Genomic DNA, 125078 nt, shown 5'->3' with positions numbered 1-125078 from the left:
AATCAAGTAAAGACGTTCAGACTGTACTCACCCAGAGACTCAATGAAGTCTTTGTAGCTCTGGTAAAACTTGAGATAAACTGCAAGCTTTGCACTGACAAAGATAGTTTAGACCAGCTTCTCACACAAAGCTCCAAAAGGGCATAGCACAGTGGTTTTCAACACTTTAGATGCCACGGGCCCTTAAATATGATCATCCTCATGACCCCATGTTAAAAGTTAGGAAGCTAGATATTTTTATGTATAAACAAACAATTTATACTGTCGAATAAATTTATATGATTGTTTTAATCCAATTTCCATTCATTTTAATCATCGTTTTAATTTTTTTTACTGTTCGTCTCAAAACATTTCCATGGATCCTCAAACATTTGTAGCTCTATGTTTGAAAACTCCTGCCATGATATATAATATATGTAACATTAGTCAGCATTGTGCCCTATATTCTTCAGAAACCATAGTGAAAGCTTTGTGTTTAAACCAACGTTAATTCACTGAGTGACTTCACTGAGTAAGTGAGTTGAACTTGAGAACAAAATTAGTGAATTACACTGAACAAAATTGTAAAACGCAACACTTGTTTTTGCCCCCAATTTTCATGAGCTGGACTCAAAGGTCTAAGATTTTTTCCATGTTCACAAAAAGCCTATTTCTCTCAAATATTGTTCACAAATCTGTCTGAAGCTGTGTGAAGTTGCTGGCTATTGGCAGGAACTGGAACACACTGTCGTATACGCCGATCCAGAGCATCTCAACCATGCTCAGTGGGTGACATGTCCGGTGAGTATGCTGGCCATGCAAGAACTGGGATGTTTTCAACTTCCAGGAATTGTGTTCAGATCCTTGTAACATGGGACCGTGCATTATCATGCTGCAACATGAGGTGATGGTCGTGGATGAATGACACAACATTGGGTCTCAGGATCTCATCACAAAATCTCTGTGCATTCAAAATGCCATCTATAAAATGCTCCTGTGTTTGTAGTCCATAACATTCACATGCCCATACCATAACCCCCCCGCCACCATGGGCCACTCGATCCACACACGATGCCAAACACCCTGTCTGCCATCGGCCCTGTACAGTGAAAACCGTGATTCATCTGTGAAGAGAACACCTATCCAAAGTGCCAGATGCTATTGAATGTAAGCATATTAGTTACGATGATGAACTGCAGTCAGGTCGAGATCCCAATGAAGATGACGAGCAGCAGATAAGCTTCCCTGAGATGGTTTCTGACAGTTTGTGCAGAAATTATTTGGTTATGCAAACCGATTATTGCAGCAGCTCTCTGGGTGGCTAGTCTCAGATGATCTTGGAGGTGAAGATGCTGGATGTAGAGGTCCTGGCCTGGTGTGGTTACACTTGGTCTGCGGTTGTGAGGATGGTTGGACGTACTGCCAAATTCCATGAAACGCCTTTTGAGAAGTTTATGGTAGAGAAATGAACATTAAATTCATGGGAAGCAGCAATAGTGGACATTCCTGCAGTCAGCATGCCAAGTGCATGCTCCCTCAAAACCTGCAACATCTGTGGCATTGTTCTGTGTGATAAAACTGCTAATTTTGGAGTGGCCTTTTATTGTGACCAGCCTAAGTCACACCTGTGCAATAATCATGCTGTCTAATCAGCATCTTGATATGCCACACCTGTGAGGTGGACGGATTATCTCGGCAAAGTAGAAGTGCTCACTAACACAGATTTAGACAGATTCGTGAACAATATTTGAGAGGAATAGGCCTTTTGTGTTCATAGAAAAAGTCTAAGATCTTTGAGTTCAGCTCATGATTAATGGCGGCAAAAACAAAAATGTTGCATTTATAATTTTGTTCAGTGTATTTAATAAACATATTCGTTTTTTGAGCTGGTTCTATTTAATTACTTGGTTGATATATGTGATAAATTAAATAGTTTTTTGGTTTGATTAAATAAAGATACCAGTAATTTTAAACATATCAAATGTATTTTATTTATTATTGCATATTTTACATATTCATTTGTCTTGTTTAAAACATTTTTAATTAGGAAAACACATACTGAATGAGAAAAAGCTTCCTGAATGAACTTAATTTGATTAGGAAAGAGCTGTTTGAAATATATATAAATACATGATTGCATCATCAGACTGCAAACTTAATTCAAACTGCTAACAGTAATTCAGTGTCATTTTCTGTGTTTAATGCATTGCTTACATTTTATAACCTTATGGTAGACATCATGTGTGCATTTTTTTACAGATCCATAAGTACAGACAGCACTAAATTCATCGAAACGTATGTAAAAGCTTAAGTACTCAGCATTCAACAGTTCATTCTGGGTTTAAAGTTTATGAGTCACATCAGTCATCTGGCCCTAAATAAGGTCTATCTCAGTGTCTGAGTAATTCTTCCAGCATCCGGTTATCAAACTTGCAATTAAAAGATTAAAGCCAACCTGACCTTGGACACATAAAACAAATAAGGTGATGGTCTTTTAAAGTTAGATGATATTATTATATTTTGTGCGTATGGGACCACCTTGACAGTACCTTGTATTCCTATCCAAGGATTTATGCGTGTTCCTCAGGTCAAGGCAAATCTATTGTCCAATCCTTGGATATTTCTTCCATGCTGTGAAGGTTTTCCTTACTGTTTTTCTGTAGAGAGGAGGTAAATTTAATAAACAATAAAGCTGTCTAAACGAACGATTATACTGTACAAGTGAGATACTGCTGATATCTAACATCATGCATGAAATAGTTTCCTTTGTCTGAAACCTGAAAACAGACTATTCTCAAAGAGTTTGAGTCATTGACAAGTTATGTTTACCCGAAGAGTGTTAGGGGCTTTTCAGAATTATTCACTGATGTTTCTGAAAAATTCAGTTTGATGATGTCGGATCTGTGTGGTGGACTTTTGCGTTGAGTCACAGGGAGCGGTCTGAGTTATTGACAAACCTATATGAGTGACCTCCATGCAATACCAGAGAGAATGTGGGAGCATTCACAGACAGCAGTGATGGACCAATGGTCACTAGTTTTAAAACTACTAAACACTTTTCTTTCATTTTCAATTTGATGCCACTTAGTCAATTTGTTGTGCATCGCTCCAGCACTTATGGAACATTTGTTTCAATATGACACAAAGATATTTTTTATTACATTTGCTGAAATGTAATTTATTTGTATTATTATTGGTCTTGACTTCTGAAAATTTTAATATTTGAATAAATGTTTTTATAATGCAGTTAGATAGATGGATGGATAGATAAGTTTGTCAGAAGGTTTGAGTGTGAGATGAATCAATCTGATCTTTTGAGAAAATGTACGTTTTAAAAAGGTTGAGATTTTGTATACATTTGTACAATGAAATTTTTTCATAAGAAATGGCCACCAATTTGCCAAAACATAAAATAGTTTTTTACTGTTTATTAACTTTGGTTTCAGAATGCATTAGTCACTGAATCATGTTGGAGTCTACGACCGAAGTTTACCAGTGCGGTGGGAAACACATTCGAGGCTGACTGTTCTATGGAAAGACATACACCATGTTCCTGGATCTAATTAATGCTGACTTTATATTTATAAAAACAAAATGATGAAAACATCTGAAATTCCTGACTGGCTTATAATATTACTGTAAAACCTCAGAGGTGACGGGAATGGATTCTGAATGTGTCTATGTGGGATGAACCCTTCCAAATGTAACTATTTTATGAAGTGCTGATATTGAATTATTACCATGGGATTTGTACAAAAACATAACATTTTGAGAAAATTTCCACCCCCAAAACCTATATCCATCAATGGGGAAGATTGTATGAAAATATACGAATGAGATTGTATGAATTCATACAAATTTTGTATATTAACAGACTGATTTAAACCATGTTCTGGGCTCTTTTTGCTCTTTTTGATGATTTCTTTCTGGGTTATGATGAAAAAAGTTTTCTATTAAGTGTGAAAGATACAAAATAGAGCGTCCAGACTCTGGTTCCCACAGTCTGTGTTACCGCCTTCCTCACCTCCCCACCTCAGGACCGTTCTCCTCTGTTAGCAAGGTCACTGACCTCATCAGAAAGTGCCACGCCTGAGTGAAACACACACAACGTGGATGAACTGATTCTAGCTGCACATGAACAGACGGGGGCTGGACAGGAATGTGGCACAAATGCCCACTGCCAAAGGGGGGAAGATGTAAGAGTGCAATGAATATTAGATAGAATATGCATTTGGAAAGTATTGGCCTAATAGTTAGAGATTTGGACTCACAACCCACAAGTTGTGGGTTTGAGTCTTGGACCGGCAGGAATTGTAGGTAGAAGGAGTGAATGTACAGTGGTCTCTCCCACCTTCAATACCACGACTGAGGTGCACACTGCTCCTGATGTGTGTGTGCACTTTGGACGGGATAAATGCATTGCACTGATTCCGAGTATGGGTCACCATACTTGGCCACATGTCACATCACTTTTTTCAATATGCCTGGAATTATTGGAGTTTCCATACTGCATCACACATTAGCACCACATGTTTTTTTGTTTTTTGTTTTCTGGAAAGTGTGTGTACTGTGGGTATAAGATTGCTGTCTATATGCCGGCCAGATGACTAAAGTGACAACCCTGTTACTTAAGGGAATTGGATTGAGTGTGTGTTCTCTTGCTGGAAGTGTTTTATAAGTCACTGGGCATCCTCATTAAGAAGTAACATCTGCAACCTTTCTGTCATTAAGAAATCAAACTAAAAAGTCAAAGCAGGGCTCCAGACAAAAAACAAACAAACAAACAAAAACATTAGATTCATCGGCTCCTAAAATGACATTTATTATTGTTTTAGTTGTACTGCATAATCTTCGATCATTGATCGCATAGAGAAAAAAGAAAGTGACATACAGCCAAGTATGGTGACTCGTACTCATTATTCATGCTCTGCATTTAACCAGTCCAAAGTGTGCACACACACACACACACTGTAAACACACACTCAGAGCAGTGGGCAGTCATTTACACGGCACCCAGGGAGCAGTTTGGGGTTCAGTGGCTTTCTCAAGGGCACCTCAGTCATGGTATTGCCAGCCCAAGACTCGAACCCACAACCCTGGGATTAGGAGTCAAACTCTCTAACCACTAGGCCACAACTTCCTCTTAGCATCTTGCTTTAGTGATCACTGTTTTTTTTCTCCACTGCTGTGATAAGGGATATTTTAGTCTATCAACTGTAATAATTTAAATGTTTTCTAGTTGTATCTACTGTATTTAGGATATATTACTTTCAGTTTGATGCTCTTACTCTAGTGATCCTGCTAAAATGTTTTAATTTGTTAAAATAATAATTTAAATAATAAAAAAAAATAGTGTATGTATTTTCAGTAACATGTTTGTAAAGGTCCGTTCACACCAAGAACTATAAATACAACTATATTGACATCCACACTAAAATATGATAACATCGTGTTTATTAAAAATGCACACTTGCATTTATGCTCAAGCAGGATGGATTCTGATTGGCTGCCAGTGTTTTTATCATTCATCAGTTCTGAAAGTTCTCCAATGATATTGTTTCTCTGTGTTATCATAATAGCTGTGTGAACTTCCCTATTCTCAATATTAAAACATTATCATTCTTGGTGTGAAAAGGCCTTAAATCATTTGACTCCTATGTTCTACAAGTTTTAGGATTATTAAAAAAGGGTTCTTCAAGGTTACAGTCATGGTTGTAAAATGTAGCTGACAAAAAAAATAAATAAAAAAATAAGGTATACTGAGTAGCAATGTAGCACAGCTCACACAGAAGTCACTTTCAAACCAAACTGTTTTCTGTTGGTCACCATCTTGGACCTTGAAATCTGCTTGAGGAAATCTTTCTCCCTCATTCAAAATTCCTGATTGCATGAAATCATTGATTTTGGCATAAATATTTTAACAGTAAAGGTGACCACAGTTATTTTTGAGTGAATCAGTTCAATCCTGGACACAAGTCCAGAGCTGTTATAACTCGATAACATGCTCAAAAAACATTTATGAAGAATTTAAGATTTATGTATTTGAATTACAAATCAAATTTCCATTAATTTGAATTACAAAGTTTTAACATAAACTAATAAACTTCTTGTTATACCAATATCGAAGTCATACTTATAATGATACTGCTAAGATTTCACCACTCAAAATCCTGGCATAGTTTGACGATTAATAATTCGAATTGCTTAGAATCAGCATGAATCTGTTTTACATGTGAAAACAATTAAACCTATTCAGTTAAAATGAATATGGTTAAACATTGCTAGCTGTAAAACAATCAATATTCCATTGAAATATGTGATTTTGAAACAAATTGGTTTTATTAACAATAAATATAAATCCGGGTTATTGTGTATTTAAAACACACTGTAACAAATTTCCACCTACCTACTCCTTTTTGAATATAATCAAATTGGTTGTGCAGGTTATTTCAATTTAAATTATATTAAACGGACTTGTTTAAGCTGAAGGTTGAAATTAGTTAAATTATTTTGATGAGTTAAATGGTAATGAACTTGACATTTATTTGATAATTTTTACGTAGTTTTACCTGTTTCATTTATAAATCACTGACAAATATAATCCCTGTAATCCAAATGAATGGACATTTCATTTGCAAATATATATCAAATACATAAATAAATAAGTGATATTCAGTGTTCAATCTGGCAACATCCACTATACAGTATTTCCCAACTTTCTGTTTAGGATCTGTGGTAATTCAAATCACTCAGAATGGGGTTTTGGTTGAGTTCTCATGCTCTGTGCTGGGTGTGCAAGGGTGAAGATGCTGACGTCTTTACTGTGACTCAGCTGATCTGTGATCTTTTGGCCTCTGTGGACTGACTCACTTGCACCTGCTCTTACAGTAACATAGATAGCAGTCTTTACCACAGAGCTGAGACGGTCTGATGATGACCACAACAAGATCCAGGCTCTTCACACTCCGCTAACCCCAGGGACTTCAAGTTGTCTATAAACGATATAAGCATTCCTTTCCTTATGAAGTTTAGTTCTGATGTCTTCTCTGCAAATACAATATAAGTACATATATGTACAATTCTCATATGAAGTAAATATATATGAAACCTTTTAGAAACTGGAACAACTTACATATATTACTATATACTGTATATATAGCTTTTTGGGAGATGTTATGTACATGTATATTTAACCTGTTAATGCATGTTTATATCATATAAGTAAATATAAATGATAGACTTTTAGAAAAAAGTATAACAAAAACAAAGGCATATATATATATATATATATATATATATATATATATATATATATATATATATATATATATATATATATATATATATATATATATAAACATATAAACATACAGATATTTTTTTCATTTATGTTGTTGTAATAAAGTTTAAAGCTGCGGTAGGTAACTTTTGATGCTCTAGCGGTTAATAAACAGAACTGCTTGCGTCTTGCGGAAGAACATCGTAGCCGGAACTACTTCTCTCTGTTTATGTCTATGAAGAATCACAAAGGTACTGGGTTACTCCGCCGCGGTATCCCTGAAGCAATCTAAAATAGTCTGAATATAAACACTTATTATAGGTGCACCCTAGTGATTCAGGACAAGCTAAAAACACGGTTTGGAAAATGGATTCATGGTGTACTCACTTATTATATACATTTTTCTACATTTTGAACACAAACAAAGTTACGGACCGCAGCTCTGATTGGTTGTTTCTTAACGGGAGCGGTGTATTTCTGCAAATGGCAATAGGACACTGGGAGGAGACAGAGGAGCTTGATTTTTTCACAGATTATCTGTCTCATATTCTACTGTCAGGACATAATGACAGGTTTAATAAATATGTAAAAAATATATATATTTTTTTTACAAAAGTTCCCTACAGCACCTTTAATATTAAAAAAAAAAAATATTGTTTACAGTATATGGTTGCTATATATAATACCATAAATTAGCAATATCACAAAAGTAGCACTGAGATTTGGCTTTATATCGGCACGGCCGTGATACATTTTTCAGTGCTTGAAGTAAAATAAATATTAACTAAAATAAATGAAAATATAAAGAAAATGAACTTATTTGATTTCAAAGCAACTTTCTCATTTTCATTGAATTAAACTTGAACTTAAATAACTAAAACAAAGCAGATAGAATTAACAAAAACTATATAGACAATTCAAAAAATATGAATAAAAATAACACAAAAAAGAATAAACTTAAATTAAGAAATGAACTAACATTGAAACAGAAATATAATTTTGTTTTTATACAATTATATTTTTTATAATGGTGTTGTATTTCTGATACTGCTTCCAGATCAATTTAGCGTTCAGCATGATACAGACAGACATGATGAAAAGAGATGTTTAGATGAGTGTGAGAGGATAATAACGTCAGTGATTTGTGTGTATGTTTTTAGGAGCCTCCTCTCTGTTGCTTCGGTGACTATACTGTCATTTGATCTCTCTGCAGATGTAATCTCTCTTCGGTCTGATAGGCCCTGGATCATCTTGCGTATCTCAGATCTTCAGGTCAGCTCAAAAGACACTTTAAGAAGCAAACTCTTGTGCATGTTTAAAATCACTCACGAGAACTACTTGCTTTTTTTTTATTTTTATTTTTTGTATAAGACTGTAAAAATACTATTGTAAAAACCTGTGAAAAACTGTAATAGATAGAGCAAAGAACAAGTCAACTTATAATTTACAGTGTAAAATGTGACGCTTCACATTTGATGCCTTTTAACTGAAATTAGATTTCTTCATGTGGTATGCATCTGGTGGGTTTGCTGCCAAAAAGCTATTATTATTATTATTATTATTATTATTTTAGTTTCATCTGATAGAAGCCAGTCCAGTTTGAAGTTCCAGTCGCGTTTGATAACTGAATATTCTGGAGTTTGTTTCTGGATGAGTGAATAGGATTTTTCCTGAAAACCTCCCGTACAACATGTGGTGATTTAGGGGCTGTTTGATCTTTTTTTTTTTGGCTTTCTGACCTCAAGACTCCAATTATCTCTGCGATTCTCCAGCTGTGATCCTTGGAGAGCCTTTGGCCACTCAAACTCTCCTCCTCACAGTGCATTAGGACGATATAGACACACATCTTCATCCAGGAACTTCTTAATTATTATCCTGATGGTAGAAATGGGGATTTTCAATGCTTTAGATATCTTCTAACAACCACTTCCTATTTTGTGAAGCTCAACAATCTTGTGCATATCAGAACTATATTCTTTGGCTTTACTCCTTATGGATGAGTAAGGGGATTTGGCCTCATATTTGTGTTACTCATATTCATAATCCTGTGGTAAAGGAAGTCATGTCTGGACAGTTTCATACTCCTAGTCATCCTGGTGTGCTAAAAAAATTAAATATGAAAATACTTCAGAGATATTTTACTCTAGGGAAAATTTCTAGGGGTGCCAATAACTGTGACCAACATGCATTGGAGTTTCCCACTGTTTTCAATTGTGTTAATTCAATGAAAGGATTGAATTTTGCGCATTTTTCCAAAGAAAGATCAAAAAGATAAACAAATGCAGATTTATTTTCAAATGTCATTATACATATAAAGTACAGACCAAAAGTTTGGACACACCTTCTCATTCAAAGAGTTTTCTTTATTTTCATGATTATGAAGGCATCAAGGGCTATTTGAGCAAGAAGGAGAGTGATGGGGTGCTGCGCCAGATGACCTGACCTCCACAGTCACCGGACCTGAACCCAATCCAGATGGTTTAGGGGTGAGCTGGACCAACAAGTGCTAAGCATCTCTCGGGGAACTCCTTCAAGACTGTTGGAAGACCATTTCAGGTGACTACCTCTTGAAGCTCATCAAGAGAAAGCCAAGAGTGTGCAAAGCAGTAATCAAAGCAAAAGGTGGCTACTTTGAAGAACCTACAATATGACATATTTTCAGTTGTTTCACACTTTTTTGTTATGTATATAATTCCATATATAATTCCACATGTGTTAATTCATAGTTTTGATGCCTTCAGTGTGAATCTACAATTTTCATAGTCATGAAAATAAAGAAAAATCTGTGAATGAGAACGTGTGTCCAAACTTTTGGTCTATATATATATATATATATATATATATATATATATATATATATATATATATATATAAACTGTAAATTGAAATTGAGTCTGTAAAAGTGTAAGATGGCGCTACTGTATTTTGTGGTAAGGTTCTGACAGCCACAAATTAAATTTTTACCATACATTTTTTTTTTCATTATGAATAAATGACTTATGTGTCTTCTGGGTGGTGACTTGTGAGCTCAGTCAAAAGAGTCCACCCTATTCGGGTCTCTATTTATAATTTGTGTTCCTTCTTCAGTCTATTGGGCTTTCCCCCTTGATATTGTCCAAAAATCACAAATTTGATTATTTAGAAAAGTAATATAAAATCTTTCCCCAACAAGATGAGTTATGCATTGGAGGTTGATACTTTCTCTTTAGGGATAGCTCACCAGGAAATGAATATTCTGTCATTATTTACTAACTCCTGCCATTCCAAATCCATTAATTTTTAATTCATCTTTGAAACACAAAGATATTTGAATGAAATCTGAGTGATTTATATCTCTCCACTGAAAGTCTGTTCCACCCAAATGCTTCAAAAAGTTCATTCGAGACATCGTAAAAGAAACCTTTAATTTTTTTTTAAAGAACACCATCATGTCACATTGACCTTTGTGGACGTTTTGGCATGTATAGTCACTGGATTAGGAAATCCTAGCCTATTCTATGGAGCCCAGAAGGCACTTCCTTAATTTTCTTATTCTCTCTGTTTTCCCTTCTTCTTTGCAGCATTTTTGAAAAGGGTAATTCCTCTGTAACAGGACATTGCAGAGCTTATATCGGTAAGTGTGACATGTGATTTTGATTTCAGAGATGTTGTAATATTTGTGCTCATGAACACTACAGAAGAAAAACGATCAGTGACGTGACAGACAAGCAAAACAAGTCTCATAACACACGTTCAGTGAAAACAGAGTCCTGGCAGTGTTTCTCAGTGCGTTGTGAAGGAATGGGAAACATTGTGTTAGAAGGTTTCACACATGAGTGCAGAAGTGGAGGGAGGAAGTGAGTTATGTCTCCTTTAATGTTTCTGTTTAATGTTTCTAATCTTCGCTCATGTTTCATGCACAGAAATCTGTCCAAGGGTTTGTGTGAAACTGAATTTCTTTGACACATCTTTACAGTAAAAAATATATATATTTCACTCTCTTTGAATTTCTCTTAGATGTAAAAATGTCACATTTTATTAATGTTTAGCCACATTTATTTCAGTTGAGCTTAATACCAATTGTTTTTAGAGCAGCTTCACATCAATAAAGCAGAAAATAACAGTGTTAACATTGTGAAATGAATGAATAAATTATGAAACAATTTTTTTTTTTTAGCTCAATTAGTTCATTGTTTCAGTTCGGTTCAATAACAGTGTCAATGTTGCAAAGTTTATCAGTTTTGAAACTGGTTCAATTCAACTAGGCAGCTCTACAGAAGTGAGTTCAATGTTGATTCAGTTCAGTTCAATAACAGTGTCAGTTCTTTCTTTTCAAATAGGCTTTTGCCACTTGATTAACACTAAGAACGTATACATTTATTTATTTAGCAGACACTTTTTTCCAAAGCAACTTACAAATGAGGAATGCCACAAGGAATTCATTAAGCGAAAAGAAATAGCCATTTTCCTGGACATCTTAAATGAATCGATTGTCATCTATACTGTTAGTGAACAGGGAGTTGTGATATTGGTTTTCCTTCAATTGGCCTCTTTAAGACCTTTTACCTTTCACTGGCCTCTATTACATCACTATTATTCCCAAGAGCTCCTCCAAGTGTAATGAAGCAATAAGATAGGGGAGGCCATATTACATGGTAAATATTGTCACAGTTTCACTTCTGCTGGCACGTTTTTTTCACATTATAGCACATCCTTGATTACAATTATAAAACAAATAATAAAGTAAACGACTAATTGTATTAATAATGTTATATTATTAAGCTGATTTATAAGAGCCGTGTTTATTCCCTGATAAACTAACGTTAGTCGTAAGCCTCAAAGTGTGATTAAATTAAGTCACATTTATTTATATAGCTCTTCATACAGTGCAGATTGTTTCAAAGCAGCTTCACAGAAATAAATGAGATAATACGAGTGCTGCTAAATCCATAAAAGATTATGAAATGACTTCAGTTTGATTCAGTTTAGTTCAATGACTGTCATTGTTTCAAAGTTCATCATTTATTAAACTCAATTAAAATTCAATTTATCTATAAAACAGCTCTAAAGAAAACGTATCATTAATCAACTCCATTTAGTTTAATTTAGTACAGTTCAGTGACTCAATGTTGCAAAGTTAATCAGTTATGAAAAAAATAATAATCATTTCAGCTTCAAATCATAAACACCCTGGATGGGTGGCCAGTCATCACAGTGTAACTTTGATAAGGTTGCTGAATTGCTAAATTATTTGTATACAAATGTGAAGTGAATCTGGTTTTAATGAAGGAATTTCCCCAATATATTTGGCTGTTATAAAGCAGATGATGCATGGATTGAGGAATCAGCTCTACTGGACTCTGTCTCACTCATACACCTCCAGTTCTCACCAAGCAGAGGTCAAACCGTTATTTACATGGTCAGAACAGCACTCCAGATGTCCATGGGTGAAGAGGTAAAGAAAGGATGATTGCTCAGACGGCTACTGGACTGAACCTTCTTCAAAAGACAATCATCATCATCATCATCATCATCACTGTGTGTGACTCTTCACTGGGACTGAACCTAAGCCAAATGGAGACATGTCCTGAGTAATTGGTTCCAGGAGTTGGTGGTGGTGATGTTAAAGTCAGTGTGAAACGGAAGTTGAGATTCTGTTCTTCCCTATTGTGATGTAGTCTATAAGCTATCCCTGTGAAATGCCTTATTGAAGAAGAAAAATATAGGCCCTCATCGGTGAACAGGACATCATGATTACAAGGGCACATGGATAAAAAAAAAAGTGCAAGCATAAATAAATTAGTTTTGGTTCAATGGTGCTTGAAAGCAATTGCATGTGTATTTTTGCGACTTTGGAGCCCCTCCCCCTGCTAAAAAACCCAGCATAAACCAGCAAAGGAGCACTGGTGTGAAAAGTATTCACATTCATTACTCGGGTATAGATACTAGGGTTTAAAAAGACTTTTGTAGAAGTTGAAGTATCAATAGTACTCAGTACTCATGCTTTTTTCTCAAGTAAAAGTGTAAAAGTACTGGTTTCAAAACTACTTAAAGTATAAAAGTAAAAGTAATGTAAGGGGAAAAAAATGCCATTAAGAACAAAAGCTTAGGCTGCTCCACAGGGGCCTATTGTGCACTACCCCACCTCCTCAAAATACATTTTTCTGAAGGCCATAGGCCAGAATGACTATAACGTTGAAAAATTTGGGATGCACTAGGCTACCTATTTCAGCCACATATATGACCATTGAAAATGAACGCACTTTAGTACAATGCAAATACATTAAAGAACTAGAGATATTATGACTAGTTGCCTATAAGTATTGTAATGGTGCAAAAAGTCAAATTTCAGAGGCATATCATCAATAACCTTTAATGGAATGTAAATGTACATCCAAGCTTAGCTGCAGGAATCTGCGAGGGCAATGGACAAGAAAATAGGTGTACCCAGGGAAGGCTTAGTAACAATTACCCTCGTATGGTTGTCTATTTACAATAAACATTAGTGCTGTCAAAATGAATGATTAATCCAAGAGATTAATCAAAAAATAGAAATGAAAAATAACTCATAATCCTGATACCTTCTTGATTGATACCTTCCTGTATACGTCTGCTATGTCCAGTGTTGGGGAGGGGAGGGGGGGTTTGTAACGAGTTACAAAGTTGGTATAGCCCAGTTATCACAACATTGTCAATCGCAAACGCTAATTTATTCAAACGTCTTGCTACCAAACTACCTACAGTAGCTTAATTTGCAGAGGGAGAAGAGAAAGCACTCATTTGATAAATTAGCCAGTTAAAACCTCTTAGCCTGCACCCCGACGCGGGCATTCTCAACACCCCTCAACTCACACGTGTCAATGTTTATGAATAGATTAAATGAAACAGGACAAATTTAATCTTGACAAACTATATATCATTATAAAGATCTAAACCTCAAGCATCGACGACAGACTGTTTTTCAATGGAAAGCTTATAAAGTCTGTATTTGCTAAATTTGTGTAAGCAGTACACATAAAAACAGGAAAAAAAAAAAACACAGTACATGCAAGATCCGTTTTAATAATGAGTCATAAACACATCCACAGCTGTGAATCCCGGTTAAGTTAGAAAGGTAAGGGTCCACTGAATGACATCTCATGAAGCACGTTTAGCCCAACGAAGCAATAAGGTTGTATTATGGATCATAATTCCTTTGTTTACATTTCAGTTCTTCAGGGACAGAACAGTTCATGATGGAATAACTCTCACTCAGAAACTGCATATTGGTAGTAAAAAAACGCAATGGTTTCGTAGTGTACAGTTTCATAAACAGAATGAGACTATCCACCAAAAAAAAAAAAAAAAAAGTGAGAGAAAAACTGAACCTTTTTATTTGAATTCTGGCACTCTCATGACGGATCTTGATGCATACTCTGACGCATCTGTCATCTGATGGAGGTGGAACTAAGCGATCGCCTTTTCCTTGATTTGTTTTATTTTTCAACATTTTTCATATATGTGTGAGTGTGTTTTATGCTGAATGTCCCCCTTAATGGGGGGTGCTGGCTAACAGGTTAAGTTGAGAAAAAATAACTTTTAAGAAATATATTTTTTGATAACTGAACCCAACACTGGCTTTGTCCTTGCTGGAGTGTGATGTGATTTGTGTCACGTGCAGGTGTGATGGATCATGTACAAACCTATAGGGTGTCGGAATGGTATATGTTTATACTTCTCATCCAATCACAATCAAATTCACTTCATCCGGATGGCGCGATTTATCTGGATAGTTTTTTAATGATGAAAAGCCGGAACGAAACAAGCCGAAATGAAATAGCAGTAACGAACCTATTTTTTAAATGTAAGGAGTAGAAAGTACAGATAATTGCGTGAAAATTTTAGGAGTAGAAGTAAAAAGTTGGCTGAAAAATAATTACTCCAGTAAAGTATAGACACCCAAAAAGTAAGGTAACTAAGTATTTGTACTTCATTACTTGACACCTCTGCAAAGGACCAGCATAAACCAGCAAAGGACCATCATAAACCAGCAAAGGACCAGCAAAGGACTAGCATAAACCAGCAAAGGACCAGCATAAACCAGCAAAGTACCAGCATAAACCAGCAAAGCACCAGCATAAACCAGCAAAAGACCAGCTTAAACCAGCAAGAGACCAGCATAAACCAGCACAGCACCAGCATAAACCAGCAAAGCACCAGCATAAACCAGCAAAAGACCAGCATAAACCAGCAAAGGACCATCATAAACCAGCAAAAGACCAGCATAAACCAGCAAAGGACCATCATAAACCAGCAAAAGACCAGCATAAACCAGCAATGGACCATCATAAACCAGCAAAGCACCAGCATAAACCAGCAAAAGACCAGCATAAACTAGCAAAGCACCAGCATAAACCAGCAAAAGACTAGCATAAACCAGCAAAGGACCATCATAAACCAGCAAAAGACCAGCATAAACCAGCAAAGGACCATCATAAACCATCAAAAGTCCAGCATAAACCAGCAAAAGACCAGCATAAACCAGCAAAGGACCAGCATAAACCTGCAAAAGACCAGCATAAACCAGCAAACAGGCTCAGATAACTATATATACATATAACTATATATACACATATATATATATATATGCTATACTCTGCAGATTAAAAGTTTGAGAGTCAAAAAGATACATATGTTTTACCAAATGAATACTTTCATTCAATAAATGCACTTTAAATTGATTAAAAGGGATACATTTATAGGACATATAATTTGACAAAGGATTTCTGTTTCAAATAAATGATGTTCTTTTAAACTTCATTCATCAATCCTGAAAAAATATATTGCGGTTTAGTATAACACAGCAAAACTGTTTTCAACATTGATAGTAATCAGAGATGTTTCTGAAGCAACAAATCATCATATTAATGATTTCTGAAGAATTATAAAGACACTGAAGACTGGAGTAATGATGAAAATTCAGCTCTGCATCACAGAAAAAAAATACATTTTAAAATATATTTAAATAGAAAAAAGATATTTTAAACTTTTATAATATTTAACAATTTTACAGTTTTCTGCTGTATTTTTTATCAAATAAATGCAGCCTTTATGAGCAGAAGTCTCTTTTTGTTTTTTCAAAATTTTTTAATTTTTTAAGACTAGTTTGTATGTGTTAATACATAAATGAGTTAAATGTTCAAACGTCATTTTAGAGGAAGCATCAGGTTTTTACTAAAAAATAGATAAAATTCTTATAAAAAATAAAAATAAAATAAAAATCCCCTTTTGCCTTTCGTTGACATTTCTTGTTTTTTCAAACAGGCAACAGACGGTGCTGGTATTTCACAACAGTGTTGCCCAATCCCAGTGCACATCCATCAGCTTAATTGAATCTTCACTCTGACAGCACAAATCCCTAAGATAGCACTCATTTATACTTCCCCACAGAGAACACAGAGTCAACACTTCAGCTGGAGGAGACCCTTATCTGCATTCATTTCAGTACACTCTAAACATACAATGCACTTATATTTGAGATCCAAGGGAAAAGCAAATGGTGAAGAGTGGGCTTATTATATGCTCTTAAAAATTAAGCTTCATAAAGGGAACTTTTGCAGCTATGCTGAAGAAGAACCATTCAGATATGAAACTTATATCTTACTTTGTTCTTTTTCCACTCCAAAGAATATTTTGTGCATTGGAAAGTTTCCATGGATGTTAAAGATTCTTCATGGAACCATCAATTTATAAAAGTGTAACTTCAAAACTTGAATAAACATTTGAGTGAAATTAAGTGTATATTTAGAGTAATTTAACAAAACAAGTTAACTGAGGAACATCATTTACACAATTAGGTTTCATGCTCACTAAACAAACAAATAGCCTCAACCACCCACACACACATATTCATACACACACATCCAGGCTTTAGTCAGAAGTGGAGTAAAAGATGAGTAAGGTACACAAGAAGTGATTTTTTTTTCACAACCCCGAGCTCTGACTCCTCCTCTGGAGATGGTGGGGTGGTTTTCAGAGCTGACAGACCCAGACAAATATACAAGAGAGAAGTTACTTCTGCTCAAACTCTCCAGTGCACTGCTCCAAACACCTCACCAGTGGTTTCCATCGCAGAAGCAGATAAACGCACATTCTGCTGGACCGGACACCTTCTGGAGATATTCAAGGGTGTCGCAAACAAACAAAAAAATCCTCATAAATGCTGACAGAGCCTTGTGGCCCGATGGGATCGGACGTCAGAGACCTGAGCGCCCTGCTTCCAGCCGTCCCGAATGCAAACTGTTCCCTGCCCATCGGAGGAGCTCCGCAGTGGGGACCGATGCTGGACTTTCACCCTGCTTCCCCGTACGGATCTCTTCCCTCCCACTCCTTTATCAAACAGGAGCCAGGCTGGGGTCCCACAGACCCTCACGAGGATCCACACTGTGGTTTGGGGGCCTTCACCGTGCACTTTTCGGGGCAGCTCACAGGGATGCATGGCCCGTTTGCTGATTCTCCGTCCAGCCAGAGCAGGATGTTCTCCAGCGGGCCTTATCTGCCCGGCTGCATGGACAGCCCTCCTGCCCCGCGCACCCAGGGTGAGACCGCCGTCTCTCAGTCATGAGACACACAATCTGTTTGTCTCTGCTGTTGGTGTCAAAACAACCAAAAAAAACATGAAACTTCAGAAATGATTGAGATTTTGCATTAAGCTGGTGTGTGATTGTCAAGTTTACGGAGCTGTTGACACCAAATTACTTATAGAGGATCTCTTATCACCCTCCAAATATTACTTCTGAAAAGTGAATGAATTCTGCATTTGAATTTAATTAAATATTAATGTCATACACGTTAGTGAAAACGCATTTTTAAAATGATTTTTCCATTCTATTATAAATATAATAAAGTATAAAAAGGAAATCAAGGAAAATCAAACACTTTTTTGATTTGAATGTAAAAGATACAAAACCATACTATTCAGCTGACATTAAATTTTTTTCCATTGTTCTCAGTTTTAGCTGCTTTAATGAAACGCATTCTGCATAAAGGCTTTATATATCTGTTGCGTCAGACGTAAACGTCCTGGATCTTCCGTTTGATCTCTCTTTTGCCTGATTGTTTTTATGAAGGGCACTTCGGACTTCCTTAAAACATTTGGGAACACAGCTGATGTTCTAAAGGAAAGTCGATTAAAATGTGTCTTAAAGGGTTAAATTAGTATTTTTCATTAAATCAACCGGATTAAATTGTTTTGGACATAATGTGTTTATAAAAAAAAAAAAAAAAAAAAAAAAAAAAAAATTAAGATGTATGAAATGACATTTTCTGTAGTGTTTTGGCTCAGTGGCTGATTAACACTGGACTTTATAAATTATTTCATGCAACAATTATTGCACGTGCTGAATGATTCTCACAAAAGGTCTGTCTCTGCAATCTAGCATTCATTTTTGCTTTGTGTTGATGACTTACAGCACTATGTGAACATCTTGAAGAGCTTCTCTCCTTTAAATCGGAGCGCTCACAATACAAATGTCTGATGTGTTACAAAGATTCCCGCATCTACTTCAGTAATTTATCATTAGATGAACTTTAGGAGAAGTCACAACGACAAATTGATTCATTGGAAAAGCTTATTGGTCTCAAGTGGGTTTACGCACCAGATGAATTATAAGTCTGTTGGAGAGAGATGTGTATTTAATACATTTTGTCAGGAGTAGAAGTGGAACCTTTTCTGTGTTTATAGAAAAGTCATTTTCAGATGAATACTTGCATCAGTTAGAATTTTATTGTAATTTTTAACACTTGTTAACAATGAACAACTGGCTTCTTCAATAGGAATAATGGGGTCAGCTGAGAAAATGTGGATTTCACTGAGAACAAACACACTTATTAATATTTCTTTGTCTCTTTCTCTCAGGTTATGGTACAGTAGCATTAGATGGAGCTCCCAGTTACGGACACACACCTGCTCACCACACTCCACCGTTCCCCAACGATACCTTCAAACACGAGGATCCCATGTCCTCCCAAAGCAGCATGGGTAAGGGAATTATATTAAAGTGTACTTCAGTTTAAAATAAATGATTGTCAGTACAATCGTCAGTACATTTGAACCATATTCCAAATGACAATAGAAATAATTGCATGTTAAAACGGATTCGCTGAGTCATAACGATCACTCTTACATTCGGCTAATTGCACTAAATTTTTATTCTGTTGCAAATTGCATGCAAGTAGATATCCGAAAAGTGTCTATGTATTCTTTTAAAGTATAAGATCTTTTTTTTAAGTATGCTAAAGTGTACTTCTTTTTCAGAAGGGCTCTGCAGGACAGAGTGCATTTGTGAGTGAATTTAAGTATAGTATGACAAATAAGACAAATAGATATCTGGAGATCACTGGATCCGCAAGGATCATCTCCAGGTTAAGTGTCAGATGGAGTTTTAATGTTAGGGCAGTAAATACTATTTTTTCCCCCTCTCTGTCTCCTTTCTCAAACACTGAAAACACTGCATGCAAGAGTTTTTAAGTTCATTAAGCATAAATTACATTGGCATAAATGATCGCCACTCTTTTTCGGGCAGCTGAGTGGAAGAAGCAGAATTGTGGATGTGGAGAAGAATGTTTAGTGCTGCCGAGGGACTGATTCCCTGAGAAATGAACAGAGTGCTCTCAGAAACTCTGCTGACTTCTTTATGGTCGCAGGGAGGCCTGCGCTGTTTGGATAACCGCAGTAAAGACGAGGCCGAACTCTCTGTTAGCTCTGCTGTAAAACGCTTTGTTTCACTTCTAAACAGGAAAACTGAAGTATGAGGTCTATGAAGAGGACTTTCTTTCAGATATTGCTGATATACATGCTCTCTGAGTGTCGTAATAATATTGTGTGGTTTGTTTTTGTGAATATGCAGGTGAGCAACAGTACTCCGTCCCACCGCCTGTCTATGGGTGCCACAGTCCTCCGGACAGTCTTTTGAGAAATAGCTTCAACAGGTACCTTCTTTACCGTTGATAGTGTAATAAGAGATGTAATTAAGCATTACATTACATCCTAATTATGAGTTTTGACACTTTACTTTCCGTTCCCAAGGTGTGATTCATCATGCATGAAATAATAACAATAAAAGTGCGGTAAACTGCATCATAGAGGCAGCAGCTGCGAATGACAAGAAGTTACAAAAATATGCCGAATTGTTTATGTAACTGTTGAAATAAAGGGATATTCCTGGATATTATCTAATGATAGCTTCTCAGACGTGCCACAGAAAACAATTTCTGCTTGACCCGCAGTCTGCAAAAACATGCAGAAATCTCAAAGGCATTCGGGAGGGTACAAACGCAGAAATTTTGTATAACGTCTAAATCTGTGGTTCTCAACCAGGGGGTCTCAGAAAGCTTCCAAGGGGTTGCTCAGAATTATTTAAAATAAGACAAACAGGCTTTAGATGGGTCATGGAATTTTATGTTTCTAGTGGTAAAGCTTATGAAGTTTTTTGCATCAAAAATATTTGTAAAGATGATCATTTTCTGTCGTAATTTTCACTCTCTGTCATGAACACACATTTCAAGGAATGTTGCCTCTTTCAGAGATGCAAGTGATTTTATTGTAAAGTAATTTCTTAGATGCGTAATTTCTCAAATGCGATTATATGAAAATGTCAAGGACACTTTGGTTTTCCGTGGCATGACTCCTTTAATATAGTCTACTAAAAATCTGTTTTTTTAAATTAATTTTTTATTCCAATTCACCCTCCATCAACTGTTTTGCCTTTGAAGAACCGGAATTCCCATTGATCATGCAAATTGTTTTACATATTATAACTGCATGGCCATGTTAAACATTTTTGTAGTTATGCCAAGCTCTAAAATATTTTATAGTGTAGAAATAGTGGGTAAAAGAAAGAAAGGTCATGCGGCCTTCAAATGTTGTTGTGGACAATGGCAGTCTTGCATGGAGACAAAAAATAAATAATAAATAAATAAAAAATTAAGAACAATGATCTAAATTATTGTTTTAGTGTAGTCACTTTAGATGGTTTAGTCTAATATGTCAAATCAAGTCAAATTTATTTAGTGCTTTGCACAATTCACATTGTTCACATCTTCATGCCTTAGTTGGTCCTTTACATGAAATCTGCTATAAGGACCATCATTTGCTATAATTTAAATAATTGCCTTTTTGGGCTCTAAAAACCTCCACTTCCTCCAGCACCACCTGTCTAGATCTGCTACGGTAATTACGAGTGTCTATTCATGCAGCAGCAGCATATCTTACATGCTCACAGTTGTGTATTTGTTTGCAGAAAGTCCATACTTGCTCAGCAGCAGCCAAAAACTGACACACTAACATGCTAAAACTATTCAGATAGTTTCTGATTTTGTTTGAAATAGTTGTTAAATTGTCACACAGCATGTATGTATTCCCGTGGAATGCTTTGCCCCATAGATCTCCACTATGTGTCATACCAAAATGTATTTTTTTGCAGTTTTTACAGTTTCTTTTCTGTGGTAATTGACAGCACGTCATACAGTGTATGCTGTTGGTAGAGCAGAACTTGTATTGATCTCAGATCATTCTTTCAAAAAAGGCACATTAGTTAGTGTAAGAAGTAAAATATGTATAATGCTGATTTGTGTCAGCCCCCTCCGTTTTCTGAGTGACTGAAATTGAGTGTCAGTGAGGCCCAGTCTGGATGGATCAGTAAAATCCTGAGTAAGTCTGCAGTGCGTCTTGCTGTCTGCACAAAGGTTAAGAACAGCACAGCAGCTCTCAGCAGGCCAAAATACACTCACAATGATGTACTGCCCGTTTCCTCCAAATTCCTCTTCCCTTCTCTGCTTGGCCCTCCCCAGAGACAGGAGAGGACGGAGAGAAAGAGTTATGTATTCAAAAGATTAACTTTATTATAAGGAGAGCAGAGGAAATCAGAATATCAGTACATAACAATTGACACTACCATTTAAAACTACAGTTTTCAAAATCAAATATTTTGAAATATTATTACAATTGAAAATCAATGTTTTTTTTATTTGAATATATGTTCAAATGTAATTTATTTCAGTGATCAAAGCTGAATTTTCAGCAACATAACTCCAGTCTTTAGTGTCACATGATCCTTCAGAAAATATTCAAACACACACACTCACTTGAATCAAGCTGGTACTTTTGTAGTGTGTTCCGGTGATCTCACAAACCTCGATTTCTTGCCAATTAAGTGAGATTATAAGGGAGCGGAAGGGAAATTCCACCTTATTTTTCATCACTGTTTGGCCTAGAAACTCTCTTATGCATTTTGAAACACTGGTATGAGCTGTAATGGAAATCAATTTATTGGGAAGCGATGTGGCAACAAACCATAAAGTAATAATGAAACACCACCATGACTTCTTTATTTTCAGATTATTATATTATATTATATTATATTATATTATATTATATTATATTATATTATATTATATTATATTATATGATTTAACTATAAATTATTTACTAACTAAACAATTTTAATTATTATTAGATCATCATTATTATTGTTAAATAACAATAAACAATAGTGAATAACTTGATACATTTTGTATCTAAAGGAAACTGTCTGACCTTCAAAAACTGCTACTTCAGCCCACAGAAAAGGGACAGACAGCATATGAGTCAAAATCATTTCCCCAAATCCTTCCCACCATACCCAGAAATCTCTGTGACATCACATTATTACGTGACTTGCCAGCCAGGACCACGTGAGATCGTGCTGAGATGCAACACTTCACAACATGTGGTGAAACACAGCGATGTGTGTGTTTCCACTGTGCCAGTTATGAATCAGTGCTGATGATTAGAAAGAGACATGTCTGCACTTCTAATCAGCCTAGGAACCAGAAAAATAAAACTGCATGAAAATAAAAATAGTGTCTTAAAAACAAAATTCTAAATTTCTTTCTGTGTCTTTTGCTTTTTTTCCTTCCTATTTTTGTTGTGTCCCCCCTTTTTGTGCTTGTTGAGAAGCTGAGCAGTGAAAGTGAGGTCACATGACTGTGATTTATCTCTTCTGCCCTGGCAGTGATAATCTCTACCAAATGGCGTCTCAGTTGGAATGTGTTACCTGGAATCCTGTCAGCTCGCTTACACCCAGCATAAAGAGGTACAGACTCGGTCTCATATCAACACCTGTGTTTTTAAAAATAATTCCAAATCATTTGAATTTCTTTCCTTTCCTTTCCCATCCCGTCCCATCCTGTCCTGTCCTGTCCTGTCCTGTCCTATCCCGCCCTGTGCTGTCCCTTCCTGTCCTGTGCTGTTCCGTTCTGTGTTGTCCTGTCTTGTGCTGTCACTTCCTGTCCTGTGCTGTCCTGTCCTGTCTTGTCCCGTCCTGTCCCATCCTATGCTGTTCCATCCTGTCCAGTCCCGTCCTGTCCCGACCTGTCCTGTGATGTACCCTCCTGTCCCATTCTGTCCTGTCCTGTTCTGTCCCAACCTGTCCTGTGCTTTCCCACCCTGTCCTGTCCCGTCCTTTTGTGTCCCGACCTATGCTGTCACATCCTGTCGTGTCCTGTCCTGTGCTGTCCTTTTCTGTCCCGACCTGTCCTGTGCTGTCATGTCCTGTCCCATCCTGTCCTGTCCCATGATGTCCTGTGCTGTCCCGTCCTGTCTTTTCCTGTCCTGTCCTGTGCTGTCCCGTCCTGTCTTTTCCTGTCCTGTCCTGTCCCATGCTGTCCCGTCATGTCCCATTACTCTCCAGCCCTGTGCTGTCCTGTATTAAACTTTCCTTTCAAATTATTTTTTACATCCTCCTCACCTCTCTTCTCATCTTCTTTTCGTCTTCTCTGCCGTCCTGTTCCCTATTCTAATTATCATCTGTTTTGAAGAAAGACCTTGCTGTCCTCTAATGTTGTACTGCACTTTGAAACAAAAGTACAGACTGAAGTAGGAGAATGAATCATGCTGTGGTGACAGCAGAGGAGATAGGAATGGATCCTGCTCAGTCAACCAGTCCAACCCAGATAGAGTGTCTGACCTTGGATGTGTTGAAGGGGCAGCCCAGGGTAGAATGATTTTGTGTGTGAGAGAGAGACAGAATGATGTAGACTAGCTAAAGGGCAGAGGGGAATGCCCCCAATGCACTGTGGGAAGTTTGTGTTGTTTTTGAGTGATTAAGTGAATGTGTGCTTGTTTATAGGCAGATGAGTAGGTGACTGGGACGCTGGACAGAATATTTATGCCGGCTGTCCAGATCAAAGATTTGGTATCCACCTTCCTCACCCTCGATGCCATGACAACAGGGTGTTTATCTACTGAACGGATGAATGGTTGGGCTGTGGGAGGACTGGACCAGCAATGGCTGATTGTGTAGTCTTGAGTCGGACAAAGAAAAAGCTTTATAGGGCTTCAGCTCTTCATCTGTTACTGCCCACACTACAAATCCACCTCCAGACTATAATTTAGGACAGCATTTTTACATTTCTTTTTGGATATAGCACCATCCTTTTGTTAAAGGGATAGTTCACCCAATAATCAAAATGATGTCATTAATATCTCACCCTCATGTCGTTCCAAACCAGTAAGACCTCCGTTTATCTTCGGGACACAGTTTAAGATATTTTAGATTTAGTCCGAGAGCTCTCAGTCCCTCCATTGAAGCTGTGTGTACGGTATACTGTCCATGTCCAGAAAGGTAAGAAAAACATCATCAAAGTAGTCCATGTGACATCAGAGGGTCAGTTAGAATATTTTGAAGCATCGAAAATAAATTTTTGGTACAAAAAAAACAAAAACTACGACTTAATTCAGCATTGTCTTCTCTTCCGGGTCTGTTGTGAGAGAGAACTGAAGATGAACACCGAACCGAGCCAGATAATGACCGAAAGATTGAGTCGACAACACATCCATCAGTGTTTTGAACTCTCTCTCACAAGAGACACGGAAGTGAAGACAATGATGAATAAAGTCGTAGTTTTTGCTATTTTTGGACCATAATGTATTTTCGATGCTTCAAAATATTCTAACTGACCCTCTGATGTCACATGGACTACTTTGATGATGTTTTTCTTACCTTTCTGGACATGGACAGTATACCGTACACACAGCTTCAATGGAGGGACGGAGAGCTCTCGGACTAAATCTAAAATATCGTAAACTGTGTCCCGAAGATAAACGGGTTTGGAACGACATGAGGGTGAGTTATTAATGACATAATTTTGATTACTGGGTGAACTAACCCTTTAATAAAGGAGGAAAAGCATATTTAGCTGAGCTATTGACACAAGTTCAAATCTTTCTTTTCTGAGAATCTTATTGGTTATACGTACATGTCGTACTGTCTCTCTGCTCTCTGCTCTCTGTGACATTTACCTGCTCTGTGTCTTTGGATTTGTGTCCAGTCACAGTGGCGGATATGAGGCCGAAGCGTCTGCAGGAGCTCCGCTGGTCTACAGATGCAGCACTCAGTATCACATACACACACACGGCCTGTTCAGAGGAGTGCAGGTGGGTGATCGCAAAACACAGAGAGACATATCGTTTCTACCTGTACACACACAGATTGGATTCTCACAATAATATAACCATAAAGTGCACTGGTAGTATTTATTACTTATAATAAACACTATGTGTGTGTGTGTGTATAGAGCACGACAAAAGAGCTTTATATGCGTACAAGTCTTGAGCAGGTGAGGTATATAATACTGACATTACTTCAGTCTGAAGTGTGTGTTTGGCCTGAATCAACATCCATCAGAGCTTGAGAAAGCTGATACTGTCCAGAGAATAGTGTTCATGTATGTATGTTTATAACATTAGTTTAAAGCTTTCCTCTAAAGGCTTTTAAAAGCTAAATTGATATTTAACAGACCACAAGATAAGAGGGTTTGTTCAGATGCACAACTCATCCGGGGTTTGGTAATGCAGAAGTTAAAACAAACAAAGGCTCAGAAGTGCAGGAGAATTGGCAAATAGAGTTTGTTGATTGGCAATTATTCCCGTTTTTTCCCTTCCAGGATGTGCGGAGTGTACCAGGCATCACTCCCTCCATTAAATCATCTGAGAGCAGTGAGAAACGGCCGTTCATGTGTTCTTACCCCGGCTGCAGTAAGAGATACTTCAAACTGTCCCACCTGCAGATGCACGGCAGGAAACACACAGGTGAGATGCCAACCAAAAAAAGTTTCACCCTGGGCCCACAAACAATCCAAACCGTTTTCATGGTCTAGATTGAGATCTTTTTTTTCCTCTTTAAAAGAACAACAGGTGAGATTTACAGTGTTATGCAATACTCATAACAAAGTCATAATTCATACGTGATTGTATTTCTTTCAGACCGCCAATAAGAGAAATTGATGGCAAGGAATTAAATTAGAAGAGGTGAAAATTTGTCCATAGCTCAAAAACAGATCAGGTCCACAAACAAAAACACATGAGATGTCCCTGGATATTAGAAATCCAGGATTCTCAGGAATGTCTGACTTTATTCTAGTGACAGATTGAGTCTGATAACAGCCGTTATTCACAACCATGAATCAACACACACACACACACACTCCTCTAAAAGTAAACATGGGGTCATTTAGGAGGCATTACTATAGCAACATGACTGTACTGTCTAAGCCACTCCCTGAAGAAGACACTTTACAGTAAACATAAGTCTTTGCAGGACAATTATTATTATTTGGAAAACATTTGAAAAATGGTTTCAACACCACCATTGTGGTATTACATAGAATAAGAGAAACAGAGGAGATGGGTGGAGGGATTCGGGAAGAATTGATGCTGGGACGGTACAGTGAGTGCTGCTTATATTGGCTCGTAATGATGATTGACAGGAATAAATGATTAGCCTCCTCCCAAACCTACATTAGGATCTTCATGTCAGTAACTAATGGGAATTGATTGTGAAGTGTTTACAGAAACGGATCTATTTCTATTATTGTTAATATTAAAATGAATTATACTTAGGGCTAGACAATAATTCAGTTATCAATATAAAAATAAATTTTTCCAATAATGGTGATATGATTTTTTTAAACACATTTCTGATATTTCAGAATAGATTACCAGTGTTTCCCATGCATTGATTTATTTGTGGCAGTAACGTGTGTTTTTGTTGTTGCTCACTCGTTTTTCTGTTTTCTCCTCTGAACACTTTTCCTGTTCTTTATCCTGGATAAAGGACTTTTGTTTCAATCTGTAAGAATAATCAGCTTATGCTATAGTTTTATTTTACTATATATTATGCTATATCGTTTTATAGGAGGAGGTTTCCGAAGTTTGTAGGTAAAGACATTCGTTGTAGCCTTCTTGGCAGTTTTTCTGAGGCTTTTTAAAATATTGTTAATATTGATATTAGAATGATATCGTATCATCAGAAATTAAGAAATATATCATGATATACATTTTTATCGTCCAAAGCTAATTATATGACAGAACTGCATTATACATTGCTTTGGATAAAAACGTGTGCTAAATGAAAAAAATTGAATGTTTCATATAAAATTAATTTGATCTTTATCACAGAAAAACATGATTATAATACTACAGTAAAACAGTAATAGATCAATATGGGATCTTCAACCTGTGTAAAAATCGGTCAGTCTTTGTCATTTTTGTTTAATTTCTTTTGACGACACTGGTGGAGTATCTGTATTTTGGGTTTAATGTTACTATAGTGAATTATTTGTAAGAGCCTCCTCTGAGTTGCACAAGAATCACAAAAATGACTAAGAAACATCTGGAGTGAGTAATTTGTGACCTCATGACATGTACAGTTTTACAGATAAATGCATGATTTATGACACTATAACTGCTCAATTCAGACGGCGCCCCCTTGTGTTAATGGCAGAGACTCCAGTCCCGTTCACACACTGATGTTTCTCTGTGTGCAGGTGAGAAGCCCTATCAGTGTGACTACACAGGCTGCGGCCGCAGGTTTTCCAGATCTGACCAGCTCAAGAGACACCAGCGCAGACACACAGGTTAGACACGGCTCTGCTCTTCAAAACAGCAATACTGCTCATTAACATGATACACTTGGAACAATAAGGGTTCTTCATGGGCAGTGATGGTCCCATGAAGAACCTTTTACATCTATGGAAACTTTTAATTCCACAAAATGTGGGAATTCTTTTAGTGGAATTTTTATGATCTTCATTCCAAGAAAAAATGGATCGTTTAGGAACTGCTGTTCAATCAAAGGTTCTTTGGGAAAGTAACAATGGTTCTTCAATGATCACTGCAAAGCAAACAAACAAACAAACAAAACTTTTGGAAGCTTAGTTTACTCTCGTAACGGACACTTTTAGCATTTAGCCGTAAAAGCTATTAGACTGCAAAACACTGTCTTTTTTCAAAAATGATGGTGACTCATCTTACACTTAGGGGCGTATCCAAACTTGTGTCCAATTAGATGCTTTAGATTGAGATTGCCCCACCCACTAGTTCCAGCTGTCATCACTTGTATAAAGTATGATAAGCCCACCTCAGCGGTCTCTCTGTCTCCTGCTTTGCTCCTGCAGGCGTCAAACCCTTTCAGTGTGAGACGTGTCAGAGAAAGTTTTCACGCTCGGACCATCTTAAGACTCACACTCGGACTCATACAGGTAAAACAAGTGCGTAAGCCTTTTTTTCCAGATTTCTCCAAAACCATTTGATTCCATTTGATGCATATACTCTGATTTGATTAGAGCACATCAGTAAAATGTGTTGCTGTGTTTCGTCTCTGGTGGTCATCAGGTGAGAAGCCGTTCACGTGCCGCTGGCCCAGCTGTCAGAAGAAGTTCGCCCGCTCAGATGAGCTGGTCAGACACCACAGCATGCATCAGAGAAACGTGAGCAAACTCCAGTCTGCTGTTTGAGACTCTGTATATAACACACACACACACAGATGCTGAGACACTCTCATCAGCCAAGACCTGGCAGTCGCTGAACTGATAACATGAAGTCACAGCACGATGCTAATTTACTACATTATAACAGCGTCCATGTGAGAAGTAAATGGTGCTGAATGCAAAAATAAAGTTAGTTTTATTGTATTTGATGTGGAACACTGCCATTTACTGAAGAATGTGTCTGGATCATCTCATTTTGTAAATAAGATTTGTGCTTCCATTCGTAATAGTCATTTTTCACATATATGGACGGTTGATTGCACTGGGTATACTTTTTTTATTTTTATAAATGGCGTGATGTGCCGGGCCACTCTTTTGGAAAGTAGATTGTGGATGCTTGAGAAATAGCAAACGTAAAAATAAGATGCACTGTGATGCCTTTGTATATATGATTGTCAACTGATAGCAGTATTTCTTAAAATACCTTTTATAATAAATGACATTATAAACTCAAATGTATTCTTTTACACACACACACACACACACACATACATATATATATATATATATACACACACACACACATGAAAGCATATATTATATAAATTGCATATATACACATGCCATAGATGCATCAAAACAGGCAAATTGTAGCCAAGAATTAAAAATACATGTTAAAAATGAACACCTTACTAGAAAAGAGATAGAGACCATAAATCACCCAATAGATGTCCAATGTGACATCTAAACTAAACTAACAAATTTGAAATGAGCAACAAAAGTACATTTGAATAATTTCTCCCAAAGTTTAGTTTGGAGCATTTATTAAAAACAGTGTACAAAAACAAAACTGCATACAAACCTACACCAATGTAAATACAAGCAAGCAAGCAAGCCCCCAGAAACAGTTCCAGATGAGTGTTAGTAGAGTGGGGTCACATGAAATGCACCTCTATATACAGATCTAGTCCTCGTCCGGTTGAGCAAACACTGTATACCGTCATGGTTTGACTGCACTTCACAAAAACTGAGCACTGAATGCATGCATCGATCAGGAAGACGGTCCGGCTTTCAACGGCCTTCAAGCTTCGATTTACAAAAACGCAAAATGCTACTGAGATTTAAACATTTGCAGTATTTCATATTGCATCTGTGAAACACAGAACTGTTCAAAGCTTATGGGGTGTGACATTTTTACTTGTTCTTGCAAAACAAACAAACAAACAAAAAAAAACAAGATCTCTTCAAGATCAAGGAATAAAAATTAAAATCTTGCTCAGACACATGAATATATACACACACGTTCATTCAAGCTTCTAGAAACCAATCGCATTTACATAACATTAACATTACAAATGACAGCCTAGACTAGACTAAAGTGCGTTATTGCCCAGAAATACTTTGCCATAACAGAAGTATCTTCTCGTCCTGAGGCAGCAGGTGTTGTCGAGAGGTCAGCGGGAGACTTGATCAGTTTCAATCACGTATCGTCACTGTAGAATTACATCATTAAATGTCTCCAATCAAAAGGAAAATCACTTTAGCCATCATAGTTCACAACATCAACCCTGATTTGCCGGTTAAGCTCCTCCCCTGCAGCAATCAAGGTCTTCCATTGGTTCATTCAAGAAAGGAGCTGATTGGTCAAGAGGTTTTCCTCACACAGTCAACTTCGTTCGTCCTATAAATGAAAAAATAAGTTTGCGAATTAAAATGCGCATTGATGACTAATTCATCAAGTTTTTCTTGGACTTAGAAAGCATGTTGTTGCTATTGAAACCACACAATAGAGAATCATCATAATCATCATCATCATCATCATCATCCTCCATTTAGATTCCACTTACTATCTTACTACAACTTCCGCACACGATTTTCACCGTGGGTGATATTTTAAGGCATGATAGTTCATTTCAACACAAACACAACCTAATTATGCAAATTTGAAAGGCAGCTTCATGTGTAGCATTTACAGAGAATATAAGATTGCCATTCACACCAAGATGAATATTAAGTGTGTAAAGTCTTTGTTAAACATTGTTTGAATTAATTACTGTTAATGTGTCCTATTAGACATTCCCATAAGTCACTGCAACCAGTTGTTTTTCCAATTTTGTCAGAGAGTGAAACTGCATTGGTCTGAAAACAAATATCACATAAGAAAATCTGACCGAAATCACATACAGACCATTCAGGTTTGTGTGAACAGGAACATTAGCAACATGCTAACCTTAAAATTAGTTATGAGTCAAGTCTGATCATTATCATTCCAAACCAGTCACTTGTGAGCTTCAATGACATCTTCAACATGAACGTTAGAATTATATAATTCATACATTGTATGTTGACATTGAATGTTAATATTTCTATATATTTTTGTAGGAAAATAATTAATTTTGTTTTATCAGAAGGCAGCTTAGAACAGAGCTACTGTACCATAAACAGTACTGAACATTTCTGTGAATCATATATCCTCACATGATAACAGATAAATCGATAGTTCACCCGAAAATGAAAATTATTCACCCTCAAGCCATCCTAGGCATATATGACTTTTCTTCTTTCAGACGAATGCAATTGGAGTTATATAAAAAAAAAATGCCCTGGCTCTTCCAAGCTTAATAATAGCAGTGAAGGAGGTCAAGATTTTGAAACCCAAAAAAGGCATCCATCCATCATACAAGTGCACTCAATCACATTTGTCACAAGAATAAATGGTTTCATTTTTCACCACCACAGTACAGCCCAGCCAATCAAAAGCAGAGCTGTAGGTGAAGATATAAAAACTAAAATATTTTCACCACTATCTCTCATACACACACACACACACAGACAAACAGTGCACAGTTGCAAAAATCATAAGAATGGATGTAAATCATTTGGACAAATACAGTAAAGCTTGTACAAGGCCAAACAAAACTAAAAAGACACAAGAACAAAACAGCAGCTGAACCCAATTTACACGAACACTAACCCCAGGAAGTTTGTTTAAGGCGCTGTGTTAGATGAGTGGGCATCAATGAGGTGATGTGTGGGGCACCATGCCATGCTGAGCAGTTCATGCCAAGCGACCAACCACATAAAACCCCACCTACCTGCCCACGGTCCCCAACCAATGGGCTGCTTCTGTCTACCTGTCTATCTGGAAACAGTGTCACAATGCAAAGAACAGACGTCCCCTTCACACAGTGTGACCTGCACTCAATGCACCATGTCAGATGCTATATATAGCAAGGATTATTATATCAGATTACATAAGAGTCTTATATAAGCAGGTATCTCTGCGTCATGTGACTGTTGGTTTAACAGTGAAACTGGGGAAGTTTTTCTCTATGCTCACCTGTGGACAGCTGACTGTGGGACCTCCGGCGGGTTGTGGGGGTTTTAGAGGTGGAGGAGAGGGTTGAACTTGCACTGCTAGCCCTTGAGATGGGGAGCGGCACAGGGGTCACGGGCGGAGAATCCAGCTACATGAGAAAAATATAGATTATTTTGTAATATGGAATGCATTTGTAGTGCCTAGGAAATCAGGTGGATTTTTTTTAACCAAACTCTTTTTCTTTTTTTATATTAATCATAAGGTTAAATCAAATTGGCTAATTAAAAAGCATGTCTTATTAATTGAAACCATGAAACTTAAACAATTTAACAATTTATTAAAAGTTTATTTATTTATTTTTTTTTATAGCCAAGTGAAATCTATAAAAAAAAAATTCCCCCCAAATTCCATTTTATTTTCCCCTCAATCTGTGCTTTACATTTTAATTTTTCAGTTTTAATGGTTTAGTTTACTTTTAATAAAAAGCATATCTAAATAATTGAAATCATGAAAATTGTGCAATTTATTAAAAATTTACCAAAAATACATTTTCGGGTCTTATGAAACTCATTCAATTTTGTTCTGAAAATTTAATTCTGTTCTGTAATTGAAAAATGAATTAACATTTTTAAAACTTATGAAATGTTCTGGATTTTTTTTTCTGAAATTCTGTGCCCATTTAAATTTTTCTGGATTTATGATACAAATGTATAATCTAAAACGGCATAAAACATTAACAATTCAATTAAGCTTTTAAAACAATCTAAATCAAATGCCAAAAATAAAAGTTGTTACATTTTAAAACCAAATGCAACAAAACATTTGCCAGTTAACATTAGGTTGAAATTTGTGTTACTTATGTAAGAACCACAGTAAAATTTTCACACATAAATGACAGTATAAATATGAACAGGACAGGAGGAAAAGTGGAATAATGAGTGCATTGTGGCCACTGCATTAGTAACAGAAGTAAAGTTATGGGTGAAGGACAGATCTCGAAGACGTGGTTGTTTTCAGACATGAACACTGGAGGATGAGTGTGTTTGTGATGCTGTACCTCCGCGCTGTCATGAGTTGGTGAGGAGGATGTAGAGGAGTTCTCTGCTTGGCGGCGCGAGGAAGACGAGGGCCCGATCTCAACAGTACGAACACGCTGAGCGAACTTCAGAGAGCAAACCGACTCACTGACGTTACTCTCCAGAGGAGACACCTGAGATACAGAGAGAAGAATCCCAGAGTTGTGAGAAACCGCATCAGAAAGAGTGATCAACTACACACTAAACTAACATGATGTTCTGTAGGTAGAACATTTTGTATTCTTGTGATTGGAATCATAAAGAACTGAAGTAATATGGTTCCAATTGAGAAATTACTTAGTTGTGATTCCATCATTGATCCTTAAAAAACAAAAAACTAACTAAACTAAATGTGCACTTTTTCTAACTTATCTAGACTTTGAGGTATTATGTGGAAACTCTGAAAGTGGCAGTGCCTTCTGCTTTAAAATCAAATTATATTTCTGTTTAATAATACCTATATTTACCCTGGGGTGCCTCAGGGCTCAGTTCTTGGACCACTTCTCTTCTCGGTCTACATGACATCATTAGGTTCTGTCATTCAGAAACATTACTTTTCATACCACTGCTATGCTGATGACACTCAACTCTACCTGTCATTCCATGCTGATGATCAGACGGTAGCTATTCGCATCTCAGCTTGTCTTATATTATTTATTATATTATTTAAAAGCCATGCTACGTGTACTGTGTTAACCTAACTGAGACTTGTTATAGCACATACATATATCATTGCTTTTTTTTGCTGTTTTTGATTGCTTCCACTGTCCTCATTTGTAAATCATTTTGGATAAAAGTGTCTGCTAAATGAATAAATGTAATGTCTTAATTTTGTATTATAAGGCATTGACAGTAACCAAATATTACAAGCATTAGACACACTATACGGTTTAACGAGCACAGAGTTGAGATACTAATGTAGATGTTCCCAGCATGTCATCAAGTATGACATGCCATGAATTGTGCATAAAATGACCAGGAGCATTTAATAGACTTTACGATTTCATAAGTCAACAACAGAGTTTGTTTTGCATGTAAGAGTTTTCATTAGTGATTAGCATAAAACAACAGGAGAGCGTGTGCACGAACGGTTTAAAATACCTTGACTGCTCGTGCTGTACCAAGTACAGTCTTTATGCCTAAATCCATTCTAATCCACTCAAAATGTGTGGAGGTTTAAAGTAAGCCTCTGCGCTCACACACCTGCACCATCATGAGGGTCTTGCTGTCTCCGCTGAGCGAGCCCTGCAGCAGGTAGGTGAGACGCGAGTTCCTGAAGGGCACGTGTGAGTGTTTGGAGCGCAGGGCATTGATGACGTCACCCAGCGCAGACAGTGATTTGTTGATGCACTGAGCCTCACGCAGACGGCTGCCCTCGGCGCCGGATTTAGTAATCCGCTCAGAACCAGCCAGATCCACCAGATTGAGTTTACCTGCAGAAACAAAGAAAACAAGATTTACATTTCTGTTATTTGTGTGTGAGGCAGTTTAGATGAACTGTGTGTGTACCTGAGGTGCGGTGGCCCGTGGAAGAGTTGAACCCTGCCACCGTAACGATCAGGAGAGCGTGAGAGCGAGAGCTGTGCTCGTTTAGATTAGTGCACGCTGTCGCCCTGTTCACGTGTCCCAGGTCAAACACCTGCAGGATCAAAGGTCAGTGGTTACAGATACTGAATTAAACCGAAATGGGTTGATGCTCGTCTCTATGACAGACCTAGCTGCAACACCGATAACTGAATTTTTAATACCCTTGAATTACCATCACAAGAAATGAACAATACTAAATTACTGTAAAAATAGCACGTTTTTAAGTTTCCTTGTTAAACTACAGTAATTACAGCAAATTATGCATAATTACAATCAACTGATCTTAAACCAAACTATAATCCTAACCTTATATCAAGTACATGTTGTTAATTAACAACTCAACTTACTCAGTAATTGCATAATTTCACTATAACAAGGACATCCTAACCCTGCAAAATCATAATCAGAAATATTTTTTAAATGTTTAAACGGAAAAGCTTCACAAAAGACTGATGTATCATGTTTGATACTTACATATTAACATGATTTCTATAAAAACAATGATGTGTTGACAATCAAGTAAACCTAAGCTGCTTTAGTCCAGTAAGTGTTCATCTTGAAATATTAAATATATATTAAAAACAATATAAAAGTTATTCTTGCTATACATTTACTTTATAAAAATCATCAAGACACATGAACCACAAGCTGAAGGGGGCTTTTTATTTTTAGATTTATCAAAAAAGAACCATCAATCAGATGATATTGTGTATAATGTTTTTTTTCAGCAAAGTTTTGATAATTTAGAGGCCCTAGAAATGTGCTCATCAAATATGATAAAGAATTTATAGTCTTAAAATAAAAAGTAAACTAATATTTCATAACTATTGTTGAGTGTGTACTTTTAATGAAAAATTTACATTTAATGAGTATTTTTTTTAAGAACAGAGTTTGTCTGGTAAGACAAAACAAGCCAAGACAAATCGGCCCAACAAAACAACTTTGTTGCTTTACCCAGGAAATAATATTCTGTTATCTACGGTGGTGAAATCTGAACATTTGTGAAGTTCATGAAGCTGGCACTGAAGTGTGATGACAGCTAGCATTATTCTGGTTGGCTGCTGTGAGCTTCACCTTGTTAATGTCCTCCACGCTCTCCACGGTGAACTCGGTGAGTCCTGGCACGTACAGCTGTCCACTGCCGTCCGGACACATCTTTATATCCAGCTTCTCACTGGGATTATCGCCCAACAGATTCCTGTTGGAATCAGATAAATGCAAACTAATTCATTTTATCTGTTGACGTCAAGGAATGTGTCAAACTTTAAGTGGGACACAGATTAATATTACGCAGACAATCTTAATCAGCACATACACATCAGTTCAACTTACACAATACAGCAGGAGGCATGATGGGAAAAGTGAGGAACAGACAGTGCAGAGGGCAAAGTGTGACGTGTGATCTGTTTATGTCTTACAGATGGCCTGAGAGATTTTAAATCTAATCTGTTTTTACATAACTGCTGACCGGCAGAATCTGTGGCAGGTCACACACACACTTCACTGTGACAATTATATAAAAGAGTGCTGAACAGTGATGTGCATGTCACTCTGCAAGCCCTCCTGTAGAGCATTTTATCATCATCATCATCATCTCTCCCTCCTACTTGAGTCTGTGTATCTCACCGAAGTGTCTCATTGTAGATTTCCACCATGCTGACGGTGATCTTATAGTCCCAGTCGAGCTTTTTCTCTGACACTTCAGAGAAGAGCAGCCGCAGAGCACGCTGGTTGATGCCAGGGTCTTCAGGGACACCCTGCATGAAACACAGAGACATGTTACGGCTGATAGTTGATAAAGATTCTATGCAGTTTAAAAAAAATTTTAAATTAAGATAATAAAATTGGTTTAAATGTAGGTAACACAACAATGTTTAACAGTATGAATAATTGATATTCATTTTAATTTTTTTTTTTTTTTTACAAAAGATCACATTTAACAGGGTTATTCAACTACACCAAGAATCATAAAAATGCTAAAAACTGACACTTGCATTAAAAACTATTTCTAAAACTACCATATCTATTTCAAATGAACCTGAATTTTTTTTTTTCAATGATCGAAAAATATTTCTTGAGCAGCAAATCAGCATATTAGAATGATTTCTTAAGATTCATGCGAGACTTAATTAATGGTTTTGCATCATAGGAATAAATTGCATTTTAAAATAAACCATTATTTTCATAATTCTATTTTGTAAAAAAAAAAAAAACACTATTATTATTGTTTTTTTTATCAAATAAATGCAGTCTTAACGGAGCATAAGAGACTTCTTTAGAAATACAGGATAAAAATAAATAAATAAATAAATGAATAAAAACACTTCGAATGCAACTGACAAATTTGAAAGGGACAGACATCATGGGCAATAAAAAGTACTGTTACAGTGTTAAAATTAATAAAATATTATAAGACAGTACAACAAAAACCAATAAACAATATCAAATATTATTTAACAACAAATCCCACTAAATAAACAATTTAGTTTAAATATCAATTTTTTACACTTTAAGGTGTTCTTGTTACACAAATAACTGTTATTGCTAAAATAAGTAAATGTATAACAAGTGAAGCTGCAAAAAAAAAAAAAAAAAAAAAAAAAAAAAAGTTTAAAAAGGTCACAAATATCTTGAAGGTCCTGATGAGCTTGGTTTACATTACAGACAATTTATTTCTTTTTTTAGTTTTTTTGAAAGTGAAACTTGGGAACATGTTATGTACCTCCATAGTATAGGTCTTTCCAGAGCCGGTCTGCCCATAGGCAAAGATGCAGACGTTGAAGCCATCAATACAGGAAGTGACCAGAGACTGCACTTCCTGGAACACCTGTCCAATCACAGGAGAGGGGACTGTGATATAATAACTGATAGGATATACAGTATTGTTCAAAATAATAGCAGTACAATGTGACTAACCAGAATAATCAAGGTTTTTAGTATATTTTTATTGCTACGTGGCAAACAAGTTACCAGTAGGTTCAGTAGATTCTCAGAAAACAAACGAGACCCAGCATTCATGATATGCACGCTCTTAAGGCTGTGCAATTGGGCAATTAGTTGAAAGGGGTGTGTTCAAAAAAATAGCAGTGTCTACCTTTGACTGTACAAACTCAAAACTATTTTGTACAAACATTTTTTTTTTTCTGGGATTTAGCAATCCTGTGAATCACTAAACTAATATTTAGTTGTATGACCACAGTTTTTTAAAACTGCTTGACATCTGTGTGGCATGGAGTCAACCAACTTGTGGCACCTCTCAGCTGTTATTCCACTCCATGATTCTTTAACAACATTCCACAATTCATTCACATTTCTTGGTTTTGCTTCAGAAACAGCATTTTTGATATCACCCCACAAGTTCTCAATTGGATTAAGGTCTGGAGATTGGGCTGGCCACTCCATAACATTAATTTTGTTGGTTTGGAACCAAGACTTTGCCTGTTTACTAGTGTGTTTTGGGTCATTGTCTTGTTGAAACAACCATTTCAAGGGCATGTCCTCTTCAGCATAGGGCAACATGACCTCTTCAAGTATTTTAACATATGCAAACTGATCCATGATCCCTGGTATGCGATAAATAGGCCCAACACCATAGTAGGAGAAACATGCCCATATCATGATGCTTGCACCTCCATGCTTCACTGTCTTCACTGTGTACTGTGGCTTGAATTCAGAGTTTGGGGGTCGTCTCACAAACTGCCTGTGGCCCTTGGACCCAAAAAGAACAATTTTACTCTCATCAGTCCACAAAATGTTCCTCCATTTCTCTTTAGGCCAGTTGATGTGTTCTTTGGCAAATTGTACCCTCTTCTGCACATGCCTTTTTTTTAACAGAGGGACTTTGCGGGGGATTCTTGAAAATAGATTAGCTTCACACAGACGTCTTCTAACTGTCACAGTACTTACAGGTAACTCCAGACTGTCTTTGATCATCCTGGAGGTGATCATTGGCTGAGCCTTTGCCATTCTGGTTATTCTTCTATCCATTTTGATGGTTGTCTTCCGTTTTCTTCCACGTCTCTCTGGTTTTGCTCTCCATTTTAAGGCATTGGAGATCATTTTAGCTGAACAGCCTATCATTTTTTGCACCTCTTTATAGGTTTTCCCCTCTCTAATCAACTTTTTAATCAAAGTACGCTGTTCTTCTAAACAATGTCTTGAACGACCCATTTTCCTCAGCTTTCAAATGCATGTTCAACAAGTGTTGGCTTCATCCTTAAATAGGGGCCACCTGATTCACACCTGTTTCTTCACAAAATTGATGACCTCAGTGATTGAATGCCACACTGCTATTTTTTTGAACACACCCCTTTCAACTAATTCAACTAATTGCCCAATTGCACAGCCTTAAGAGCGTGCATATCATGAATGCTGGGTCTCATTTGTTTTCTGAGAATCTACTGAACCTACTGGTAACTTTTTTGCCACGTAGCAATAAAAAAATATACGAAAAACCTTGATTATTCTGGTAAGTCACATTGTACTGCTATTATTTTGAACAATACTGTACAACAGTATGAGAAAACTAGCTCGGGCACTAACCTCCTCCTGACTGGCCTGAGTGGGAAAGACTTTGTCAAGTTCAAAGGTCATGAGCTTGCCCTTATTAGACAAGTACAGAACAGCATCATCATCAGGGTCAAAGGTCACTTTGTTTTTGGTGTCAGCAGCATCTGTTTCTCCAGCACACACGGGACGTACTCGGCACAGCACACGAATGTTTCCTGAAACACAAGATCATGACGTCTTTATAATTAAAATGTCTCATTTCATAGAATCGAACTACATGATATGAATCGAACAACACATTTCCCAGAGATCTCTGCGGTCTCACCTTTGAGGCGCACCAGTTCGTTGTGGCACTTCTTCCTCAGGTTCATCTCCCGCTTGTATTTGCGCAGCAGCTCTTGGTTTGCACTGCTCACCTCTCCAATCACCTGACAGATCTGGAATGACAGACGGACACGACTGGTGAGCTGCGGTCAGTCAGGCTGATGTGTCGTCAGCCCGTGTGCCGTGCACTCACCTCCTGCTTGGCCTCGGTGATGGCTTTCTCCAGCATGTAAGGGAAGTCCTGCACCTGTCTCTTCAGACAGTTGTAGTCACAGGTGAGGGTTCTCAGGGCCGGCTGCAGCGTCAGGAGGTTCATCCGCACACCTGTTGGACAACAATCAAAAACTATTCAAGTAATAAACTACGGCAGCAAAGCTCATTGATTATTACGCCAGAATGAGACTATGGTTCCTAGACATATCAGTCGAGAAAATCGTAACTTTTCTTTTTTTCTGTTGGTCTTAGTTCACGATGTAACTAGAGAGGAGTATAGCTTTAAATAGGAAAAATATAGAAACTCTTTGGTCATTTTTGAACGAGATGCTAACGGTCTAATCAGATTCAATGATTTATGCTAAGCTAAGCTAAAAGTGCTACCAACAGACCATCGAAAATGGTTAAACAACTGTTTAACTCTGGGGGAGCTGGAAAATGAAACAAAAAAGGTGGAGTGTTCCTTTAAGAAACATGAATATTTTTGTATAGTTTGTCAAGATTAGTAAATATATATATATATATATATATATATATATATATATATATATATATATATATATATATATATATATATTATTCAGTAAAAAAACAACAACAACATACTAATATAATTGCTGTACTATATTTAAATGACTAATAAAATATGGCATAATAACATTTACATATTTTTTATATTACTAAATAATTTTTATATAGAAAACAGTACAACAAATAGAACTACAAGATGCCAAATACTGTGGTTTAAATGTTTTCTGGTTGTTTTATTTTTAGGTGTCCTTGTTTCAATTTAATTACACAAATGAGTACAGAGTAATATTAATGAACAACATGTACGATTATAGGGTTTGGTTTATGGTTTATGGTAATATGAATAACAAGGTCATTAAAGTAATATGAATATGAGGGGAAACATTATGAATGGTCATGAAAATCCTAAAGGGGTTTTGTTTCGTTTCTTTTTTGACCTGAGGGTGAAACATGACCTGGACTCAAACACATGGTTTCACCTGCTAGGTTCTCGTGGACGGCCTTCATCTCACTCTCGGCTCTGATGAAAGCTTCCTCGATCACTCGGTTCTTCTCCTCCTCCAGACTCTGCATCTCTGCTTCCAGCTGACCCTGAGCTCTCTCCATCTCACCCTCATACACTAGGATCTAGCACACACACACACACAATTTTTGAAAGATGATTTACATAAGGTATTATAAAAGAGCTTCTACAGGGACAGATTAAATCGGCAACACACTGCGTTATTGGTTGATTGTAGATGTTTGTAACTGTATCAAGAACACGTCAGTGTAAAACCCATCGATCATAAAACAGATCAACACATCACAGATGATTGTAGATGCACAGATATCCTGCGCTCCACCTTATTTAAATAAATGGCTTTACTTCTGGCCAACAAACACCGTATTAAAGACGTCATGAACTACTAACCAGGGTCATTAGTTACTGATCTAATGCAGTTAGGTAAGAGAAAGAAGACCTGTGGGGTGGGTGGAGGGCTGTTGGTCACACATGGGAAGGGCATCTGGGGTCACGCACCATCAAAACATATGAAGGAGGGGAGGGCAATATACCAAGATTAGAAATTTGTTAATCAGTAGAGACTATTTGTAATTCAGACTATTGTGTATGTTGAGCAGTATTGAGTTTTTTTTGCTGCTTTATAGGCTTGAATGGTTAAATACATACTTTTATGTGTCAAAATGACCATCTTTACAAATATCCTCGTGAACCTTAATTTAAGTCTTAAGTGAAAGCAAACAGCTGAGAAAGAAAACATGTGTAACAATATACTGGAGGCGGGCAGCTCTTAAAGTGACAGTGTCTGTCATTCATGTTAATCAAACAACAAAATAGAGAAAACCTTTCACTGCTCTTTAATAATCACTTTTGTAACTTTATTAAGAAGAAATATATATTTAAATTTACACAGTGAAGGATATGCAATGTTTTTTTATTTGATTACTTTATACAATGTAGCATTTCTTATTTATTGGTTCTACGATATATTTCTTTGTCCTATTCCTATGTAATAAGTTTCTTATTTAAATCGCTGACCGTTTACTTGTCTTCAGTGAGCTTGAGTTTTTTTTTTTTTTTTTATATATACACCAATATTAGTTTTTCTGTGATAGTAACACTGGTGACAGGAATCATGAAATTTCTTTGGTATCAAAATGTGTTATCATAAATACCTTATTTAAAGCAAAATAACTATTTTAGTATATGTATATATCATTACCATTAAATTAAATGACTCAATCATGATATAAGATTTTGGTCATATCACCCACCCCTAATATGAAGTACACAACAAGGGTGACATCAACTATTGTACCCTGAAGGGAATGTGAGCTAGTTACTCTGCAAAATTTCAGGGCTTTATAGGTCAAAAATGAGCATGAGCCAACATGAATCCACATTTTTGTTTAGCACTTAAAATGGGACACAGTCTCTGGTAGAAATCACTTCCTATACCCATGACATTTTTGACCTTTAACCCCTGCAGAGTAATCTGGACGACCTTGGATAGCCCGTGGGTGACCTCGGTGTTACCCCCACCCACCGCCTGGGACAGCAGACCATACAGACGGCTGCGGTCCGTCCTCAGCTGCAACGCAAGTGAAGAGAGAGAGCTGTTAACCTGCTCCAGCACGACACCAACATCACAGAGGCCTGAAACTAGAGCCTTATGAGTTCCAGAACGCAGAAGAAAATAGATGGAATCCAGTCATGAAAAACTAATTCACACAATTAATCAAGTAGCCAAATGGACTAGTGTTTGTGAATATTAATGCGCAAAAAGAATGCAATGTAAATATGAGGTCTGATGTTCTGAGCATCTCTGTGTGAATGAGTGCCACAGTCTTGTCTACTACACAAACTTAAACACACGCAATGCTTGTAGTTCACCATCACCATTTCATTTGATCATCAGATACACAAAGAAGCTCAAAAGGTCTTCACTCCAACCAGCCAAAATAAAAGTTTGAATTAACTTGAAATTATGACATAAATATATTACTACTGTACAGTAATATCTTTTATAAAGGAATATCACACTTGTTCACATGTTTTAATTTAAAACTTACAGGAAACCTCTGTTGTGCAGCACTTCCTTTGCCAAAAAAAGGATGTTTTCAAATTAATTTCATTATATTATGCAAGATTAATTAAATTGGTAGCTTTATACATTTATTTGATTACCAGCATTTTTGATAAACGTGTATTAAATGAAAGAAAAAATATAATAATTCTAATTTCCGAAGGTAATGGCCTATTATTGTTAACATTTAAATTAAATAGTTAAAGTCTTTTTTATTCATTTATTTTAATTAAACCATTAAAACGAAACCCAGAAAATAACTGAAAACAAAGAATTTGGAGGGGGATTTTTTTTTGTTTTTAAGGATTTAATAAGGTCCTCTTGAACTTACATCAAATTAACTCCCTTATGAGAAGACATGAGATCAGCATGTGGTCCCATGATAATGGAGGAGACAGGAAGTGAGTGTGGTACCTGCTGGCGGAGCTGACTGCTGCTTCTCTGAGACTCGTGCAGCTGCTGCTCCAGCTCTCGGAGGAGCTGTCTCTGAACACTCAGCTGCTCCTGCAGAGCCTGGTTACGGCCCTGAGCCTCCAGTAAAGCCTGCTTACACTGAGCCGACTCCACTTCAACCGTCTGGAAGAGTGAGAAACAAACATTCAAATTACTTGAACTGGGATAAGAATACAGGTGCATCTCAATAAATTGGAATTTATTTCAGAAACTCAAACTAAAATAGGAGGGTTTTTGTTAAATGTGAGCCAAAATCTCCACAATTAAAAGAACCAAAAGAATTAAACTACTTCAGTCTGTGTGCATTCAATCAACTTCATACATGAGTTTCACAATTTTAGTTGAATTACACAGCATTCTAGTTTATGGAGATGCACATGTAAATGTCTGACTATTGCTTTTTTTACACTACCAGTCAAAAGTTTGGAATAATTATGATTTGTTCAAAAAGGCTGCATTTCTATTATCAAAAATACAGTTAAACAGAAAGAATGTAAATATATATTACAATTTAAAAAAAGGCAGGTTTAACCAATGGACATGATTCCAACATTTGACTGGCTGAGTGAGTTGGTGGACATTATTCGTATAGAGAAAGTGTGATTTATCATTAATGACAATTGATAGATTTATTTGGGAAAATCTGTAATGGACTATTTGCCAATGTGATCATATTATATCTTTTTTTATTGTTTATTTACTCATTTTCTTTAATGCTTTGAGGTTATCACCACTGGAATCTTTCGATTACCTTTCATTAATTTAATTATTAGGAACAATTTTCTTTGAAACACCTAACAATATTTTATGTCTACTTGGGTAATGTATTTTTTTCTTTCTTGGGGGCTCATGCAGTTGTAGGTGTTTACCTTATTTTATTAAACTAAATAAAAATCAGAAAAACTTATTAAAAAATGCATTTCACACATTTACAAGACAAATTTTCTGCAAAAAGTCTCTATGACCGAAGTTCAAGATTATATTTGAATAAAAAGCCTGCATTCTCTGAAGGTCACACCAGTCGGCTGTAGACATCATGGAGGCTGCCTCATTTAAGAAAAGTAACCATTACAATTCACAGCAAGAAATGTTAATAATTCAAGGCTCACCAGGAATACCAGTCTGTTTAAAATGAGAAATCCTCAATGAGATATGCAGCCGACTGATTTGACTTTGAAATGAATCATTAGCGAAGCTCACCTTGACCTGGCGACTCCTCACCTCCTCGCCGTCTCGAAGCCGTGAGGTCAGCTGCTGCTGGAGCTCGTGTCGGTGCTTCTCCGTCTCCTCCAGCCGCTGCTGCAGCTGAACTACTGTCCCCGTCCTCTCCTGCACCTGCTGCTCCAGCACAGCCAGCCGAAGCTCCTGCTCACGGCTCTCCTCGTCCTTACGACACAGCTCTCCACGCAGGGCCTCCACATCCTGAGAGAGATGGAGCATTACAGAACAGAAACACCACTACATTCATCGCACAAGAGTCATCAAAGCATCTAGTAATTAGCTCCCATCATAGACCTGTTTGAGTGGTTTCTGGCTGTGAGTACCTGGCTCTGGTGGCAGCGGCCGGGAGAACAGCTGGTCTGGGTCTGACTGGTCCTCAGCTCCTGTTTGAGCCGCTGGTTCTCACTCTCCAGCACCTCCAGCTGTTTCTCCAGATCTGTCGCCCCCTAGACACACACACACACAAACATTTATTTAGCTGAATGAGGACTTCGAATGGTTTTATTATAAATACGATTGACAAATTCAAACCCAATCATTATCCACACCCCCGAATCTAAACCACTGGAGTGGATCCAAGACCTCCCCCCCCACCTTTTGTTAATTCATAAGTGAATATATTTGGATCAGTTGATATGAGGAAATGTTCATTGCAGTAATTACACTCACAGAAAATATATGTGCATTGTGCATTGCATATACATCTCTGGTCAGTAAGATTTCATCATTCTTTTTCTAAGGCTGCATTCATTTGCTTAAAAATGCTGTAGAAACAGTGATGTATTCAAATAATATTCCAATTTAAAGTAACTGTTTTCTATTTGACTATTTTCTAAAATGACAATTTAATTTTCAGCATCATTACTCCAGTCTTCAGTGCACTTGATCTATCAGAAATCATGATAATATGCTGATTTGGTGCTATAGGAACATTTCTTATTAATATAAATGTTGAAAACCGTTTTGCTGCTTAATATATTTGTTGAAAGGTGATGATTTTATTTTTCAGGATTATTTGATGAATAAAAGGTTCAAACGGAGAGTATTTATTTGAAATGGAAATCTTTTGTAACATTATAAATGTATTTACTGTCACTATTGATCAATTCAACGAGTCCTTGGTAAATAAAAGTATTAATTTCTTCTACTTTTAACTTTTAAACGGTTGAGTAATTTAACGGTTCTTTTTAGGTAATGCATTGACTGTCCTGATTTTGTTAAAGAAAATCTATAAATAAATGAAATGTTAATGATTTTCCAAAAGAGGAAGGTTTTATTATATTTCGCTTTCTTCTGGTAACAAAGTTACCTACTGCAGCTTTAAGTACACCCACACCCATCTCAAATCTGGAAATCTTCCAGGGCTGAAGAGATAAATTCCTCTGCTATCAACTGAACTAGATCACCAGGTTAACCCTCTCTTCCCCAGCCATCATGAAAATAAATCAGGACGGCGTAATAAAGCATGAGCTCTCTATTAAACAATAGAAATGTGGTTCAGACACGAGTGGTGACTTTAGCCCACATAACTCCGTCTCTCACCAGCTCAGAGCGCAGTCTCTCCACCTCCTGCGTCTGATCCACTAGTTTCTCCTCCAGCTCCCTGACCTACAAAACCACAAACCAACAGCATTCAGCTGAATCCCTTTACAAAAATGAGTTTCATGCATCCACCCTCATGATGCATCGATCTATTTTAATCTAACCAGACAGAAACAATGAATATCAATGCATAAAAGGTCACAATACAGTATATTGTGGCTGAGGAATGTAAATGATCTGGTGGTGCTCTTGTGAGTCTGGCAGGAAAGCTGATCTCTATTCTCTGTGTGTGTGTGTGTGTGTGTGTGTGTGTGTGTCGTACCTGTGTGCGCAGCCCTGTAATGAGAGCGGGTTGTTCTCCCTCGTCTTTTTGCAGTTGCTCCTGGGAGTGAACTTTACTGAAATCCACAGGCCTCTGTGTCAAAACACTAGAGCAACTCACACCTACACAAACACACACACATAAATAAATACACACGCTTTATGGCAAGCAGGCAGCTTTTTCTAACTTTTAGGACATAAGATAAGTAATAAATAGATTTATTGCAAATGTATTAGTTATTAATAAAATATAGAGAAATAATTAATAAAATGTATATAAATATAAACTATTATAATTAAAATAAAACGTCTAATAATAATATTGTTGTTATTTTGTAATGATGTAACAGTTTCATGTCCAACTTGATTTTATAAAATAACACTTCACCAAATAAATAAATAAACAATAAATAATAATAATAATAATACATAAAAAATAATTTACTCAACCTACTAATTTCTTTATTTTGCCATACATGTAGCTTTATATTTAATAAATATTATGAAATACATGTATATATTTTTACATTTCTAATAAAATAAAAATAATACAATTCTAAATTGTATAAATATTATAGCTTATAATAATAATATAAAAAAATGACTAATTTAATTGACAATTCTAGTCTCTTGAATGTGAAGCGTTTCCTCTCTCTCACCTGTAGGGGACACAGCTTGGTGGAGCTGGCCGTCCTGCAGTCGGAGCTGCTCCTGAGGTTGGTTCAGGAGGTTGAGCTGCTGGTCGTGTGTCTGCAGTTGCTGTAGCACGAGTCTTCTGGCAGCGTCTTCACTGTGCAAACGTGCTTGGAACTCACAGACTCGCTCTTGCAGCGTCTGCACAAACACACAAGAAACTATGAATGCCAGCTGTACTAAAGCACCTTACACAACCTCAACCATGAGGGAGAAACTAAAGCAGACGAAACAGAAGAACTGTTAGAGGAAAGGGGTAGGTATTTCTGAAATGAAACCAGTAGGTTGATTTTTTCCCCATTTATGCATGTCATCCCTAACCCATATGACTTAATACATTTTATAATTCTCTTTTAATTTAAACATGTAATATAAAGTGTTCAGGTCACTCAGACTTTTTAGATATTAATTTTTATCTGTTGGCTCACTGTACGATTCTGCATTAACAGAGTGAACAGACAGGAGATCAACACAAATATCTGATCAACAGAATAAAAGAAAAATCTAAGTTTGGAATCAGAGTAAACGAAGACAAAATGAAAGTATTCCTTTACCTTCACAGGTAAGAAGAATGCTTAATGGGCAAGTGGCTATTCCTACTGAAACTTATTTTTTTATGAAACCCAGACGACTACAAAACCTCTAACAGATGCATTTAAGCAAACAGGGTGGAACTATGGACATAAGCGACTTTACTGTAGTACAGTGTGCTTTTGTGAAGCTGACATCAGAACGAGGCAAAGTAGCTCACGGCTAAACACAAAGACAGAATCAGAGGGAAGTACGCAGGCAGACGTCCAGGAACAGGACAGAGTAACCTTCTGTACAGGTCAAACTGTGAGAAGGCAGCACAGAGACACACAAATAAAGAACGAGAGGGGAAAAGGGGAGAAGAAGAGCATAAAAACAAGAAGTTCAGTGATGTGAAAGATCTGAAACAGCAAATTTAACAAAATAACAACCTCAAATATCAGGAAAATGTGACCATACCAACTCACTGAGATGAAGTCATACTTGAAGATTTGAAAATCCTGTATTTGGGTGATTCATTAGGCTGGAAATCATTGCACCTCTACAGGTAACACTGCCTGCTCATCACAGACAGATCTAGAGAAGCACACACAAAGCTATCTCATGTCTAAACTATTGTTTGTATTGAGAAGAGCCATCAATGCATTGAAAAGCTGCGGCTGGGACACACCATACATGTGATCTCCAGCCAATCAGATCTCTCCTGCACTCATGGTATGCTGAAAAGTGCACTCAAATCTCACTCAAGATTGTCCTGTTCAGAGATGTTGATCCACCCCTGGAGATGAATTAGAGGAGGGCTGCACTCTTAATGTTTCACTAACTAACAGAGGATGGTGTTTTGTAACTCCAGTCATATCTTGGGAGCAAGGACCGGTTTCACCAGCAGTGTGCAACTTAGCCTAGTTTTGATGCAAAGAAGCACTACGTTACAAGTAATGCATTTAAACAAGCCTCCGACCAGGAGTAACGTTTGGAATAAAACAACAGATTGATTGAGTTGCATCATATACTCAAGTTATACTTGACAAACTTCAGTCTTTCACACAAACACTACCGGTCAAAAGTTTGGGATCAGTAAAGAAGTCTCTATTGCTCATCAAGGCTGCATTTATTGGATCAAAAATACAGAAAAGCCCAGTGATCTTGCAAAATGTTATTATAATATAAAAGAATGGTTTCCATTTTAATATTATTTAAAATAATTTATTTCTGTAATGTAAAGCTGAATTTCCATCAGCCATTACTCCAGTATAAAGTGTCTTATGATCCTTAAATCATTCTAATATGCTGATTTATTATTAGAAATATCAATGTTGGAAACATTCTTAAAAATGTAACACATCCTTGCTGAATGAGTTTTAATTTCTTTTGTGCATTACTTTACAGAGAGTTTAAACCTATTAACTACAATGTACCTTAACAACTCCTCGAAATGCAACCGAACAAAGTACGAAATTACTTACAACCTGGCTAGTATTAGTAGTCTCTAAGCCTCCAGTGTGGACTTTACATTCCAGTTTAAGCAAGAACTTCTGAAGGGATGGTGAAACTCGACCCAAAATATCAGAGACTTATTGGGAACTCATTTTACTTCTAAGCAACCAATAAAAACCCCCTGACACCAACTGGCCCACAGATGTTGCCCTGAGGGAATCTTACACTGAAACACACAGAGCACAAAAGGCAGCGCTGCCTGTTAGCTGTGATTATTAACCCCGTGAAACCAATTACGCAAAGATCACACAGCTACAGAACAGACCAGTCACACAGAAACCAGCTCCTGAAGGATCTGGTGAAGACTGATTCAATCACAACACTGTATCACAGAAACACAGATGTTGAGGGTTTAATGCATATTTATATATCGTACCATTCGAAAGTTTGAGTTGGTGGCTTGTTTTAATGTTTCTAAAAGAAGTCTCTTTTGCTCGCCAAGGCTGCATTTATTTGATAAAAAATACAGTAAAAACAGTAAATTTGTGAAATATTTTTACAATCTAAATAACTGTCTCCTATTCTGATTAATTAAAAAAAAAAAAAAAAAAAAAAAGTATTTCAAAGCTGAATTTTCAGCATTATTGCTCCAGCCTGCAGAAATCATTCTTATATGCTGATTTGCTGCTCAAGAAACATTTCTGATGATAAGTGTTGAAAACAGTTGCGCTGCTTCATATTTTTGTGGATGCATTGTTTTTTTTTAATTTATTATCAAATAAACACACACTATAATGGGCCGTTTACACGACAAAGTTTTCAGACAAAAACGTGAAACTTCTTATGCGTTTACTTGTGACTGATCGTTTACGCGACAATGATGTTTTGGGGACAGAAAACGCATATTTTTGAAAACGGGAATCAAAATGCAAGTTTCTGAAAATGCCAGTGTTATCTTTTCTGTGTAAACACCCAAACGGGAATCTCTGAAAACAGTGAAGTCATTTGCTTGCGTAGTGCATGTATGTAGACATGCGCAGTACATGTCGATTTTAAAGGCAAGCGTGAACAAACAGGATATGGTACTGTTGCTGCTTCATGAGTTTGCTAACGCTTCTTCTGCAAAGTGTGGATTTACTCTAATATTACAAACAACAGCGGAGACGCATCATATACATCATATAATCATCACTTCCCTACAGGTACTGTTTACTAACAAGGTAACAGCGACAACTACTGGCCTCGAATACATAATACAGCATTTATGGACATTTTCGTCGATGTGTAAATGAAAATCGCTTTGAAAACATTGTCGTGTTTACGTGAAACTTTTTCTGTTTTTGCCCACACCGTTGTAAATGTAACCTAAATATCTTAACTTTCATATATATATATAAATCTTTTTGAAAAACTTTTGAATGGTAGTGTAAATGGTCTACAGAGAATCTGAAAACAATGCGCTGCAGTAAATCCCTAAACCTAGTTATTTGCAAATGTAACAGTGGTGCTTGCCTTTTTGAGCACAACTTACAATATGAAACTGCACAGATTAATACTGAATTTTAAGCAAAGATCCACTGGCACAGAAAAAAATCTCAGAATGCTTAGAAACAATCACACTGGTTGTGCTCATCTCCGGAGGTCGTACCTGTATGAGCAGCTGCTGCTGTTCTGAGGTGGCTGCTTCAGAGAGGTCAGAGGTCAAACAGTGGCGCTGAAGGACAGAGTTGGGCAACGAGAGGAAGGAGCTCTCCTCTTCACCATCACTCATCAGGATATCCACGGAACTCGCTGAAACTACAAAAAAAAAAAAAAAAAAAAAAAAGAGAGAGAATGCAGTTAATTATTAATATTATTAAATAAATTGACTTAAAAATACTAAAGCTGAAGCACTAAAATAAAACAACCAAAACTGAAGTAAAACTACAATACAAATTAAACAAATAGTATATATATATATATATATATATATATATATATATATATATATATATATATATATATATAGAAATAAAGTCCTTCAAGTTCAGAACAACAGAATGTTAAGATTTGGGTAAAGTAATCCTGAAGATGCGGAGAACACATCAATCTGGTGAAGGTCCTGCAGGCTTAAGAGAAACCATTAACTAATGAGAAGATCACAGCCTGCTGCAAGTGATGCATTAACCTGGATTTTAATACGACCCTGAACCTTATCAAAAAACGACACTTCCTGTTTTGTCTGTCAAACGGCTGTCTGTCACACTCACACGCATGAGATGTGCGGTGCGGTTTATGATGACACAGCAGTAGAGCCGCTTTCGTAGAAGAGCGTCAGCCTGAATGCAAATCGGTCACCGCATCACGGCAAAAACCAGCCTCCAACACTCAGCCTCGACATTTCCCTGATTTTCCTCTTTGTTTGCTTCCCGTTTTAGTCCTTTTTGGTCATTGTCTCTCACACAATCGCTGTGCCTGTTGTTCTAATGTCCCGTGCAGAACAGAGCGCACTAGCACACACACACATTTTCTGTGGCACACACAACAGTCCTCGTGTTCAGGCTCTGCTCTCATCTGTAAGGAGATTTACCCTTCTGTACCGGCACAGAGCACATGGTGTTCTCCGTTCGGTCTGAAACAGTCTGACTGTGTTTCTCCTGCTCAGTGGATAAGAACACATCGCTTGCTCTCTCTCCGATGACTGAGCCAGCAAGGGCTTTCACACACACACACACACACAAACATTCAAACTGTCCTCAGAAAAATGTTGCCACACCGGTTTTGAAGTCCACTCATGTGACAGTGCTTACCATCCAATGAGAGGTCTTCGTTCCAGAGCTCCTGCAGGCAGGGGGTGTGGCTGACGTCCCAGGTCTTTCGTGTGCTGTACATGACCACAGGGCCGAGCAGACCACACCGCTGGACCGGCTGGAAACACAGACCACATTCAATCAACACCCGACTAATACACATCTGAGAGAATACAGCATTAACCCTGTAGAGCCTGACATCCCTACTGAACCTAAAAATAATTTAAGTTTGTATACATGTTTTTTGAGTATCATTTTAAAAACATCAGGCTTTTATGACTCTTACTGTATTGATATAATTAGAACATGGAGATCATAAAAAAGTGGCCCAAGCTAAACAAATAACAGACTACCTGCATAAAATGAATATCAATATCAGCTGTCACTCTAGATCTCCCAATAATATATGTCTTAGTAAAGTGATATTTCAATGTTTAGTATTATGATCAAAGTTTTGTAGTTTTCATTGTGGGCAAAATATATAATACAATGCAATTCAGTGATGACGAACAACTAAACATTCCTCAAAAGCCCGATGTATAATGTTTAACACATTTTACCATGATTTTTTCTAAAAATGATGCATGGATAATCAAGTTTCTTCAGTCCAGTCAGTGTTCATCTTGAAATTACTAACAATATAAACTTTATTTGAACATTTACTTTAAGAAAAGAAAAAAACTAAAGGATTTCACAGCAAAAAGACAAATTGACTTGCTAAAAATGTGTCAATTATCAATCACATGACAGACGGCATGTATTAGTGCAGTATAAAGTCCAAGATATCTACCATAGTGGGCTGTGCAACAAACAAACACACAAACAAAAATACCTGAGACCTGAACTAAAACAGCCTCTCTATCTCTGCAGTCACATGACCAGACGCTCCAATGACCGAACTTCAGGACCATAAACAATCAGTGTAACAACAAATGAGATTAGATTGATCAGCCACAGGTCACACTGACAACACAAGAACCTGGACACCAAATGACTAACTCACTCATAATAGTGTCTTCCAATCAGAGCCCATCTGCTCAGAAACACAGCACGAAGCCGAGAGGATGACAGCAGTGCCTCATGATTAATCCAGCAAACAACAACTCCTATAGAGCGCCACTGTCGCGGTTCAGTTTGTTAGTATTTGCATAAATATGCACATGCAAATGTATTTGAATGAAAATAACAAAAACATGTAAGGGTCATATTTCATCCCAAAAACAGAAATGGTTGGGGAACCTACAAACATGAATGTTGAACTTGTTTTTGTTTTTTTAAAGACACTACAAACGCTGTTCTTTTGACCTTTTTCTGCTCAAAAATATCTGAAAAATAAAGTATCAATAAATCAATAAAAGCAGCACAGCATTGATAAGAAATCACCAAATCAGCATATTTCTGAAGGATCATGGGACACCGAGAGACTGGAAAGGACTGGACACAGAAAACCACTCTGCCCCAGTACAAAGGGGTCTTTGGCTGATTTTCTGCAAGTCTGGATCCAAAACCAAAGTCAGAGGCTGAAATGTAGTGAGCTCTGAATAGCAGCACAATCAATCAGTCTTGAGCCAACAACAAACACTAGTCACGCTGTGTATCTGATCCTCTTTGAGACTGACTGCTGCTCTCTCTGACACACACACACACACACACTCCTCCCGCTGTACTGTACCATCGGTCCTGCTCTCCTACAGTCCTGATGAGGCGCAGGGTGGTCCCGGTCCAGAGATCCCACCCAACCCAGCATCTTGATCTGCTCCGCTCAAAACAATCAAATAAACTGCTCTCAACCGCTTTATCTTCAAAATGCTGCTCATGTTGATCACATTGTTAGAAAGAAAAAAGCGTGCATGTACTATCAGGTTAGTGAAGACGTCCCGTCTCTCCGCTGCTCTCTGAACTTCATTTGACCCATAATCCTCTAAGCTGTCAGCAGATGACCTCTTCAGCTCATATTTTGGAAAACACTACAAGCCGTTTGGCTCAAACAGTGTTCAGTCTGTAAGATTTATTAGTCTCTTATGGCTGCCAAGGGATTTATTTGATCAAAAATACATTAAAATAGCAATATTATGAAATATTATTTTCACCATTTTCTATTTGAAAATATAACATGAAATGCATTTTTATGAGGGCAAATCTGTATTTTCAGCATCATTCCGTCTTCAGTGTCACATGATCCTTCTGTAATCATTCTGATATGCTGATTTTGCTGCTCAAGAAAAATCTTATCAATATCAATATATTTTTTAATGCTTAATGAATAAAACGTTGAAATTGAAATCTTTTGCATCATTAAAAATGTCTTTACGGTCACTTTTGATCAACATAAAATATCCTTGCTAAATAAAAGTTGTATAAAATGTTTTAAAAATAATAATAATAATAATAATAATAATAATAATAATAACAACAACAACAACAACAACATTTATTTGCCACTATATTTTACTAAAATATTAAGTATAATGTCACTATATTTTACTAAATGTCACTATTATGTCTCTAAAATATTAAACCACGTTTCATTTATTTAAAAGCAAGAAAGTAGAGGCACAATACTTCACAAAAAAAGTAATAATAGGATTTAAATGAGAAAACTATAAACACTGTTCAAATTATTGAGACATTGTGGTTTACAAAGAGTAATGTAAAATGATCCTGAACCTGCATTCATTTTTCATTTAAACAAGTATAAATGAGCTTCCGGCTCCCTATCGACCCAAAGATAGAGCTGAAATCAGGCTCAGAAAGCTTGTGTACTCTTACTAGTCTCTGGAATAAGGAAACATTTCTCTCTTTAATCATGGGGTTTTGATTATCTGACCACCAGAGGGAGCAGTAAACACCACAACAGACCTCAGTCACTCTCTCCCAATCACTGGATTCATTTGACATGAGGAAGTACGGACAGATCTGACATGCACAAACAAATATAACCTCGAACTATCCAACAGAAGTCACAGTAAAGTACAAAACATCACAGCTTCTCAGTTACCCCAGAGCCATTCTCTCTAAATGATGTTTCAGCAGAGCTCATGGTGCTCATGATGAAACCACACACTACGGATAATCATGCCATCCATTCCTAGCATCCAAATGCTGGTGAAAACTGCTGTTTAGTTGAGGAAGAGCCAGGTTTATCCATCAAACTGACACGGTGTTCATCTTCAGGAGCATACTTGCACATGGAGGAGTGTGTGAATCTCATTAGCCTACTTCTGCCTCTCTCCAACTCCCCTGTCTCTCATCTTCTATTTTAGTTCCGTTACCCACATCCACCAACAGACAGACAAAAAAACCTGTTTTTAAAAAAAAAAAAAAAAAAAACTTTTCCAGAGAAACTGCACTTAAAACAGCATTCAGAGCACTACATGCATCTGAATGCACCTGCGTGAGACGACAAAGCCCTTGAAAAAACTCAAAAGAATATACTGAAATGAAGCAGAAGATTTACACAACATGATCTCATATTGAAAAGTGATTTTTCTCTGGAAAAGGTCCTTAAAAATCCTCCAAAAGGTGCTTATTGGATCAAACATGAATAAATGGAGAGAACTGACGCTTCTAGAATAATTCTCTTCTACCTGTGCACAATATGGAATAACACACTTTAAACACATCATTATACAAGTTTTTTTTCTTAATTAGTTAAGAACAAAATTAATAAGTGGAAAAAATATAGGCTAATCTAGGCTTAATATAACATTTTAGCAAATAACTGCATTTGGGTCTTCAAGACTACACATGAAGAACATGATGTATATTCATATATATTGCAAAACTTCTAAATTGGTTCATAATCAGTTTTTGGAAATTAATAAAAGGCATTAATAAATTAAAATTAGAAGTATGTCGATGCTTTCGGGCTGGTGTGAATACAGCAAGGTATACTTCGAATAAAATAGAATACCTGGAGAAAATAGATTTTGACCGATCCAAAAAGACTTGGATTTATACACTGTAAAAAAACAATCTGTTAAAATCATTCACAATGTACTATATTAATATAAAATATATTTCCATATTGATTTTACCTTTATTTAGAATTTTGCACATCGTGTTGCGTTTTAAGACTAATGGAAAAGTCTGTAAAATTAAGGGACAATGTCTTGGCAGGAAATTACCTGCACGTTTAAATGCAAAAACTAAATTTTAGAAATAGGATTAAGATTTTAGACCGTCTGTACCAAAATAAATAAATAAATAAAATAAAATACACTAAATTAGCTTTCTACAGAAAGAATGTAAGTATATAGTATGACGTCATGTTTAGAGCAATGCAAATGAGTGTATCTGGTGCTCAAACTAATTAAGTGAATTCATCATTGAAATATAAAACAGAAAATCTTATTAAACAATCCTCTCCATTAGTTTCTTTACTCTAGCCTACAGCATCAATCATTCATGCTGTATCCATCAATGCATGAACACACACACACACACACTGTGGTCCAACAGTCTGTCTCGGTCTGTCAGATTTCCCTGTATCGTTCATTCATCTGCAGTCACCCCAGAGTGTCTCTCCATCTGTCTGTCTGTCCGTCTCCAGTTTCTGCAGAGCTCTGTCTAAATCACTGTACAGAACAGACAGAAGGAAGCCAGGGACACAAGCACATGCAACTTCTCTGCTATAAACAGTGCCACGAAACATTCATCTGAATACAGTTATTACAGCTTCCCCATCCCCCCCATTATGAAAGAGTAAAACCACCCTCTCCTTCCCTCCCTCCGCTCCTGTAAATCCCTCCATGGAGCTCAGGCACAAACATCTGTCTGTACTGGACGCCGTGGCATTAAACCGACATCACCAGACCTGCGCATGCATGTGATGTCTAATGAAAGAGAATAATGCGTTACATATTAGACAGGAACACAATCTGAATCCTAGCTCAGACGGGTGAAATACGAACAGAAAAACAGCACACTTGGTTTAAGTGGAATGTTTCAGCATCCTCTCCATCCATGAACTCACCTCTGTCCCTGCAGTCTCCAGCTGTTGCTCATACCTTCTTTATTTCATAGCATTTATTTGGAGCATGAGCACACACACACACACTCGTGTACACACACTAGCACTGATCTCTGTGCCTCTCACACACACTCGTGTCTGCATGCGGCTCCTCTCCTCACACACACTCGTTCTGACACAAACGCTGTTCTTCTTGTTGCCGTTCCTTGGTAACGATGGAATCTGAGCCACCCCCACCCCCCCATCTATCCCACAATTCCCTCCTCCCTCTCCGTTGCGCGCCTGGCCAAACAGAAATAAATATTTCAGCATGCAAATGTAACGTGGTGCTGCTTTAACTCCACCGTCATTTGTGTGCATGTTTGTGTGTAGCATGTGTCTACTGTTTGGCACACGGATATGTTTTACATTTCTTCATTTGGTAAATGTGTTTATGCATTTGTTGCATTTAAGGTATAAAGAATTAAACTCACAGCCTTGGTGTTGCTAGCTCTAATACCAACTTATCTAAATTTATGGAATACATGCTTTTTTGTGATAAACTGGAAACACACAGGTTAGGGTAATTAACAACAAAGACAAATACTAATCAGAAGGAGTGTGTTCTAATTACTGCATGTACGACATATACACACACACACACATACATATTTTATATATATATATATATATATATATATATATATATATATATATATATATATATACACACACACACACACACACACACACACACAGTTCAAGAATTGATGCTCCGCTGAAATAAGCTCCCTATCAAACCAATGATTTCTGCTGATATAACAAGTGAAAGTGTACAATGGTAGACCGAGGGCATTCCTTATAAATTTAATTATGATTAAAGAGGACTCGGAGCTCTCGGATTAAACCACTGCTTACGTAACCTCAGGATTTATCCACTAAAACAGCCCAAACATCAGACAGCAGAGAACATTAGAAAAGGGACAGGATGACAAACATTGTTCCAGGTGCATGAAAATCCCCTTTAAAAAGAACATGCTGATATTTACAAGTATTTAAATTGCTGAATTACTCCTCTAAAAACAGACAAGTGCACAAAACAGCTCAAAACAATTGGATGAGGGACGAAGTGTCTTGAAACACGTTCAATTGACTAAAAATAGTTCTACTAGACATTCAGCAGTGATAAAGTCACACACTCCAGTAGCCCAAAGAACAGGAAACTGAGCCTAAACCTTAGCATTTGACGTTTTGCTAAATCAAGAATACAACACTCATGAATAATGAGAAGAAATCTATTAATAAATAATAGCGTTTAGGATTAAATGGAGGTTTCACATCAGCAGAAAGACAACTTTTACATCAACATAATGTAGTGAAACCCTTTCAGCTCCTAAATGGATCAATCAAAAACAACGACCTTAAACTTCATTTGATGGTGATGTATGTATCAGCAAAGTAAAAAGAATTAAAGGATCAACTTCAAACGGTGGTTATATTTCCAGCACCTAACATCTACGTGCCTCACCTGTGTTCTCTTCTTCCTCTTGTGCACATTATTCAAGTGAACCGATCTTCTTTTACTTGCTCTACTGGGTCCATCTAGGCATCTCTTAAAGTCATGGGCTCTTGATGACTCTAGAGGTCCAGAAGCGTCATGCAAGGTGTGCTTGTTCCTCTTCTTGCGTCCCAGTTTGGCTTCCTCTGGTCTGTGCTGCTCAGGACCCTCGATAGCCTTGGGTTCTGAGGTGTCCAAGACCCTGGGTCTCCTGAACAGGTTTTGGAGAGACAGCAACACCAGTGTGCATAGCACATACATTGTGGTGCAACTGGGTCCACCAACACGATCAGTCAGAATCAGAGATGGAGTGATCCCGTTTCAGGATCGCAGCAAGCAGAGAACACAATCTTCTGGTTGAAGTTACAGTCGTGATCCCCGCTCTACTGCGCTGCGCTTGTGTTGTGCTGAGATTCTGTCAATCTTAAGTGCAAAAGGAAGGGCAAATCCAAACAAGTTTTGGAATAAAGTCCACCATCAACAGTTGCTTTCTTGCTTCTTTGCCCACCAGTTCTCCGCTGTTTTCACACATGCCAAGACTGTTCAGAACATGCTATTCAGACATCTCCGAGCTCGACTTCTTCTAATGCTCCTTTATGCTGATAATCTGTCTGTGATCTGATCGGCAAATGAGATGGTTTGCTCTCCTCTCCTGTTCTGAGGGAGCACCGACTAATGCACACCTGCTTTTATACCCCACAAAGCCATTTTAACCTACCTGGACACACATAAAGACACACCCTGATAAACAAGCTTATGTAAGCCAATGCAAACACACACAAACTTGTAGAATAATAGAGGACTAGTTTGCCAATCAGTAATAGCTTCTGAAAGTTGGGTCCATATCACTCATGTCTCCATGCCTCCTCTTTGGAGAACTTCCAATGTTAACCTGGATAACACAACAGGTGTATTCCACAGAAATCTCATCGATTGAATAATCATGAAACTCCTTATCAAACAGAGTCATAACCTCCACTGGCATAATCTGATATCCAACAAATCTTTGCCTCCTCTTGCGTCACTAATGGTTTTATGGTTTTGTTATTTTTACAGTCGCTGGATTGCAGGGATAAAACTCTCCCAGGTCAGCCCACTCCTTCTGTCATAGAGCCTGATTTTGATAGTCTTTATCCCAGTTTGTGGTCCATACTCCTGGGCAAACTCCAAACGGTCACAGTCCAGCCGATCCTGTGCTGAAGCCCCACACCTCTGCTGAAAGAGAAAATGCGTTTCACTCATTCTCCCTCCCTTTTCTCATGGGGTCCATCTGTCACTGCAGTAGAGAGTTAAGCGTCTCTTAGCGATGATGTAACAACTTTTTGCATCTATGCAAAAAGAAGAAAATCAACTTCAAAATGTACGGATAAAGAAGCCTGTCCACGATTGGTCATTGTCATGGTGAGATGACCTTGTCGAACTGCATTTTACAATGGTTCATCATGCTCCTGCTGTTTGACAATTAACTGAAAAAAAAAAAAAAGAAAACATAGAAATTGGCGACTAAGGGAATCTTGAAAGGCTTTAATAAGATTTGTGGTCATAACAGATCACTGAAGCTTTGTTCTGGAACTTCAGGATAAAAGAGAAAAAGTGTGTGTAGACAAGCAAAATACTATCTTCTGGTTCATTACCCTTTATAGCAGCCTGTCTGTCACATAATTTAGACCAAGAAAAAAATATATTAAATAAATAAATAGTGCCTTTTATAACCAAAGCAGTTAGTGCTCAACAGAATAAATGGCATACTACACATTTTATAAAAAATGTTCAGTATAATGCAAGGATAAAAAAGCTTTAACACTGCAAATAATTTTACTAGATGAATGCATTATTATAGTGCAGGGGTGTTTAGCTCTAAGACACCTGCCTGGCAGTTTCTTGTGAGTCTTACTTTGGTTTGTGTCTATATTAGGGTTAAAGCTAGTGCTGGGCAATCGGACCAAAAATCGGTTTCACCTTTTTTTTTGTGGGGATTTCACTGTTTATCACGTTTCTTTCTTGACTGTGCCTTTATGCAAATCAGAATCCATGAAACTGTTGCAAAACCACTGCATTTTAATCACGAACAGTTTTTGATGTAAAATAAATGTAAAATTTCTTAATTTAACGCAAAAACTGAATGGTCCGACCTTAGCTTTGTGACATTATGCTACATAAAACATCTGCATGAATCAAAAACAGAAGATGGGCTGAATGAGATGTAAATTCACTCTCTAACAGCAGGTGGCACTTATGGAACAACAGCGATACAAAAGCAGGCTGTGCTTTTAAACACTACATAAATATGCAATATATAGAGGCAAGATGAAAAGAAAATACCATCTAAACTTTTCTGAAGACAGTTAGTTCCCCTCAAGAGATATAGTCACATAATTCCCCATTCTCAATTCGGCATTCAGGATTTTCTTCCAATATTTTGTGCATGATGAAGTGAGTTTGCTCTGCCTCCTACAGTATTTTCTCCTCTTTGTGTTCATCTTTAGCATCTCTGGCTCAGTCCTAAAATTTCTCCAACTATTAGTCTGCAGTTGACAGGATCCCCTTTCAATTCACCGGTTTACAGTTTGAACTGGTATATGACAGAGTTGGAGCAAAACTCTGAGTCTGCAGGACAGTGACCATCCAGGAACAGGTTTGGACACCCCTCTTATAAAACAATAAGTAAAAGTGTTCTGTGATCAAACCGCTTAAAGGTACAATCAGATCAGGGTTATAAAAATATGTGGGTGATAAAAAAGGCAATAAACATAAAACCACTGTATATGACCGGGTGAATAGTGTTGTTCCAGTATTGCTATGAATAAAATACAAATGCAATAAGGTGGATATCAGAGTACGGCAGTGTAAACAAATGGCCTCAAATGTCTTGACAAGTCTTCAGAATGATGTAACTGTTATATATGAATTTCTTTACTCCTTGAAATACAGTACAGTAAAAATCTGGAAGAACTGCACTACAAAGTTCTTTTCAATGAAAGTACAATGAACAGGCCACTTCTAATAATTCTGTGGTGTCTCATATTCTTTTTGATCCTTGAAGGCTTCAGTCTCTCCATTTATTGTAATTGCATGGAAAAGAAAGGCCAGTGCATGCTTCAAAATTTCTCCTTTTGTATCCCACTTCAAGCCAATCCTCCTTCAGTTCACCTCAGACGCAAATTAATCATCACATTAACAATGAACTAACTATCGAACAACTAGAGAGTGTTAGAAAACTTCTGGATTTCTTTTAAACAACATATCTAGACCACATTTCACTTAAAGATGTGCTTGTTCTTTCTAATTAAAACCGAATTGCTTTATTCTTTTGTTATCCATAATGTAGTGAAATCCTAAATGCAATGCATTTTAAGTGCCCAAATGCTTTTTGGTGCAATTCTAGTTCTTCGCACAAGACATAATTGAACAAATCCTTGAGTGTAATCTTACATTTATCTTGATCTATTAATGAATTATGAAGTTTATGTGTGTAGGTGCCTTTCAATCACCCAGGTATGTGACTTTTAGTCAAGAGGTTAATCCGAACACAACCAAATCGGTTAATAAAATCCTACATGCACTAGACCAATATTTGCACAAACTTTCAGTGGAATCTTACTGTTAATGAATTATAAAGTGTATGTGGGCACGTGGCATGCAAACACTCAGGTATGCGACTTCTAGTTGAGAGGCTAAACTGAACACGACCACCTCAGTTAAGCAGCTTAGAGCAGAAATATTTCAGCAAAGTGAGCAGTGGGATTAGAAAAAGCTGACAGCTGCCACCACTCTCATTCAAACCCTTCCCAATTAATGCAACGAGAGGGAAAGTCGGCAGAGACTTGCACAACCGTGTCTCCAGGCAGAGATGAATTTAGTTTTGCTGCCACCCAATGCCTACAGTGTGTGCTATTTCTGAAGCAAATTACAGAGTACCAGAAAAGGGCAGGAAACCTCAAAATTACAGGGTTAATGTCCACTTCTGTATGATGCAATACCTCTGCTTTCATCTTTTTGTTGGAGAAATGGCATGTGCATACATTTTCAAGGAACTGGTTTCTTTTGAGAAGACTTGTCTGGGCAGCATGGGCCAGAAAAGTAAAGATCAGTGTAAACCTTAAACAGTGGAAACACAGGTTTAACCCAGCCTTCTGCCAATGAGCAGTGACCTCATGAGTGAGTCAGAGTCTCCAGCGAGGCATACAGGCGTATATGTACATGCATTTGGTGAGACGACCATGTTCTGGGTGTCTGACATCTGTTGCATGCACTGTGCTTTACAGACCACCCAGCAAAGCTCAACTCAGCCCAGAGGATATCAAAATAAAGGGAAATAAATCAAAGCCTCTTAACCAGAACAACAGGGATTTCAGGCTATTATAACTCAAATGTGTCCTAATTTTATCTGTTAAACTTATTCATCACATTTTTCTTTCACTTAGACAAACTCACAGAAATCTTTCTTGGGAATATTAAAACAATATTAATTTATAATAAATATTAAAACTCAAATGTGTCCTAATTTTATCTGTTAAACTAATTTAGATTTAGAAATCTTTCTTGGGAATATTGAGGATTCAGGCCTATAAACACAGAGACCGCAGAGCACAGTGCCATCTGTTGGTCTGAGCTGTTTCTTGGATTCATTGAAATGATGTAACATGAAGTCTTCCTTGTGTTGCCAGTATACAGAGGGGTGTGACAGGGTGTCTCATTTCAGCTGTTTATGCAGCTCACCGAATTTATAATTAGGGAAAAGAAAATGATGGTAATATGCAACACAGGATATCCCTAAAACACAAGACTAAACAAAATATAAATGTGATCCCATGAGTGATGTCACTTATTATCTTCTTAAAAGTGCTCAATTTAAAGGCAGAGTCATGCAATAATAACTGGTGGCTGATAGCAGTGACAGCAGTGCCTCAAACTAAGTATCTTATTCCTAATCTAAAAGAAATCAATATTAAGCGACATCATGTTTTCTATTATTACACACACCATTTACTGGATGAGCTCATATTAGAAGCTGCATTGAATATCTGTGCATTCAAAAATGAACATGTCATACCACAAGTGAACTGCAAAAGTGCTACAAATCTAACAGCAGGAAAAAAAAAAGAAAAGACGCACACCGAACATATACCGTATTTTCCGGACTATAAGTTAAACTTTTTTTCATAGTTTGGCTGGTCCTGCGACTTATAGTCAGGTGAGACTTATTTATCAAAATTAATTTGACATGAACCGAGAGAAATGAACCAAGAGTTCACATTACCGTCTCCAGCCACGAGAGGGCGCTCTATGCTGCTCGGTGCTACTGTAGTCTACACTGCAGACATAGAGCGCCCTCTCGCGGCTGGAGATGGTAATGTTTTCTCTTGCTTCTAAATAAATGCGACTTATAGTCCAGTGCGACTTATATATGTTTGTTTTTCCTCATCACGACGTATTTTTGGACTGATGCGATTTATACTCAGGTGCAATTTATAATCCGAAAAATATGGTAATCTTTTAATTAATTATAATTTTGACTTTTCTGATATGTGAGGTTTACCTTTATTTGAAACTTTTTCATTTGAACATTTACATTAGATATTTCAACATGCTATTAAACTGTTGTCAGTCATGTTGTCATTTAAAATCCAGACATCATTGGTAACGCTTTTGTTTTAGTGATTATGTCATTTTATTTGCCGTTTGAGGATTTTTTAAATATAAAACTTGGTAAAGTGATTTGTGTTGGCACTTTTTGAACATCCCCAGCACATTTCAATAATACCGTGATAATACTGATAACCTTGATCATTTTTATCACTATAATCACGATAAGAAATTTTCATACCGTTACATCCCTAAACAGCAGTATTGGAATTACCTTGTCCAGTTTCATTTGCCTGTGGAAAAGACACAAAAGGCACAACAGACATCCATTCTCACAGCAAACAAGTGACAGTTGGTGTGTTTTCCACCTCAACACACCTCGTCAGTGCCATAGTCTATTCTCAATGACTCCTCACTGAGAAATGTACTGTAGGGCATATTCGGGAATCACAGAATACTAACTGGACAAGGCAGCCCAACAAGTCCACGCAAGTCAGTATCACACCCCGTCAAACACAAATAAAATGTCCACATTACCACCGTAATTATTGGAAGTTCTCATGGAAGTTGTGCAATTCTAGCATGTATGGTTTGTTTCACTGGTTATTGTAAAGTCTCTTTGTAGACCAGAGATGTCCAAACCAGGGACCAAGGATGGCCTATGATGACCTTTGATTTGGCCCACCGTGCCATATTGATTTTGTTTGTTGTAGTATTTTTGCATTGAAATGTAAAGAACGATATAAGTTTAATTTAATATATAAGATACTGATTAAGAGTTAAATTTAAAAATCAATACATTTAAAATGGTAATTATTTGAAAATGACATTTTATACATTTTAATATAATACAGTTGGATTTAATTCAACATTTACAATATAATGCAACATTTCAAATAAGTTTATGGCCCTTTGTATTCAAATGTTGGGGCAACTCTGATGTAGAGATTCAATGAATATGATTCTTCAGAAATGCTCATGGCACAAGACAGAAAAACAAACAAACAAAAACTGTAGTTTTGGCACATGCAGTGTAGAGAAGCATTCACAATCTTGCATTCTTTTTTTTTTTTTTTTTTTTAAATTACACACGTGCGATTTTCCCAAGTCTGAAGCCACAGAAGATTAAAAATAATTAAATAAATGATAATCTTTTGAGCTGTAAACTGGAGCTGTATTATGGAGCCTGTGAAGACCGGATTAACCTAATTCTTGATCAAATTATTTTGACTTTTTTCTTTTAATGAACTCTTCCTTCAAGAACTGCATACTGAACCTTCTCTCATGAACATTCCATAGAGTTACAGTGGGTTACAACAAGATTATGATTGAAATGTGACAAATAATAAACAACTCTTATCATATGGTTTCAGAAGAAACGTTATATGCAAAGTCAGTCACAGAGTTTTAACAATATGAAGTATTTATTATTATTTATTTTTTTGTAAATTGGACTGTACGAGTTTTTAAACAGTACGCACTGTCCTCGTGTCAAAGATTCATCAGCTCAGCCTTCACACTCAAGCCACTATCTTCCCAAACCAGCACTAGAGTGTCCCACGGCCCGTCTAAACAAACTCAGCTGACAGGACTTGTCCGAACTGGCATGATGACTAGTTCACTGAACACCCGCTGGATCTGCACCGGACACACCCGGACTTCAGACACACAAACCGTAATTTACCTCTTAAACAGCCATTCGATGGAAACATAGTACAGCTTGTATTTTAAGTCTTAAATACGTTTAAGGGGGATAATAATAATAACGGTTTAGACTAAATCAAATACAGCTGACTTCAAGTCACTCACCGCCTCTGCTTCGAGAAAACGCAAGCAGATAGTTTAATTAAAAAAAAAGAAAAAGGATGTTTATTTTATGTTTCAAGATGTTTTACAAATTATTAAATGAACTGCCTATAAACTGCACGTGTCTTGCACTATAGAGGGTTAATACAGCTCACAAGTGTAAAAAGCATGTGAAAGAATGTGCTTACGTCTCAGGCCAGCACGCCAAACGACTTCCTCCGCTGTTTCCTTCTTGATCCGTTTCCTTCTAGTTTTATTATCCCACTCTCCTTCTTTCCGTCTGTTGAAAAGCAGGGTTTTATCTCACACTTGGAAGAGTGTAAAGTTTTGTAGTCTCTTGTGAAGTGGAGATAAACGCGCGCGCACAGCTGACTGCAGTGACGCAAACAAACGCTCCTCCTGTTCACGCGAAGGAAAAATAAACGCGTTTCCCATCCTATTAGAGACAGACTTCAGGCCACCTCTCAGCCCTCATTAACTCAGTCAGACTCAGCCCTCCTGATGTCAAGAAGACGTGGAATAATACAAACTACAAGAACTTTCTTTATAGACAGGATACATGTCTTTAAGGCGAGACACTGCAGGTGAATAGGGAAAAAAAATATCTAATAGTTATCACCTTAATTACCCAGTTGATTGATTACATTGATTATTGCAAACATTTTTTGTATTACAAGTTTTCAAAAATGTTATGTTTAAATATGCAAATGAGGCATTCTTTAATGAAATATGTGCTAATTTGCATACATTTCTAGTACAAAAATCTGAACACTAGATGAAGTCAGTTTCACATTTTTTGTTTAATTTTTTTGACATATTAGAGTCAAATGTTTTTACAGAGGGAATTCCTGTTATCTTTTTTTGTCACTCCATAATTCAGAAAATACTTTGAACAGCCAGAAAACAATATATTTTCACAATTTTGGGGGGAATAAAATGTTGTATATAATCAGGTAAAATATATATGAACAAATCCCTCTGTAAAAATCTTCAGAATACAGACAGGAATAAAAATGTCAAGTTTGGTGTGTGTACGTGCTACTGAAGTTGAGATTTATGGCTCAGTGTTGAAGAAAAAACTCATTTTGAGAAAACGGCCTTTAAAAATATGTATTGTAATTGAAATCTATTGACACAAACAGATAAAGTGCTATAAAAGAAACACTTAACAGTGTCTTTTGGATGTTTTCCTTCCACTAGTTTGAAAAAGCACTTTATGAAAAACCAAAAAGCCCAAAATCTCAAAATTGACAGGTGCTTGAAAAAACATTGTTTTTGCCTGCAGTGTCTCGCCTTAATTTAGATGCTTCCAGTAAAAATGTGGTCAAAGATGTTTTCAAAAGCATTTCACAAAAAACATGTTTGCGGATAAATTTGAAAGAGGCATGTTGTTGGACACCCTTTGTTTTAGAGTAGCCTACTTGTGCTTTTAAATAAGCTATTATATAAAATATAAAAAAGAAGAATTTTTCACTTTTGGACGTCATTGTACAGCACGTCAATAAACATGTATATTACTAATATTACTATAAAAGCCAAGTTATCTTTGTGAAATAGATCTTTTCATTTTCACAAGAGGCCACACGACTTTAAAGTGTGTTCCCAGGTGTTTAAGCTGAACTGTAAACCAATAAAAATGATTAACAATGAGAAGCTCAGTTTTACACCAAAGAATTATAGAAATGTTTCAAGACCAAACCTTTGGTGTTAGACACGTTTTCAGACAGCAATCTGACTTATCATATCACTAAACCTGACTTATCATATCACTAAATATGTTGGTTATATGTGAACTGTTTCTGCAATTTCTGGAGCAAACTCCCAAGAATTTCACTCACCAAGGCACATGTGCTGTGGTGATGTGACAATAAAAGCGATTTGACTTGACTTAAAACCTCCATTATTCATAATCGTCATACCCGATTTATGGCAGAAATTAGTTTAAGCTGCAAAATAAACAGCATATATTCTATAACACTCTTTGGAGCTCACTGAATTCAGAAACATCTTAAAGAAATAGTTCAATAGACAAAGAAAGTCATCATTTACTGATCCTCATGTTGTTTCAAACCTGTTTTTTTCCCGCCTGCAGAATACAAAATACTATTTTTTTTTGTCCATACAATGAAAGCCAAACAGTCTAAAGCAACACTGTGCCTGTAACTTCAACAGAAATAAAAGAGTGTGAGTAAATGATGACATTTTCATTTTTAGGTGAACTATCTCAACAGCCCTTTTAGACTTGTTCAGCAGTCAGTTAGCAAAACCGGTATTGTCCCTCAGATTCCCGCCTTTACATATTTCCTGCGTCCGGTCTTGTGGAACAAGAAAGGAACAATGAAAAAAATGCTTGCTCTTCCTGTCAGTGTGGACAGAATAAATAATGTCCAGGAGCATTTAGACCTGTTTTACAAGATATCACTTTTATATGATTTTTTTTCCACATACATCCAGGGCTGTAGTTTAATTTCACAGCACCTGGGACGAAATCTTTAAGTGTAGGCCTCGTCCCCTGGGACCAAAAGTAAGCTATACTGTAAGAGTAGTTAATGGGCCCCTTCACAGGGCACAGGAATGCTTGCATGTTTGTATACAAAAATAGAACAGCTATTACATGCAATCAACCTAATTCCTGCCCATTCTTCTTCTAACCCCTTATGAAGAAATAAGCACTGTCTGAGACATTAATGAATGATTCTCGACAAATACAAATTAAAAGTATGCAGTAAGTTTCCATTTATAGATTCATTGGCGCCTGTTCACACTAGGAGTTCAGCACGAACTGACCTGGAAATACTGAAAAATCATTCACAATTGATTAGAACTCGTAGTACACATCAAAGCACATGGAAATATCAGCGGGGTATTTTTTACCATGTGACTTTCACAAGATCATAACAAATTTGGTCTAGCTTTCTAGACTTACCTTATAAAAGAAATAACAGTTATATTCAATAAAGCATGACAATCGCCTTCACATGGAAAAGCAACACAACATTACTTTGTTACATCACAGCTTATACAATGTTAAAGTGTATTAAATGCAACTAGACAGGGATGGTTCACACAAAAAATGAATATTCTGCCGTTTTGGTGACTATTGACTTCCATAGATAATAAATGAATAAATACATAAATTAACAACAGTCATTTCTCAAAATATTTGAATGGTTTAATGAATACATTTTTTAAATATTTTAAACAACATTAATGTTTCACAGAATAAAGAAAGCCAGACAGGTTTGGAACCACACAATTTTCATTTTTTTTTGGGGTGAACTATCCCTTTAACATGCATAATCTGATTAGAAATAATGTCACAAGGTCGCTGTAATATGCGTGTGTGTGTGTAAATGTGTGTACAAGAGACAGGAACAATAATAGACAGGCTGTATGAATAAGATGCAGAGCAGCAGACAGTCTTGGAATTAGAGCAGCGTGTGCTGTGGAAAATACTCCAGATTCGTTTCCATTACACAGAGAGTTCTGCTAAACCCTAATGGCTCTTCAATCCTAAACATCAATCAAAATCTTAAAGGGAAGTTAAAGGTGATGTGTGTCATTTTTAAATGCTAGAATATTTTACTTATCGTGGCATAACATACAGTGAAAACTATAGGTGAGCCAACAGGTTGATTCCACTGAAAGATGTACGTAAACACTGTGGAGCTACAGTATCAGAACATTACTCTTTCAGCAACACTGGCCCAACCAATGGTGTGAGTTTGAGGCGGGGCTAGTTATTTATCTGGCCAATGGCTGTTTGAGGAAATGCTGTGGCTCAGGGGGGTATTCCAGAAAGCAGGTAATGGTACATACTCGGGTATGTTTATTGATAAGTAAAAACTTCAACTTTCAGTTCCAAAAACTGAAGTAACTTCCACGGTATGTAAGTAGCATTCTCTAAACATTCAGAGCATACATTCCCTATTACTGAGGCTTCAAGGGAGTGTGTAGTCATACATTTTTAATTGTAAAGCAATATTATAACAAAGCAATGCTGATTTTGTTTGTATTACCTTAGCTTTTGTTTACAGGACATTTTATATATAATGCATTTCTATAATAAAAGTATGTATGTGATTTCAACTTACAAAAATGTGGAAGTAAAATGAACTCATATACCCACTTATTTTTAACAATTTTTTGCAAGCACTGATTATTTTTAGTTCACAAATTTAGTATCAAACAATCAATATCACTCTTGAATAATTCTTCTCAGTAATAAAAATCTGATTAAAGATTAAAACATGAGATGATTGCAAAACCTCCCAAAGGTTAGGCCGTATAGGAGGTGATATACCCTAACAATATGAATTGCCATTAAACAAAGAAGTATGGTGCACTTCTTCTTGGCATCCGTTTCCATGCTGAATCCTGTTGAGAAGATCTTTTGTGTGTTTACCATGAACATATTCGACTGAACTTTGGAACCATTAACCACAAGAAAGTTTTGGGATTTATATGAAAGTTAACTCTTTTTTCTGTAATACCGCTCAGAAGCTCACTTCACCTTCATATAAAAATATTTTGACCGTGTTTACACTTGGCAGGTTTGGGTTGGTTAAAAGGAAATCTGGTGCGATTGCTTTGTTAGAGCGGTTCATTTTAATAGGTGTGAACCCTGACATTTAAACCTTGGGGCGCACCAAACAAGCCGATGATGAAGCTCTCACCTCGATCAACTTCCAGACAAACTCTGGTGCGGTTCAACTGAAATAGGAGCATAACATGGACCAAAAACATATAAACGACATCTAAACAGTGTTAAAAATGACAGTGTGAAAGCTTAGCAATCCAGGACTAAATGTATCATTTACTATTAACCAAGAGAACCGAACTACCAGTGTAAACACACACTAAGACAGCAATACCACTGTAAAAATTTAATACTTTTAACCTCTTGAGAACCTCTAGGCAAATGGAAGTAATCCAGATATAATGTATCATATTCATTATATATTTCAAATGTTTCAAACCTTATGGTAACTACTGGAAGCCTAGTTCTCTTGCAGGAACTTACAGTATGGGTTCCTCAGGGAACTTTCCTTTTTGAAAAGCTGCTTAGAGAGTCTCCAAAGAGTTTTTGCAAGAATCTTGAAAACCTGTTTGGCTTGACCTGGTTGAAGAACATGTGTAGGGCTTTCATCAACACACTAATACAGAGAGCATGACGAGGGATGTATGCATTGGGCTTTTCTTGAGGCTTTCTACCCTACTCCTACTCTGGTCTTTGTCCTTGCCCTCTTCCTCTCTCTCACTTGTCAGTAGTTTTGTTTGGATCTTCTGGCTCCGCCTCCATGCCCTCTCCAGGACTGACTTCCACAGATAAGATCTCCTCTCCCTCGACACGGGGAGTCATGCGGATGATCATGGTGCTGTCGGTGGTCTCCGATACCATGTCATCCTCATCTGGGATGCGAGGCCGGGGAATGGGTGAACGGCGGTGCATGGGTGACGGAGGGGGGACTGGAGCTGTGGAGGTCCTGCCGGAGGTGGGAGAGGACGGCTGAGAAAGAAAGAGACAGACGGGACAGAAAAAAGAAGTAAGGGGCCTGACTGGTCAAATACAGTATCAACAAACTGTGCTACTTTAGAGATGAAGAACTTTATCTGGACAAGAACAGAGCACTGTTATCATCAATTATCAAAAGAGACTCTCTGTTAGCGGGTTCAATGTAGTCACATACTAACTAAACATGTTAAAGTAATACTGTTTGAATCTACTATAACAGGATACAGGACTGTTTGTCACACAGTTTTAAAAGTTCCTGAAAGTTTTGGTGTCACAAAACAGTAATTCCCACACACATCTAAACTAAACAACCCATGCAATAACAACATTTGCAGAAAGCACATAGTTTGTGCTCAAAATTAGCATTAAAACATCTAATTAGGGATAAGCAAAGATCCACTTCCAAAAGCAAAAACATTAAATAACATTTAAAAATGTAAAATATACAGTGTATTAACAGTTTGTGAAAATGGAAATATTAAAAACAATTTTAAAAGGTTTAAAATAATCGTTAAAACATTATATCATATTTCCTGTTATTTATTTTGTCTATTATAAGTCATAACTTTGTTGTAAAATAATACTGTTTTGATCTGTTTGCTATATGAAATGGTGTGATTTTTGGTGAACTGTATTAAAACCATTTGGGGGTCAGTTTGACCCGCAAACATCATAATAATTATTAATTAAAATAATTATTAAAGTATATGGAACCCAAAACAATTACAAACAAAAACTTACAAAAGTGCATTGTCCAAATTTTTAATTCACATAAAATAACAAGCAAGATGACAATATGATGTTTAGCATAATGACATTTTAAAGATGCAGTAGGTAACTTTTGTAAAAATATATTTTTTACATATTTGTTAAACCTGTCATTATGTCCTGACAGTAGAATATGAGACAGATAATCTGTGAAAAAAATCAAGCTCCTCTGGCTCCTCCCAGTGGTCCTATTGCCATTTGCAGAAATACACCGCTCCCGTTAAGAAAAAAACCAATCAGAGCTGCGGTCCGTAACTTTGTTTGTGTTCAAAATGTAGAAAAATGTATATAATAAGCGAGTACACCATGAATCCATTTTCCAAACCGTGTTTTTAGCGTGTCCTGAATCACTAGGGTGCACCTATAATAAGTGTTTATATTCGGACTATTTTAGATTGCTTCGGGGATACCGCGGCGGAGTAACCCAGTACCTTTGTGATTCTTCATAGACATAAACAGAGAGAAGTAGTTCCGGCTACGATGTTCTTCCGCAAGACGCAAGCAGTTCTGTTTATTAACCGCTAGAGCGTCAAAAGTTACCTACTGCAGCTTTAACTACTCAACTAATTTGGTCACCTTCTGTGGTCATTTGTTTTTTCTTTTTTAAGCCAGTTACTGTCAAGGTGAAACAAATGTTTGAAGAGGATGTTGCTAACCATAGTTAAATCACTAAAAGTTAGTTAAACCTTTGATAAAAAAAATATATTTTTTTGACATTTAAAGGGATAGTTCACCAAAGAAAAATTAAAAATCTGTCATTAATTACTCACCATCATGTCGTTCTAAACGCATAAGACCTTCATTAATTTTCAGAACACAAATTAAGATATTTTTGATGAAATCCGAGAGCTTTCTGACCCTGCATAGACGAAATGCATCTACCATGGGTCAAGGCCCAGAAAAGTATTAGGGAAATCATTAAAATATTTAATGTGACAACAGTGGTTTAACCGTGATTTTATGAAGCTATGAGTACTTTTTTTATGCAAAGAAAACAAAATTAAATGACACATGCGTGTGATGCTGCTGACGCAGGAGCCAACGTTTCATTTTGGGGTGATTAACAGTATCATAACAGGGGATATGAATACCTCTAGAGTTGCTCCCTTATATGCCTCCTTCAGCTTGGCAAAAGTCTGTCCTGTTCCAACCTCCAGTGCAGCCTTGAATAGTTTGGGTGTCTCCGGCCGCTGAGGGATGACCTCACCCGTCTCTTTAGCCTGGCCCTTCTCATCTGCAGGCTTCTTATCTTTGGTCAGCATTTTCCTATGGAAGAAGACAAACTCATCAGGATGAGAGGAAGTTGAGTTGTAAGCTAGCATGTGCATCGCTGAGACTCTAACAGGAAGTGGGTTCATAAGGTTTGAGATGACATCAGATTACACAACATCATTCACCAGACACACACACACACACACACACACACACACACACACACACACACACACACACACACACACATACAGAGTAAATTTTTCCATGGGTGAATGCATTATGCGACTCATGTCTGACTAAATTTAAGTTTTTCAGTATCTCAATTACTAACATAATCAAACACTAATCTCCCAAGTTCCTTGGGAGAGAAAGGAGGGAAAGAGAAGAGAAAGGAAGGGAAAGGAGGATGTAGAGAGAAAAACAGAAACAGTAGAAAGACAGAAAACATGGCTAATCTATAGAGATCTGTGAGTGTGATACAGAGCTTTAAATGGCTCAGACCACTGTGCTGGACGAAGAGTGTGTGTGTGTGTGTGTGTGTGTGTGTAAGGATTTCTGGGGCTCTTGGTTGAGGTTCGAGCTCCGATCCCTCTCACTTGGCCTTCTTGCGCAGTAACTTCTGGGACTCGGGGTAGTGCACTAAGATCTCTGCCAGGTCCTTCTTATCCAGGATGAAGAGGTTAGCAAAACCATGGGCCTTTACGTTAGCTGTTCGTCGGTTCCCACCACCACCCGCCAGCAAACTGATGGAGTCAACACACACACAAAAACAGTCCAAGTTTAGCTCTTCATACATAAAGCATGATTTATCTTTCTCACACTAGCTAATTTTGCATCTAAATTTGCAGATTATCGCTTTAAACATTTGCGAAGAAGCACAGTTTCCATCCCATGTGTTCAAAAGAATAAAAGCGTCACTTTCTGGGAAACTGGTGGAAAATGTCAATAATAAATATTAAAGTTGCTGCAGTGGGGAAGCCTGTAGCTCTCATTTCCTACATAATAACTGAAGTTATCTTGCATTCGGATGCCCTATGTTTGGGAACGCAATCATGTGAGAGCTGATTACACCAAATCATTTTGACTTTGGCTCAGACATTTCAAAATGATTAAAATAACATTTGATGGTGTGTGATGAGATCTGTGTGCTGGTTAGTTCAGTGATCCAGTCACATGATCTGTTGAGGCAAAGTCACATCAGTTTTTGGTTACACATTCATTGATTTATTTGGTAAATGTGTTTGCACTTTATGTGTTTGTCCTCTTATCAGATTAAGTATAAAAACCACACATTTTTATGTGCATTTTAAGATTTTATGTGCATTAAGTGATTGGTAATCAGGGTTCAAGTGATATCGCAAAAATTCACATAAAATAAAAAAACATAAATGGAAACAAAATTGTCTTATCTTAGCATTCTAATCAAAAGTCCCAAAACTTTTTTTTTCTTTATTAAAACTGCATTTGATAATGCTTTATTCATCACTGTTAAAGGAATAGCTCACTTATAAATGAAAATGATGTCATCATGTACACCTACCTGTATGGATTTCTTTCTTCAGTGGAACATAAAAGAAGATATCATTGTTTGCTCACCAACATTCTTCAAAATATCTCTTATGTCCCAAAGAGGAAAGAAACTTATACAGGTTTACACAGTAATGCAGGAACAACACAAGGGTGAGTAAATGTTTACAAAAAGAACATTTTTAGGTGAAGCATCCCTTTAACATGCAAGGTGAAGTTGAGTGCATTGCACTGTGGGATACAAAGTATATTTTGGCAAATGTACTAGGTAATGTTTTTTAATAATTATCACTCACCTAATTTCCCCAAACACAGAGCCAGCTCTGAGGGTCACAAACACCGTCATCCCATCAGGTCCTCCAACCACCTGCACCTCTCCAGCTTTGATGATGTACATCTCTCGTCCGATCTCACCCTGACCGGCAGAGCCCAGCGGGACAAGAGTCAGTTCAGAAAGATAAAAGGCTCTTTCATGCTGGCTATTTGATGTGACCTTAACTAAGACAACCTTCAAATATACTGGACATACAGTATACCGAGATAATCTGTTGTAGGTTTTAAAATATTTGCAAGGCAGCAGCAAAGCACATACAGTAAATCACAGAAATGACATATTGCTCACTTTTTTACAGACAAAGTCTCCCGGAAGGTACACCACAGATTTTAACCTCTTGAGCATGTCAAATATCATCTGTCTGTCACATCCCTGGAACAAACAAGAGACAAAGACTTTTCTACAGCCTCTGCAACCTGTTATCGGGTCATAGTGGGTCATTTTAAACAGATGAAACAGGATGTTCAAAGAGAACCTGAATGAGTTAATCCATTGAGAACGGATTGGATGGTGAAAAGTGATCTCTATATGACAGATGTTTAGACAAGAGGCATTCAAAAATACCAGCACTTGATCACGTTAGGAAAGTTATTCGATTTTGATGTAAAATTACACTGAAACAATGGAAGAACACAGATTGTACATTTTATTTAATTACATAATTTTATTTGCGATTACTTAGACGAACGTGATCAAGTACTCAAAGGATTTTTGATCTTGACACAATTCATCTGTAATTCCCAGCATGCTTTGCATGGGACTTAATGAGGAGTTAAGTTAAAATGAAGTATTTTTTGTGTGTTTTTTTTTAGCAAGAAGAGAAAAAGGGGAGACTTGATAATGTTTAAGGTGTAATTATATTGGGATTTAGAAGCTTTTCAATTAAACTGGGTTAACAAATTATGTTTGTATTCTGATTCATGAGCAATTAAATCATGATTCATCATGTAAACACACTTTTCAACGCATGGTCTTTAATACAAATAACCTTTATCCTATGTATGAATATTTTTTTATATGGGAAAATATGAAATCAATGAAAGGTTTGAACCAAACTATATACATAACTTAATAAAATACAAATAAAATTGACTGTAAAAAATTTAACAAATGAAATAAAAAATAAAGTTTCTAGAAAGATTGATGCATCAATCATATGACTAAGGCTTTGATATATCAATGCAACACATAAAAAAAAAAAAATCAATACACATTTTTCCGATTTAATTTATTCATTTATTCTTTTGTGGATGTCCTAAATAAGATTCAGAGTTTATTTAAATGTTCATGTTATTTTGGTTGCACTTTTGATTTAATGTAACTGGTTGTGTAAAATAGGCACATAATATTGTAATATTGATCTTAGCTCCCTTAATCTAATCAAATCATAATTGTATCACAGCATGTTTTAAAGTACTGTATCACTGTCTCAGATCATAATGTGATGAAACGCCTGTTGTGATTTACACCCCTAGAAACAGAGTCAATTTGATTTCAAGTTGAATTTATGTCTGGTACATTTGTTTTTGGTTTAAATCCGCTGAACGGTGGTTGGTTCAGTGGAACTTGGTTCAGCCTAGTAGATCATCTAGTTCTGGACCACGACTGCTTTGGACCAGCACCAAACCAGCCTTAAACTGGCATGATCTGACTGTCATTATGAAAGAAAGAGAAGACACTCACCTGAAAGAGCGCCACTTTACTGACAATGCTGTAGTTGACATCTGCAGCGATGTCCAGACGCATCTTATCTGGCAGCTGTATGAGTAACTCCTGCTCATCTGAAGACAGACGGATCATGAAACAGTTAAAACACACTTATCATATGCAAACATCTAATGCAATGGTAATCTGCTTACCCATCATGCCTTGCGACTTCCAGGTGTAATCGTACCAGATCTTGACGCGGTTCTGGACCTCGCGGGGGATCTTGTAGGAGCTCATGTATTTGACAGTGCTGTCCACACAGTGTCTGTAATAGGCCTCACCTGCAGTGGCGGCTCCAAAGACGTCTCTCATCTATGAGTGTACACACACACACACACACACACTGCATGAAGTTTTATGATTGGATTGTTTTAAAATGGCATACAAACTTGTCTTTGAGTTTCCTGTCGATGATATGGAAAAACAGCTATATTAAACTAGAAGGTGAATTTCACAAATGACCAAGGCATGCAGACCAAAAATAAAACACAAATAAGAAATTATAAATTGCACGAAGACAAATATTTTTCTTTTCTTAAGTCAAATATATATTTTAAATATTTTTGTTATGTTTTTTTTATTCAATATTTTTATTTCATTACATTCTATATTTCTACAAGTCTAATTAACCAAAATCTTTTTTTTCTAATTTAACAAGATCTTTTTTTTTTCTCTTCATTAGAAATAGAAAATCTCACTAGTGATTTGTGGTTCTCATTAGATACATGTGTGATTTTAGTATCATTTTATGCTTTAGTATTACATTTTTGTATATATTTTCTTTTATTATTTCTATTAATTATTGTTTTAGTTGTAGTTTCAGAACTTTTTAATATTTTTTGTCTGTTTTTGATATTATTATTATTACTATTTTTTCAATATGTCGAGACAGTTTTTTTAATTTTAGTTTTTTATTAGTTCATCAAGTTGAACTAAATGTTGGACATTTTAAAAATGTTGAAATAAATTTAGTTAAGGTTGATTTTATTTCAGAGTTTTGATGGTTTTAGTTTTAGTTACCTATACTAAGTCTGGTTAGGTAATATTATAATTGTTAAAAATAAAAAAAATCTGAACTTAAAGTTAATTATAGTACAATATTTTGTTTATTTTCATACAATTCCCCCAATTCTCAAAAAAAAAAAAGTTGCTAAATTATTAATAAATGTTTCAAGTATTTATAATTAAAAAATTTATCAGTTTTTCATATTACAGTAATGAGGTCTTATTTTTGAAAACTGGGGGAATTATAATGAAAATAACACTACTTTGTGATCCTAAATAAGTCTTATTTTCTTTGTGCAAAATGCTATTTTGTTTTAGCTCTTTCTTTTGATTTTGGGGTAAAATATGACCATGACATGTTTTTGACAATAAATGCGATTCATCCAGAATTTCTCCTATCTCGTATGACTCCCACCTGACCAATCATGATGGAGAAAGCAAAGACTCCCACGAAGTAGTTGAGCATTTGAAAGACGATTTCAAAGACAGTGGTGGGGTCCGGCAAACCTCCGATGGTGATCAGAGTCTTCACAGCAAAGTAGTAGCAGCGAATATAACTGTATGCCACAAACACAGCTTTATTATATTACAGCATCTACACTGTGCACAATACACCACTGAGAAATCAGCCCGAGACTGAGAAGCTCACCTGTTTCCTTTGCCATTATAGACCCATTTAGTAGAACCCAGTCCTTCATAGTCAGAACCCCAATAGAAAATACAGGCGTTACAGTGCAGAGAGTACAGCAGGTATGCACTCGTCCGGATCACCCTGCAAATGAGTTTGATTTTAGTGTGAACTGTCCCTTTAAAAGGTACCTGCTTTGTGTCATAGTGACCTCTGGTGGTGGCTTCTGGTCTTACCTGTAAATGTAGGCTTTGCTCATCACAGCTTCCAGACGATCATTAAACTCAAAGAATGCATTGTACTGCAAAAGAAGAACAGAATAAGTGTGAGTACTAAGGATGTGTGTGTGTGTGTGTGTGTGTGTGTGAAAATGCAAAAAGGTTAGGGTTGATGTTTTTTTTTTTTTTACCTTTAGAAGACGAGGGAACCTCAAGAGCGATTTGACGCCTGTGAAGACATACAGCAAATCCAGTGGAAAGAGACTGATCACATCCATCTGAAACATCCAACATCAGTTTCACTAACTGACTCAAGTTATTTGTTCAGTGTCAAATCATGATTTAGTAGACTTTTCTTTACCTTGAATCTCTCTGTTTGCCTGTAGTTGTCTCTCATTGCTTCTTTGTCACACTGAGCCAGACAAAATATAAAATACATCAATAGACATCGACAAAAACAAAACAAACCTCAAAAAAGATCCAGATACGTACAAATGTACTGCATTCATTTTAAAGAACATTTTAAGCATGGAAGCCTGTTTGATGCAAATAAAATGACTTTTTATTTCACAAATTCGGACCCATTTTCTTGCAAATTCTGGGTTTATATCTCACATTTTAATCTTTTATTTCCCCTCAACTCTGAGAAAAAAATTCTTGCAACTGAAATTTTTTTCTCAATTCTAAAAAAAAGAGACTTTGTGAAATTTAAACTCATTTCTAACTCACATTTCTTACATTTCCCTAAGAATTTTTAGTATACATCTCGCAATTCAGTTTTTTTTTGTTTCTGCCAAGGAATAAATTAAAAATTAAAAATTCAGAGTTCTGTGCAATTGCAAGTTTATATCTTTTCTTTTTAGAATTGCGATTTTATATCTCACAGTTCTAAGTTTATGTCTTGCATTTGCCATTTTTGTAAGAATTTTGAGACAAACTGCAAAAGAAAAGTCTGAATTGTAAAATAAAATGTCACAACAATTACTTTATTATTATATATATTTTTTTACTATATGACGGAAACAGTCTTCCACAATTTTTAAGCGAAACCTTTCACAAAAATAAATTTGTGATGCTTGAAACACTAACATAGATACACTGTTCGAAACTACAACAGCAAGTGTTGCTAAAGCTTCTGGTTGTCAAAAGATAACAGACACTGTGTTGATCGCAGCGGGGGCTTTGGCTCACCACAATGTCCCCTCCTCTCACGAACTGCAGTCTGGGCTGCATAACGAAGATGTCCAGAATATAAATGCCGTCACAGAAGTAGTCCATCAGCAGCCACCAGTGAATGTTCTCAGACGTCTGGTACGGAAAAGTGCAGCGTACAGGGATCAGCCAGACATTCCAGTTCCACGCGAGTGTCACAAAGAACAGCCACACCACGTAGATCAAGTCTGTGAAAGAGAATCAGCAGGCCTACAGTATACAGTACTGATACAGTCTTCAGAATCACATTTTGATGAGGTCCTAATGTACAGTACACACTTTTAATCTTTATCCCTGTAATCGGAAGTCTACTTAACAAAAAAGCTGCTCTGAGAGTCACTTCACCAGGATTTCAACAATTAATTTCATAAAAGCTATCGTCAGATACAAAGATACTCTTAATGACAACTTCTGTTAACTTGAAGAAATTATTACTAAAATATATTTCTATTGTACAGTTGCATTTACTTCTCGAATAAATAATAGTAATAATACAATTAGGAAAATATTTTAAGGAATAATACATTTTCTTCCATTCTTTAAAAAAAAAAAATTTTTTAACAGTAAACCTCTGTTGTTCAGCACTTTGTTTGACAAAAATGAAAGTAACTGTTACATTTAAATAGGATTTTTTTTTTTTACATTTTACATTTTGACTGGTTCATTAAATCAATGTTTTATATTTTCGTTTGACTACAACCATTTAGTATAATACATTTGTATTAAAGCTGCAGTAGGTAACTTTTGTAAAAATATATTTGTTTACATATTTGTTAAACCTGTCATTATGTCCTGACAGTAGAATATGAGACAGATAATCTGTGAAAAAATCAAGCTCCTCTGGCTCCTCCCAGTGTCCTATTGCCATTTGCAGTTACAAACTTTGTTTGTGTTCAAAAAGTAGAAAAATGTATATAATAAGCGAGTACACCATGAATCCATTTTCCAAACCGTGTTTTTGGCTTGTCCTGAATCACTAGGGTGCACCTATAATGAGTGTTTATATTCGGACTATTTTAGATTGCTTCGGGGGTACCGCGGCGGAGTAACCCAGTACCTTTGTGATTCTTCATAGACATAAACAGAGAGAAGTAGTTCCGGCTACAATGTTCTTCCGCAAGACGCAAGCAGTTCTGTTTATTAACCGCTAGAGCGTCAAAAGTTACCAACGGCAGCTTTAAATCATAAATCCAGAAAAAATAAAAACAGACAACAGACTTTCTAAACACACACACAGAAACACAACTGGCTATTTTTGGTTTCCTGACTTTTTGGACTAGGAAAGATGTTCAAAACAAGACAAAAAAAAAAAATGTAATTATTATAATGACACTTTTAGTAGTAATAAGGTAGTTTGCTTGTATATTTTTAGAACAATGGCCCATTGTGATCCATGTGGAGCTCACTTACTTCAGCTGGTTGTAGATCTCACCTGTGAAGGGATCAATGCTGGATGGGAAACGGTATTCCAGTATGACTCTCAGCCAGTCAGGAATCTGGGGCATTCTGAACTGGGGAACTGGGATCTTGTATCCCATAAACTCATAGATTGTCACCTCCTCTTCTGCCTTCTCCTCGTCGTCTTTCTTTTCCTCTGGAGGAGGTGGTGGAGGTGGGGCTTCACCAGGCTTTTTGGCTGGAGCTACGGTAAAAAAAATCAAAGGTGAAGTGCGATCTCTCCTTGACCTGACATCACTGAATTAATAGAGTAAAATAAACCGCAAATAAAAGTCTACTCACATGCCGAAGGGCTTTCATCATCAGACTCGTCTGGATCAACCAGCCTCTCTTTTGCACGGTCTTTGCGGTCTTTAAATAGCTTGACCAGCTCCTGCAGACGCTCATTCACAACAATACTTGTCTGACTGGCTGCAGATGCAGGACGCTCAAGGCCTCTACAGGAAGTGACAACATTGATCGCAAGAAGTCTGACATCTCAGTATAAGAGTCTACGCAAGGGTTTTAGGATAAAAAACAATCCATTATTCGGATTTTAAAAAACTCACTCTTCTACAGCAAGTAGATCAGACTTGTTCAGGTCTTGTTCGTCTTCCTCACCAGGAAACATCTCTTCCTGCATTCTTTTGAGCAAAAACATACGACATCTTTACTATACCAGGTGCTGTTTAACTAAACTAGAGATTTGTAGATGAAGCACAACTTACTCTGAATCCACAGCTTTGCTGAGGGTGGAAAACAACAACAACAAAACCTTGACTTTCAGAGACACATCCTAAAAATTAGCCTGTAAATCTTATTAATAAATCAGATGGATAAACACCGACCTGTGAGAAATCAGATTTGTTACAGGAACAGCAAGGGTCATTGAGTCGAACTCTGAGGGGACGATGATTTTGGGAATGGTCAGCTCTCCATCCTCCACGTCCTCCACCTTCAGTGCTGGCTTCAGATGGGAGCTTTCTGAGAGCACACACAATCACATTTTAGTGCTGAAATCTTAAAAAAAAAGAAAAATGGATGTGATCATGTGAAAAACTATTTAGAAATCCTATAATGGATTTTTATTAAACACCAACTATGATCAGACACTCCAGAAAGAAACACATAAAATTATAGAAAAAAAACATATCCACGGCATTTAATCATTCTGTGGATAATAAATCTTAAAACACAAAAGTTGTACATTCGCATTTCACTTTCACTTTTTTCCATGATTTTTCAGATCAGGGCTTTATATCCACCTCCCCAAAGGAGCACATGGGCGACTAAGTTGAAAAATTTAGGAGCACATTACAAAACTTTATAGAAGAAGATTTGACCTTTATTAAAATACAAGAAGCACCAGTCTTCAAACTGTATTTAATTTTTTTTTCAGCACATTTATCATCAACAGGATGCAATATTGGAGGTCTTATTCATGTCAATGCGGTAGATTTTTGAAAAAGCCCTAACCTCAAGTGTGAAGAAATGGTACTTGAATTAGCAACAAATAACTTGCACTAACAGACAGCAAAGCACAGCACAGCACAGCACAGCAGTATCTAGCACAGTCAGTTCACCTGAGAGATCGCTGGAGGTTTGCTTTCTTTCTGGAACTGTAGGGCACTTCAAAATCATGTCTATAGGTGTCAAGCATGGGATGATCTGGATTTTAGGGCACTTTGGCTTGGGATGACAGTGGGTCTCTTGGGTGTTTTAAGAATAAAATCCACTAGCTACAGATTCTAACTCCAAGACTACATGCTGCTGCTGAGGAGTTCTACATGGGCTTGAGGATGTTGAGGCGATGGAGAACGTTCTGGAAGCACTGGTTGGCTTGTTTTGGAAGCTGGGAGATCTCCTGGTATAGCAGCAGGAGATCGGAGGGCATCTTGGGCAGGGAAACATTATTGTTTTTCAGCAGATGTAAGCTGCTCAGACATGTGGAAGCATGGGGGATGCGACGAATCCAGCTCTTTATGCCAGTACAGCTAGCAGGCACTGCAGATAGGCAGACCGCTTCAGTTACTGGACATTCACATTATATTGCACTGGTTATGTACAAACTGGATATCAGTAAGCAGTCACTGGATACAGTAATCTTTGTTTGGTTTATGCTCGGTTTTATACAGCACATCCTTCATTCTTGTATAAATATAATGTGCATGTATGTGTGTGTGTTCATGTTCTCACTGACCTCCACATCCTTCTTCTGGAGGTTCCTCTTCCTGTAACAACAGAATCATATGGCATACATAAGACAACAAAGACAAATATGGCTTAACTTTAACTTTAACTTAAAAAAAAAAAAAAAAAAAAAAAAAATATATATATATATATATATATATATATATATATATAGTATATAGCTGCCATTCAGAAAAATCCCAACATAACACAATAATATTTTTTTTACAGTTTTTTTTTAATAATTTTTTTTCCCCAGGGTTAGATTTAATTGATCAAAATAATAATAAAAAAAAATACAGAAAAGATTTATGATTGTACAAATCATTATTTCTATTTCACTTAAAATCAAAATCTCTTTTAAAAGAATCCTCTGCTTGCTAAAATTACCATTAAGAAGGCTTAGTGCATTCTTGCATTTTTATATACAGAATTCAGAAGTTTCGTCTCGTTCATTAATTAATTAATTAATTAATTCATTCATTCCATTAATTCAGCGGTTTCTAAAGAAACAAATGAGCACATTACAAAGATTTTCCCTTTATGCAGCCGCTTTTTAGGGGTTCAAGTGTGTTGCTCAAGATGGACAAAATGCATGCCTTGGATTCGATTGTGCCCTGGGGGTCTGTAAGAGTTTGGAAAGAAATCAGCCGCTAGGTGTTGCTAATGAGTTTTACGCTTCTCTAATCACATGGTGTTTCACATATCAACTCATACTGAGCAACTGTGCCTCAAGAACCACTGCTATCAATCAAATCATTCATTAAATATTCTCAATTATATATATAAAAATCCCTACTTTTGTGAACTAGTCCAAGGTTTCTTGCTTACCCTAGCACAATTCTCTAGATCAGGGTTTCAACCTGATCTAGAGCCCTGCAGAGTTTTGTTCCAACCTTGCTCCAACACACATACCAGGTAGTTATCAAATAAGCCTGAAGGACTTGATTATTTGGACCAGGTGTATTTAGTGTGGCAATTCGTGCCATTTTCGCAGGGCACGTCCTGGCCAGGATTTCTATATTGCCTAAAATATCCACATTTTGGCTTTGTTTGCGCTGCACAGACCAATGGCTTCTTGTGCTTTTGAATCACTCTCACATTACTTAGATGTCATACACCGACACCAGTCAGACAATAAAATGTACATGTATTTGCATCGCTTTGACTGTTCTCTGTAGATCCCACCTTCTCACGCACCACGATTGGTCGATTTACGTACAATGTCTGCAGGTTATTGGTCAAATGATCATTACTGTCATGTTAACAGAAAACCAAAGCCAAAACCTGGATGTTTTAGGCAATATAGAAATCCTGGCCAGGACGTGTCCTGCCAAAATGGCACGAGTGGCCACCCTAGGTGTATTTAGTTTAATTAGGGTTAAATCTAAACTCTGCAGGGCTCCGGTCCTCCAGGAATTGAGTTTGACACCACTGCTCTAGATAAATAATTATATATATTTTTAAAAAAGTTAATTTTTATTCTTTGTGTAGCTATACTGGGTCATTACGAAAAGGGGTGTGATTAAATACACCCAAAAGCTTATATATCCTTAATCATAATGCAAAACATCATGATACTAGGTGAGCACATGTGACGGATGATTCTAAACAAGCATGCAAAGTTTCGGAGATCGAACCACAGCTGGTGCCAAAACAATTAAAAAAGCTTAAAAAAAACAATATCTCTATGGTAAATGACAAGAAAATTGAAAAAAAAAAAAAATCCTTTGCATTTGGACAGCTATAACAGGGTCATTTAAAAATATTGTCTTGAACTAGTGTGCCCCAGTGGTACCCCAGGACAAGAATGAAGAAACAGTACTATAGTTCTATGGTAAACTCTTTTAAATTCCAATTATAACCATTCAATTGAAGCAGAGGTTCACTCATTGAAATTCACCTCAAATCCTAAATGTGCGCTTTATGCATGTTTTGTGTACTTGACATTAATTGCATTGCATAAGTCACTATACAATATAAATCACATAATGTTTCCAATGATAAAACATGCGGCTTATATTCTGGAAAATATGGTAATAATGTTTTGGCTGTTTTTGATGAATTACAAGTTGTCTTGGTGAAAATAAATCAATTCCGTTAAAAAAACAAACATTATAATATCTTCCCAAACTTCTGAATAGAACTGTGCTAAAATGTTTTAAGCAATGCTACCTGGTCAGCATCAGGAGGTAAAGATGTGGCTCGCTGAGGCTGAGTGGTCACGGGCGGTGAGACCGGATCCGCTTGCAGTGCCTGATCTGAAACCTCAGACTCACCATGTGGTGAGGGCTCCGCTGGGCACACGTCCATCAGGCTCCTGTAAAGGGGTTTGAGCAGAAGTCTAGTCATGGCTGCACAACCAGTCAATCAGAGGCTGGTAAGCCACCTACCAGATCTGTAGGCGTTGACCAGAAAAAGAAGCTGACAAGAATACATTACTGAATTAAGCAAATCAACCATTCTTAAAGACATTCATATTTGTACTACCCTGAACGGATGTTTCTAAACCCAGCTTCAGTGAAAATGAATTTATTTATTATGTTTTTTTGTCTTTCATCAAGAGATTACAGTAACGGGAATAGTTTATCCAAAAATGAAAATATGCTGAAAATCTTCCAAGATGTAGATGTTGTTTGTTTTCTTCATCAGATCAGATTTGGAGAAACTGAGCATTATATTCCTTGCTCACCATTGGATCCTCTGCAGTGAATGGCTGCCATAAGAGTGCTAAAAACATCACAATAATCCACAAGTAATCCACTCGATTTATGATGCCTTAATGTCTTATGATCCCTTAATAATGCCTTAATGATGGATTTGTTTCTTACAAACACGTAGCTTTTCACTTCACAAGACATTAACTGATGGACTGGAGTGATGTGGATTACTTGTGGATTATTGTGATGTTTTTAACAGCTGTTTGGACTGTCATTCTGACGGCACCCATTCACTGCAGAGGATCCATTGGAAAGTGATACATTTCTCAGATAAAGAAACAAACTCATCTAGATCTCAGATAACCTGAGGGTGAGTAAATGTTCAGCAGATTTTAATTTTTTCTTGTTTACCAAGTTTATACCAGGTGAGGACTAAGGTAACAAGCAAATGCAACAAATTGTTTGATGGTGACAATGCTGGTCTCAACAGCACTTCAACTTCAATACTCCTTTCATCTTCTTTTACTTGTAAAGAAGGAAAGAGCAGTAATACATCCTCTGGCATGATTCGATTGTCACACAGAGTCAACTAACTAAAAGTAGCAGTGCTGCTAACTTGCTAACCGCTGTTAGCCCAGTAGTGGTTTAGCATGAGGAAACTCTACCAGTAAATACTTTTTGTGGCATGTCTTAGATGGTTTTACAGTAGAATATGAATAGAATCCTAAATAAAAATAATATATATTTAAAATACATTTACTTCTTACTTCATTCAAATCTATGAACACAATTACTGACATACTGTATCGCTCAAGACTTACTGATATAAAAATTACAATTCAACTTTATTTGGAGTACTACTTGTGCACAATTCACATTTCTTGATATTATACCTATAATGTGTCATCGATTATGATTGTATAATCTTTGAATGATATCGGTCTTCAAATACAATATATTTAAAGTATACTTGCAATAGTTCCACTTTATCAGAATCAGATGTACTTCAGTATGTCTTTAGTTAGACTTCAGTACTACTTCCTCACAATTGCAGTGCATTAAATACAAAATTAGTTGTTCCAATTTAGCTGACTTTAAGTATACCAGTTTAGTTAACTAAAAGTACAATTGCAGGGAACTTTTATTAAGTACATAATTATGTAAATGTAGTATAAATACATGTACTTCAAATACATTTTAGTATATGTATTTTTCACTAGGGATAAGGGGTAATGTAGGTAAAATCTATGTTTAATGTACACAAAAGAATGTAGGCCATTCTAACATACCTTTTCACATCAGCACTGTTTATAGGGGATGTCAAGTTGGTTGCAAAATGTTGAAAAAAAGTGCACATTTCAGTTTTATTCCATGAATTTCTGGCTTTCTGAATTCAGCACTGCAATATGCAGCAGCAGCGGCAGGAGCAGGTCTGAAACTGTGCTCTACTTCTACAGAAGTGCTTCGGCCTAAAAACTTTTTTGGCATGAGCTGTTCTGGTTTTCAGACAGGATGGTTCATAGTGACGTGGTAAAGCGGGATGAAGCCGAAATTAAGCATCTGACATCATGCCCAAAATAACACAATGTACTCAAAAGTGGGACACTTCTATTTTTGTAATGGCTTGTTTTTTTACAGACTGAAACACTCAAACGAGGTTTGCTAAATTGCTTATTCTAATTATTATAAGTTTTTACTATCGGACAAAAGCTTCCAATTCCAAAAAGATTCCAATTATTAAGATGTTTTTTTTTTTAAATATATTGAATATTAGTATCAGTGTTGAAATGATTTTTTTATGCATAAACATTTTTTTGTGATCCATTATCATTCTACGGAGCCCCACACATGGCATGCAGGAAAAAATAGTAGGCCAAATTGTGTGCACGATATACTAATTCATTCCCTCAATGTACTAAAACTAAAATTGTGCGCACGATTAAGCAAATCGAGGGAACGTAATAGTAATCATGTGCACATTTTAGTACATTAAGGGAACGAATTAGTAAATCGTGTGTACAATTTTATTTATTTATTTATTTATTTTTTAATGCATGGTATGTGCGGGGCTCCGTATCATTCAAATGTTTGGAGTAAAACAGAAAACAAATTAACACTTTTATTCACCAAGGACGCAATCAATTGATCAAAAGTGTCAGTACAGACACTGATAATGTTACAAATGTTTTCTGTTTTTACAAAAATGCTGTTCTTTTAAACTTTCTATTCAAAGAATCATGAAAATAATGCTTTATGGTTTTCACAGATATATTAATCGTCACAACTGTTTTCAACATTGATGATAATATTAATAATACAAATAAATGTTTCTTGAGCACCAAATCAGCATATTAAAATGCTTTCTGAAGGATCGTGTGACAATAAAGAACATTTCACTAAAGAAAAACTCAGCTTTGCCTCTGAGGAATAAGTTAATAATAGATAAGTAATAGATATTTCACAATAACAGGATTAGACATAATTAACTTTTTAAAAACAATTGTATTGAGATGTTTACTGAAAATCAAGTGGAAGTTATTTAAGATATATTGTACTGTATATTAATATATATCTGATACATAATACTGCCCAGACCTAAAGACAATATGAAACACTGCACAGTTTTTTATCTCAGGAGCACATGCTCTACTTTTATAGGAACAGTAGAGGCAGTGTGGGGACTGTGTAGATATAAACAGCAGCTATAGCATGTGTAGCTTTAATGAAGTATAATGTGGCGCTGAAGGAACCTGCTATCACTGCTTGATTTATCATGTCAACTACCCATGTAGTGTAATGCCCAGGCTGCTAGATCTTTGCTGCTTAGCTCTGAGGATGAAGGCCTTACTCTGTGTTCTTACTATCCTCACTCTCCTCCCCACTCTCTTCACCGAGCGGCTGTAACCTGTATGGCGGGCCGGAGGGGACAAACAGCACTTCAGCAGCTGACACGCAGGAGAATAAAGTAACGGTACAGCAGTAAAAAGAAGCAAGCACAAGTTGTAACAGAGTTGTAACATTCACTCTGCTGTGAGGAAGCTTGCAGCACTGAAGGGTTTGAAGCAGAGTCCAAAATTAGGTTTTTGCCACACCTGCGAATGGAAAGTGTAATACTAGCCATGCATTATCCAGTGCATTTTCATTTAAAATTGATTAATTTAGTAATTCATTTTAATAAAAAATCTATAAATATAGAGTATATCTAAGATTTGGGATTATTAATCATACACTGCAAAAATATAAATGTTTTACAAGAATATACTATTTTAGTCTTTCTTTTGCAAATCTTCACGTGTACTTTTATGTTACCTGGCATTTCTTTGTAATTATCTGTAAAACGTATCAATTTCTAAGTGAAAATGGTTTCTTCACCATTTAATTAATTAATTAATTAATTAATTATTTATTTTTACTGCAGATTAGTGACAGACACCACAGGGCATTGGGTCATTTGCAGCATCATATCATATTTTATTTATATTTACATCATATTTAATTATATTTATATTGCATTATTTGGTATTACAATTTACTTAAAAACATATTTTTTTTTAAATTAAATTAAATTAAATTAAATTAAATTAATCTCTCAAAAAAGAAAAAAGAAACAAGACATTATTTTGTTATTATATTATTTTTTATAAATACATTACGGTTAAAATATTTGGGGTCAGTCCTTTTTCATTTATTTATTTATATATAAATACATATTTATTTATTTTCCTGAAATAAACTTTAATATATCTGAATTATCTGTTTCAAATAAATGCTTATGCTATTCATCGAAAAATCCTAAGAAATTATCATTGTTTCCAAAAAAATATAAGGCAGAAAAACTGTTTCCAACACTGATGATAATAAATGTTTCTTGAGCATCAAATCAGCATGTTAGATTGATTCCTGAAGGATCACTGAAGACTGAAGTAATGATGCTGACAATGCAGCTTTGCATTACTGGAATAACTAATATTTTTTTAACTCTATTTTTGATGAACATAATGATCTTTTAAAAAACATAAAATCATACTTGCAAAACTTTTGAACAGTAGTGTGATTTTGGTTAAAATGATGAATATGCACATATACTGTATGTAATGAAAAGTTATGTAATGAAGGATATACATTAGCGGACAAAAAGCTAATAGAAATAGACAAAAAACTAACTCTTATTCTAGGCCAAAGACTATTATTATTGCTGTTTTTGTTATTTGGTGAGTGCTCATTTTGGACTCTGGCAGAAAGCACGGAGTGAGAGCAGAAGGGAGGGAAGACACTTACTCCGGATCTTCTTCATTCTCTTCCTCCTGGATATTTGGCAGTCTTTGTGAAACAAACAGTGAACAGGTCAATTCTGAACACTGTAAGTGTGTTTATGTGTGTGTGTGTGTGACAGAGAGAAAAAGGGATAGTATGAAAGATTTACAGACTTGACACAAAAAACGTTTGTAGCCACCTTGTGGTTTATCACACCCCAGATCTCAGTCTTCACAAACACAGAAGAAGGCAGGACCTCAGTTCAGAGTTTTTTGGTGTGTTTGTGACTTACTGTTCCTCATTGTCCAGCTCTTCGGTTTTCGTGTCGATGATGATCTGTGTGGTGTGCTCTTCCTCCAACTGTCTGACGGCCAATTCTGCAGCCTGCCGGGCCAGATCCTCCGCCACACGAGCCGCTTCCACACGCTCCTGCTGAAGTCTACACACACACAATTGACATCATTGAGATTTTTCTAAATATTCAGATTTCAGGCCTCACATAGTCACTGGGATCCAAACCGCTGGCTCTCACCTCTCCTCTATGTTTGCTATGGCAGTCTCCTCTGCTTCCTTCTTGATGCTCTCAATGAGAGGTGTCCAGCGCTCAGTCTGGGTCTCTGCGTCCTCCTGCTCCTGCAGGGACAGCATGTGCGGCAGGATATTGGGCAGCACTTGCAGCAGAGATGAGCCCTCCTGTGGCACCTGCTCCTCAGCCAGGACGTCCTGCCCTGAGCCCTGCTCCCTCTGCTGGGCTTCCCAGTCTGAGTCCACCTCCTCCAGCACCATATCACACGGGTCCTGCAGGATGCAGACTGCACCAACCACAGGGAAAAAACAAAACAAAACATGCTTCACAGGTCAAAGAGATTAGGCTGAGAATCGTATTGTTTATTTATTTATAGTTATCCTTTTCTAATCAGTATTTTTGTATCAATGGATCACAATTGATTTCTAAGAATCTCAAGCATGTAGATTCAAATCCAGTGGGAAAAACTGTGCATTATAGCACTGATCCTACTGGATCCCAAAATGGTTTGCTGGACTTCAAGCATGTCCATACAGCTTAGTATGGTCTGTTTAGGTTTTGGATGGTTTTTGGGCAATTGTCATCAATTGTTTTATTTAATTTATTTAATTTGTAAAAAATCATTAATCCTAATAATGCATTGTATGTCTGTATTATGTATGGAAAAACAACACATTTCGACCCCAACTGCAAAATTTGCACATTTTGTAATCTGTAACAGCTGTTTAAAAATCTATGCGATTTAAAACCTACAGCATATGTCCTAATGTGTTCAAATTTAATGAAACAGAAATGAATTTTAAAAAAAGAGTGAAACTATTTGAGCTGTAGTTGTACTGTAGTGCTTCTTCCACATTCAATTTTCCAGGCAATTTACATCCTCTGACCACACAAGAAACAATCTGCTTTTTGAAATAGTTTATTTATTATTGATTTCATACAGCGGACAAAGTAAGGTAGCTGCCTGTGTTGTGTTAGCAATAGCCTTTCACAAACATGAACATAAATAACATCAATATATATATGTAGCATAAGACTGTTCTACCTTGCAGTAGTGAAGCCGGATTGCTTTGCTAACATCCTCAGTATGGCAAATCAGCTCATGGCTTTTGTTTTTCAAAGCATTTATACTAACTCTTGCTTCTTATAGCAGGCAATAGATATTGGCAAACGCATTTAGTGGCATGGGGATTTATGGTTATTTCTTTCTTTTTTGTTTTTTTTTTGTTTTATGCAATCAATATTACGTTCAACTGTGCTCTTTGACCCTTCAAAAAAGATTTGCTTACTCAGCATTTTTTGTCTTGTTTTCCAGTACAAATATCTAAATGTTCTTAACTCAACATACATATTGAGTACAAGTTATCAAGTCTTACTCCAAAAATATTTTTACAAAATGAAGCAAGTTTATGCTTCAAACAAGAAAAACTATCTGTCAATGGGGTAAGAAAACTAAAAGTGTTTTCCTTTTGAATTACATTTATTTTTTCTTATCCCTTTGGCAGATATTTTTTCTCAATCTAATCAGAAATATATATTTTTTTTAAACAAAGCTTAATATATTATGTTATTTTGCGTGTGTCTTGATTGAAGAAGGTTTAAGATATTTGTTCTGGAAAATAAGAAAAACGTTGAAAGCAGTCTTAAAGATGAAAGATTTTTATGTTGAAATACTTTCTCCTGTCCAGGTTTAACATTTATATAACATTCATAAGTTGATTTGCTCAAAAAGAGTGAACATTGTGGCTCCGTGATGCTTATGAAATCCAGCACACAAGTTTGGGGCTAGACTATCTGAGCATTCAAAGGCGGAAATGTTTAATGTTTAGTGACGCTGAGAGCACAAATGTAGACACAGTAAATAAGCAGTAAATGACATTGTAAACTCTGACTGGGCCACTGTGTGTTTACTGCATGTCTCTTTGAGGTAGCCTAATCATCAAAGCACTAAACAAGCATCACAATTAACAAGTCAGCATGCTAATCTGTAATATACAGTAGTTAACAGAAATCACCAAACAATATTACATGGGAAAGCACTTTAAACTGCAGCAAATGTTCAAAGCTGATGTACAGTAGCTGTTTGGAACTAGAGGATTTATGTGTATGTGTGTGTCTGTCTGAACGTCTCTTGCTGTCTCTCTGTGGAGGTAATGACTCTCCCAGTCGTCTTCTACTTATGTTTAAGGGGCTTTAATGGCCTTCTCCCCTGAAACAGAAGGAGAAGATGAGCTGAGTTAACACCTCCACCTACAAATAAGCAGTGAGAGAATAGCAGTGCCTCTGATATATTCAAATATATAATCTTGTGGGACAAATCACTCTGTCCTACAAATCTGTCTGCACTCATTATATTTATGCGTGTGAAGACGTTTAAAAAAACTTACCGTTTTGAACGACGTCAGAGCTGCCCTGCAAATAAACACAGAGGAAATAGGTAAATGGAAGACTAGCAGTGTCTTTCTTTCTTTTTGCACACATTATACTACTTTAAAGGGGACTGTGTGCTTACAGCTTACCTCTTTTGGTTTCACTACTGGTTGTGGTATGATGCGTCCGAACCCCTGTACAAACCAGCCAACCATACTTGAAAGCAAAAGAAATATAGTGCATGTCATCAGACAAAATTATATGTAAAAATATTTTGCATTCATCAAAACAATTAAGCACTTCAAATATATGTTATGTACATAAAAAATACAAAACCAAAAAAAAGAAGAAATGAAAAAAAAACAAACAAAAAAAAAACCCCACAAAAAACTAACAAAAGCTAACAAGCAAAACAAACCAAAATGAAAGCAAAAACAAAACAAAACACCCCCTCAACAAAAACACAAAACAAAAAACAAGCAAAAACAAACAAAAACAAAACAAACAACAATGAAAACAAAAACAAACATGAAAACGCAAAACAAACGCAAATCAAATAAACAAAACAAAAATAAAAGCAACATAAAAAATTTAAAACAATACAAAATGAACACAAAATGACAAAGAAATTTAACAAATAATACAAATCCCCAACAAAATTAAACAAAAATAAAACACAAGGCAAAGACAAAACAAAAAACAAAACAATACCAACACAGAACTAAAACAAAAAACAATACAAAAGAAAAACAAAAACCCAAAACCCAAAATAAACAAAACAAAAATGAAAACAATACACAAAACTGAAACAAACAAAAGCAGAAAAAGCAAAACAAGGTGTAAACAAAAACAAAACCCAAAACAAAAGCACAACACTAAACAAACACTAAAAACACACAAAAAATCTAAAACAAAAACAATACAAATGCAAAACATAAACAAATCACCCAAAACCCAAAACAAACAACAATAAACAAACAAATAAAAAAAACACAACAAATTACACTGTATATTTAACCAAGGTGTCAACGCTTGGTTGGTTAACAGCCATAGACATTATAAGCGAATCAGATGGACACTTACTTTGTGCCTTTGGTATCCTCAGCTACTTTAGGTTGCTCAGGAGCTGCAGGTGCAGATGCAGGTGCGGGTGGGGCAACAGGTGGAGCTGCTGGTGCTGGCGCAGGTGCAGGTGCAGGCGCAGGTGCTGGTGGAGGTGCAGGAGCAGGTGTTGGTGCAGGTGCAGGTGCTAAATAGAAAAAAAGAAGTCACATGCAGACCACTCAGTTGCCAAGGAAACCCAACCGTCCATTCTTGATTTTTTTAAATGTTACCTGGCTCTTGTTTGCAGGGAGTCACAGGAGCAGAAGCAGCCTTTTGGGCAGGTGCCTCTGTAGCAGCGGGAGGACGAAGATGGACAGGAGAATGTGGGACTACCTTCTCAAAACCATGCTTAATCCATTCTATTACTCTGAAAGAGACAGAGACGGACAGATTAAAAGAGTTCAGCCAGAATGAGATTTCAGATTAGCGTCTGGCAGCTGATTAAGATATACCTGGGAGAGAAGGGCACATTAGCAGCGTCTGGGTCCTCATCAGACACAACCTCCACCACAGGAATATGAGGCAGCGGCTCAGCATCTGGTGAGAGCGAGAATCCTGTCAAATGAGTTGTGTCTTCTCTCATCAGCTCTTCGTAATGATAATTCTTAAAGCAAAAGTTTATACTGTTCTATATGAAGTGGCTACTAATTGCTGGACTCACCACGAACGTCTTTGACATCTTGCACCTGTAAAGAGACAAGAATCACAAAGATCTCTTACTGTACGTATCCCTGATTGAATATTGGTGTGAAAATTAAATGGCCAGCTGCTCTTGATTGGCTTGCATTTCAGATTTTATCTGTCTATGTTATTTCAATTGTCATTCATTTATAAAAATGCTTGCGAGAAGGTTTTTAAGTATATATTGGTGTTTCCTCAACCTCAGGAACATCTGGCTTTGTAAACTTAGACACTGTGGAACATAGATGGTCACACTTTATTTTAAGGTCCAATTTTGCTATTAACAAACCATTAACTACAACTTTTGCCTCAATATACTCCTAATTTGTTGCTAATTAAAAGTTAGTAAGGTAATTATTAAGTTTAGGTATTGGGTAGGATTAGGGATGTAGAATATGTGCTGAGATGAGTAAAACAAAATATTCATAAAAAGCATTTGAAAAAAAAAAAAAATACAAGAAAGCAATGAATAAAGTTTTATGTGATCTTCATTTAACAAAACATAAGTTGTAATAAAGTTAAAGGTTGAAGAAACACCACGTATATAAGCAAGCTTGCCCATTTTAAGCTGCTAGTCATGCAAGCATCTGATGTTTTTGATGCAGCAGGGTTTTACCATAGTTATACGAAGGCAAAGAAGCTCAAATTATGAGTATTTCTTGATAAGAGGGATTTGTTTTGAAGACTCATTACTGGGCAAATCAGTCCTCAAAAGCTCAGTCCTGCAGCAATCAGCTTGTGTTTACAACAGTAATTTGTTGTAATACTGTATACTGTGATGATAACAGAGCTGTAACGAATGTAGCAGAACTTATTCATATTCAGCATTTTGGACTGGTTGTTAATAAACGGTTCTGATAAATGGTTCTTGCTTACATGTATTGAAAATGTGCTGATTACTGTGAGCAGACAGAAACGCAGGCGAGGAGCAAAGGAAAGTTAGTTGGTGCCCTATCAGCTCTCATTTTGACGGGACCCACTCTTGTGGTGGAGTTTGTAGACCAGATTACTGGAATCAATATCTCTGTATATCACCTGATTGTTGACATATGACATATGACCCCTTTAAAGTTAACTTGTGGGACGACAGAGGAGGGAACAGCGAGCATGATCCTGACATGCTGGAGCTTGCTCTAAAAACACTGTACTTACTGGAGGATCCACTTTAACCACTGGAACTGCAGGCTAAATGGAAATGCAATGAAACTCTCACAGAAACTCACAGAAAACCTAAAGACAACTTTGAGACTGATGTCTGTGGCCCAGTGCTCCATTAATTAACTCTAAAAACTCTAATAAATAAATCAATAAAATAAAGAAATAAGCTAATAAATAAAATATGTGTTAAAAATCTTTGTAAAGTCTAATGTAGAGTTTAATCTAATAACAATAATTTTTTTTTTTTTTTTTTTTTGGGTAAAGGTAAATCTTGTGTTCATAATAATTCACATTATACGTATATATATATATATATATATATATATATATATATATATATATATATATATATATATATATATATATATATATATATATATATATATATATATATATATTCTTCATAATCACAAATGTCCATGGACAGCATAAACATTTTGTCATTAATATGCATTGCAAATCCTAACATGCCTAAATAATAAGCTTATGTAGAAAACTGTAGCAAATCCAGTAAACTTGTAGGAGGAAATATTATAAATATTGACTTGGTAAATAACCAAATAAATAATCAGAATGCAGAAAGCTTCAGCGTCTTATAGGATTAGTGAATGTGTGCAGTGTGTGTCCATACCTCAGTGACCTCCTCTGGCTCTGTGTGACCCTTATATTTCTCATCTGGCTGTGGAACCACTTTTCCCAGTCCCTGCACGATCCAGCCTATCATTCCAGCCCTGATGGAAGAAGAAATACAGTAAAGTCCATCAGCTGCTCTGGGCATTAATGAGGATGTGAATGCATGCAAATAAGCTGTAAGCTGCTTCGCCATAAGCTAACTCTAGATGGCAGCAGGGGAGTGTAAAAACAATCAGGTTTGCCCAGCAGCACCAAGGAGGCAGTGACCAATGCTATAAAAAAAGTAAACAAAAAAAAAAAAAACAAGGATTTCTGTGGTGTTCTATATATATATATATATATATATATATATATAGATATAGATATATATGAGCTGTAAATATGGAAATTCTCTTGTGTGTGTAGAATGCAAATAAGCTCCATGCTGGTCTGCATTAAACTTTGAATGTTTGTGCATGACCCAATATCTGCTATAAGGTACTCACTGATCTGATGTGTTACTGCGGTCCATGATACAGTGATGGAAAAATGTGCAATACTTATCAAAACATTCATTTAACAGGCACACACACAGATGTGAAATACACAAGTATTCTCACATAATGAACATGTGGCAAACAACATAAGCATTTAAAATAAAACTGTATCCATATGATTGAAACTATACCTGCTGCTCACTGCATTTCCCTCATGCTGTTCAATCCATGGTAGAAAATAGAAAGAAAAGAAAAACCATTATTAAATTGCTTGAAATTAATTCAAAATACTTTAAATTAAAATTTAAAACTAGAAAAAAAAGAAAGAAAAAAAAAAAGAAGAAATTTAGGGTGCGTTCTTTTGTTGGCTGTAAAAATATACTGATTAAATCAAGAAATCAAAGACCCTTGAGTTAAGTTCATCTATCTTCAGCCATGTCTAAAAATAGTATGCATTGCTTTTATCTCAAAGTTATGTTGACTGAAGAAGGTGTCTCTTAATAATGACAAAGGACTGTATGAGTGTCATGGTACGGTCACCGTGATTTTGCCAAGTAAGACATGATCCTGGATAAAAATTATTATTAAAAATATAGATTTAACCCAATCCCTACCCATAAACCTAACCCTACCCATAATTTATTCCTAAAATCAGTTGGAAATGATAGCTGATTAACAAGAGTGTAGGAGCACATAACCCTGATTGTAAGCCTAAAACAGATATTTTCTGAAAAGTTATATCTGAATTCTGATTGGTTGATTGGAATGTTGTTCCAGGATCAACAAGGATGATGATCAAGGAACATGTACAAAAAAAAAAAGGAAAAAATTATATCCACAATAAAACAACAAAAACAGCAACATTTTAAGACATAATAACCTGTAAAATATGTACTTTGCACACTGGCGATCAAAAAACCATTTTCCTTGCAAATATAATTAAGTAAGATCGCAAGTGTTGTGTTTCAATAGTAATTAAGTACAGCACATTATCTATAAACTGTAAATCAAACTAGGTTATGAAGTACTTGAATTACTCAAGAAACATATTGATTAACCTTAAATGAGGTTGTTCATTCATTTTAAAACCATCACTGATTTTGTGTCAACAAAAACATAGCTCAGATTAATGTATAAAATATATAAGAAATAACAAAATATTAATAATAATTATATTACATTAAGAATTAAAGATGGTCAGACTATTTAGTTTTAATTAAACTAAAAAATATATCCTTTTAATAAGTATTTCTTTATGCATAACGATTTCAACAATTAGGCTTTTTTTTTGTTTTTTTTGTTTTATTTTCAGCTTTATTTCTGTGAATGTACATGACAAGAGTCATGAAAATACCTTAACGTCACTGTTGGCCAGTTTAGAGGAGTTTACTGGCTGAGGGAGAGCACTGCTGAATCCATGAGAGAGCCAACTCAAAACCCCACTCTGAGAGCTGGAGAGAGAGAGAGAGAGAGAGAGAGAGATAGAGAAGAGAGAGAGAGAGAGAGAGAGAGAGAGAGAGAGAGAGAGAGAGAGAAGGAAGGATAGAGAGCAGTAATTAGGTCTGGCAGGATTACAGCTTCTAAAGAGACTGAACATATGTCCCACACACACAAACACAGACGCAAACATAACATCACCTGTTTTCCTCTGAGACCTCCTCCGTTGGATTGGAAGGTTCTGTAAAATAACATCATGAAAAATGAACGAACAGTTCTCTCAGGTCTGTGTTTTTTCTGTGATTCATTTTTGGTCATTGTGCACAATTACCTTGTTTTACTTGCTCTTTTTTCGTCACATCCTAAAGAACAGGACAGGGACAGTGAAGGGATGCTTAAACTGGCTAAGGTGACTCAGTGTACACACATGAACTCAAACTCACACTCGCTGGTGCTGCAGTGGAAGCATTGGTCTGGTCCTCCTCTCCCAGTTTCCCAGGAGACGCTGGAGGCTGGGGAACAACCTTTATCACCCAGCTAAACATGCTGTCAAATACAGATTAACACAGCAGGTGTCAAAATCAAATAAGGATGTTTAAGATATCGAAAAAGAACCGTCCAAAAAAAGCAGTGTTGGGAGTACAAAAGCCTCAATATACTTTTTCAAATAGCACGACCACAATTGTATTCAAAACAGAGATTCGAGTCTCTGTACTATGAAGCTATACTGCCATCGCATGCTGCTTGCAAAGTGATTATCCTCTGAATTTTTTATTTCTATGTATTAAATAGACTGTCAATCATTTTGCACGTTCGAGTTTGCTCATATGTCTTTGAGGGGATATGTTTTAGAGAAAAGTTATATGATTAACACAAATAAGTTGAAATTGCTTGGACCCTCTTGGTCACAAGGGCTTTGCGCCAGTGGGATCATGGCTGTTTGTGTGGGATTGTGTGACTGTTAATCACTTGTAAATGCATCTGACCCTAATCTCTCCTAGCTTGAACACCTGTGGAAACAGACTAGGCCAGCTGTACCTGTCTGCCCACACTGCTCCACTTTTAAAGAAAGATGGACGCATGGAGAGCACTTTGCTTTGCGGTGGTCTTACTGGTGGGCTCTGTTAACTCAATTTGCTCACTCTAAACTCTATATTCCAGGTCAGACACTGCCCTGTACAACATCAGACATGTGATCTGCTTTGAATGCATTCAAACCAAGGCTATACACTCCCACAACTGCAGATTTTCAATCCTCATTCACTTAAAACTCCTCCGATCCGGTTTGTTCCAATGATCAGTTTTAGCAGCAATCCGTGTTTAGCCCAACCAATAGAAACACAACTTCACAAATACACCGAGCCAAACAGATAAGAACAGTTGCATGATTATGATTGAAATGCAGGATGCAGAAGGGTCTCTGAGCAGATGGGTGAAGACACTGAGCCATGGAGGAGATTGCTGTCAGGAGGTTCTTATGGGTTGACATTTGAGGATAGGTGAGGAAATAAGCTGTGACCCACTTCAACTCAAGGATTCTCAAAAAATAAAACTGAATTACATTTCTGGATATTTTTTGCATGGAAATTCAGTTGAACCAAATTCTGGTAAATATTAGGCTAATAATATAATATGTAAAATATTAATATTAATATTTAGGTAAATATTGTTATATTAAAATGATTAAACATCATCATAAAATTTATTTTATTTTATTTCTATTAAATTACAATAACATTTTAAAATAAAGGTTCAATTTTTTTATTAGTTACTTGTTAACGTGAACTAACAAGTACTTCTTAAAATACTTCTAAAGCTTTTAATTGCAGTTAATTTACATTTAAACTTTTTTCTAATATAATATTAAAACCAAAAGTTGTTGTTTATATGTCTGAACTTACAATGAACTAACATTAACAAATATTAATAAATATTGTAAAAGAAAAAAAGTCTACTGCATTGAATACTGCATTGCTCATTGGGACTTCATTGTAAAGCATTACCAAACTACTTTGTCTTTCTTTACCTTAACTTTTTCAAAAACTGGCCTGATTGTTTTGACCCACACAAATTTAATTAAACATGAAATTTAAACTGAAATATAATTTTCTTGTAAATCATACTCCAATAATCATATATTTATAAATTAGAACAATAATTTTTTACAGTGCTTAGGAAAATCAACCATAAAATAGTAAACAATATCCCATTCTTAAAAACAAACAAACAAAAATACAGTACTTACAAAATAAAAATGTGTGCCTATCAAATGGACATTGATATGAATATTTCAGAGTCTTGCCTGTTAAATATTGACAGACTCAGTATTTACCTGCAGTGTTCAGCAGAAGACGGTCATCCCAGAGAGAGGCTGAGACTGAAGGATGGCCAGGTGGGAAGTGGAGGGATTATCCATGAGAAAGCACAGCTAACGGGATTAGGCTTTCTCTGGGACAGATACAGAGGGAGGACCTGGACTTGGACGTTATTAGCATCTCACAATCCTTCTTGGAGCTCAGCCTATATAGAACCAAAGAGGAATATGTCTAGGACAGAGACTGGGACAGAGAAACCCCTCAGATAGTAGCCAGTGTAGTGCAAATATAAATTGTGCTTTATAGTTTGACGTGGGCTGGTTTGGTTGTCTCATTTAAGATTTTCTTCAATGCATTATTATTATTATTAACATTTTCAAACTTGAACAATGTGAGTAAACCCCTTGCATATGCAAAAACATTTCACATCAGGCAACTAAAATTTTTCTATTTTTAGCCATTGGCTAGTAAATTGTTATATTTCACTTGTTAGTGTTTAGTAGTAGGAGAACTAGAAGTCCTATTTATAAATTATATTGTTAAAAAAACATTAAATGACCAGTCATGTTTAAAACGTTATATTTCACATAGTTTCTAATAATTAAAGTTATCATACTTTCCAGTTGTATCACATATGAATGTAACTGCTTAATCTTAAATCTCTGTAAGTTTCTTCTTAAAATATAATTGTCAGGAACCATCATCACCCGCAACTGATCCCAATCACGCCCGATCCCAATCGCCGGAGTACTGATCACCTGCACCTGCACCCTGCAATCACTCACCAGGATAAAGCCACCATCACGCCAGTACTCTTGCGTCTAGTCTACTATTCACTACCCCGAACTGGTGCCCGACCAGTCTTCTCTAACCTGTCATTTCTGTGTCCTCAGATTCCCCAGTGATGATCTCCAATGTTTCATACCCTGTGTTCCTCTCCAGAGCTCTGGGATTTATCCTTGCAATGACTTACCATTACATTGTCACATTTCAACTTGTAAATAAACTGTTCACTTGCACTAAACCCTCTGCCTGCATCCTGGTTTGTGACAGAAGACCGGACACTAACTGACAACTATATGGATCCCAGTCACCCGCTCCTGTAGACCTTCTGCAGGAGCTGGGCATCCTCCTTCGGCCAGCACTCACAGCTACATCCATTCCCCAATCTGCCTGCACCAGTCCCATGGCGCTGCATGCGTCATAGGTGGGGGAACCAGCTGGATGCACAGCTTTCTCCTGCAAGTCTTGTTATACATTGAGGCGCAACTGAAGATTCTCCACCGATCATTTCAAGGTAGCCTTCTTAATTTCACTACTGTCTGAGCATGCACTGCAATGGGCAAAAACAATATGGGATGCTCATAATGTCATGAATAACTATTATGAAGCTTTTATCATTCACTTCAAGGAAGTATTCAGGTCTTCTGCGGATGAAATATCCACAGCCGATCAGCTTCTGCGGTTGCATCAGGGTGAGACAACAATGAGCGAATACACTATCCAGTTTCGAACTTTGGTGCCGGCTAGTGGATAGAATGAAGCAGCACTCCTGAGCACTTATCGCCAAGGTCTTAATCCCCCGGATCTTTGCTCAAGTGCCGATCTACGAGGATTCCACTGGACTGGAGAACTTCATGCTAATGGCTAATCGCATCTCACAGCACCTTGACACCTGCCCAACTGTCCAAGTGAGAAGTCGGATCTGCCATCAACTTTGTCTCACTGCTCTTCTTCATCCAGTAACCCATTCCCCAGGATGCCTAACGTTTCTCCAATGGTCCCACCTGATTATGTGGCTTTCCATGATGTGTTTAGTAAGTAGGCAGCCACCCACATACCACCTCACAGACCATGGGATTGTGCCATCGACCTGCTGCCTGATGCTAAACTAGCAAAGGGTCGACTATATCAATTGTCCATCCCGGAGTGCAAGGCTATTAAGGAATACATCCAGGAGGCCCTCAAGCAGGGGTTCTTTGGACCATCTAGCTCACTGGCTGCCTCCTGGATGAACATCGCCATCATGTGACACAGTTCCTACAGAAGTTACGACAACACCATCTCTTTCTGGAGCTGGAGAAATGTGAGTTCCTCCGCTCCATGGTTCAGTTCCTCGGCTATAACATCAGCCCAGAAGGTATCCAGATGGACCAGGGGAAGGTAACTGCCATCAAGGAGTGGCCAGTTCCACTGTCTGTGAAGGAACTCCAGAGGTTATTAGGAATGGCTAACTTCTATTGACTGCTTTATTTGAGATTTCAGTCTACATACGGCTCCATTGACTTCTCTCCTTTGAGATAAGCTTAAGTCTCTGTCCTGGACTTCCACCGCCCACAAAGCCTTTCAAGTCTTTAAGGAAGCCTTCAGCATGGCTCCTATCCTTCGCCACCCGAATCCAGAGTCTCCGTTTATGGTCGAAGTGGATGCCTCTCCCACCGACATCTGAGAAGTGCTATCCCAGCAGTTCGGTGAGCCTCCACGCCTCCAGCCTTGCACTTAATTCTCCAGGAAACTGACCCCAGCAGAGCAGAATTACGACATCGGGAACAAGGAGCTGTTAGCAATCAAGCTCGCTCTAGATGAATGGAGACATTGGCTGGAGGGAGCTAACCACCCCTTTACTGTCATCACAGATCATAATAATATCCAATACTTACGCAAAACCTGATGACTGAATACCTGGCAGGCCCGTTGGGTCTTGTTCTTCACCAGATTCAACTTCACCCTAGAAATCACTCTCTCTCATCTGCACACTCTGGACACTCCTTTTGACCCTGAGCCTATACTCCCTCTAACCCATCAGCCCCATCACCTGGAGTTTGGACGAGGACATCCGAGCCGCTAAAAGAGATGAACCTGCTCCGCTGGGAGGTCCAGAACGGTCCCAGTGGCAATCCCTTCTAGGCTCAGTTCACAGTATAGCGGGCTCTAGACATCCAGGCAGCCAACGGACCCTCTCGCTCCTCCAAGCTTGGTACTGGTGGGCCAGTAAGTCCCAGGATGTCATCAGGTACGTTCGTAGCCATGTCGGAGGCCCTGGTCCCATCTGGGGAATGACTTCTTGTCTGACTTGCCCGATTCTGAAGGTAACACATGCATATTGGTGGTTGTGGATCGATTCTTAAAGCCTGTAAATTAATTCCCCTGCCAGGATTACCAACTGCCCTGGAAACAGCGGAACACCCATTCACCCATATCTTCCGCAATTTCGGATTACCTGAGGATATCGTGTCAGACCGGGGTCCCCAGTTCACATCAAGGGTATGGAAGGCATTCTTTCACCTACTAGGGGTCACTGTGATCTTGTCTTCTGGGTACCATACCCAGACTAATGGCCAGACTGAGTGGAAGATCCAAGAACTCGGATGATACCTCCGGGCATACTGCCAAGGAGACCAGCACAGCTGGAACGGTTTCTTTCCCTGGGCTGAGTATGCACAGAACTCCCTTCAACAAAGTACCAGCAGCCTCACCCCCTTCCAGTGCATGCTCTGCTATCAACCCCCTTTGTTTCCTTGGACAGGTGAACCTTCGGACATTCTAGCTGTGGACTACTGGTTCCGAGCGAGAGAGTGTGGGACTCAGCTCACATCCACCTCCAGCGCACCATATGGAGACACAAAGCCTTTGCGGATGCTCAACGTGCCGCCACTCCAGTTTACCATCTATGGGGTGAAGGTTTGGCTGTCAACAAGAGATTACTCACCTAGATAAAGCCACCATCATGCCAGTACTCCATCATCCAGTCTACTGCTGAACTGGTGCCCGACCATTCACATCTAACCTGTCATTTCTGTGTCCTCTGATTCCCCAGTGACGATCTCCAACGATACTCCTATGCTGTCATTCCCTGTGTTACTCACCAGAGCTCTGAGATTTATCCTTGCAACGACTTACCATTACATTGTCACATTTTTGTCACAGTGTCTGGGTTGTTGTTCCCCGGGGTTCCACTAGATGTCCTCCTTCTCACGGTGTCTGTCCCAGATCACTTCCTGTTTCCTTATATGGTCACCTTCCTCCTTGTTAAGTTAATTGATTGTTTCCCCACCTGTCTCCTGTCTCCTCATTATCCTTCTGTATAAATACCCAGTCTGTCTTAGTCTGTGTTACGGAGTCCTTGTTTAATGTTATGTTATTTCATGCCCGTCATCCTTGTCTTGCCTTGCGTTAGTGTCTTGTTTATGTCTGCTTTGATCTTCTGGTTTTGACCCTGCCTGGACTGTTTACCCTTTTGGATTATCCCTAATAAACGACGTACCTGCAGATTGGTTCCTTCTTCTGTGTTTCCCATAACACGTTATGTGACAATTTTAACTTGTAAAACTGTTCACTTGAACTAAACCCTCTGCCTGCATCCTGGTTTGTGACAATAATATAAAAGGTATATAATATTTGTGGGCTTCAAAAGCCTGTCATACAAACTAAAAAATATAACTGGAGATTAGCTGTAAAAGTCAACTTTAATTGTTTAAAATTGCATTTAATTGCAATTACTTTTATTTGAGTAAACTTGTGTTAAAAAATTAAACTGAAAGTTAAAAAAAATAAAAATAAAAATAAAAATGGCAATAATGTACTTCAATAACCTTTGTTTTATTTACTACCTATTACAGTGTTCCATTTATTCATGAAGTACCATTTCATCCTGAGATCCAGTATTAAAAAATTGTTTATTTGTAACAGATTTTGGATCATTTCACTTCACATTTTTTTTTTCACATGTTTTTGCCATTTGTTTTTATTTTAATTATTGATAGTTATTTCAGTACTTAAGCTTAAACTGAATCAAACTGAGAATTTTTGCTTTGGGAGCTATCAGAAATATAATAAGTAAAAATCGAAATTCAGTCAGTGCTTATTTAAAGTAATGTAAATGTTTTTCATTACTTCAGTTAATTATAATAACCCTGCCTGTACTTAATTTCTCCTTGCCTAAAGGACAACCTGTCTCATTTCACCCCTATGAGATTCATTTTATTGGTGCAGTTATGGTTTAATGTGCTTAAAATGTAAAGTTTGTGAGCATGATTCAGTGAGATATTATTGCTCTGGGAAGACATCCCATGGTCATAAGACAAAAATACTAATGTCCAAATTTATCCAGTCTTCAGGGTCCCTCAAAACTTTAGAAACAAGCTCTGATATTATGAACGATTCAAGTCTGTTTGCCGCTGCCTTTCAGGTGCGGTGTCTGTCTCAGTCTGTTGCCATTACCTCCCAATTTGCCCAATTTGCCATCTGGCACATATTCATCAGTGAGATAAGATGCCATCTCTCTGTTCATGTAAAAAAATTCTCAAAGCCTGAGATGAGTCAGTTTCACCTCTGCTCACAACCCTCTCGAGTCCCTCCTTCCCATATGTCAGCCACCCTGCCACTTATTACAGCCGCCACATCACATCCCTGAGAGGAGGAAACTTCCCACAACGTCTGGATACTGTGTAGCTGATTATCTGTCCATCATTTCAGACAGCCAAAAACTAAACAAGAATTCTGGAAAATCAAATTCACTGGAAAAGACAATATAGTCAAAAGAATAGTTCACCTAGTGACACATGAGCTTTAAAAGGATAATATGAGGCGAATTCAGTTTTTCCTTTCTCTTTGGAGTGTTACAAGCTCTTGGTGCATAAAGAAGATCTATAAGGTTGCAAAGACTAAAGTATCAAATTCAAAGAGATATTATTTATCAAAGTTAAGACTCTGTCACACCCCCTAAAACGGCTTGTTTAAACACGCCCCAATGTCTACGTCACTATTTGGAAATATTAGCATAATGCTGCCCAAATGTTTACGCAAAGAAAGAAGGCATGGTTTCCGTAACCACAGTTAGTGTTAAAGTAGCCATGTCAGGGAGATGCTGTGTGTATCTAGGAGAAAACAAAAAGCACTTTATTTGGTCTTATGAAAGCAGAGGCATTTATCTTTAAGATTACTTACAACAGAACAGTAACACATTTTATGGATGACCGTTTCGTAAACCTGGGAGAGGAGGTCATTCTGACTTTGCTATGACAACCTGGTGCTTCTGAATCAGCAACTGTATGTATGTTTTGTTCTTAGGTTAAGAATTTGATATTGAATTTTCAAATGCAGAGTTTTGCACATCGTGTGTGTGTGTGTGTGTGTGTGTGTGCGTGTGTGAGAGAGAGAGAGAGAGAGAGAGAGAGACATCACAGTGGAGTCAGTTGTTTAAACCGTCCACGGCTTGTGCTCTGCAAGCACATACAAGCTTCATTACTGTGTCTGTCATGCATCTCTGTTTCCCTTTCAGTCTTGAACTGATGGTAAAACTAACGACATTATTAACTGTCTTTACGTTTATTTTGAAAGATGAAGGTCACGATTATGGAAAGGGGTGTTACATTTCTGACGAGTGCTTGCAGTGTTCGGCCAATCAAAATACACTGGGTCAGCTGGCCTATCAGAGCAGACTGCACTTGTCAGAAGGAGGGACTTTGTAGAAAACAACACATTTGAGAGAGTCGGGGCATAGAGGACCTACAATAATGTACAGTATTTGAAAAATAATGTGTTTTTTGAACATTAAAGCACGTCAACATATTCTGTTACACCAAATACTCAAAATAATGATCTTTAAAAAAAGCATTAAATGACCCCTTTAGAGCATGACATATTGTTTTGATGCCAAAAGTAGCTATACAGTTGTGGGTTGCACTTTATTTTAAAGTACGTGTACTTCCATGTACTTATAGTGTACTTACAGTGTATTTATCTAAGAAAGTTCTGGTAATACAAGGTAACTACATGGGGTAGGGTTAGGTTTAGGGGTAGGTTCAGGGTTAGTACCTAGTTATTACATAGTTATTGTAATTACTATAATAAGTACATAGTATGTACATGGGGAACAGGACTGTAAAACCCAGTTGTGTGTGACAGTGCAACAAGCACAGGTGTGTGTGATTGGCAGGCTAAAGCACAGCGTCTTTATGGCCTGAGGGATTACGTGTTAGTTTGGCTAGCAGGACAAACCACACTGAAATTCTGTGTCAGCAAAACAGAGGATGGATCATCCCCGTGTGCTGACCGGTCTGACACAGTGTTCTCAATATTCTCAGCCGTCTCTTGGTCTTTGTGTGCTTCAGAAATCTCTAAAAACACTTTTTAACAGTAAAGCTAACATAACTCATTTAAATAAACAGTTTCAAACTGTCTATTTACATGGATAGTTCACCCCAAAATGAAAATTATGTCATCATTTTCTCACCTTTGTGTCATTCCAAACCTGAATGACTTTGTTTTCTCTGTGTACGAGCTGTTCTTTTCCAGCTACTCTTTCTCCATTTCTTTTTTTACCGTATGGAAAAATAGCAGCTTGGACATTTTGTTTTGTTTCCAATGAAATAAAAAAATGTAATTTGGGTTTGAAACAACAACATGGAAATTTGTAAATGATGAGGTACTTGGAAAGAAAATACCAAACATGCATGTGTTTTTGAAGAATGCAGATGTTTCTTTTCATCATGTGAGACTGTTGCAATTCTTTCTTCTACTCCTCTACAAATAAACACATGCACAATCTCCTTAAGTGATCAGAGGCGGTAATCCAAACAGATTTAAGTCTGTGAGAAGGGGAAGAGACATGCCACACATGTGAGACAGGTCCCTTAAAACATTAACAGGAAGACAAGGCAGCTGAATCTATCAGCCAGTGAACAGGAAAAATGAGGAGAGTGTTGGGTAATCATAAAGCAGCAGGAGAGCCGCTGTCAGAAGAGTCCATTTAAAAATGATCATACTAACAGTATGTGTTATTCCCTCTGATGGCTTCACACAGATCTGAAGGGTAAAAGTTCAACAGGTAGCTTTAGAGTGTACCAGTAAACACACATTCAGTGTGTAAGTAAAGCTGCAAACCTTGTGGAAATACTTAAGTGGATAACTCACAAAAAATTAATATTGTGTCGTCATTTACTCACCTTGATATCATTCCAAAATGAACAGTGTTATTTCTTTCTTTTTTTTTCAATGGAATGTTTTCTTGAACCTTCAGGGGGAAAAATTCTAACAAATAAATAATTATGTATTTTTTTGAGTATAATATTTTTATATTTCATCCTATCAACATTTATAGCTCATATAGTATGAGAATATGCATAGTGGAGCTTGAGAAAAAAACACAAAATGAAGAAAAATGCAATTTCGTGCAGATGCTGATATGTATATTATGGCCAAAAAGTAGTTGATAGTTTGCATTCATACATACCTTATTAAACTACTGTGTATTTCGCAATAATATATTTTTAAATAAATTTAAGAAGGCTGCATTTTTATATTTAAATGCTTAGTTTTATGATCAAAGCTCTGTAGTTTTATTGTGGGTAAAACATAAAATGTAATGCAATGAATGATGAAGAAAATAAATGTTCCTCAAAAGCCTGATGGATAATATTTGATACTTACATTTGAACATCATTTTTCTAAAGATGATTAATGAGATAAATGGTTTCAGTTCAGTAAGTGTTCATCCTTAAATATGACTAACAATATAAAAGTTATTCTTACTTTTACTTTCTATGAATTATTAAAGATTTCACAGCAGTTTTAGAAAAAAAATAATTATTCTTTTACTTGCTATACGATTACAAACTAATTTTAAACTAGTAGATTTTGGACAACAGTTTTATTTTATTTTTTTGAGAATACCCTCAGTCTTTTTCTGTCTATCTCCTCTCCATCATACACTCTTAATCAGATCATCAGCTGCTGATTTCCTGTCATGTATCTTATTACCTATAGCTCACATAGCAAACAGCTTTGTGCCACCTTCAATTTTTTTTTATTAATTTACTGCCCATCTACATTTTCCACCCACATGCTCAGTCTCAAGGTGAATTTAGTGCACTAAGTTGCCATTAGGCTCGTGGCGTGGTTGTAATGAGAGATGGTTAGGTATAGTTATGCTCTACGGTTACTTGTTCTTCTTCTACAAAATGATGTCATAACCCCCACTTTTTATGCAAACGCCTCCAGAGCTTTAACATTTCATATATGCTCATTTGTAAGGACACTTCAGGCAGTATGAAGATAAAAATGTGTGGCGAACAATAATTTGTCAGTAGCCTTCTACTTAATGTTTTGAATGACATGAACCTGCTGGTGTTTCTCATACTATTCGATCCGTTCGATCCACTAGCACATTTACTCTTTATTAGTACTTATAAAGCACAAATTAATGTCTTATTCTGAATGACCATATTTTAGATCCTGCAGTCCTAGCCATACTGAAAAACAACTTGCTAATAATTAATAAGCAGAAAATCAGCAGTTTATTGAGACAAAAGTCATTAAATAACAAACATAATATCGGTTAATTTAGCTGAAACGTGATTTACCGGCAGGAAACAACTTTCAGCAGTTAGGTTTTTATGAAAACGGCTGTGAAAAAAATTATATCTGCATTTTTTGTAACTATGATTTTTTTTTTTTCTGATAAATAACGAAAACTGAATTAACTTTTAGTCTACATTATTCAGTTATTTTCTGTATCACTTGATATTTGATTTGATATTTGAGGCTGAACTATTTTCCTGAACTAAGTTCTCTGGGAGCAGATCTGAATGTGTCAAACACCTTTATATATAAAGCAGAAACGCCGGTCTTGGCTTTCACACGATGCCTATGGAATGCTAATGAGCGACTGAGACATGTCTAATTAAGATGCGGCACTAATGCACCTTTTTCTGAGTGCTAAATGCACTAAAATTAGATGGCAGAAACGTTCAACGCCAACTGGAATCATCTTCCTATTACATGGGTGGGATTTTAATGAGAGTTTCATATAATCCAATTACCACCGAAATTAATTCATTCACAAATCCCCAAGTGCTGGAGGTGTATATGTGTGCAAATGGGTGATCTTAATGAGCTTTCAAAATGATGGTATATCTTTCTTGATTAGTTGAGATTAGGATGGGATTCAATTCTGCTTCCAATAACACCACATAAACACAGTAATTCCTTCTTCTCTAGACCCCCACACTTTTATTGACTTTACAGAACACTTTTTTTGGCATTCACTCAAAATTTGAAAGTGTTTCTGAGATTGTGCTCCCATGGGGAAAGCTGGACATTCAACAGAAAACAATGTTAAAAAAAATCAATCAATACAAAGAAAATGGTTAATAAAATCACATCAATTTATGTGTAGGCTGCATTCTGATTCCACAGCAGTTCCAGAAGACAGGCTGCTTAATTTTTCTGCCTTTTAAGATACACGTTTGCTGTGTTCTAAGTGCCACTGTTGCTACTGTTGTAGTTTTCAATCCTGGTCCTGTGGACCCAATGCTCAAAACATTATCTGACACACTCTGGCTACATCTAGACAAATCTGGAAACATTTAAAAACATATTTTTCTTTATGCGTTTTGGCATTTAGTCCACTTGGAGACAGCGTTTTTGTCCTGTAAAACTGCACTTTTGAAGACACACTCCCAAGTGGATCAATCTAAAAACATTATAGTGTGGACTGGTTTTAGCATTTTCTGACATGTCAGTGAGGACAAGAAACCTTGAAAACGCTAATGTGGATGAAGAACGCTTAAAGGAAAACACCTTTTTCAGATGTATCTGGATTAATGTAGATGTATCCTCACTTCTGTTCATGGAGCTCTTTCTTATCAATCTGATAAGTGAAGTGTGTGACGTGACATACAGCCAAGTATACTGCCCTACAAAGCAAAAAGGCAGTAACTGCATTTTTGGTCAAAAACTAGTTATTGTCATTTTCATGACATTCAAGGCATCCTTTGTTATGTGAGAAAACATCTGAAATGTGTGTCATTTTGGAGAAAAATGGTAGTTGTTTTTACAGTAACTACTTAGGCTGGATGACAGTATAACTTTTTTGTAATTTTTCTCAGTTCTGCACTCTGCGTAGTTACTGCCTTTTTGCTTTGTAGGGCAGTATAGTGATCCATACTCAGAATTTGTGCTCTGCATTTAACCCATCCAAAGTGCACACACACAGCGTGAACACACACCCAGAGCAGTGGGTAGCCAATTATTCTGCGGTGCCCAGGGAGCAGTTGGGGATTCAGTGCCTTGCTCAAGGGCACCTCAGTCATGGTATAGCTGTCCCGAGACTCGATCCCACAACCCTATGTAAAGTGGTGGATCCCTAGAATCAGTATTGCAAACCACTGCTCTAAAGTGCTTGTACTTTTTTTCTGCCTTTAAATGATCTGAGCATCAAAGACTATATCATGGAGATTTAAAACTTGGTGGGCAGGTTACAAATCCCCCTCATTACTCATGCACAACCACACATGTGCGTTAGTAGCAAATCTGGAGTCTGGAATAAACTATGTATTATAGCAAATCCATCTTTTTTTTTTAAAAAAATGTTTTTAATAACTCCTCTCCGGTTCTAAGAGCATGATTGGAACTTGCGTTATTGATTATGCACAATTATCTACCTAAATTGGGACAAAACAACGCAGATTCCTTACCTAAAAGACTGGGCTCAACATTTGAATTGAAAAAAATAAAAAATAACCCACAGTGTGTGCTGTCTTGATAGTGCAGACAGCTTAAGAGTACTAAAATCAATCATTTAAAAAAAAAAAAATAATAATAATAATATATATATATATATATTTTTTTTACATAGACGTTGTTAGAACAAAAAGTTGGAAACAGGATGCTTTCACTCACAGAACTCACTGAAAGAAAAATAAATCAAGGCCAGTGTTTTACATACTCTTTCACAAAACACTAAGTGACTAAGGGATGTGAGGGAGAAGGAACACTTTATGATGAGCTTCAAAGGATAACATTTTAGAATTTCCCTTTTGGACATCTTTTCTTCCCTCTGCTCTTAGCAGTGATGAAAAACATTTAAAACATTTACTCCTGGTCTTCAAAGACTTGTCTTTTTATGTGTGGGAACACAGATCTTCGATGTTAATCCAACAAGAAAATGCCAGATCTGATCTTTTTTTTTGGTTTGTTTTTGTAGTAAGTTTCAGTGGATTCATTTGGGTTTTTTGAAAGGTGCATGTCCACACAAACACACACACACGCACACACACACACACACACACGTTTGTTTTTGTGAAAAGTGGGGACATAATGGTTTTTATACTGTACAAACTGTATATTTTATGGCCCTACACCAACCCTACCCCTAACCCTAACCCTCACAGGAAACTTTGTGAATTTTTACTTTCTCAAAAAAAAAAAAAAAAAAAAAAAAAAAAACTCATTCTGTATGATTTATAAGCGTGGGTCATGTCCTCATAAGTCACCCTCTCCTTGTAATACCTGTGTCATACCCATGTCATTATACAGAGTTGTGTCCTGATATGTCACAAACACACACACACACACACACACACACACACACAATGGGCTTCCACATTTTTTGGGGACACCCCATAGGCGTAATGATTTTTATACTGTACAGACCTGCCCTACCCCAACTCTACATCTAAACCTACCCTTCACAGAATACATTCAGCATTTTTTTCATATTCAAAAGACGTCATTCTATATGATATATAAACTTGTTTCCTCATGGGGAAAAAAACACCAAGGCACAGCCTTTTATCTTAGAAGTTGACTGTTTATTTTTCTTTACCTTTTTCTATATCAACTCCATGATATTTTTAGAGGCCTGAGTTAGAGTTTGCTTAATGTATTTGTGTTTGCATAAAAAGGAGACTTAAATTCTCAAAATTTTCCCAACCCTGATTATTATACACTATTCATATATTACAGACAGAATAGCTTGAAGAGCATTTTTCTTTCATGTGTTCATATTTCCAGATGAAACAGGGCCTGTGGAAGGGCATGTAGTTTTTTTAAAAAAAAGGCTTTAGTTATATTACAGCGATAAACACTGATGTGCTACTTGCTTTAGGGACTTACTCATTTTTGAAAACATTTGATTGGACAAAAATCCAACCAAGTCTCATTTGAAAAATGTGTAGGTGGCGACATTTCTACAAAATTGCTTCTTGCATTTTGAAGGAGACTTTCAAAGTGAAATGTCCAGTGAGTAGCACTAAAAGCATGTTCAGTTTATCTGAAACGAATGAAGAATGTGAATCAGGCAATATTTTATGACATTTTGTTGTTGCTGTTGTTGTACGTACCATAGGCAGTTCAGAAATAAAATGATGGTGAGGGGCACTAAATGTTTAATGCGAAAAACAAAAACAAAACAAACAAACAAAAACAACAAACAAATTATATATAATATAATAAATATGGTTGCACTTCATTTTACAGTATGTGTACTTACATGTACGTATAGTGTACTTACAGTGTATTTATCTAAAAATGTTCTGGTAATACAAGGTAACTACATGGGGTAGGGTTAGGTTTAGGGCTAGGTTCAGGGTTAGTACCTAGTTATTACATAGTTATTGTAATTACGATAATAAGTACATAGTATGTACATGGGAAACAAGATTGTAAAATAAAGTGCTACTAGGGGTGTAACGGTTCACAAAATTCACGGTTCGGTTCGATGCGATACACTGATGTCACGGTTCGGTTCAGTACGGTTCGGTACGTTTTAGATACAGCAAACTGTAAAAACATCTCAACTTTTCAGAATGCCGCAAGCGCACCGCGGGTCATGTGACAAGAACCAACCAATCAGCTTCATCCTTTCCCGTAACAACGTTGAAAGCTCAGCCAAGATGAAGGAACAGCTGATCATAGTTGTATATGGATTGCAATTTTGAAATAAATTTAGTAACAGAGCTACTGCAAGCGATTTTTAGAGCTGCAAATGCATTTATCCTTTGCTGAAATTTTCGCGTCTTCATGGAGAGAGCACGTCATTGTTGCTTAGCAAAGGCAGATGCCTCGGGGGCTTCTGCCCGAGTGCTTTGGAAAGGAGGAGAAAAACGCGGCTAGCGTTTTCCACGCGTTTTCAGGCGCGATATGTGAACGGCCCCTAAGGCGCTCGCTCACTCAGCACGTGCTGAAGGCTCGTTGCAAAATGTCTAATGCATTTAACAGACCAGAAATAGAAGACCCTCCAATAACCAACAGGTCTGGTGTTTGGGTGCACTTTGGATTCCCTGTAAGCTATAATGGTGATGAATGAATGGTAAATAGTAAGGTCTCATATCCGCGGCTATAATGTAAATGTAACGTAAATGAAGCCTACCAATCGCCGCTGTGATGTCTTTTGCCCTGTTTGAGTCAGTTGGAAATGTCTGTCTAAATGCTGTTTGTTGCGTGTATGTTTCTCCTCTTTTTCCAGATACTGACACACTAAGGTGATGTCGGCGTAAATGAGTTGACATGTTTCAAGTATTCCCGCTGGTGTTTTTTTTTTATTTTTTTATTTTTTTATTCCCGCTGGTGTACCCTATTGTCATTTAGCAGATGCGACATACCATTGTTTTTTTATCCACCACTCTCTTGCCATCACCTTTATAGCTTACAGGGAATCCAAAGTCCACCCAAACACCAGACCTGTTGGTTATTGTAGGATCTTCTATTTCTGGTCTGTTAAACGCACTGGCCACCACGTACCGTGCATGAACTGCTCGCTCACTCAGCGCATACTGAGTGAGCGAGCGCCTGACTGAGTAGCCTAACATATACATATAAGTTGGTGTTTTTTTCTTCTTCGGGGGTGTCAGGGGCGTTGCCTGTTACGTTGTTTGGGTTATTGGGCTACCTTGTTGAACGCATATCTGTAACGGCGGCTATGGAGGACAGGAGACAAATGCAAGTAAAAAGGAAGTTTATTGATAGGATGAGATGATGGAAGGCCGGAGAGTGACGCAGGAACCACGATGGCAGCACAGACGGGTGAGTTGAGAAGTTGAGTGCGCTGATGACAATGATAGTGGTGATAACTCCAATGGTGGTGAGTATATTCCGTGTGTGAAGACAGGATCCGACAGAAAACCAGTATGAAGACAAATCAAGGCAGGAACTACACAAACACGACATCAACACCAGGATCTACAAACAACGATCAGACAAACAGGAGACAAAAGACATGGCGTTATATAGTCTGTTAGAATGAGCCGCACCTGATCAGGCGATCAGCGGCAACACCCACATGAAACAATCAACATGACTACAGCTGGAGACGGTGCATTCACGAACCGTGACAATATCATTACATTTCATTTTTTTTTTTCAAATATAATTAATTAGTCCAACGAACTGTTCGGTACATAATGCGTACCGCGTACCGAACCGAAAGCCTCGTACCGAACGGTTCAATACGAATACGCGTATCGTTACACCCCTAATATATATATATATATATATATATATATATAAAATAAATATACCACTTAAACTAAATCCATCTCCAAACTTAAATTATAGTGTTAAAAAAGCAAAAGTGAGGAAACAAAAACATTTGCTAGAGTTCATTTTAGCTTGCTTCTAGAAGTCTTTGAGATCTTTTATCATGATTTGTGTTTCACAGGACAGGTCCCTGAGCTCTTCACATTGCAAGTACAATGCTTTACCAGGTGTGCTACCGAGCAATTACTATTTATTATCAGAAAAGTAAAACATATGGAGATGGCTATGTGCTGCAAATATAAAAAATCTATTACTTTAGTAATAGTGTTTAGTAATAGTAAAAAGTTTAATAGTAATAGTAAAAGGATTTTGGGGTCATAATACAGTATTGTGCAAGAAACCACATGAAATTAAGTATTAAAGGGATAGTTCACCCAAAAATGAAAATCACCCCATAATTTGTATATGACATACTGTAGGATGTAGGCATAGCATAAGCTTTGGTGAGAATATTTTATTTTCTCAAGAACCAAAGTTTTATTTACAGGAGCAAAAGAAAAACCAGTCCCTCTTGGTTTATAACGAAATCCTCCAAAATGTTCCTTTATAAATTGTCGTTTTGTACTTCTAATTCAATTACCAGTGTTTTGTTTTGCTCTCCCCTCTGTGCTTAGCCTCCAACTCACACACTGGTGAGTAAAATCTGTGAATTTATTAACCATTGGCTAATATTAGACATCATTTAGTCGCCACTCGGAAAAAGGAATAAAAAATATTGTTTTACTAATGTCACTAATGGACATTTCAGCTTGAATTACAGTGAAATGTATGTATATGTACATTTAATGTAGCAAAAATGTAGGCCAAAGCATTTGTTTTTGCACATTTTTCCAATAAACATGAGATGCAAAAATCTGTGTTATTGATATTAATTGTATACCTACTAAAATAAACGTCTGTAACTCAACTTTTATGAGTATACTGGAATATTAGATGACCTCAAAACAGTTAAGCAAACATACATTAAATATTTCATGAAGTTTTAAAATCTCCATTTGTAGTGCCTGGGGTCCGTAACTGTGGACAAAAGCTAAGACAGGAAGCATTCTGAGTTGTTGAAACAAAGCAAAAATAACAACCATTCTGTTCACTAAATTCCACTTTGCAGCGATTTTTGCAGAAAGTACCTGTGGGCACCAGCCCGTAATCTTTCTCTCTTCCCTCTGCTATCATTCTGCACTTTGCTCACCAAATCAGATAAATTATTCAGGCCAGCAATGGCATGCTTTCTGCATGAGTGAGCGTGATGGACGTGTGTGCATTTAATACAGCGTCTGTACACAGGGGGCACCAGCAGCCAGGGAATGGAACACAGATGAAACCATTCACTTCTGCATTTTCCTGTCAACACTGCCAAACTGCCTCAAACAAATTCGGTCAGCACTCTGTCATGAGAGAGATAAAGCATCAAACAATATCAAATCTGCGTCTCTGTCAACACAGAGCTGCTTTACGTCACTCAGTCCTCCCAGCACTGAGCAAATCGTCAATGAACTACAGAGAGATAAACATTAGAAAAAGAACTTGAAGTAATGGTTTGAGAAAATTAATGGTGATATTAATAAATAATTAAGTATATTAATGCTCTATCGTTGACTTTTGTTTTTAATACAACTCTAAATTCTGCCACTTTTTACAATAAAAAAATAAAAAAATAGATTCCATTTAATTGTGAATGATGTCAAATGTGGACAAGTGGTCACTACTCTTTCAATTTTTTCTCTTGTTTTCCACAGAAATAACTATTTAATTTGGAATGATGGTTGTGAGAGTAAATAGATAACATTTTTATTTGTTCCTTTATTGTTGTTGGAACAGCATGCGTTTTTATATTCTATGCATTCATATGCTATATTTTATGTAAATATTTAATGTACATCTTTCAACTCCGTTACATTTATGTAAATCCACTAAACCAAGAGGTAAAACTTAGAGGTTTATATCTATCTATCTATCTATCTATCTATCTATCTATCTATCTATCTATCTATCTATCTATCTATCTATCTATCTATCTATCTATCTATACAGTATATATATATATATATATATATATATATATATATATATATATATATAAAGTGGATCAAAACCTTTCATTAAAGTTGTCCTAAAGCCAAATTTGTTATTTTGTCTTAGGGCAATTGATGAACGTTTTTGATCCAACTGGAATGAGTGGAACTAGGAGGTTAAGTGAAATGTGCTCTTTATTACCCAATCCTTCAGTAATTCAAACATTAACTGGTGAGAATAAACGTAGGCAGTCTTTAGATGAGCATGAACAGGACAAACAGTCGGGAGTACACGCAATTTCTCCAGTCTACGAGAAGAGTGGAGGTTGGTTACCGAATACGCACTGAAAAGGTCTTAATCCAGTTGTTTCCTGTCTAAGGGAATTTGAAGTGTACTCGGCCCAGGGGAGGTACAGGCTCCAACTGTCCTGATGTTCATGACAGTAGGCTCAGAGATACTGCCCGATGTCCTGGATCATGCGTTTGGTCTGGCCATTGGCCTGAGCGAGGTATCCTGAAGGCAAACTGACTGTAACCCCCAGCAGACAGAAAAATCCATGCCAGACCCTGGAAATAAACTGAGGCCCTCTGTCTGATACAATATCTTCAGGAATACAGAAGTTTCTGAAGATGTAATGGAAGAGAGCTTCATCAGTTTATAGCATATGAGCAGATCAAGATGTCATCTTTGTAGATGAGGAAAGACTTTTTGAGCTTATCCGTAAAGATCTCATTCATGAAGTTTTATGAAGTATAGATGGTGCATTCTGTAAATCTGGACTTTCAACTGAAGTAGAACATATAATTGCTCAGGAGAAATCACAAGTTTTCACAGGAAGCTCTTTGATACAGTAATCACTCCACCTGAAAATTTCTCCTGAGTACCAGTGGATCGAAGGCTGATGCAGAGCAGGCTATAGGCATCCAAGGACTATGTCCACTCCTCCAGCACCAGGAAAGATATTGTTTGGTATGTAGGAATCTGATTCGAAGAAAAACCTCTGGTGTTTGATAACGTACCAAGCCCTTGCCCTGGGGTTTTCCCTGGATGGTGGTGATATGATAACAAGTTGCGTTCTTGTACCATGGGAGATGAATTTGGAAGAGTAAGTGAGAGTATATGAAGTTTCCTGAGGACCTGCGGAATCAATGCAGACTTTTTGCTTACTGTAGACGGAAGAGCTTGTGGAAGCAGAGATGCCAAAAACTTATCTGAAATTATCTACAAAAGCATCCAGGGAGTGAGTTACTGGACTTCGAGACTCTCAGATGCCCATTGAAGCACCCAACACAGCATCAAGGATATGATAAAGGCAATCGTTGCCTTCTCACTTACAAATTGATGTGGTTGTATTTCGAAATACAAGGAACATTGGAGAAGGAAGCCTCTGCACTCTGTCACCTCACCAGAATATGTTGCTGGTTTGGCCATGGGACATGCGCAGGGAGACGAAGTGATGGGAAGTGATGATCCAAATAGAAGACAGTAATCCAACATATAATCCAAACAGGGAAATCCATAAAGCAAACAGGTAGGTGAGCAACCTACCGACCAACCAGTGAGTGAATGGAGTGAACAGTCTTCTATGTGGTGAAGGGAAGTGGCTGAAGGAGGTGGTGTTTAGTAGTCAGGTGATTATGATTGGGTGCAGGTGGGTGGTATGGTTGGTGGATCCATGTCAATATGTAATAACCTATATTCAGTATATTTTAAGTTTAGTTGATGTTAATTTTATTTCAAGTAACTATTTATTTTTTTGTTTGTTGGGTGGTATTCTTTTATGTTATTATTTTTTTATTTATTAACCACAATAACCCTGCTTTAGACTACATTACAGCTAAAAAAAAAAAAATTCGGATATAAAAATATTATGAGAATGTTCCCAGAAAACTCCCAATGCTTTGCCCCAAAGACTTCCTTTGTAAGGTCTTTAATGTAAACAATTAATATTATAATTTTTTTTCACAAACTGAGGGAGTTGAAATTATTTTATAATCTAATGACAGCATGGCAGATGCTGTCGATGGAGTTCTTTTAAACCCGGCTTATTCCTTTAATTACTGTGGTGTAAATAATTTCTCAGCGAGTGTCGTAGATGATGATAATTCTTTTCCAGCTCTGAGGTTTGGGGAATTCTCACTTCTGCCTTACTGTGCAGCTTTATTCTATTGTTTTGCTATTTTAACATTTGTCAGATGCATAATTGAACATCTAGAGCTACAGAAAGATCAGATTAAAGGGGGCTCATCGATCACACTATCATTGATGAATGACTCACTAATTCTCTTTGATTTCTCCCCTCTCTTTCTCTCTCCTTGTTCTATCCATCTCTTGGCAGATTCAATTAATGATTCACCTGTCTGTCTCAGGGATTACATGTGTTTAAAGAAATAACAGTGGCGGTTGTGAAAGGAGCTTTATGGGAGACTCAACTGTTTGGATAAGAGCTGAGTTTAATCAGAGAAGAATAGCAGAGAGAAAAAAAGGCTGTGTTAATGAAAAATGGATTGTGAAATACTATTTTATGATATTTTATATATTAAATGGATTGTGAAATACTATTCACGGGAGTTACCAAGCTCATGCTCATCAGAAAATGATATATATATATATATATATATATATATATATATATATATATATATATATATATATATATATATATATATATATATATATGTATTTATAATATAAATATAAAATATATATAAAAATAATATAAATATTTTTAAATGTATTATAAAATAGTTGTATTTTTATTTGATCCTCACTTTTTATTTTTAAACACTCTCTATATTTTTTCGTTTATTATTTTTTTTTAAATACAAAATAAATAAAGTGCAATAATATTATCACTATTATTAATTATTGACTTTTTTCTAGTTATATTTAATGAATCACACTATGTGCAGTTTAAGCACCAAACCAAATCTCCAAGTCCTCCCTGACTGAAAATGTATGTATAATATTTGCCAGTATATCGCAAAAGATAAAATCCATCCCAATTTTATAGAGGGGGGTAAAATTGGGATGCATTTTATCTTTTGCGATATACTGACAAAAAAGATCCTCACAATGAGAATTAGTCTTCCCCTGATAAAATCTAGTTCTAGTTAAATATTTCTGTGTGCGACCATGCTGAATGGAAGGCATACGTGAAACTGAGGAGTAGTTTATGGCTAAATGGAGCTGCCTCTACAATTTGGAAATGGTTTGGTTTGTGCAATCAGTAAACATACTACAGTAGTAAGTGTGTGATACAGTTTTGAAAAAAAAAAAATACCCAAGATGGCTTGAAGAACACAGATAAACCACACATTGTCACAATCATGTGTTTATTGTCTTCACGGTTGATCAGTTTAAGCATTTCTGTCTTGTTTTTATTCAGCTACAGTAATAGCTGGATATCTCTGTCCATAGGAGAGATTTCCTGGAGCATCAGCAGTTCTATTACTTCTGTGATTCTGTAACCTGCTTCCAGTATGATTGAAACAGACATTACATTAACTGTGCGCTAACAACAACCTATTTTGGGGTAAAAATAAGAATTGACCATTAACCATAGAAATGTTTAAGCTTGTTAAGCTTGTTTTACTTATACCTGTATAAACCTGTCCTCCAACCAATACGCTCGTATAGGTCGTTTTTCCAAATCCCTGAAATACAACCCATCAGAGCTTATACTACAATTGCAATCGGCAAAAGGTCGTTTTCATTTTAATGTTTCATACTCTTTTATTTGCACTCTGATTTGCGTTCCCAGAGAACAGACGTGCATGTAAAATGTATATGCTCAATAAATCATAATTTAGCATGATTTCTGTGAGGGTTAGGTTTAGGGGTGGGGTTAGGTGTGGTCATTTGAACGAATAAGCCACCTAGTAAAATATGTACGAATTACTGTGAAATCGGTGTAAAACGTCCACACATTGCATTTAAATAAACGTGCATTTTGATTGGTAATAACGTTATATGTCATTTCATGATGACAGACGCAATGCGATACTGTCATTATTTTTACGCCCACTAGAGACCGCTTAACTTTAAAACGTAAATATAGGTCGTAATAAGGTGCTTGCACAAATGATCTATATGGTCGTTTTTGTTGGAGGACAGGCTCACCTGTATTGATTCTTGCAATGCTTTTTTATCAGAATGTCTGTCTAAACTCTATTCAAAACTCATGCTGTTCCAGAAATCTTTGATCAAAGTCTTTGATCCAGGGACATATCATAATGTAATTCACAAATGCTCATCAGACACACAGTGAGGTAAGCCACTAAAGAACACATTTTCAAATAATATTTATGTAATCTGTACCTTGCAAAGATCTTTATGTTTTAAAATGATCTTCTGGACTGACTCATCAGGATGAGCCAGAACAGCCTGAGGCTAAAGAAAGATAGAAAGTCCTCAGGAGAGATGGTGGATAAATATATAGATGGAGAGGAAGAGAGAGAGAGAGAGAGAGAGTGTGTGTCTTTCATGCCAAAATGGAGAGATGGAGGCAGCTGGAGTATTATTCCTGGCTCTCAAATCTTCCAGATGCTAAACACTATCAACTCTAATCGCCAGGAGATTTGGCAAATAAAAACGAAGAGCACAACAAATCAAAGCCTATTTGAGGAAACACTGCCTCCCACGTCACCATAACACAAAGTCAATATGTACTATTGCTCCCAAACTACTGACAAATAAGTGTGGACTGGAGGAGAGAATACAGAGCAGTTATTTGGCCATTATGGTGGCAGGTTAGACTCTCTCTTGTGGTAATAATGAACTCCATCAATCCCCATCCATTACCCAATGAGTGGCTGGCACCCTCTAGATGACAGCTCTGTGGTGCCCATAAATCACAGAGAGTGTATCCTAACCGAGGCCAATTCCAATATATTCAGTGACAAGGTGTAAATATCCCTCTACAAAACCGCACTGTGGCAGTACTACATAGATGGCATTAGATTGCAGTGGTACTTTGATGTTTTAGGGGTATGTTTACATGACAACAATCTACTAAAAATAGCAATATTTGTCCTTTGCATTTTTGAAAACTTTTGTATATTTTGTAGATTGGATATTAAGGTACAAGTGATCCAAGTTGACTGTTACACTTTATCCTATAGTAACTAATACAGACCATCTCATCTCCCTATAGTAATCAAATCTCTGATAAATCTGCCTCTGAAGGCACTTCAGAGTGAGAACCATTATGGCTGCAATTTAGGAAGGGCCGTTCAGAAGGAAAGATTTTAGGGTAGAACCATAGAACCATTGCAAAAAGTCTTTGTAGTAGTGATCGTGAGGTAGGGCCACAGTATCAAAGTCCAGCCCAAACTCCCACAGTTCCAATCTTGCTCTCCATTTTTATAGCATTGAATAATGAAGTAAAAGCAAACTAATTCGATAAACAAACACTTGAATATACATCAGCGTGATAAAAAACTAACTAAAATGATGGAAAGTCTTTGGGAAAAGTTGATGTGACATGTAATTAGCTTTTTTTGGGGGCTCACATCATATTCATTTACATGGACAGGGCGGCGCTTATGACCTATACTGCAGACAGCCACCAAATGATGATCAAAATGTTTTAGCTTAATTTTTCAGGATGTGTGCAACATACTTGGGTAGAACTGATGGACTCTTTGCTCCCATGATTATTTGCAAAGGTATAACTGTGTGTTGATGACGCCTCCTTAATTGGCCAAGCAAGAAGATACAAAAGTCAGTTCCAAAAAAGCTTTGTGGTCCCCTACACCAGTGGTTCCCAACCACATTCCTGGAGGCCCCCCCAACACTGCACATTTTGCATCTCTCTTTTGTCTGACACACCCAGTTCAGGTCTTTGAGTCTCTACTAATGAGCTGATGATCTGAATTAGGTGTGTTTGATTAAGGTGACGTGAAAAACATGCAGTGTGGGGGCCTCCAGGAACGTGGTTGGGAACCACTGCCCCACACCTTTCATCCCTTTGATGTCCTCTCTCTGAAGTGTAAAGTCTTTGAAGAGATCAGGGCATAGAAACGAACCCTTCAGAATGGAACGCAGCAATATATAGAGCACTGCAGTGAAGACGTTTAGAGAGTATGCAGTGGTGTCTCTACTGCCGAAACATGCTGGAACAAGCCGGACTGAATGTCAAAAGAGCCTGATGTACGGGTGGATTTAATAGGGAAACTGTGCAAATGCAAGTAAAACAAATGATTATCAGTTTTAAGTTTAAATTAAAGGTCGTTGGACTCGAAATAGTGTTCCTTACAACTTACGAAAGATGTAGCCAGGAATCGTGTTTCCTGACATTTTTAGGTGCCAGATTTTGA

The 125078-nt window shown here is 36.8% G+C and overlaps 3 protein-coding genes across 10 annotated transcripts; 1 reads left to right on the top strand and 2 right to left on the bottom strand.

The window, feature by feature from the left end:
- The first annotated feature begins 17126 nt into the window (after positions 1–17126).
- Positions 17127–29537, top strand: LOC127934358 (Wilms tumor protein homolog). Of its 4 annotated transcripts, none has more exons than XM_052531689.1 (9): positions 17131–17813; positions 19133–19255; positions 20124–20205; positions 23268–23348; positions 25585–25690; positions 26200–26344; positions 28081–28170; positions 28711–28794; positions 28928–29537. In XM_052531689.1, exons 1-9 carry the CDS (start codon positions 17435–17437, stop codon positions 29047–29049), a joined length of 1212 nt encoding a protein of 403 aa, XP_052387649.1. In that variant the 5' UTR covers positions 17131–17434; the 3' UTR covers positions 29050–29537. The 4 variants fall into 4 exon arrangements, with proteins under 4 accessions (XP_052387651.1, XP_052387649.1, XP_052387650.1 ...); XM_052531688.1 differs by having other exon boundaries at positions 17136–17813; positions 28711–28803; XM_052531691.1 differs by lacking the exon at positions 19133–19255 and having other exon boundaries at positions 17127–17813.
- A 277-nt stretch (positions 29538–29814) lies between these two features.
- Positions 29815–66485, bottom strand: LOC127934357 (kinesin-like protein KIFC3). Of its 5 annotated transcripts, none has more exons than XM_052531685.1 (21): positions 66246–66485; positions 52157–52274; positions 51016–51164; positions 47366–47540; positions 46708–46829; positions 46386–46451; positions 45167–45289; positions 44823–45044; positions 43584–43745; positions 41061–41208; positions 40031–40161; positions 39839–39950; positions 39547–39728; positions 37727–37831; positions 36631–36761; positions 36079–36202; positions 34927–35056; positions 34621–34850; positions 33399–33551; positions 32363–32489; positions 29815–30703 (listed from the first exon to the last, which is right to left on the bottom strand). In XM_052531685.1, exons 2-21 carry the CDS (start codon positions 52236–52238, stop codon positions 30681–30683), a joined length of 2697 nt encoding a protein of 898 aa, XP_052387645.1. In that variant the 5' UTR covers positions 52239–52274; positions 66246–66485; the 3' UTR covers positions 29815–30680. The 5 variants fall into 5 exon arrangements, with proteins under 5 accessions (XP_052387645.1, XP_052387643.1, XP_052387646.1 ...); XM_052531683.1 differs by lacking the exon at positions 66246–66485 and adding an exon at positions 58636–60126; XM_052531686.1 differs by lacking the exon at positions 66246–66485 and adding an exon at positions 57132–57293.
- A 2284-nt stretch (positions 66486–68769) lies between these two features.
- Positions 68770–101604, bottom strand: LOC127934760 (cyclic nucleotide-gated cation channel beta-3-like). The gene is made up of 40 exons (XM_052532340.1): positions 101445–101604; positions 99556–99658; positions 99444–99474; positions 99314–99353; positions 99030–99126; positions 97867–97892; positions 97685–97699; positions 97198–97297; positions 96561–96593; positions 95389–95413; positions 95180–95264; positions 94958–95094; positions 94707–94872; positions 93773–93839; positions 93641–93665; positions 91260–91539; positions 91020–91166; positions 90752–90793; positions 89322–89378; positions 87763–87777; positions 85989–86133; positions 83824–83854; positions 82472–82607; positions 82352–82369; positions 82193–82267; positions 81927–82081; positions 81619–81828; positions 80166–80374; positions 79336–79386; positions 79166–79252; positions 78993–79057; positions 78778–78900; positions 78544–78685; positions 77276–77435; positions 77100–77197; positions 75705–75788; positions 75379–75497; positions 74152–74298; positions 73432–73606; positions 68770–71566 (listed from the first exon to the last, which is right to left on the bottom strand). The coding sequence occupies exons 2-40, from the start codon at positions 99655–99657 to the stop codon at positions 71315–71317; spliced, it is 3972 nt and encodes a 1323-aa protein (XP_052388300.1). The 5' UTR covers position 99658; positions 101445–101604; the 3' UTR covers positions 68770–71314.
- Positions 101605–125078: the final 23474 nt, after the last annotated feature.

Source organism: Carassius gibelio, chromosome A18, assembly GCF_023724105.1.
Source record: "Carassius gibelio isolate Cgi1373 ecotype wild population from Czech Republic chromosome A18, carGib1.2-hapl.c, whole genome shotgun sequence".
NCBI lineage: Eukaryota > Metazoa > Chordata > Actinopteri > Cypriniformes > Cyprinidae > Carassius > Carassius gibelio.
The sequence above is the reverse complement of the archived record's forward strand: the minus strand, read 5'-3'. Positions and strand labels throughout refer to the sequence as shown.

Coding starts and splice junctions, on each gene's coding strand:
- LOC127934358 (XM_052531688.1), top strand. CDS start 17,435: ATGCTGACAGAGCCTTGTGGCCCGATGGGATCGGACGTCAGAGACCTG. Junction 19,256..20,123: donor GTCCTCCCAAAGCAGCATGG/GTAAGGGAATTA, acceptor GTGAATATGCAG/GTGAGCAACAGTACTCCGTC. Junction 26,345..28,080: donor GCACGGCAGGAAACACACAG/GTGAGATGCCAA, acceptor CTCTGTGTGCAG/GTGAGAAGCCCTATCAGTGT.
- LOC127934357 (XM_052531683.1), bottom strand. CDS start 58,926: ATGTATGTGCTATGCACACTGGTGTTGCTGTCTCTCCAAAACCTGTTC. Junction 39,951..40,030: donor TCACCGAGGCCAAGCAGGAG/GTGAGTGCACGG, acceptor CTGTCATTCCAG/ATCTGTCAGGTGATTGGAGA. Junction 36,203..36,630: donor ATCTACAATGAGACACTTCG/GTGAGATACACA, acceptor TGATTCCAACAG/GAATCTGTTGGGCGATAATC.
- LOC127934760 (XM_052532340.1), bottom strand. CDS start 99,657: ATGTTTAGCTGGGTGATAAAGGTTGTTCCCCAGCCTCCAGCGTCTCCT. Junction 91,540..93,640: donor CTCTGACGTCGTTCAAAACG/GTAAGTTTTTTT, acceptor TGGTTGGTGCAG/TCTGCATCCTGCAGGACCCG. Junction 79,253..79,335: donor GGCAAACAGAGAGATTCAAG/GTAAAGAAAAGT, acceptor TGGATGTTTCAG/ATGGATGTGATCAGTCTCTT.